This window comes from Ranitomeya variabilis, chromosome 6 (genome assembly GCF_051348905.1).
Source record: "Ranitomeya variabilis isolate aRanVar5 chromosome 6, aRanVar5.hap1, whole genome shotgun sequence".
NCBI lineage: Eukaryota > Metazoa > Chordata > Amphibia > Anura > Dendrobatidae > Ranitomeya > Ranitomeya variabilis.
In genome coordinates, this window is record NC_135237.1 from 581,164,292 (window position 1) to 581,308,470 (window position 144,179).

Below are 144,179 nucleotides of genomic sequence, written 5' to 3' on the forward strand. Positions count from 1 at the left end.
ATCATAGTGGAGTGGCCACTGCCAGTTACTACGGCTCCAATCATAGTGTAGCTGCCACTGCCAGTTACTGCAGCTCCAATCATAGTGTAGCTGCCAATGCCAATTACTACGGCTCCAATCATAATGTAGCTGCCACTGCCAGTTACTACAGCTCCAATCATAGTGTAGCTGCCACTGCCAGTTACTGCGGCTCCGGTCATAGTGTAGCTGCCACTGCCAGTTACTGCGGCTCTGATCATAATGTAGCTGCCACTGCCAGTTACTGCGGCTCCGATCATAATGTAGCTGCCACTGCCAGTTACTGCAGCTCCAATCATAGTGGAGTGGCCACTGCCAGTTACTACGGCTCCAATCATAGTGTAGCTGCCACTGCCAGTTACTGCAGCTCCAATCATAGTGTAGCTGCCAATGCCAGTTACTATGGCTCCGATCATAATGTAGCTGCCACTGCCAGTTACTGCGGCTCCGATCATAATGTAGCTGCCACTGCCAGTTACTGCAGCTCCAATCATAGTGGAGTGGCCACTGACAGTTACTACGGCTCCAATCATAGTGTAGCTGCCACTGCCAGTTACTGCAGCTCCAATCATAGTGTAGCTGCCAATGCCAGTTACTACGGCTCCGATCATAATGTAGCTGCCACTGCCAGTTACTACAGCTCCAATCATAGTGTAGCTGCCACTGCCAGTTACTGCGGCTCCGGTCATAGTGTAGCTGCCACTGCCAGTTACTGCGGCTCTGATCATAGTGTAGCTGCTAAAATAGGAAATACGGACCCTTTAAACCGCAGAGGGGGACCTGGGCCTACCTGAACTAGGGAAGGGCAGAGACCAGGGCTCTGTGGCAGCTGAGCATGTAGACAAGGAAAGAGACATGTAGGACTTGATTACACCGCACAACTTCAGGTATAGAGAAAGTAAAGTTTTCTAAAGTAAAGTCACACAGTACATAAACAAAACATGACAATGTCAGGCACCTGATTCCACACCACCAGCAGGGTACCACCCAGTGGACCCCAAGGCACCAACGGATCACCGAGGCACACATAGGCGGGACATCAGGACCCAGGCAGGACATCAGGGTACACGAGGACATCAGGACGCAGGCAAGACATCTGGGACACTGACTTGGCAGCCCAGGTCATCAGCTGGGACACTGGCGTGGCAGCCCAGGTCATTAGTTACATCAGGACATCGAACACAGGAAGGACATCAGGGTACAGACAGGACATCTGGACCCAGGGTCACCGGCAGACATCAGACAGGAGTCGTTCGGTTCCGGACATCCGACACGACCTACAGGCACCACCAGTCATCAGGCTCCAAGCTCCAGACAACGGTCATCAGGTTCTAGACTGCGATCGTCAGGCTCCGGGCATCAGACCTAGGAAGGAACTCAAGCGTTAAGGTGCAAGCACGGCTGTACTGGACATGAGCCAGACGGGGTTAACACCGCATGGTTGCCAGAGCACAGAGTAGTAGATGCTCAGCAGAAACACCGGTTTCAAGAGACTCAAAGCCACTGGGAGTGAGGCTCCAGATGCAGAGGGTTTCCAGGAACATAATTCCAGCAGACAGGTTCAGGTACAGGACAGGTACAGGATCAAGGATTCGGGCCAGGATATACCACCTCCAGGACAGGCGCCAGATCAGGACAAAACAGGAATCAAGGCAAGGACTTTGGTACCAAAACATAGACAGGAGAGGTGCAGGAACACAAACACACATAGCAAAGTTCAGGAGCTTTGTGAGTAGCTCAGGCCCTGTCCATAGGGCAGGGGAACTTTATATAGGAGCTGCCCTTCAGCAATTGGCTGGGGACAGCATTTCAAGTACACACCCTAACCCTGATAAAAGCAGGGGAGGTGTGGCCGCGCACACCCTAAGCACAAACAGAAACCATTACAGAACAATCAAAGCAGGAACTGAGGCTCAGGGCACCTGGTTGAGACTGCAAGCACTGACACACGTGGAAAGTCATGCACCAACCGCAAATGTCCTCGCAACCCGCGGAAAGCTTCCACAGCGGCAACCAGGGACCGCACATGAGGAAGGTCATGCAATAAAAAGACCTAACCACCCATGTACGGCTGTGCAGCAGAGCAGGGAACTGAGAAGGCTCCATCCAGGTAACAGCCAAAAGTATCCCAGCTCAAATTAGGGGGAAAAGAGTAAAGGGTTAAAGCAAACATATGCATTGTCACGCCAAAAACCAGATACAGACAGAACGGCGTGACACCAGTTACTGCAGCTCCGATCATAGTGTAGCTGCTACTGCCAGTTACTGCAGCTCCAATCATAGTGGAGTGGCCAATGCCAGTTACTGCGGCTCCGATTATAATGTAGCTGCCACTGCCAGTTACTACGGCTCCAATCATAGTGTAGCTGCCACTGCCAGTTACTGCAGCTCCAATCATAGTGGAGTGGCCACTGCCAGTTACTGCAGCTCCAATCATAGTGGAGTGGCCAATGCCAGTTACTACAGCTCCGATTATAATGTAGCTGCCACTGCCAGTTACTGCAGCTCCAATCATAGTGGAGTGGCCACTGCCAGTTACTGCAGCTCCAATCATAGTGGAGTGGCCAGTGCCAGTTACTACAGCTCCGATTATAATGTAGCTGCCACTGCCAGTTACTACGGCTCCAATCATAGTGTAGCTGCCACTGCCAGTTACTGCAGCTCCAATCATAGTGGAGTGGCCAATGCCAGTTACTACAGCTCCGATTATAATGTAGCTGCCACTGCCAGTTACTACGGCTCCAATCATAGTGTAGCTGCCACTGCCAGTAACTGCAGCTCCAATCATAGTGGAGTGGCCAATGCCAGTTACTGCGGCTCTGATTATAATGTAGCTGCCACTGCCAGTTACTACCGCTCCAATCATAGTGTAGCTGCCACTGCCAGTTACTGCAGCTCCAATCATAGTGTAGCTGCCACTGCCAGTTACTGCAGCTCCAATCATAGTGGAGTGGCCAATGCCAGTTACTACAGCTCCGATTATAATGTAGCTGCCACTGCCAGTTTCTGCAGCTCCAATCATAGTGGAGTGGCCACTGCCAATTACTGCAGCTCCAATCATAGTGGAGTGGCCAATGCCAGTTACTACGGCTCCAATCATAGTGTAGCTGCCACTGCCAGTTACTGCAGCTCCAATCATAGTGTAGCTGCCACTGCCAGTTACTGCAGCTCCAATCATAGTGGAGTGGCCAATGCCAGTTACTACAGCTCCGATTATAATGTAGCTGCCACTGCCAGTTTCTGCAGCTCCAATCATAGTGGAGTGGCCACTGCCAATTACTGCAGCTCCAATCATAGTGGAGTGGCCAATGCCAGTTACTGTGGCTCCGTCATAGTGTAGTTGCCACTGCCTGTTACTGTGGCTCCGTCATAGTGTAGTTGCCATTGCCAGTTACTGTGACTACGATCATAGTGTAGTTGCCATTACCAAATACTGCGGCTCATATCATAGTGTAACAGCCACTGCCAGTTAATGTGATAGCATAGTTGTCACGATAATGCCAAAAATGTCATATTGTGGGTTTAGTTTCAGAAGGACATGGCTTTCTACACACACACAATGCAGCTTTGACCCCCCTCCCCCCCTGCATTCGCTCATACCACAGATGAAGCCTAGGGCAGAGACACAGTTCAACTTGATACTAATGTGTGAGCAGGGTGTGGCTTGTAAACTGCTGGCGACCAATACTATAAAGCCACTCCCCCTCCCTCTCCCCACTTAGACAGTGTAATGGGAGACCAAGGTGCAGCAGCCCCTCCCTCCGCTCAGGAATGCCTTTGTCTGATGGCTTGAAAAACATAAATAATGAAAGAGCAGTGCATATCATTAATCAGCCCACTCAGTGATGTCACGACCATAGGGCATATCTTTACCCCCGCTGAGTTGGGACTTAGTTTTTGGTTCAGGACACGAGCTAACAACAGCCTTTCAAGCTTTTCAAGCAGGGTGAAGGAAGTGGGGATGTCCGATAACTTGCCCACTGATGTTTTATTGGGGACAGATTTGGGGAGGATGGTTGCATATTGTGTCCCTGACTCCCCTCCGCGATCGAATGCTGATGATAGCGATGGGGAATTGCTACCTGACAATGCGTTACCGGTTAATAATGTACTTGATAATGATTTTTCTGAAAATGCCGAGGGTAATACCGATGATGCTAATGATGAAAATGTGCATGTGTTACCTGATAACCATTTGTTTCCTAAGAATGATGTGTTCACAGGTGCAGGAGTGCTCAGCCACGTCACTCTGCGGGGTGGGATGGCTAAGGAACCCCTAACAGGAGCAAGCGATGGTACTAAGGTAAATGGGGAGATGCATGGGAACCGTGAGAAAGGTGATGCCGTGCTACTGACCAGTGCTACAGAGGAAGGTAACTGCCCCATAAGTAGCACTGCTCCTGGGATGGTGGGGGTGGATGGGGAGGTAGTACCCATAGCAGAGCCGGCTGATGGGTCTGTGGAAATCCACGGGGAGACAGCCTACGTAGCTGCTGTCACCCGCAGTCAGAGTGCCCAGAACGCAGATAACGGTCTGACTTCTGGACCCTCCTCAGTCACAGGTGTGACTGAGCCAGAGATGGACCCAGAGCAGGTCCCAGAGGGTTCCCGTGGGGAAGGGACCCTGTCGCTTCTGGCTGCCCCTAGCCAGGAGTTCCAGGCTGCTCTGCACTCAGATGTGAGCCTGGAGAATTTGAGACACCTCGCCGAGACGCCCACCTCCGGAAAGGGTGTTCTGGGAATGAGGTTGTACCGGGAGACAATACCCGGAAAATCCCAAAAGGAGTGGTTGAGGGAAAGACAGCTGCTCGTCCCGCACCAATTCAGGAGTGAGTTGTTGCGGATTGCCCATGATATTCCCCACACTGGACACTTAGGGAGCAGAAAAACTAAGGCCCGGCTGTCTCAACACCTCTATTGGCCTAAGATGGGGACAGATGTGACAAACTACTGCCGCTCCTGTGTCACCTGCCAAAGAGTGGGGAAGGCGGGGCCTGCTCTTAAGGCTCCCCTGATCCCTTTGCCAGTGATAGAGGCGCCTTTCCATAGTATCGCGGTCGATATTGTGGGCCCGCTGGCCGTCCCCAGAAGTTCTGGAAATCAATACTGCTGGTTGAGACCCAAGAACACACCTGCTATTCACTTACCAAGGGGTTCTGCAGGCCTTGACGGGGTTCTCCCCCTTCGAGCTCCTGTATGGCAGGCGAGTCCGTGGACCCTTGGGTTGGTAAGGGAATCCTGAGAAGAAGAGCCGAATCCTTCTGAAGTGTCCATAGTGGAGTATGTCATGCGCTTCCGTGACAATACGCAGACCTTGACGCAGTTGGTGCATGACAACATGACACAGGCTCAGACTGATAAGAAACACTGGTACGACCAGAAAGCCCAGGAGCGAACCTACCACGTGGGTGAAAAGGTGTGGGTGCTGGTCTCCGAACCAAAAAATAAGCTTCAGGCAGCCTGGGAAGACCCGTACGTCATCCACCAACAGCTCAACCCAGTCATCTACGAGGTCACGCTTGACCACGCTTGGAGTAGGCGAAAGGCCTTTCACGTCAACATGATGAAGGATCATCATGAACGTGAATCTTACATTCTACCGGTCTGCAGGCTGCCTGAATGGGAGACCAAGGTGCAGCAGCCCCTCTCCCCACTCAGGAGTGACTTTGTCTGAGGGCTTGAAAAACGTAAATAATGAAAGAGCAGTGCATATCATTACTCAGCCCACTCAGTGATGTCACGACCTTAGGGCATATCTTTACATCGGCTGAGTTGGGATTTAATTTTTCGTCCAGGACGCGAGCTAACGACAGCTTGAAAAGCTGACTCCAATGCACCTGGATGTATCTCCTGAGCACACGGCCACCATGCTGATATGAAATGATCTAACGACCTGTAAGTGTTCTCTATTCCACGATCTAATAGACCTGACAGAATAACAAATCTGCAGGTGGTCGGGCATCTAGGAAATAGCGACCACAATATTGTACAGTTTCACCTGTCTTTCACTAGGGGGACTTGTCAGGGAGTCACAAAAACACTGAACTTTAGGAAGGCAAAGTTTGACCAGCTTAGAGATGCCCTTAATCTGGGTGACTGGGACAATATCCTCAGAAATAAGAATACAGATAATAAATGGAAAATGTTTAAGAACATCCTAAATAGGCACTGTAAGCGGTTTATACCTTGTGGGAATAAAAGGACTAGAAATAGGAAAAACCCAATGTGGCTAAACAAAGAAGTAAGACAGGCAATTAACAGTAAAAAGAAAGCATTGTCACTACTAAAGCAGGATGGCGCCATTGAAGCTCTAAAAAACTATAGGGAGAAAAATACTTTATCTAAAAAACTAATTAAAGCTGCCAAAAAGGAAACAGAGAAGCACATTGCTAAGGAGAGTAAAACTAATCCCAAACTGTTCTTCAACTATATCAATAGTAAAAGAATAAAAACTGAAAATGTAGGCCCCTTAAAAAATAGTGAGGAAAGAATGGTTGTAGATGACGAGGAAAAGGCTAACATATTAAACACCTTCTTCTCCACGGTATTCACGGTGGAAAATGAAATGCTAGGTGAAATCCCAAGAAACAATGAAAACCCTATATTAAGGGTCACCAATCTAACCCAAGAAGAGGTGCGAAACCGGCTAAATAAGATTAAAATAGATAAATCTCCGGGTCCGGATGGCATACACCCACGAGTACTAAGAGAACTAAGTAATGTAATAGATAAACCATTATTTCTTATTTTTAGGGACTCTATAGAGACGGGGTCTGTTCCGCAGGACTGGCGCATAGCAAATGTGGTGCCAATATTCAAAAAGGGCTCTAAAAGTGAACCTGGAAATTATAGGCCAGTAAGTCTAACCTCTACTGTTGGTAAAATATGTGAAGGGTTTCTGAAGGATGTTATTCTGGATTATCTCAATGAGAATAACTGTGTAACTCCATATCAGCATGGGTTTATGAGAAATCGCTCATGTCAAACCAATCTAATCAGTTTTTATGAAGAGGTAAGCTATAGGCTGGACCACGGTGAGTCATTGGACGTGGTATATCTCGATTTTTCCAAAGCGTTTGATACCGTGCCGCACAAGAGGTTGGTACACAAAATGAGAATGCTTGGTCTGGGGGAAAATGTGTGTAAATGGGTTAGTAACTGGCTTAGTGATAGAAAGCAGAGGGTGGTTATAAATGGTATAGTCTCTAACTGGGTCGCTGTGACCAGTGGGGACCGCAGGGGTCGGTATTGGGACCTGTTCTCTTCAACATATTCATTAATGATCTGGTAGAAGGTTTACACAGTAAAATATTGATATTTGCAGATGATACAAAACTATGTAAAGCAGTTAATACAAGAGAAGATAGTGTTCTGCTACAGATGGATCTGGATAAGTTGGAAACTTGGGCTGAAAGGTGGCAGATGAGGTTTAACAATGATAAATGTAAGGTTATACACATGGGAAGAAGGAATCAATATCACCATTACACACTGAACGGGAAACCACTGGGTAAATCTGACAGGGAGAAGGACTTGGAGATCCTAGTTAATGATAAACTTACCTGGAGCAGCCAGTGCCAGGCAGCAGCTGCCAAGGCAAACAGGATCATGGGGTGCATTAAAAGAGGTCTGGATACACATGATGAGAGCATTATACTGCCTCTGTACAAATCCCTAGTTAGACCGCACATGGAGTACTGTGTCCAGTTTTGGGCACCGGTGCTCAGGAAGGATATAATGGAACTAGAGAGAGTACAAAGGAGGGCAACAAAGTTAATAAAGGGGATGGGAGAACTACAATACCCAGATAGATTAGCGAAATTAGGATTATTTAGTCTAGAAAAAAGACGACTGAGGGGCGATCTAATAACCATGTATAAGTATATAAGGGGACAGTACAAATATCTCGCTGAGGATCTGTTTATACCAAGGAAGGTGACGGGCACAAGGGGGCATTCTTTGCGTCTGGAGGAGAGAAGGTTTTTCCACCAGCGCCGGTGTTGGCGTGAAACGGCCGTCGTCCTCTCCCCGCTCACCTCACTTGCTTGTTGTCTCCCCCGTGCCGTGAAGATGTGTTTACAGTTTCTTCAATAAAAGGAAAAGTCTGAATCACAGGTCCGGTGAGTGTTGCCGCATTCTTCTTCATTTTTTGCTGAACAATATTGTATCATACAATTATTAGGTTCTGTAGAAGGACGTAGATCTGGGGATTTATTATGATGGAATATAGGCTGAACTTGATGGACAAATGTCTTTTTCCGGCCTTACTAACTATGTTACTATGTTAATCCTATTTTTTTTGTAATTGCAATGTGCCCATGATTTTGTCTTTTTTATAATTTTTTTTTAATACTTTTCTAAATACTGCCTTTTATGGAGTAAAATATATAATTTTACTAGCTTGTCACTACCTGCTCTATATACGAACTGTGTGTCCTCTGAAGTGAATTGCGCTACTGATTTAGGTTGGCTCCGGACCCGTTAATTGGAGCTGGTGGCAGCAGAATTTGTTGTGTGCGATTGGGAATCTTTGTAGCAATGGCGGCATTGATAATTATTGTTCCCGCCTGAGTGGGAGTAGTTACATCGCCCTCGCTGCAGAGGCCAATAGCAGGCAGCCTTTCTGGTGACTAATTACCCTAGGTACAGTACCCTGACTGACCTGAGGGGAAGGGGGCGCCAGAGAGCTGCAAGTTCCAAGCTGGAACTGGAAAGTGGGATATACATAAATCCCCTTCAGAAGGACCAAGGGCAACCAAATAACCCCGGTTCGTGACAAATTGGTGTGAGTGGTGGAGACAATCAAGGTATCCGCCCCGCATCCCTGAAATATTGTTGGGATCCGTGACATATTGTTGGCAGCATGGTGTGAACCATGACAATAGTGTAGCAAGAACAGCTGGGTGTTGGACTTATCTGCTGTTGACTTGTTAACTTGTCATTTAGACGCCCTTCATTCAGTATTTACAAGTAATGCTGATAAAATCAACTTGTATTGTTTCGTTATGTAATCTATTTGCATAGATATTCCTCCTCTATTTTTATATTCCTCCTCTGTTTTGAATGCCAACAAACTGGCTGGCCTGGACAATGTATAATTAATAGAGTTGAGCGCATTTATTCGGATTTGGCTGACGAATCTGAATTTGCCATATTCGTGCCATATTGGTACCCTATTCGTGCCGAATGTGTGCTTGATGATCGATTCCGAACATATTCGCCAATTTCTACTCCCATTGCCTCTAATGACATTTGGCTATATTCAACGAATATTGCAAAAACAATATTCACTGCTGATAGTATTCGGAACTGAATCCAAACAAATTCGCTCAACTCTTATAAACATATCAGCAAACATCACTAGTCATGCAGGAAAAGAGCACAATATGTTGCATCAAATGTCAACTTACAAATCAATATTACAGGTTTATACAAGCAAAATTCTGTTTTCTAGAACAACCAGAAAGAAACACATAAATTAATAAGTCAACATACAGATAAGTCAATTCTTTCTGGCTTGCTAAAATTATGTCTGGATAATTAAGATCCAATGCTGTGTCTCCACATCCATAGTAGGAGGATACAGGGAGGACCAGTGTATCCTCCTATCACCTGTGTGCCCATATAATAGGGTATATACATCCATAGCTATGAGGATACAGACAGGACCAGTGTATCCTCCTATCACCTGTGTGCCCATATAATAGGGTATATACATCCATAGCTATGAGGATACAGACAGGACCAGTGTATCCTCCTATCACCTGTGTGCACATATAATAGGGTATATACATCCATAGCTATGAGGATACAGACAGGACCAGTGTATCCTCCTATCACCTGTGTGCCCATATAATAGGGTATATACATCCATAGCTATGAGGATACAGACAGGACCAGTGTAACCTCCTATCACCTGTGTGCCCATATAATAGGGTATATACATCCATAGCTATGAGGATACAGACAGGACCAGTGTATCCTCCTATTACCTGTTTGCCCATATAATACGGTATATACATCCATAGCTATGAGGATACAGACAGGACCAGTGTATCCTCCTATCACCTGTGTGCACATATAATAGGGTATATACGTCCATAGCTATGAGGATACAGACAGGACCAGTGTATCCTCCTATCACCTGTGTGCATATATAACAGGGTATATACATCCATAGCTATGAGGATACAGACAGGACCAGTGTAACCTCCTATCACCTGTGTGCACATATAATAGGGTATATGCATCCATAGCTATGAGGATACAGACAGGACCAGTGTATCCTCCTATCACCTGTGTGCACATATAATAGGGTATATACATCCATAGCTATGAGGATACAGACAGGACCAGTGTAACCTCCTATCACCTGTGTGCACATATAACAGGGTATATACATCCATAGCTATGAGGATACAGACAGGACCAGTGTAACCTCCTATCACCTGTGTGCACATATAATAGGGTATATGCATCCATAGCTATGAGGATACAGACAGGACCAGTGTATCCTCCTATCACCTGTGTGCACATATAATAGGGTATATACATCCATAGCTATGAGGATACAGACAGGACCAGTGTATCTTCCTATCACCTGTGTGCACATATAATAAGGTATATACATCCATAGCTATGAGGATACAGACAGGACCAGTGTATCTTCCTATCACCTGTGGGCACATATAATAAGGTATATACATCCATAGCTATGAGAATACAGACAGGACCAGTGTATCCTCCTATCACCTGTGTGCACATATAATAGGGTATATGCATCCATAGCTATGAGGATACAGACAGGACCAGTGTATCCTCCTATCACCTGTGCGCATATATAATAGGGTATATACATCCATAGCTATGAGGATACAGACAGGACCAGTGTATCCTCCTATCACCTGTGTGCCCATATAATAGGGTATATACATCCATAGCTATGAGGATACAGACAGGACCAGTGTATCCTCCTATCACCTGTGTGTACATATAATAGGGTATATACATCCATAGCTATGAGGATACAGACAGGACCAGTGTATCTTCCTATCACCTGTGGGCACATATAATAGGGTATATGCATCCATAGCTATGAGGATACAGACAGGACCAGTGTATCCTCCTATCACCTGTGTGCACATGTAATAGGGTATATATATTCATAGCTATGAGGATACAGACAGGACCAGTGTATCCTCCTATCACCTGTGTGCCCATATAATAGGGTATATACATCCATAGCTATGAGGATACAGACAGGACCAGTGTATCCTCCTATCACCTGTGTGTACATATAATAGGGTATATACATCCATAGCTATGAGGATACAGACAGGACCAGTGTATCTTCCTATCACCTGTGGGCACATATAATAGGGTATATGCATCCATAGCTATGAGGATACAGACAGGACCAGTGTATCCTCCTATCACCTGTGTGCACATATAATAGGGTATATATATTCATAGCTATGAGGATACAGACAGGACCAGTGTATCCTCCTATCACCTGTGTGCACATATAATAGGGTATATACGTCCATAGCTATGAGGATACAGACAGGACCAGTGTATCCTCCTATCAACTGTGTGCACAGATAATAGGGTATATATATTCATAGCTATGAGGATACAGACAGGACCAGTGTATCCTCCTATCACCTGTGTGCACATATAATAGGGTATATACGTCCATAGCTATGAGGATACAGACAGGACCAGTGTATCCTCCTATCACCTGTGTGCACATATAATAGGGTATATATATTCATAGCTATGAGGATACAGACAGGACCAGTGTATCCTCCTATCACCTGTGTGCACATATAATAGGGTATATACGTCCATAGCTATGAGGATACAGACAGGACCAGTGTATCCTCCTATCACCTGTGTGCACATATAATAGGGTATATACATCCATAGCTATGAGGATACAGACAGGACCAGTGTAACCTCCTATCACCTGTGTGCACATATAATAGGGTATATGCATCCATAGCTATGAGGATACAGACAGGACCAGTGTATCTTCCTATCACCTGTGGGCACATATAATAAGGTATATACATCCATAGCTATGAGAATACAGACAGGACCAGTGTATCCTCCTATCACCTGTGTGCACATATAATAGGGTATATGCATCCATAGCTATGAGGATACAGACAGGACCAGTGTATCCTCCTATCACCTGTGCGCACATATAATAGGGTATATACATCCATAGCTATGAGGATACAGACAGGACCAGTGTATCCTCCTATCACCTGTGTGCCCATATAATAGGGTATATACATCCATAGCTATGAGGATACAGACAGGACCAGTGTATCCTCCTATCACCTGTGTGTACATATAATAGGGTATATACATCCATAGCTATGAGGATACAGACAGGACCAGTGTATCTTCCTATCACATGTGGGCACATATAATAGGGTATATGCATCCATAGCTATGAGGATACAGACAGGACCAGTGTATCCTCCTATCACCTGTGTGCACATGTAATAGGGTATATATATTCATAGCTATGAGGATACAGACAGGACCAGTGTATCCTCCTATCACCTGTGTGCCCATATAATAGGGTATATACATCCATAGCTATGAGGATACAGACAGGACCAGTGTATCCTCCTATCACCTGTGTGTACATATAATAGGGTATATACATCCATAGCTATGAGGATACAGACAGGACCAGTGTATCTTCCTATCACCTGTGGGCACATATAATAGGGTATATGCATCCATAGCTATGAGGATACAGACAGGACCAGTGTATCCTCCTATCACCTGTGTGCACATATAATAGGGTATATATATTCATAGCTATGAGGATACAGACAGGACCAGTGTATCCTCCTATCACCTGTGTGCACATATAATAGGGTATATACGTCCATAGCTATGAGGATACAGACAGGACCAGTGTATCCTCATATCACCTGTGTGCACATATAATAGGGTATATATATTCATAGCTATGAGGATACAGACAGGACCAGTGTATCCTCCTATCACCTGTGTGCACATATAATAGGGTATATACGTCCATAGCTATGAGGATACAGACAGGACCAGTGTATCCTCCTATCACCTGTGTGCACATATAATAGGGTATATATATTCATAGCTATGAGGATACAGACAGGACCAGTGTATCCTCCTATCACCTGTGTGCACATATAATAGGGTATATACGTCCATAGCTATGAGGATACAGACAGGACCAGTGTATCCTCCTATCACCTGTGTGCACATATAAAAGGGTATATACGTCCATAGCTATGAGGATACAGACAGGACCAGTGTATCCTCCTATCACCTGTGTGCACATATAATAGGGTATATACGTCCATAGCTATGAGGATACAGACAGGACCAGTGTCACGCTCACGCCCTGACTGGTAGGCGTGAGCTCGGGGTGTTTGTGACCCCACTGTGCCACAAACCAGACTACCCTGGAAGCGGCGTGACTATGACAGCTGCCTGGGTTTTCACTGGAGCCCCTGATGGTGAGGTCAGGCTTGTGCAGCAGGCAGCTGCCAGGTGCTACTCCAGGGTGGTGTCTGGCTGTGGCTGCTGATCCCACTTGGGAGACAGGAACACCGGGATTAGTGCGGGCATCAGGCAGGACTGGCAGAAGAGCACGGCTGAAACTCAGATGAGTAGGCTGGCACAGCTGAGACACAGGGCTGGCAGAGACACGGCAGAGGACACAGGGCTGGCAGAGACACAGGGCTGGCAGGAACACAGGGCTTTGCAGGAACACAGGGCTGGCAGGAACACAGGGCTGGCAGGAACACAGGGCTGGCAGGAACACAGGGCTGGCTAGGAACACAGGGCTGGCTAGGAACACAGGACTGGCTAGGAACACAGGACTGGCTAGGAACACAGGACTGGCTAGGAACACAGGACTGGCTAGGACGGCAGGAACACAGGACTGGAAGGCACGGCAGGAAACACAGGACAGGCTAGGACGGCAGGAAACACAGGACTGGAAGGCATGGCAGGAACGGCTGGACTGGCAGGAACACTGGATTGGAAGGCACGGCAGAGAACACAGGACTGGTTGATGAGGTTTATGAAGGAACAGGTAGGGACCTGTTCACACTGGAAGTGCGGGTTTGGATATGTAGTGTGGAGGAACAGGTAGGGACCTGTTCACACAGGAGGTGCAGGAACAGATATGAAATATGAAGGAACAGGTAGGGACCTGTTCACACAGGAGAAGTAGGTATGGAAACAAGCCAGAAGGAAAGGAGAATGAAGGAACAGGTTGGGACCTGTTCACACAGGAAGAGAACTGCAAGGCTGCGGATAGGAATGGTAGAGCAGCAAGAGATTGTGTAGCAACAAAAACAAAGCAGAGCAGAGCAGAACCGCAAGGAATACGGAGAGGAGCTGCAGCGAAAGGTTTCTGCAGCCAAGCAGAGCGGAGCCACAAGGAATGTGGAGAGGAGCTGCAGCAAGAGATAACTGCAGCAGAAGCTAAGCAGAGTAGAGAGGAGCAGAACCGCAGGAGTGCAGAGCAGAGGTAAAGCCACAAAGGTACAGAGCAGGCAGAGCCGCAAGAGTGCGGAGTGTAAGCAGACTGAGAACACATGGAAAGACACAGCAGGGAAGGAAGCCACAGACAAGGAGACCGAGATAAGACTAAGTACAGACAAGGTAATGGAACAAGACAAGGAACAAGAACAAAGACACAGGGACCAGGATATTCTGCCTCCTGGAGGGCGGGCAACAAGATCAAGGCAAAAATACAGAGTAAAGCCTCCAGAGAGGGAGTAACTCACAGCAAGACCTGGCAAACTCAGAAGCAAAACGCAAACTGAGCTAACACATTGCACAGGCCCAGTCCACTGGGTGGAAACTGCACTAAATACTGGAGGCCTCCTGGCAATTGGTCAGGAACAGATTAGACAGATGCACCTGATTCCTATAAGAACCAGAGAGTTCAGGCGCCGCCCCCTATACACACAGCCATGAAGCATGCAGAGAGCAGAGACACAGAACATGGAGCTGGCATAAAACAGAAACCACATCATGGCCTGGAGCAGTGGGTAAGATAGTGTGATAGATGTGAGGCCATGCCGTGATGCCAGCAGAGTTGTTACAACCAGTGTATCCTCCTATCACCTGTGTGCCCATATAATAGGGTATATACATCCATAGCTATGAGGATACAGACAGGACCAGTGTATCTTCCTATCACCTGTGTGCACATATAATAGGGTATATACATCCATAGCTATGAGGATACAGACAGGACCGGTGTATCCTTCTATCACCTGTGTACACGTATAATAGGGTATATACATCCATAGCGATGAGGATACAGACAGGACCAGTGTATCCTCCTATCACCTGTGTGCATATATAATAGGGTATATACATCCATAGCTATGAGGATACAGACAGGACCAGTGTATCCTCCTATCACCTGTGTGCATATATAATAGGGTATATACATCCATAGCTATGAGGATACAGACAGGACCAGTGTATCCTCCTATCACCTGTGTGCACATATAATAGGGTATATACATCCATAGCTATGAGGATACAGACAGGACCAGTGTATCTTCCTATCACCTGTGGGCACATATAATAGGGTATATATGTCCATAGCTATGAGGATACAGACAGGACCAGTGTATCCTCCTTTCACCTGTGTGCCCATATAATAGGGTATATACGTCCATAGCTATGAGGATACAGATAGGACCAGTGTATCCTCCTATCACCTGTGTGTACATATAATAGGATATATACATCCATAGCTATGAGGATACAGACAGGACCAGTGTAACCTACTATCACCTGTGTGCTCATATAATAGGGTATATACATCCATAGCTATGAGGATACAGACAGGACCAGGGTAACCTCCTGTCACCTGTGTGCCCATATAATAGGGTATATACATCCATAGCTATGAGGATACAGGCAGGAGCAGTGTATCCTCCTATCACCTGTGTGCCCATATAATAGGGTATATACATCCATAGCTATGAGGATACAGACAGGACCAGTGTATCCTATCACCTGTGTGCACATATAATAATGTATATACATCCATAGCTATGAGGATACAGACAGGACCAGTGTAACCTACTATCACCTGTGTGCCCATATAATAGGGTATATACATCCATAGCTATGAGGATACAGACAGGACCAGTGTATCCTCCTATCACCTGTGTGCCCATATAATAGGGTATATACATCCATAGCTATGAGGATACAGACAGGACCAGGGTAACCTCCTGTCACCTGTGTGCCCATATAATAGGGTATATACATCCATAGCTATGAGGATACAGACAGGACCAGTGTAACCTCCTATCACCTGTGTGCACATATAATAGGGTATATACATCCATAGCAATGAGGATACAGACAGGACCAGTGAAACCTCCTGTCACGATATGGTATGAAATATCATAAGTTAGTTTTCTTGCTAGCATGCGGGGGCTAAACCCCCCTCTCTCTGGTTCTCTTTCCTTCCCTGTGTTTCTATCTGTCTGTGTAGAAGAGCTTGCCTTGTGGGGGAGTTTTATTGACGAAAGGTATTTACGACTGGCATAGCTGCAAGGGAAAATTGTGTTAGCAGGAACTGGTAGAGAAACTTCTAGAACGCATGGGAGTTCTTTGTTCTGTTTTTGGAAGATATTATGCAAACCGTTTAAGTTATGGACACGAAAATATATATTCTTATTTTTCCTCGATGGATCTACCCCTCACTCGAAACACAGGTTTCTAGCTCCATCTGGTACAGAGGTAGGGATTTCTCTGTCAGTGTGCGTGACAAATAGGACATATTTGATCTCATCGGAATGCCCACGATACTACGAGATGAATGATGGGTATGGTGCGATTATTTTATGTTCTGTAGCGAAGTTACGGGCATCAGATATATTTAATGCCCAGTGAGTAATACTGAAGAAGTAGGAGGGGTTGGAAAAGCCAGCCCTTTCTGTGAGGTCACAGCCTGCAGGTTTTAAGTTGCTGGGAGACTTTCAGGAGGCAGATTTGGAGTTTTCCTGGACAGACCTGAGCACGCCCAATGAGCTGGGACGTGTGGTTGCCTGCAATGCAATGATCTAAGAACATGTGAGTGTTATCTTTTCTTCCTTTAATCCTTTTATTTTCATAATTACCTTGTACATATTTGCAATTGTCTCATTTGTAACATCTTTGTAAAATATTTTATAAACACTGCCTAAAAATCATTTATGGGGTATAATATTTATTACTAGTTCGTTCTCCATGCTCTAAAAACGCATCGAGGAGCTGCTTGAGAAGTTAGCTGGCGCAAAATACCTGACAATAATGGATCTGAGTCGCGGATACTGGCAGATTCCCCTGAGCCCCGAGGCGCAGGAGAAGTCTGCCTTTATCACACCCTTTGGACTGTACGAGTCCACGGTCATGCCCTTCGGCATGAAGAATGCCCCTGCCACTTTCCAGCGGATGGTCAATCTCCTGCTTCAGGGACTGGAGAAGTACGCTGTGGCGTACTTAGATGACATTGCCATCTTCAGTCCCTCCTGGGATGAACACCTGCAGCATCTCGAGGAGGTGCTCGGGCGAATTCACCGAGCAGGACTGACTATCAAGCTGGGAAAGTGCCAGATGGGCATGAGGGAGGTTCACTACCTGGGGCACCGGGTAGGTGGAAACACCCTAAAGCCAGAGCCTGACAAAGTGGGCGTGATCGTGGACTGGCCCACTCCCAGGAACAAGAAACAGGTGATGTCCTTCCTGGGCACTGCAGGGTACTATAGGCGCTTCGTGCAGCACTATAGTAGCCTGGCAAAACCTTTGACGGACCTCACCAGGAAGAAGCTACCCCACATCGTCAACTGGACAGATGGCTGTGAGGGGGCCTTCCAGGCGTTGAAAACCGCACTGTGCAATGCCCCTGTGTTGAAAGCAGTCGACAGCAGTCGACCATTCTTGGTACAGACCGACGCCAGCGAGTTTGGCCTTGGTGCTGTGCTCAGCCAGGTGGACTCGGAGGACCAAGAGCACCCCGTGTTGTACCTGAGCCGGAAACTTTTGCCGAGGGAAGTGGCCTACTCCACCATTGAGAAGGAGTGCCTGGCCATAGTCTGGGCCCTGCAGCGCTTGCAGCCCTACTTGTACGGGCGCACCTTCACTGTGGTGACCGACCACGACCCTCTGCGCTGGCTAAGCACCATGTGTGGAACCAATGGCAGGTTGCTACGCTGGAGCCTTGCCCTTCAGCAATTTGACTTCACCATTAAACACAAAGCGGGCAAAGAGCATGGGAATGCAGATGGACTCTCCCGCCAGGGTGTTCCCACGGAGGTGCGCATGGAGGCATACCGAGAGGTTCTGCCGCCGTAGCGCACGCTAAAAGGGGGAGGTGTCACGATATGGTATGAAATATCATAAGTTAGTTTTCTTGCTAGCATGCGGGGGCTAAACCCCCCTCTCTCTGGTTCTCTTTCCTTCCCTGTGTTTCTAACTGTGTAGAAGAGCTTGCCTTGTGGGGGAGTTTTATTGACGAAAGGTATTTACGACTGGCATAGCTGCAAGGGAAATTTGTGTTAGCAGGAACTGGTAGAGAAACTTCTAGAACGCATGGGAGTTCTTTGTTCTGTTTTTGGAAGATATTATGCAAACCGTTTAAGTTATGGACACGAAAATATATATTCTTATTTTTCCTCGATGGATCTACCCCTCACTCGAAACACAGGTTTCTAGCTCCATCTGGTACAGAGGTAGGGATTTCTCTGTCAGTGTGCGTGACAAATAGGACATATTTGATCTCATCGGAATGCCCACGATACTACGAGATGAATGATGGGTATGGTGCGATTATTTTATGTTCTGTAGCGAAGTTACGGGCATCAGATATATTTAATGCCCAGTGAGTAATACTGAAGAAGTAGGAGGGGTTGGAAAAGCCAGCCCTTTCTGTGAGGTCACAGCCTGCAGGTTTTAAGTTGCTGGGAGACTTTCAGGAGGCAGATTTGGAGTTTTCCTGGACAGACCTGAGCACGCCCAATGAGCTGGGACGTGTGGTTGCCTGCAATGCAATGATCTAAGAACATGTGAGTGTTATCTTTTCTTCCTTTAATCCTTTTATTTTCATAATTACCTTGTACATATTTGCAATTGTCTCATTTGTAACATCTTTGTAAAATATTTTATAAACACTGCCTAAAAATCATTTATGGGGTATAATATTTATTACTAGTTCGTTCTCCATGCTCTAAAAACGTACCCTGTCTTTGAAGGGAATTTACGCTACTGTTTTGGGTTAGCAGCCGGACCCGTTTAATCGGCGCTGGTGGCAGCTTACCGTGTGCCAGCTGTTGGGGGGTCACTGTAGCGACTGCGGCTTGATAATTATTGTTCCTGCCTGCGTGGGAGTAGTTATCGCGTCGCTGCAGCGCGCCCAATAGCCAGTACATAGCAGGCAGCCTTTCTGGTGACTAATTACCCCAGGTGCAGTACCTAATCTGACCTGAGAGTAAGGGGGGCGCCAGAGAGCTGCAAGTGTTAAGTGGAACTGTAAGCGGGATAGACACAAATCCCTGCAGTTCCTGGTATACTGAAGAGCAGTGGGATACCTAAAATAAGCCCCTGCTGTAAACAAGAGGGCAATAGCCTCGTGTGTGTTTTTTCATCACATTGTGGCAGTGGAGGGATAACTAGGATAAGCCCCCTGCACATGTGACAGCTGTCTGCTGGTCTAAAGTCACCCCGATCCGTGACATATTGTGGGCAGCGGCTAAGGGATCTTGACAGTCACGGTGTGAATCGTGACATATTGGTGGCAAGGCTGTGGGATATTAGAGCATTAGTGATTTGGTTTGAGCAATCATTCCTCTCACTAAAAACTTGCAGAAAGTTCTTGTGAGGACTCTGCGCAAATAAGTTTGGAGATCGAACTCAGTGTTTATTAGTTGTGAGACAATTGTGTACTGGTAATTATCCCCTCCCTTTTTCTTCGTTTTTCTATCCTATCTTTTATTTGGCAACCATGGCTACGAAAGGAGAAGCCTGGTACGCCCAGCAGAAGAGGGACGCTCTTGCTGGGATATGCACGTATCATGGCCTGAACCCCCACAGCATGACCAAGACTCAAATGGTCGCTGAACTGGTGCAACTCGAAGCAGACCAAGCCAGGCTACAGAGCCCAGAGGCCGCAGAAGCTGGCACAAGCGAACATGGTGCTGCAACAGAGGTCCAACCACTGAATACGGGCCCTACTGGCAACCAAGGGGGCGCAGACCTCCTCCTGCAGCTGGCTCTGCAACAATGCTCCGCAGATGACCTGGACCGACGTCTGCAGCTGATCCAGCAATACCAAGAGAGAGCCGAGCGAGAGGCCCAGCGAGCCGAGCGAGAGGCCCAAGCGCAGCGGGAGTACCAGCTGCAGATGGCCCAACTGCAAATGCAGGGGTCGTCCCAGTCCAGCCGTGAGCCCAGCAGCGCTCAGACACCAAAGCCACGGCCCGACCACTTTCCTGTTATGGAAAAGGATGGGGACTTGGACACTTTTCTGCGGGCCTTTGAGAAAGCCTGCAGACAGTACCAGCTGCCTACACAAGAATGGGCACGATACCTGACACCAGGGCTGAGCGGAAAAGCTCTGGAGGCGTTTGCTGCCCTCCCTCAAGAACAAGATGGTGACTATGAGGCCATCAAGCAGGCTCTCATAGCCAAGTACCAACTTACACCCGAGGTGTACCGTAAAAAGTTTCGGACCCTCCAACGTGGCCCACACGACAGCTACAGTGATGTGGTGCATGGACTGGGGACCCACTTTGACCAGTGGACCCAAGGACTGTCAGTGACCACCTTTGCACAGCTGCGAGACCTGATGATCAAAGACCAGTTCCTCCATCTTTGCCCAACTGAGGTGCGACAGTTCGTGATGGACAGAGAACCCAAAGACGTGACGAAAGCAGCGCAGATTGCAGATGCCTATGAGGCCAACCGTAGATCGGAAGTGCGGAAGCCAGTCACCACCAGCTGGAGAGGGGGTAAGCCTGCATCCAACGCCAGTACCCCTGCCAGCCAACCCACCAGAGGTCCTGTCCCCGTGGCCAACAGCACCAGACCAACCACCGAACTTCGCCAGTGTTACCACTGCAGGCAGACTGGACACCTCAGTCACCAATGTCCAGCCAAGCAGAAGAACCCCTCATCCCAGGCCCCAGGGCCTAATGCAGCTGTTCTTTTGGTGGGTGGTGTGGTTGGGAGGGTGTGTGACAACGTACAGCCCGTCACTGTGGGAGGTCGTGTTGCTACAGGCCTCAAGGACACGGGGCTGAACGAACCCTCATCCGACCCGAACTGGCGGCCCCTGAAGAAATCATTCCGGGGAAAACCCTAACTGTCACTGGGATTGGGGGCATCAGCTGTCCCTTACCGATGGCCCGGGTTTTTATTGATTGGGGTGCCGGGAGCGGGGTGAAGGAAGTGGGGCTGTCTGATAATTTGCCCACTGATGTTTTGTTGGGGACTAATTTGGGGAGGTTGTTTGCATACTACGTCCCTGACACCCCTCCCCAATCTGCTAATAAGGGTAACGTTAACCCTGATGATGATGATGATGATGGAAAATCGCATGTGTTACCTGACCATGCTTTATCTTGTAGTGATGCATCTGTTAACCATTTTTTCCCTAGGATTGATGGTGAAAATGTTGTACCTGTGCCAACTGTACCTGATAATGATGTTTCTATGAAAGTTGATGTGTCCGTAGGTACAGGAGTGCTCAGCCACGTCGCTCTGCGGAGTGAGACGGCTGAGGAACCCCTAGCAGGGGCAAGTGTCGGTGCTACCGGAAATGGGGAGATACATGGGAACCGTGAGGAAGGTGATGCCATGCAATTGACCAGTGCCACCGAGGAAGGTAACTGGCCCATAAGTAGCAATGCTCCTGAGGTAATGGGGGTGGATGGGGAGGTAGAGCCCATAGCAGCGTCGGCTGATGGGTCTGTAGAAACCCCCGGGGAGACAGCCTACGTAGCTGCTGTCACCCGCAGTCAGAGTGCCCAGAACGCAGATACCTGTCTGCCTTCCGGACCCTCCTCAGTCATCAGTGTGACTGAACCAGAGGTGGACCCAGAGCCGGTCCAAGAGGGTTCCCGTGGGGAAGGGACCATGACATCGCTTTTGGCTTCCCCTAGCCAGGAGTTTCAGGCCGCTCTGCACACAGATGCGAGCCTAGAGAGTTTGAGACAACTCGCCGGGACATCATTCTCTGAGACTGATAAGGAGAAGGTGTTCTGGGAAGGAGGAAGGTTGTACCGGGAGACAGTACCCGGAGAATCACAAAAGGAGTGGTTGAGGGAAAGACAGCTGGTCGTCCCGCAGCAATTCCGGGGTGAGTTGTTGCGGATTGCCCATGAGATCCCGCTAGCTGGACACTTGGGGATCAGCAAAACTAAGGCCCAGCTGTCTCAACACTTCTATTGGCCTAAGATGGGGACAGATGTGTCAAACTACTGCCGCTCCTGTGTCACCTGTCAAAGAGTGGGGAAGGCTCCCCTGATCCCTTTGCCAGTGATAGAGGAGCCTTTCCAGAGGATTGCGGTGGACATTGTGGGCCCGCTGGCCGTCTCCAGCAGCTCTGGAAAGCGATTCATTCTTACTGTGGTAGACTACGCTACCCGGTACCCAGAGGCAGTAGCTCTGTCTTCAACTAGGGCAGATAAGGTGGCGGATGCCCTGTTGGCTATCTTTGCACGGGTAGGATTTCCCAGGGAAATGCTTACTGATCGAGGGACCCAATTTATGTCTCACCTAATGGAGGCTCTCTGTAAGAAAATGCAGGTGAAGCACCTGGTATCGAGTGCGTATCACCCACAGACCAATGGCTTGTGTGAACGCTTCAATGGTACCCTCAAACAGATGCTACGCATGCTGGTTGAGACACAAGGGCGCGACTGGGAGCGGTACCTCCCACACCTGCTATTTGCTTACCGAGAGGTTCCGCAGGCCTCGACGGGGTTCTCCCCCTTCGAGCTCCTGTACGGCAGGCGAGTCCGGGGACCCCTTGGGTTGGTAAGAGAATCCTGGGAAGAGGAGCCGAACCCTTCTGAAGTGTCCATAGTGGAGTATGTCCTGCGCCTCCGTGACAAGATGCAGACCTTGACGCAGTTGGTGCATGACAACATGACGCAGGCTCAGGCTGATCAGAAGCACTGGTACGACCAGAACGCCCGGGAGCGGACCTACCACGTGGGTCAAAAGGTGTGGGTGCTGGTTCCTGTACCAACGGATAAGCTTCAGGCAGCCTGGGAGGGCCCGTACGTCGTCCACCAACAGCTCAACCCGGTCACCTACGTGGTCACGCTTGACCACGCTCGGGGTAGGCGAAAGGCCTTTCACGTCAACATGATGAAGGCTCATCACGAACGTGAACCTTTCGTCCTACCGGTCTGCAGCTTACCCGAAGACGGGGAGGAAGACACCCTCCTGGACATGCTGGCCCAAGCCAAGGCCCGTGGGTCCATTGAGGACATGGAGGTGAGCGCCTCGCTAGATGAACCACAGCGGTTGAAGTTGCAAACCACACTGGAACCCTTCCGGGTCGTGTTCTCCAACCGGCCTGGAAGGACTGAGTTAGCGGTCCATGAGGTGGACACCGGGAATCACGCCCCACTACGGCGAACACTCTATCGAATCTCTGACCAGGTGCAGCAGATTATGCGCCAGGAGATTGATGAGATGTTACAGCTGGGGGTGATTCGACGGTCAAAGAGCGCGTGGGCCTCACCTGTAGTTCTCGTGCCAAAGAAGGACCGGACCACTCGGTTCTGCGTGGACTACAGGGGGCTCAACGCCATTACAGCCTCTGACGCGCACCCAATGCCGCGCATCGAGGAGCTGCTTGAGAAGTTAGCTGGCGCAAAATACCTGACAATAATGGATCTGAGTCGCGGATACTGGCAGATTCCCCTGAGCCCCGAGGCGCAGGAGAAGTCTGCCTTTATCACACCCTTTGGACTGTACGAGTCCACGGTCATGCCCTTCGGCATGAAGAATGCCCCTGCCACTTTCCAGCGGATGGTCAATCTCCTGCTTCAGGGACTGGAGAAGTACGCTGTGGCGTACTTAGATGACATTGCCATCTTCAGTCCCTCCTGGGATGAACACCTGCAGCATCTCGAGGAGGTGCTCGGGCGAATTCACCGAGCAGGACTGACTATCAAGCTGGGAAAGTGCCAGATGGGCATGAGGGAGGTTCACTACCTGGGGCACCGGGTAGGTGGAAACACCCTAAAGCCAGAGCCTGACAAAGTGGGCGTGATCGTGGACTGGCCCACTCCCAGGAACAAGAAACAGGTGATGTCCTTCCTGGGCACTGCAGGGTACTATAGGCGCTTCGTGCAGCACTATAGTAGCCTGGCAAAACCTTTGACGGACCTCACCAGGAAGAAGCTACCCCACATCGTCAACTGGACAGATGGCTGTGAGGGGGCCTTCCAGGCGTTGAAAACCGCACTGTGCAATGCCCCTGTGTTGAAAGCAGTCGACAGCAGTCGACCATTCTTGGTACAGACCGACGCCAGCGAGTTTGGCCTTGGTGCTGTGCTCAGCCAGGTGGACTCGGAGGACCAAGAGCACCCCGTGTTGTACCTGAGCCGGAAACTTTTGCCGAGGGAAGTGGCCTACTCCACCATTGAGAAGGAGTGCCTGGCCATAGTCTGGGCCCTGCAGCGCTTGCAGCCCTACTTGTACGGGCGCACCTTCACTGTGGTGACCGACCACGACCCTCTGCGCTGGCTAAGCACCATGTGTGGAACCAATGGCAGGTTGCTACGCTGGAGCCTTGCCCTTCAGCAATTTGACTTCACCATTAAACACAAAGCGGGCAAAGAGCATGGGAATGCAGATGGACTCTCCCGCCAGGGTGTTCCCACGGAGGTGCGCATGGAGGCATACCGAGAGGTTCTGCCGCCGTAGCGCACGCTAAAAGGGGGAGGTGTCACGATATGGTATGAAATATCATAAGTTAGTTTTCTTGCTAGCATGCGGGGGCTAAACCCCCCTCTCTCTGGTTCTCTTTCCTTCCCTGTGTTTCTAACTGTGTAGAAGAGCTTGCCTTGTGGGGGAGTTTTATTGACGAAAGGTATTTACGACTGGCATAGCTGCAAGGGAAATTTGTGTTAGCAGGAACTGGTAGAGAAACTTCTAGAACGCATGGGAGTTCTTTGTTCTGTTTTTGGAAGATATTATGCAAACCGTTTAAGTTATGGACACGAAAATATATATTCTTATTTTTCCTCGATGGATCTACCCCTCACTCGAAACACAGGTTTCTAGCTCCATCTGGTACAGAGGTAGGGATTTCTCTGTCAGTGTGCGTGACAAATAGGACATATTTGATCTCATCGGAATGCCCACGATACTACGAGATGAATGATGGGTATGGTGCGATTATTTTATGTTCTGTAGCGAAGTTACGGGCATCAGATATATTTAATGCCCAGTGAGTAATACTGAAGAAGTAGGAGGGGTTGGAAAAGCCAGCCCTTTCTGTGAGGTCACAGCCTGCAGGTTTTAAGTTGCTGGGAGACTTTCAGGAGGCAGATTTGGAGTTTTCCTGGACAGACCTGAGCACGCCCAATGAGCTGGGACGTGTGGTTGCCTGCAATGCAATGATCTAAGAACATGTGAGTGTTATCTTTTCTTCCTTTAATCCTTTTATTTTCATAATTACCTTGTACATATTTGCAATTGTCTCATTTGTAACATCTTTGTAAAATATTTTATAAACACTGCCTAAAAATCATTTATGGGGTATAATATTTATTACTAGTTCGTTCTCCATGCTCTAAAAACGTACCCTGTCTTTGAAGGGAATTTACGCTACTGTTTTGGGTTAGCAGCCGGACCCGTTTAATCGGCGCTGGTGGCAGCTTACCGTGTGCCAGCTGTTGGGGGGTCACTGTAGCGACTGCGGCTTGATAATTATTGTTCCTGCCTGCGTGGGAGTAGTTATCGCGTCGCTGCAGCGCGCCCAATAGCCAGTACATAGCAGGCAGCCTTTCTGGTGACTAATTACCCCAGGTGCAGTACCTAATCTGACCTGAGAGTAAGGGGGGCTCCAGAGAGCTGCAAGTGTTAAGTGGAACTGTAAGCGGGATAGACACAAATCCCTGCAGTTCCTGGTATACTGAAGAGCAGTGGGATACCTAAAATAAGCCCCTGCTGTAAACAAGAGGGCAATAGCCTCGTGTGTGTTTTTTCATCACATTGTGGCAGTGGAGGGATAACTAGGATAAGCCCCCTGCACATGTGACAGCCGTCTGCTGGTCTAAAGTCACCCCGATCCGTGACATATTGTGGGCAGCGGCTAAGGGATCTTGACAGTCACGGTGTGAATCGTGACACCTCCTATCACCTGTGTGCACATGTAATAGGGTATATACGTCCATAGCCTTGAAGATACAGACAGGACCAGTGTATCCTCCTATCACCTGTGTGCACATATAATAGGGTATATAAATCCATAGCTATGAGGATACAGATAGAATCAATGTAACCTCCTATCACCTGTGTGCATATATAATAGGGTATATACATCCATAGCTATGAGGATACAGACAGGACCAGTGTATCCTCCTATCACCTGTGTGCACATATAATAGGGTATATACATCCATAGCTATGAGGATACAGACAGGACCAGTGTATCTTCCTATCACCTGTGGGCACATATAATAGGGTATATACATCCATAGCTATGAGGATACAGACAGGACCAGTGTATCCTCCTTTCACCTGTGTGCCCATATAATAGGGTATATACGTCCATAGCTATGAGGATACAGATAGGACCAGTGTATCCTCCTATCACCTGTGTGTACATATAATAGGATATATACATCCATAGCTATGAGGATACAGACAGGACCAGTGTAACCTACTATCACCTGTGTGCCCATATAATAGGGTATATACATCCATAGCTATGAGGATACAGACAGGACCAGTGTATCCTCCTATCACCTGTGTGCCCATATAATAGGGTATATACATCCATAGCTATGAGGATACAGACAGGACCAGGGTAACCTCCTGTCACCTGTGTGCCCATATAATAGGGTATATACATCCATAGCTATGAGGATACAGACAGGACCAGTGTAACCTCCTATCACCTGTGTGCACATATAATAGGGTATATACATCCATAGCAATGAGGATACAGACAGGACCAGTGAAACCTCCTATCACCTGTGTGCACATGTAATAGGGTATATACGTCCATAGCCTTGAAGATACAGACAGGACCAGTGTATCCTCCTATCACCTGTGTGCACATATAATAGGGTATATACATCCATAGCTATGAGGATACAGATAGAATCAATGTAACCTCCTATCACCTGTGTGCATATATAATAGGGTATATACATCCATAGCTATGAGGATACAGACAGGACCAGTGTATCCTCCTATCACCTGTGTGCACATATAATAGGGTATATACATCCATAGCTATGAGGATACAGACAGGACCAGTGTATCCTCCTATCACCTGTGTGCACATATAATAGGGTATATATATTCATAGCTATGAGGATACAGACAGGACCAGAGTATCCTCCTATCACCTGTGTGCACATATAATAGGGTATATACGTCCATAGCTCTGAGGATACAGACAGGACCAGTGTATCCTCCTATCACCTGTGGGCACACATAATAGGGTATATACATCCATAGCTATGAGGATACAGACAGGACCAGGGTAACCTCCTGTCACCTGTGTGTACATATAATAGGGTATATACATCCATAGCTATGAGGATACAGACAGGACCAGTGTATCCTCCTATCACCTGTGTGTACATATAATAGGGTATATACATCCATAGCTATGAGGATACAGACAGGACCAGTGTATCTTCCTATCACCTGTGGGCACATATAATAGGGTATATGCATCCATAGCTATGAGGATACAGACAGGACCAGTGTATCCTCCTATCACCTGTGTGCACATATAATAGGGTATATACGTCCATAGCTATGAGGATACAGACAGGACCAGTGTATCCTCTTATCACCTGTGTGCACATATAATAGGGTATATACATCCATAGCTATGAGGATACAGACAGTACCAGTGTAACCTCCTATCACCTGTGTGCACATATAATAGGGTATATGCATCCATAGCTATGAGGATACAGACAGGACCAGTGTATCTTCCTATCACCTGTGGGCACATATAATAAGGTATATACATCCATAGCTATGAGAATACAGACAGGACCAGTGTATCCTCCTATCACCTGTGTGCACATATAATAGGGTATATACATCCATAGCTATGATACAGACAGGACCAGTGTATCCTCCTATCACCTGTGTGCACATATAATAGGGTATATACATCCATAGCTATGAGGATACAGACAGGACCAGTGTATCCTCCTATCACCTGTGTGCACATATAATAGGGTATATACATCCATAGCTATGAGGATACAGACAGGACCAGTGTATCTTCCTATCACCTGTGGGCACATATAATAGGGTATATGCATCCATAGCTATGAGGATACAGAGAGGACCAGTGTATCCTCCTATCACCTGTGTGCACATATAATAGGGTATATACGTCCATAGCTATGAGGATACAGACAGGACCAGTGTATCCTCCTATCACCTGTGTGCACATATAATAGGGTATATACATCCATAGCTATGAGGATACAGACAGGACCAGTGTATCCTCCTATCACCTGTGTGCACATATAATAGGGTATATATGTCCATAGCTATGAGGATACAGACAGGACCAGTGTATCCTCCTATCACCTGTGTGCACATATAATAGGGTATATACGTCCATAGCTATGAGGATACAGACAGGACCAGTGTATCTTCCTATCACCTGTGGGCACATATAATAGGGTATATGCATCCATAGCTATGAGGATACAGACAGGACCAGTGTATCCTCCTATCACCTGTGTGCACATATAATAGGGTATATACATCCATAGCTATGAGGATACAGACAGGACCAGTGTATCTTCCTATCACCTGTGGGCACATATAATAGGGTATATGCATCCATAGCTATGAGGATACAGACAGGACCAGTGTATCCTCCTATCACCTGTGTGCACATATAATAGGGTATATACATCCATAGCTATGAGGATACAGACAGGACCAGTGTATCGTCCTATCACCTGTGTGCACACGTAATAGGGTATATACATCCATAGCTATGAAGATACAGACAGGACCAGTGTAACCTCCTATCACCTGTGTGCACACATAATAGGGTATATACATCCATAGCTATGAGGATACAGACAGGACCAGTGTATCTTCCTATCACCTGTGGGCACATATAATAGGGTATATACATCCATAGCTATGAGGATACAGACAGGACCAGTGTATCCTCCTATCACCTGTGTGCACATATAATAGGGTATATACATCCATAGCTATGAGGATACAGACAGGACCAGTGTATCTTCCTATCACCTGTGGGCACATATAATAGGGTATATGCATCCATAGCTATGAGGATACAGACAGGACCAGTGTATCCTCCTATCACCTGTATGCACATATAATAGGGTATATACATCCATAGCTATGAGGATACAGACAGGACCAGTGTATCCTCCTATCACCTGTGTACACATATAATAGGGTATATACATCCATAGCTATGAGGATACAGACAGGAGCAGTGTATCCTCCTATCACCTGTGTGCCCATATAATAGGGTATATACATCCATAGTAGGAGGATACAGGAAGGACCAGTGTATCCTCCTATCACCTGTGTGTACATATAATAGGGTGTATACATCCATAGCTATGAGGATACAGACAGGTCCAGTGTATCCTCCTATCACCTGTGTACACATATAATAGGGTATATACATCCATAGCTATGAGAACACAGACAGGACCAGTGTATCCTCCTATCACCTGTGTGCACATATAATAGGGAATATACATCCATAGCTATGAGGATACAGACAGGACCAGTGTAACCTCCTATCACCTGTGTGCACACATAATAGGGTATATGCATCCATAGCTATGAGGATACAGACAGGACCAGTGTATCCTCCTATCACCTGTGTACACACATAATAGGGTATATACATCCATAGCTATGAGGATACAGACAGGACCAGTGTATCCTATCACCTGTGTTCACATATAATAGGGTATATACGTCCATAGCCTTGAAGATACAGACAGGACCAGTGTATCCTCCTATCACCTGTGTGCACATATAATAGGGTATATACGTCCATAGTTATGAGGATACAGACAGGACCAGTGTATCCTCCTATCACCTGTGTGCACATATAATAGGGTATATACATCCATAGCTATGAGGATACAGACAGGACCAGTGTAACCTCCTATCACCTGTGTGCACATATAATAGGGTATATACATCCATAGCTATGAGGATACAGACAGGACCAGTGTATTCTCCTATCACCTGTGTGCACATATAATAGGGTATATACATCCATAGCTATGAGGATACAGACAGGACCAGTGTATCCTATCACCTGTGTGCACATATAATAGGGTATATACATCCATAGCTATGAGGATACAGACAGGACCAGTGTATCCTCCTATCACCTGTGTGCACATATAATAGGATATATATATATTCATAGCTATGAGGATACAGACAGGACCAGTGTAACCTCCTATCACCTGTGTGCACATATAATAGGGTATATACGTCCATAGCTATGAGGATACAGACAGGACCAGTGTAACCTCCTATCACCTGTGTGCACATATAATAGGGTATATACATCCATAGCTATGAGGATACAGACAGGACCAGTGTATCCTCCTATCACCTGTGTGCCCATATAATAGGGTATATACATCCATAGCTATGAGGATACAGACAGGACCAGTGTATCCTCCTATCACCTGTGTGCACATATAATAGGGTATATACGTCCATAGCTATGAGGATACAGACAGGACCAGTGTAACCTCCTATCTCCTGTGTGCACATATAATAGGGTATATACGTCCATAGCTATGAGGATACAGACAGGACCAGTGTATCCTCCTATCACCTGTGTGCACATATAATAGGGTATATACATCCATAGCTATGAGGATACAGACAGGACCAGTGTATCCTCCTATCACCTGTGTGCACATATAATAGGGTATATACATCCATAGCTATGAGAACACAGACAGGACCAGTGTATCCTCCTATCACCTGTGTGCACATATAATAGGGAATATACATCCATAGCTATGAGGATACAGACAGGACCAGTGTAACCTCCTATCACCTGTGTGCACACATAATAGGGTATATGCATCCATAGCTATGAGGATACAGACAGGACCAGTGTATCCTCCTATCACCTGTGTACACACATAATAGGGTATATACATCCATAGCTATGAGGATACAGACAGGACCAGTGTATCCTATCACCTGTGTTCACATATAATAGGGTATATACGTCCATAGCCTTGAAGATACAGACAGGACCAGTGTATCCTCCTATCACCTGTGTGCACATATAATAGGGTATATACGTCCATAGTTATGAGGATACAGACAGGACCAGTGTATCCTCCTATCACCTGTGTGCACATATAATAGGGTATATACATCCATAGCTATGAGGATACAGACAGGACCAGTGTAACCTCCTATCACCTGTGTGCACATATAATAGGGTATATACATCCATAGCTATGAGGATACAGACAGGACCAGTGTATTCTCCTATCACCTGTGTGCACATATAATAGGGTATATACATCCATAGCTATGAGGATACAGACAGGACCAGTGTATCCTATCACCTGTGTGCACATATAATAGGGTATATACATCCATAGCTATGAGGATACAGACAGGACCAGTGTATCCTCCTATCACCTGTGTGCACATATAATAGGATATATATATATTCATAGCTATGAGGATACAGACAGGACCAGTGTAACCTCCTATCACCTGTGTGCACATATAATAGGGTATATACGTCCATAGCTATGAGGATACAGACAGGACCAGTGTAACCTCCTATCACCTGTGTGCACATATAATAGGGTATATACATCCATAGCTATGAGGATACAGACAGGACCAGTGTATCCTCCTATCACCTGTGTGCCCATATAATAGGGTATATACATCCATAGCTATGAGGATACAGACAGGACCAGTGTATCCTCCTATCACCTGTGTGCACATATAATAGGGTATATACGTCCATAGCTATGAGGATACAGACAGGACCAGTGTAACCTCCTATCTCCTGTGTGCACATATAATAGGGTATATACGTCCATAGCTATGAGGATACAGACAGGACCAGTGTATCCTCCTATCACCTGTGTGCACATATAATAGGGTATATACATCCATAGCTATGAGGATACAGACAGGACCAGTGTATCCTCCTATCACCTGTGTGCACATATAATAGGGTATATACATCCATAGCTATGAGGATACAGACAGGACCAGTGTATCCTCCTATCACCTGTGTGTACATATAATAGGGTATATATATTCATAGCTATGAGGATACAGACAGGACCAGTGTATCCTCCTATCACCTGTGTGCATATATAATAGGGTATATACATCCATAGCTATGAGGATACAGACAGGACCAGTGTATCTTCCTATCACCTGTGTGCACATATAATAGGGTATATACATCCATAGCTATGAGGATACAGACAGGACCAGTGTATCCTATCACCTGTGTGCACATATAATAGGGTATATACATCCATAGCTATGAGGATACAGACAGGACCAGTGTATCCTCCTATCACCTGTGTGCACATATAATAGGGTGTATACATCCATAGCTATGAGGATACAGACAGGACCAGTGTATCCTCCTATCACCTGTGTGCACATATAATAGGATATATGCATCCATAGCTATGAGGATACAGACAGGACCAGTGTATCCTATCACCTGTGTGCACATATAATAGGGTATATACATCCATAGCTATGAGGATACAGACAGGACCAGTGTAACCTCCTATCTCCTGTGTGCACATATAATAGGGTATATACATCCATAGTTATGAGGATACAGACAGGACCAGTGTATCCTCCTATCACCTGTGTGCACATATAATAGGGTATATACATCCATAGCTATGAGGATACAGACAGGACCAAAGTGTGCCCGTATATTAGGGTATATACGTCCGGGGGGAGGGGGCTCCGTGACTCCATTAATATTGGAATGATCGGTCACTAGAAGATTTCTGACCACGTGTTCTGAGAGTCACGTGGTTTTCATTCACTTGTGGGCGGGCTTTTCGTCACATGATTAACATTATCTCGGCGTCCTAGTAACCGTTGCCACCTTCACTGACGTCACAGCGGGGAGGAGCTATTTTTGATAAACGAATCACCTTGTGAGCGTGGCGCATGCGTTTTGAGAGCAAAGCGTCTTAAAAGGAGCCTTCACTCTTTACTGGCAGCGTATATGGCCAATAAGATTCCAGATCGCAGAACTGTCTTCCAATCAGAGAGGACGGTGTTTTCTTGTGGGCGGAGCTGAGTACAAGTCAGAGCGGGAGAATCAGCGGAGAATCGGAGGATGAGTGACCGGGAGATCAGACGTGAGTGCGCGACCCCTGCGCCCGATCACTGCCGATCACTACAGTGCCAGGCTGCTCAGCTGGATCTGTCACCGAGGACCCCCGGAATAATGGCAGGAGTCCCCTCCCCCACCTGTAATAACGGCAGGAGTCCCCTCCCCCACCTGTAATAACGGCAGGAGTCCCCTCCCCCACCTGTAATAATAGCAGGAGTCCCCTCCCCCACCTGTAATAATAGCAGGAGTCCCCTCCCCCACCTGTAATAATAGCAGGAGTCCCCTCCCCCACCTGTAATAATAGCAGGAGTCCCCTCCCCCACCTGTAATAATAGCAGGAGTCCCCTCCCCCACCTGTAATAATAGCAGGAGTCCCCTCCCCCACCTGTAATAACGGCAGGAGTCCCCTCCCCCACCTGTAATAACAGCAGGAGTCCCCTCCCCCACCTGTAATAATAGGAGGAGTCCCCTCCCCCACCTGTAATAATAGCAGGAGTCCCCTCCCCCACCTGTAATAACGGCAGGAGTCCCCTCCCCCACCTGTAATAATAGCAGGAGTCCCCTCCCCCACCTGTAATAACGGCAGGAGTCCCCTCCCCCACCTGTAATAACGGCAGGAGTCCCCTCCCCCACCTGTAATAACGGCAGGAGTCCCCTCCCCCACCTGTAATAACGGCAGGAGTCCCCTCCCCCACCTGTAATAACGGCAGGAGTCCCCTCCCCCACCTGTAATAACGGCAGGAGTCCCCTCCCCCACCTGTAATAACGGCAGGAGTCCCCTCCCCCACCTGTAATAATAGCAGGAGTCCCCTCCCCCACCTGTAATAACGGCAGGAGTCCCCTCCCCCACCTGTAATAATGGCAGGAGTCCCCTCCCCCACCTGTAATAATAGCAGGAGTCCCCTCCCCCACCTGTAATAATAGCAGGAGTCCCCTCCCCCACCTGTAATAATAGCAGGAGTCCCCTCCCCCACCTGTAATAATAGCAGGAGTCCCCTCCCCCACCTGTAATAACGGCAGGAGTCCCCTCCCCCACCTGTAATAACGGCAGGAGTCCCCTCCCCCACCTGTAATAACGGCAGGAGTCCCCTCCCCCACCTGTAATAACGGCAGGAGTCCCCTCCCCCACCTGTAATAACGGCAGGAGTCCCCTCCCCCACCTGTAATAACGGCAGGAGTCCCCTCCCCCACCTGTAATAACGGCAGGAGTCCCCTCCCCCACCTGTAATAATAGCAGGAGTCCCCTCCCCCACCTGTAATAACGGCAGGAGTCCCCTCCCCCACCTGTAATAATGGCAGGAGTCCCCTCCCCCACCTGTAATAATAGCAGGAGTCCCCTCCCCCACCTGTAATAACGGCAGGAGTCCCCTCCCCCACCTGTAATAACGGCAGGAGTCCCCTCCCCCACCTGTAATAACGGCAGGAGTCCCCTCCCCACCTGTAATAACGGCAGGAGTCCCCTCCCCCACCTGTAATAATGGCAGGAGTCCCCTCCCCCACCTGTAATAATAGCAGGAGTCCCCTCCCCCACCTGTAATAACGGCAGGAGTCCCCTCCCCCACCTGTAATAATGGCAGGAGTCCCCTCCCCCACCCGTAATAACGGCAGGAGTCCCCCCCCCACCCGTAATAACGGCAGGAGTCCCCTCCCCCACCCGTAACAACGGCAGGAGTCCCCTCCCCCACCCGTAACAACGGCAGGAGTCCCCTCCCCCACCCGTAACAACGGCAGGAGTCCCCTCCCCCACCCGTAACAACGGCAGGAGTCCCCTCCCCCACCCGTAACAACGGCAGGAGTCCCCTCCCCCACCCGTAACAACGGCAGGAGTCCCCTCCCCCACCCGTAACAACGGCAGGAGTCCCCTCCCCCACCCGTAACAACGGCAGGAGTCCCCTCCCCCACCCGTAACAACGGCAGGAGTCCCCTCCCCCACCCGTAACAACGGCAGGAGTCCCCTCCCCCACCCGTAACAACGGCAGGAGTCCCCTCCCCCACCCGTAACAACGGCAGGAGTCCCCTTGTCATGTATTGGGGGTGTTTGGTTGCTCTATTTTTTTCTTCAGGGATTTCTTTCTATCCCACTTCCCCCTCCTGTATACACACTGGATATGTATATGGCGCTCTGCTGTGTGCTGCTACTTGTAGTTCTTTTTTGTTTTTTTTTAGAGTTGGAGAAAGAAAAATGTCGCACTCAGAAATCTCACAATCTGCGGGAGGAGGCTGCTGTCTGCAACCAGCTGGGGGAGCTGCTGGGCCGGGCCGGTGAGTGGAGGCTGGGTCCTCGTCAGTCCTACGTAGCACGGTGTTGCCTCTCCGCGGGCGGGGGTCGCCTCCTCCTCTCTCCTCTCCGCGGGCGGGGGTCGCCTCCTCCTCTCTCCTCTCCGCGGGCGGGGGTCGCCTCCTCCTCTCTCCTCTCCGCGGGCGGGGGTCGCCTCCTCCTCTCTCCTCTCCGCGGGCGGGGGTCGCCTCCTCCTCTCTCCGCGGGCGGGGGTCGCCTCCTCCTCTCTCCGCGGGCGGGGGTCGCCTCCTCCTCTCTCCTCTCCGCGGGCGGGGGTCGCCTCCTCCTCTCTCCTCTCCGCGGGCGGGGGTCGCCTCCTCCTCTCTCCTCTCCGCGGGCGGGGGTCGCCTCCTCCTCTCTCCTCTCCGTGGTCGGGGGTCGCCTCCTCCTCTCTTCTCTCTGTGGGCGGGGGTCGCCTCCTCCTCCTCTCTCCTCTCCGCGGGCGGGGGTCGCCTCCTCCTCTCTCCTCTCCGCGGTCGGGGGTCGCCTCCTCCTCTCTTCTCTCTGTGGGCGGGGGTCGCCTCCTCCTCCTCTCTCCTCTCCGTGGTCGGGGGTCGCCTCCTTCTCCTCTCTGTGGTCGGGGGTCGCCTCCTCCTCCTCTCTTCTCTCCGTTTGCTGAGGTCTCCTCCTCCTCTCTCCTCTCCATGGGCTGATGTCGCCTTCTCCTGTCTCCTCTTGGTGGGCGAGGGTCGCCTCCTCCTCCACTCTCCTGTTATGATCTGGTGGCCTAAGAGCAGCATGAGACGTACTCTGGAGAAGGTGGTACCTGTACTGACCGCAGACCCTGAACTTAACACCGCAACTAGAAGTAGCCGTGGAATGTACCTAACACTTCCTAGACATCTCGACACAGCCGGAGGACTAATTACCCCTAGAGATAGAAAAGGGAAAACTATCCTGCCTCAGAGAAAATCCCCAAAGGATAGGCAGCCCCCCACAAATATTGACTGTGAGAGAAGAGGGAAAAACATACACAGACTGAAATGAGAATTTAGCAAAGGAGGCCACTTCTAGCTAAATAGAAAGGATAGGACAGAGTACTATGCGGTCAGTATTAAAACACTAGAAAATATCCACCACAGAAAATACAAAATCTCCACATCTAACTAAAGATATGGAGGGTATATCTGCATCTCCAGAGATACCAGCTTGGCTAAACAAATCCTTATACAGACCAAGCTGGACAAGACAAAACATGGAAAAGAACTGAACAATAAGGCCACAGCATGTGGACAGCAAAAACTCAAGGCCAGAGCTTATCTTTGTTGAAAAGAACTGCAAAGCAGAAGAGACCAAGCAGGGATGTGAATCCTCCAGGAACAATGGACAACTGGCACTGACTAAAGGGTGAAGCAAGACTAAATAGCCCAGTCAGAATTGCAAAAAGTGAACACACCTGATAAATGCTGCGATTCAGAGACAGCAGCGCTACCACTTACAACCACCGGAGGGAGCCCAAGAGCAGAATTCACAACAGTATCCCCCCCTTGAGGAGGGGTCACCGAACCCTCACCAGAGCCCCCAGGCCGATCCGGACGAGCCAAATGAAAGGCGCGCACCAAATCATCAGCATGAACATCGGAGGCAACAACCCAAGAATTATCCTCCTGGCCATAACCCTTCCACTTGACAAGATACTGAAGCCTCCGCCTCGAAAAACAAGAATCCGAAATCTTCTCAACCACATACTCCAACTCCCCATCAATCAACACCGGGGCAGGAGGATCAACAGAGGGAACCACGGGCACCACATATTTCCACAACAAAGATCTATGGAAAACATTATGGATGGAAAAAGAGGCTGGAAGGGCCAAACGAAAAGACACTGGATTAATAATCTCAGAAATCCTATAAGGACCAATAAACCGAGGCTTGAACTTAGGGGAAGAAACCTTCATAGGGACATGACGAGAAGACAACCAGACCAAATCCCCAACCCGAAGCCGGGAACCAACACACCGACGACGGTTAGCAAAACGCTGAGCCCCCTCCTGAGACAACACCAAATTGTCAACAACATGAGCCCAAATTTGCTGCAACCTGTCAACCACAGAGTCCACCCCAGGACAATCAGAAGGCTCAACCTGCCCCGAAGAAAAACGAGGATGAAACCCAGAGTTACAAAAGAAAGGTGAAACCAAGGTAGCAGAACTAGCCCGATTATTAAGGGCAAACTCGGCCAATGGCAAGAAAGCCACCCAATCATCCTGATCAGCAGACACAAAGCATCTCAAATAAGTCTCCAAGGTCTGATTAGTTCGCTCGGTTTGGCCATTTGTCTGAGGATGAAATGCGGAAGACAAAGACAAATCAATGCCCAGCCTAGCACAAAAGGCCCGCCAAAACCTAGAAACAAACTGGGAACCTCTATCGGACACAATATTCTCCGGAATACCGTGCAAACGAACCACATGCTGAAAAAACAACGGAACCAAATCAGAAGAGGAAGGCAACTTAGGCAAAGGCACCAAATGAACCATCTTAGAAAACCGGTCACAAACCACCCAGATAACTGACATCCTCTGGGAAACAGGAAGATCCGAAATAAAATCCATAGAAATATGCGTCCAAGGCCTCTCAGGGACCGGCAAAGACAAAAGCAACCCACTAGCGTGGGAACAGCAAGGCTTGGCCCGCGCACAAGTCCCACAGGACTGCACAAAAGAACGCACATCCCGTGACAAAGAAGGCCACCAAAAGGACCTACCAACCAAATCTCTGGTACCAAAAATACCAGGATGACCAGCCAACACAGAACAATGAACCTCAGAAATCACTCTACTAGTCCATCTATCAGGAACAAAGAGTTTCCCCACAGGACAGCGGTCAGGTTTGTCAGCCTGAAATTCCTGAAGAAGCCGTCGTAAATCAGGGGAGATGGCAGAAAGAATCACCCCTTCCTTCAGAATGCCGACCGGTTCAAGGGCCTCAGGGGAATCAGGCAAGAAACTCCTAGAAAGGGCATCAGCCTTAATATTCTTAGAACCCGGAAGATACGAGACCACAAAATCAAAACGGGAGAAAAACAAGGACCATCGGGCTTGTCTAGGATTCAGCCGTTTGGCAGACTCGAGGTAAATCAGATTCTTATGATCGGTCAAGACCACAATACGGTGCTTGGCCCCCTCAAGCCAATGTCGCTCAAAGGAATAGGACTCTGCAAAGGCTGCAAGGGGAAACCACAACGTCTGGCAAATTCTAAGTCCATTAAGTTTAGAGCGGCGCCTGAATCCACAAATGCCATGACAGAAAATGACGATAATGAGTAGATCAGGGTCACAGATAACAGAAATTTAGGTTGTACAGTACTGATGGTAACAGAACCAGCGATTCTCTTGGTACGCTTAGGGCAATCAGAAATAACATGAGCAGAATCGCTGCAGTAAAAACACAACCTATTCTGACGTCTGAATCCTTGTCATTCAGCTCTAGACACAATCCTATCACACTGCATAGGCTCAGGACTCCGCTCGGAAGACAACGCCATAGTGTGCACAACTCTGCGCTCGCGCAAGCGCCGATCAATCTGAATGGCCAGAGACATAGAATCACTCAGACCAGCAGGCGTGGGGAACCCCACCATAACATCTTTAACAGATTCAGAAAGACCCTTTCTGAAAATTGCCGCCAAAGCATCCTCATTCCACTTAGTCAACACAGACCATTTTCTAAACTTCTGGCAATATGATTCTGCCGCTTCTTGACCCTGACACAGGGCCAACAAGGTCTTCTCAGCATGATCCACTGAATTAGGTTCATCATACAATAACCCAAGCGCCTGAAAAAAGGCGTCTACATTAAGCAACGCCGGATTCCCAGGTTCCAGGGCAAATGCCCAATCCTGGGGGTCACCACGCAGCAGAGATATAACAATTTTAACCTGCTGGATGGGATCACCAGAGGAACGGGGTTTCAGAGCAAAAAACAGTTTACAGTTATTTTTAAAGCTCAGAAATTTGGACCTGTCCCCAAAAAACAAATCAGGAGTTGGAATTCTAGGCTCTAAAACCGGAGTCTGAATGATATAATCGGAAATACCCTGTACTCTAGCAGCAAGTTGATCCACACGAGAAGCCAATCCCTGAACATCCATGTCAACGCCTAACTCCTGAGCCACCCAGAGGTAAAGAGGGAAAAAAAAACACAACAGAGTACAGAAAAAAAAATGGCTCAGCACTTTCCTTCCCTTCTTCTGAGATGCAGTTAACTCATTGTTGGCCAGTTGTACTGTTATGATCTGGTGGCCTAAGAGCAGCATGAGACGTACTCTGGAGAAGGTGGTACCTGTACTGACCGCAGACCCTGAACTTAACACCGCAACTAGAAGTAGCCGTGGAATGTACCTATCACTCCCTAGACATCTCGACACAGCCGGAGGACTAATTACCCCTAGAGATAGAAATGGGAAAACTATCCTGCCTCAGAGAAAATCCCCAAAGGATAGGCAGCCCCCCACAAATATTGACTGTGAGAGAAGAGGGAAAAACATACACAGACTGAAATGAGAATTTAGCAAAGGAGGCCACTTCTAGCTAAATAGAAAGGATAGGACAGAGTACTATGCGGTCAGTATTAAAACACTAGAAAATATCCACCACAGAAAATACAAAATCTCCACAGCTAACTAAAGATATGGAGGGTATATCTGCATCTCCAGAGATACCAGCTTGGCTAAACAAATCCTTATACAGACCAAGCTGGACAAGACAAAAACATGGAAAAGAACTGAACAATAAGGCCACAGCATGTGGACAGCAAAAACTCAAGGCCAGAACTTATCTTTGTTGAAAAGAACTGCAAAGCAGAAGAGACCAGGCAGAGATGTGAATCCTCCAGGAACAATGGACAACTGGCACTGACTAAAGGGTGAAGCAAGACTAAATAGCCCAGTCAGATTTGCAAAAAGTGAACACACCTGATAAATGCTGCGATTCAGAGACAGCAGCGCTACCACTTACAACCACCGGAGGGAGCCCAAGAGCAGAATTCACAACACTCTCCTCTCTGTGGGCGGGGGTCGCCTCCTCCTCCTCTCTGTGGGCGGGGGTCGCCTCCTCCTCCTCTCTGTGGGCGGGGGTCGCCTCCTCCTCCTCTCTGTGGGCGGGGGTCGCCTCCTCCTCTCTGTGGGCGGGGGTCGCCTCCTCCTCTCCGCGGGCAGAGGTCGCCTCATTCTCCTCTCCGTGGGCAGAGATCGCCTCCTCTCTCCTCTCCGTGGTCGGGGGTCGCCGCCTCCTCCTCTCTTCTCTCTGTGGGCGGGGATCGTCTCCTCTATCCTCTCCGTGGTCGGGGGTCGCCTCCTTCTCCTCTCTGTGGGCGGGGGTCGCCTCCTTCTCCTCTCCGTGGGCGGGGGTCGCCTCCTCCTCCTCTCTCCTCTCCGTGGGCCGAGGTCGCCTCCTCCTGTCTCCTCTTTTGTGGGCGAGGGTCGCCTCCTCTCTGTGGCCGGGGGTCGCCTCTTCCTGCTCTGTGGGCTGGGGTCACCTCCTCTCTCCTCTCCGTGGTCGGGGGTCGCCGCCTCCTCTCTCTCCTCTCCGTGGCCGGAGGTCGCCTCCTCCTCCTCCTCTCTCCTTTCCGTGGGCGGAGGTCGCCGCCTCCTCTCCTCTCCGTGGTCGGGGGTCGCCTCCTTCTCCTCTCTCCTCCGTGGGCAGGGGCCACCTCCTCTCTCCTCTCCGTGGGCAGGGGTCGCCTCCTCCTCCTCTCTCCTCTCTGTGGCCGGAGGTCGCCTCCTCTGTTATGGACCTGGTGGTTAGGAGCACCCGGAATGACCTGATGAGTAAACTAGTAATCAGAACAAGCTCTGGGAAAGTGGGAACTCTGCTGACCGCAAACTCTACTCCTATCACACACACTAGAAATAGCTGTGGAGCGTACCTAACTCTCCCTAGATGCCTCTTCACAGCCTAAGAGCTAACTACCCCTAAAGATAGAAAAGAAGCCTAACCTTGCCTCAGAGAAATTCCCCAATGGTAAAAGCAGCCCCCCACATATATTGACTGTGAGTTAAGAGGAAAGTCACAAACACAGGAATGAAACAGGTATTAGCATAGGAGGCCAGATTTCACTAAATAGTCAGAGGATAGCAAAGGGAACTATGCGGTCAGCACAAAAAGACTACAAAAAACCACGCAGAGTAAGCAAAAAGACTCCCCACACCGACTCACGGTGTGGAGGTGCCACTCTGCACCCCAGAGCTTCCAGCTAGCAAGGAAATATCATGATAGCAAGCTGGACTAGAAATTAGCAGTACTAAGAAATATATTCAGGAAGCAGTAACAACAAATGAACTAGCAAAGACTTAGCTTCTGCTGGAGTAGACAGGTCCTCAGAGAAGTCCAAGAGAGATCTGAACCAATACTGAGACATTGACAGCTGGCATCAAGTAACGATCTGAGTGGCGTTAAATAGGGAAGCCAGCAGCAATAAACGAGAGCAGCTGACAAAGCCAACCTCGGTGACCAGCAGTTCCGCTCGAAGCCACCAGAGGGAGTCCAAGAGCAGAACTAACCAAAGTACCATTCATGACCACAGGAGGGAGTCCGAGAACGGAATTCACAACACTCCTCCTCCTCTCTCCTTTCCGTGGCCGGAGGTCGCCTCCTCCTGTCTCTTCTTTGTGGGCGGAGGTCGCCTCCTCCTGTCTCCTCTTTGTGGTCGGGGGTCTCTGCCTCCTCTCTCCGGTGGGGGTCTCTGCCGCCTCCTCTCCTCTCTCCGGTGGGGGTCTTTGCCGCCTCCTCTCTCCTCTCCGGTGGGGGTCTTTGCCGCCTCCTCTCTCCTCTCCGGTGGTGGTCTTTGCCGCCTCCTCTCTCCTCTCCGGTGGGGGTCTTTGCCGCCTCCTCTCTCCTCTTTGGTGGGGGTCTCTGCCGCCTCCTCTCTCTTCTCCGGCGGGGGTCTCTGCCACCTCCTCTCTTCTCTCCGCGGGCGGGGGTCTCCTCCTCTCTGTCTCCTCTCCACGGCGGGGGTCGCAACCGCCTCTCTCTCCTCTCCCCGGTGGGGGTCTTCGCCTGCTCTCTCTGGCGGGGGTCACCACCTCCTCTCTTCTCTCTGCGGCGGGGGCCACCGCCTCATCTCTTCTCTCCGTGGGCGGGGGGTCGCCTCCTCCTCTCTCTCCTCTCTGTGGGTGGGGGTCTCCTCTCTCCTCTCCGGCGGGGGTCTCTGCCGCCTCCTCTCCGGCTGGGGTCTCTGCCGCCTCTCCGGTGGGGGTCGTCGCCTCCTTTCTTCGGGGGGCTGCCCTCGGCTGAGTTTCTTCTCAGTCTGGCTGTGGTGGGCTCGCTGACCCTCACTCTTTTCCTCCTCAGGGAGGTTCGGGGACGCCATCGAGGAGCATCGGCAGGAGCTGGCCATCTGCGAGGGTCTGGGAGACGTCATCGGCTGCGCTGTCGCCAATCGCAGGATCGGAGAGTGCTGTGCCGAGATGGGAAACTACGAGGCCGCTCTGAAGGTGAGTGGTCTCCTGGAGGAGGTGTGGGACCCCTGGTCCTGAGAGGCTGACGAGGGACAGGTTTCACTAGACGGGGGTCTTTGGTTGCCGTCAATAAGTCATTCAGATCCGGTGCTGCTGCTTCAGAAAGAAGGGGATCGCCGACAAATCTGTCCAGTGTTATATAGGAATGCTCTTATTGAAAACCACCACATACAAAACCAGGAAAAACATTTAACAAGTCACAAATTGGACACAATCTAAGGAGTATGGGCCATACAATAATGTAGAGTACAGTACAGTAGAGAATCCGCAGTGTGACCGCTGTTACAGTAGAGAATCCGCAGTGTGACCACTGTTACAGGAGAGAATCTATAGTTTTATCGCTCTTACAGGAGAGAATCCGCAGTGTGACCGCTTTTACAGGAGAGAATCCGCAGTGTGACCACTGTTACAGGAGAGAATCTATAGTTTTATCGCTCTTACAGGAGAGAATCCGCAGTGTGACCGCTCTTACAGGAGAGAATCTGCAGTGTAACCGCTCTTACAGGAGAGAATCTATAGTATTATTGCTCTTACAGGAGAGAATCCATAGTATTATTGCTCTTACAGGAGAGAATCCGCAGTGTGACCGCTTTTACAGGAGAGAATCTATAGTTTTATCACGCTTACAGGAGAGAATCCGCAGTGTGACCACTGTTACTGGAGAAAATCTGCAGTGTGACCGCTCTTACAGGAGAGAATCTGCAGTGTGACCGCTCTTACAGGAGAGAATCTATAGTTTTATCGCTCTTACAGGAGAGAATCCGCAGTGTGACCACTCTTACAGTAGAGAATCCGCAGTGTGACCGCTCTTACAGTAGAGAATCCACAGTGTGACCGCTCTTACAGTAGGGAAACCGCAGTGTGACCGCTCTTACAGTAGAGAATCCGCAGTGTGACCGCTCTTGCAGTAGAGAATCCACAGTGTGACCGCTCTTACAGTAGGGAATCCGCAGTGTGACCGCTCTTACAGTAGGGAATCTGCAGTGTGACCACTTACAGGAGAGAAGCTATAGTTTTATCGCTCTTACAGGAGAGAATCTATAGTTTTATCACTTACAGAATATAATCTGCAGTGTGACCGCTCTTACAGGAGAGAATCCGCAGTGTGAACGCTCTTACAGTAGAGAATCCACAGTGTGACTGCTCTTACAGTAGAGAATCCGCAGTGTGACCGCTCTTACGGTAGAGAATCTGCAGTGTGACCACTGTTACAGGAGAGAATCTATAGTTTTATCGCTCTTACAGTAGAGAATCCAGTGTGACCGCTCTTACAGTAGGGAATCTATAGTAATCGCTATTACAGGAGAGAATCTATAGTTTTATCACTCTTACAGAATATAATCTGCAGTGTGACCGCTCTTACAGGAGATAATCCGCAGTGTGACCGCTCTTACAGTAGAGAATCCACAGTGCGACCTCTCTTACAGTAGGGAATCTTCAGTGTGACCACTGTTACAGGAGGGAATCTATTTTTATCGCTATTACAGGAAAGAATCTATAGTTTTATCACTCTTACAGAATTGTTATGGACCTGGTGGTTAGGTGCACCATGAATGACCTGATAGTTAAACACGGAATCGGGACGAGCTCTGGGGAAATGGGAACTCTGCTGACCGCAAACCCTACTCCTATCAACACAACTAGAAATAGCCGTGGAGCGTGCCTGACTCTGCCTAGACGCCTCTTCACAGCCTAAGAGCTAACTACCCCTAAAGAAAGGAAACAAAGCCTCACTTGCCTCAGAGAAATTTCCCCAAAGGTAAAAGCAGCCCCCCCACAAGTATTGACTGTGAGTTAAGAGGAAATCACAAACACAGGATGAAATAGGCTTTAGCAAAGGGAGGCCAGTCTAACTAAACAGATTGAGGATAGAAAAGGGATCTTTGCCGTCAACACAAAAAACTACAAAACCACGCAGAGTGTGCAAAAAATACCCCCGCACCGACTCACGGTGCGTGGTGCCACTCTGCACCCCCAGAGCTTCCAGCTAGCCAGGCAGTTTCATGATAGCAAGCTGGACTAGAACTTAGCAAGAAAAAACATATGTAACAAATGAACAAGCAGGAACTTAGCTTCTCTGGAGTAGACAGGTCCTCAGAAAGATCCAGGACAGATCTGAACCAGTACTAGAACATTGACAGCTGGCATGGAGTAACGATCTGAGTGGAGTTAAATAGAGAATCCAGCCTAGCCCTAAACGAGGGCAGGTGGGGAAGGAATCTCAGAACCAGCAGCTCCCCTCACAGCCACCAGAGGGAGTCCAAGGACAGAACTCACCGAAGTACCATTCATGACCACAGGAGGGAGTTCGAGAACGGAATTCACAACAGTACCCCCCCCCCCCCCCCCTTGGGGAGGGGTCACCGAACCCTCACCAGAGCCCCCAGGCCGATCAGGACGAGCCAAATAAAAGGCACGAACTAAATCGGCAGCATGGACATCAGAGGCAACAACCCAGGAATTATCCTCCTGACCATAGCCCTTCCATTTGACCAAGTACTGAAGTTTTCGTCTCGAAATACGAGAATCCAAAATCTTCTCCACCACATACTCCAACTTCCCCTCGACCAACACCGGAGCAGGAGGATCAACGGAGGGAACCATAGGCGCCACATATCTCTGCAGCAACGACCTATGGAACACATTATGGATGGCAAAAGAAGCAGGAAGGGCCAAACGAAATGATACAGGATTAAGAATTTCAGAAATCTTATAAGGACCGATGTAACGAGGCTTAAACTTAGGAGAAGAAACCTTCATAGGAACATAACGAGATGATAACCAAACCAAATCCCCAACACGAAGTTGGGGAGCAACACGGCGACGGCGGTTAGCGAAACGTTGAGCCTTCTCTTGGGACAAGGTCAAATTGTCCACCACATGAGTCCAAATTTGTTGCAACCTGTCCACCACAGAATCCACACCAGGACAGTCCGAAGGCTCAACCTGCCTTGAAGAAAAACGAGGATGAAAACCAGAATTACAAAAAAAAGGCGAAACCAAAGTAGCAGAACTGGCCCGATTATTAAGGGCGAACTCCGCTAATGGCAAGAAGGTCACCCAATCATCCTGATCCGCAGAAACAAAGCATGTCAGATAAGTTTCCAAAGTCTGATTGGTTCGTTCGGTTTGGCCATTTGTCTGAGGATGGAAAGCCGAAGAAAAAGACAAATCAATGCCCATCTTAGCACAAAAGGCCCGCCAAAACCTTGAAACAAACTGGGAACCTCTGTCAGACACGATGTTCTCCGGAATGCCATGCAAACGAACCACATGTTGGAAAAATAATGGAACCAAATCAGAGGAAGAAGGCAATTTAGGCAAGGGTACCAAATGGACCATTTTAGAGAAGCGATCACAAACCACCCAGATGACCGACATCCTTTGAGAAACAGGAAGATCTGAAATAAAATCCATGGAAACATGCGTCCAGGGCCTTTTCGGGACCGGCAAGGGCAAAAGTAACCCACTGGCACGAGAACAGCAGGGCTTAGCCCGAGCACAAGTCCCACAGGACTGCACAAAAGAACGCACATCCCGTGACAAGGAAGGCCACCAAAAGGACCTAGCCACCAAATCTCTGGTACCAAAAATCCCAGGATGACCAGCCAACACCGAACAATGAACCTCAAAGATAACTCTATTAGTCCATCTATCAGGGACAAACAGTTTCTCCGCTGGACAACGGTCAGGTCTATCAGCCTGGAACTCCTGCAGCACCCGCCGCAAATCAGGGGAGATGGCAGACAGAACTACCCCCTCTCTGAGAATACCAGCTGGCTCAGGAACCCCAGGAGAATCAGGCACAAAACTCCTTGAAAGGGCATCAGCCTTCACATTCTTAGAACCCGGAAGGTACGAAACCACAAAATTGAAACGGGAGAAAAACAGCGACCAACGAGCCTGTCTAGGATTCAACCGCTTGGCAGACTCGAGATAAGTCAGATTCTTGTGATCCGTCAAGACCACCACGCGATGCTTGGCTCCTTCAAGCCAATGTCGCCACTCCTCGAATGCCCACTTCATAGCCAACAACTCCCGATTGCCAACATCATAATTACGCTCAGCAGGCGAAAACTTTCTTGAAAAGAAAGCGCATGGCTTCATTACAGAGCAATCAGAACTTCTCTGAGACAAAACAGCCCCTGCTCCAATTTCAGAAGCATCAACCTCCCCCTGAAAAGGGAGCGAAACATCTGGCTGACACAACACAGGAGCCGAAGAGAAACAACGTTTCAACTCCTGAAAAGCCTCAACGGCCGTAGAGGACCAATTCACCACATCAGCACCCTTCTTGGTCAAATCAGTCAACGGTTTAACAACACTAGAAAAATTAGCGATGAAGCGACGGTAAAAATTGGCAAAGCCCAGAAATTTCTGAAGGCTCTTTACAGATGTAGGCCGAGTCCAATCATAAATAGCTTGGACTTTAACAGGATCCATCCCGATAGTAGAAGGGGAAAAAATGAAACCCAAAAAGGAAACCTTCTGAACTCCAAAGAGACACTTAGATCCCTTCACAAACAAGGAATTAGCACGAAGGACCTGGAACACCATTCTGACCTGCTTCACATGGGACTCCCAATCATCCGAAAAGACCAAAATATCATCCAAATATACGATCATGAATCTATCCAGATACTTTCGGAAGATGTCATGCATAAAGGACTGAAACACAGATGGAGCATTAGAAAGCCCGAATGGCATCACCAGGTACTCAAAATGGCCCTCGGGCGTATTAAATGCTGTTTTCCATTCATCGCCCTGTTTAATACGCACAAGATTATATGCCCCTCGAAGGTCTATCTTGGTGAACCAACTAGCACCCTTAATCCGAGCAAACAAATCAGACAGTAGCGGCAAAGGGTACTGAAATTTGACCGTGATTTTATTAAGAAGGCGGTAATCTATACAAGGTCTCAGAGAACCATCCTTCTTGGCCACAAAAAAGAACCCTGCTCCCAATGGTGACGACGACGGGCGAATATGCCCTTTCTCCAAGGACTCCTTTATATAACTCCGCATAGCGGCGTGCTCTGGCACAGATAAATTGAAAAGTCGTCCCTTAGGGAACTTGCTACCAGGAATCAAATTAATAGCACAATCACAATCCCTATGAGGAGGTAGGGTACTAGACTTGGGCTCATCAAATACATCCTGGTAATCCGACAAAAACTCAGGTACTTCAGAAGGAGTGGAGGAAGAAATTGACAATAATGAAACATCCCCATGTACCCCTTGACACCCCCAACTGGACACCGACATTGATTTCCAATCCAATACTGGATTATGGACCTGCAGCCATGGCAAACCCAACACGACCACATCATGCAGATTATGCAACACCAAAAAGCGAATATCCTCCTGATGTGCAGGAGCCATGCACATGGTCAACTGAGTCCAGTACTGAGGTTTATTCTTGGCCAAAGGCGTAGCATCAATTCCCCTCAAAGGAATGGGATGCTGCAAGGGCTCCAAGAAAAAACCACAGCGCCTGGCAAACTCTAAGTCCATCAAATTCAGGGCAGCGCCAGAATCCACAAATGCCATAACAGAATAGGATGACAAAGAGCAAATCAGAGTAACGGACTGAAGAAATTTAGGCTGTACAGTACCAATGGTGACAGACCTAGCGGACCGCTTAGTGCGCTTAGGACAATCAGAGATAGCATGAGTGGAGTCACCACATTAAAAACACAGCCCATTCTGACGTCTGTATTCTTGCCGTTCAGCTCTGGTCAAAGTCCTATCACATTGCATAGGCTCAGGCCTCTGCTCAGAGGATACCGCCAAATGGTGCACAGTTTTGCGCTTACGCAAGCGCCGATCGATCTGTATGGCCAAGGACATTGAATCATTCAGACCAGCAGGCGTGGGGAACCCCACCATAACATCCTTAAGGGCTTCAGAAAGACCCTTTCTGAAAATTGCTGCCAGGGCACACTCATTCCACTGAGTAAGCACAGACCACTTTCTGAACTTCTGGCAATATACCTCCGCTTCATCCTGACCCTGACACAAAGCCAGCAAGATTTTCTCTGCCTGATCCACAGAATTCGGTTCATCATAAAGCAATCCAAGCGCCAGAAAAAACGCATCTACATTATGCAATGCAGGATCTCCTGGCGCAAGGGAGAATGCCCAGTCTTGAGGGTCGCCACGTAATAAAGAAATAATGATTCTTACTTGCTGAATAGGGTCACCTGAAGAGCGGGGTTTCAAAGCAAGAAACAGTTTACAATTGTTTTTGAAATTCAGAAATCCAGATCTATCCCCAGAAAGCAAATCAGAAATTGGAATTCTAGGCTCTAACATCGGATTCTGAACTACATAATCGTGAATGTTTTGTACCTTTGCAGCGAGTTGATCTACACTAGAGGACAGACCTTGAATGTCCATATCTACACCTGAGTCCTGAACCACCCAGAGGTTAAGGGGAAAAGAAAGGCAAAACACACTGCAAAGAAAAAAAAAATGGTCTCAGAACTTCTCTTTTCCCTCTATTGAGATGCATTAACACTTTGTGGGCCAGCTGTACTGTTATGGACCTGGTGGTTAGGTGCACCAGGAATGACCTGATAGTTAAACACGGAATCGGGACGAGCTCTGGGGAAATGGGAACTCTGCTGACCGCAAACCCTACTGCTATCAACACAACTAGAAATAGCCGTGGAGCGTGCCTGACTCTGCCTAGACGCCTCTTCACAGCCTAAGAGCTAACTACCCCTAAAGAAAGGAAACAAAGCCTCACTTGCCTCAGAGAAATTTCCCCAAAGGTAAAAGCAGCCCCCCCACAAGTATTGACTGTGAGTTAAGAGGAAATCACAAACACAGGATGAAATAGGCTTTAGCAAAGGGAGGCCAGTCTAACTAAACAGATTGAGGATAGAAAAGGGATCTTTGCGGTCAACACAAAAAACTACAAAACCACGCAGTGTGCGCAAAAAATACCCCCGCACCGACTCGCGATGCGGTGGTGCCACTCTGCACCCCCAGAGCTTCCAGCTAGCCAGGCAGTTTCATGATAGCAAGCTGGACTAGAACTTAGCAAGAAAAACCATAAGTAACAAATGAACAAGCCGGAACTTAGCTTCGCTGGAGTAGTCAGGTCCTCAGAAAGATCCAGGAGAGATCTGAACCAGTACTAGAACATTGACAGCTGGCATGGAGTAACGATCTGAGTGGAGTTAAATAGAGAATCCAGCCTAGCCCTAAACGAGGGCAGGTGGGATAGGAATCTCAGAAACAGCAGCTCCCCTTACAGCCACCAGAGGGAGTCCAAGGACAGAACTCACCAAAGTACCATTCATGACCACAGGAGGGAGTTCGAGAACGGAATTCACAACACAGAATATAATCTGCAGTGTGACCACTCTTACGGTAGAGAATCTGCAGTGTGACCACTGTTACAGGAGAGAATCTATAGTTTTATCGCTCTTACAGGAGAGAATCCGCAGTGTGACCACTCTTACAGGAGAGAATCCGCAGTGTGACCACTCTTACAGGAGAGAATCCGCAGTGTGACCGCTGTTACAGTAGAGAATCCGCAGTGTGACCGCTGTTACAGTAGAGAATCCGCAGTGTGACTGCTGTTACAGTACAGAATCCATAGTGTGACCCCTCTTACTGTAGAATCCGCAGTGTGACTGCTCTTACAGTAGAGAATCCACAGTGTGACCGCTGTTACAGTAGAGAATCCGCAGTGTGACTGCTCTTACAGTAGAGAATCCGCAGTGTGACTGCTCTTACAGTAGAGAATCCGCAGTGTGACCGCTGTTACAGTAGAGAATCCAGTGTGACCGCTCTTACTGTAGAATCCGCAGTGTGACTGCTGTTACAGTAGAGAATCCGCAGTGTGACTGCTGTTAAAGTAGAGAATCCGCAGTGTGACTGCTGTTACAGGAGAGAATACGCAGTGTGACCCCTCTTACAGGAGAGAATCCGCAGTGTGACTGCTCTTACAGTAGAGAATCCGCAGTGTGACCGCTCTTACAGTAGAGAATCCGCAGTGTGACCGCTGTTACAGTAGAGAATCCAGTGTGACCGCTCTTACTGTAGAATCCGCAGTGTGACTGCTGTTACAGTAGAGAATCCGCAGTGTGACTGCTGTTACAGTAGAGAATCCGCAGTGTGACTGCTGTTACAGGAGAGAATCCGCAGTGTGACCCCTCTTACAGGAGAGAATCCGCAGTGTGACCGCTCTTACTGTAGCATCCGCAGTGTGACCGCTCTTACAGTAGAGAATCCACTGTGTGACCCCTCTTACAGTAGAGAATCCACAGTGTGACTGCTCTTACAGTAGAGAATCCACAGTGTGACCTCTCTTACAGTAGAGAATCCGCAGTGTGACCGCTCTTACAGTAGAGAATCCGCAGTGTGACCGCTCTTACAGTAGAGAATCCGCAGTGTGACCGCTCTTACAGTAGAGAATCCGCAGTGTGACCGCTCTTACAGTAGAGAATCCGCAGTGTGACCGCTCTTACTGTAGAATCCGCAGTGTGACCGTTGTTACAGTAGAGAATCCACAGTGTGACCGCTGTTACAGTAGAGAATCCACAGTGTGACCGCTGTTACAGTAGAGAATCCACAGTGTGACCTCTCTTACAGTAGAGAATCCGCAGTGTGACCGCTCTTACTGTAGAATCCGCAGTGTGACCGCTCTTACAGTAGAGAATCCGCAGTGTGACCGCTCTTACTGTAGCATCCGCAGTGTGACCGCTCTTACAGTAGAGAATCTGCAGTGTGACCGCTCTTACAGGAGAGAATCCGCAGTGTGACCGCTCTTACTGTAGAATCCGCAGTGTGACCGCTCTTACAGGAGAGAATCTGCAGTGTGACCCCTCTTACTGTAGAATCCGCAGTGTGACCGCTCTTACAGGAGAGAATCCGCAGTGTGACCGCTCTTACAGTAGAGAATCCGCAGTGTGACCCCTCTTACAGTAGATAGCTCCATTGGCTGGGGGGCGCTCTCACAGAGTCCCCCGTTGTCTGATGTTGTGCGGTTGTCTCTTCAGCACCAGCGCCTCCACCTGGATCTCGCGCAGTCGGTCTCCTCAGAGGTGGAGGAGCAGCGGGCTCTGGCCACCATCGGCCGCACCTACCTGTACATGTGTGAGGCGGGCGATGTGAGCGCTCGGCGGCCGGCGGAGGAATCTTTCCTGAAGAGCCTGGAGATCGTGGATGAGAAGCTGGAGGGTGAGGACGCCGCACAGTCCGGGGCCTCGCAGAGGTGGTCTGTAGTTATATCCACAGCTGAGGGGCCACTGCAGAGAACCAGGGGCCACACTATGGTGGGGGAAGGGCTCTGACAAGCCCCTCGTATTCACCCAGTTGTCAGCCGCTGACTCTGTATTTTCCAGGTAAAGTGTCGTCGCGGGACCTGAGTGAGATGCGAGCGCGGCTCTTCCTGAACCTCGGCTTCCTGTACGACATCACGGCGCAGGCGGAAAAGTGCAGCGTCTACATCCGGAAGAGCATCTTCATAGCGGAGTAATTCCCCTCCTCCTCCGCACTCAGCCTCGACGGGCCTTACCCCTCTGCTCTGGACCTCCCTCTACCTCCAGCGCTCCGCGCTCAGCCGCCTTCTCTCTCCAGCGCTCCGCGCTCAGCCGCCTTCTCTCCAGTGCTCAGCCGCCTTCTCTCTCCAGCGCTCCGCGCTCAGCCGCCTTCTCTCTCCAGCGCTCCGCGCTCAGCCGCCTTCTCTCTCCAGCGCTCCGCGCTCAGCCGCCTTCTCTCTCCGGCGCTCAGCCGCCTTGTCTCTCTCCGGCGCTCAGCCGCCTTGTCTCTCTTCGGCGCTCAGCCGCCTTGTCTCTCCGGCGCTCAGCCGCCTTGTCTCTCTCCGGCGCTCAGCCGCCTTGTCTCTCTCCGGCGCTCAGCCGCCTTGTCTCTCTCCGGCGCTCAGCCGCCTTGTCTCTCTCCGGCGCTCAGCCGCCTTGTCTCTCTCCGGCGCTCAGCCGCCTTGTCTCTCTCCGGCGCTCAGCCGCCTTGTCTCTCTCCGGCGCTCAGCCGCCTTGTCTCTCCCCGGCGCTCAGCCGCCTTGTCTCCCCGGCGCTCAGCCGCCTTGTCTCTCTCCGGCGCTCAGCCGCCTTGTCTCTCTCCGGCGCTCAGCCGCCTTGTCTCTCTCCGGCGCTCAGCCGCCTTGTCTCTCTCCGGCGCTCAGCCGCCTTGTCTCTCTCCGGCGCTCAGCCGCCTTGTCTCTCTCCGGCGCTCAGCCGCCTTGTCTCTCTCCGGCGCTCAGCCGCCTTGTCTCTCTCCGGCGCTCAGCCGCCTTGTCTCTCTCCGGCGCTCAGCCGCCTTGTCTCTCTCCGGCGCTCAGCCGCCTTGTCTCTCTCCGGCGCTCAGCCGCCTTGTCTCTCCCCGGCGCTCAGCCGCCTTGTCTCTCCCGCGCTCAGCTGCCTTGTCTCTCCCCCCAGACAGACGCAACTCCATGAAGATCTGTACAGAGCCAACGCCAACCTTGCCAGCATCCACCTCCGCGGTGGCGAGCACTCCAAAGCCATTCGCTGCTGGGAGGCCGCCCGTGAGTGCGCCCGGCGCATGCGCGACAAGTACATGGAGAGTGAATGTTACTGCAGCATTGGCCAGGTGAGGGCGCTGGAGAGTGGCGGTCACATCCAACCTCAGTGGCGCCATCCTCCATTCACAAGCTCTTCTTCTCCAGACTCTGCTGTCTCTCGGAGACCTCTCTGCGGGGAAGCGCTATCTTAAGAAAGCATACATCCTGGGCAGTCTGCAGGAGTCCGACCGCGACACAGTGCGCCGCAGCCTGAAGTACGGTGAGTGTGATCGACTGCATCCTGGGGCCCCAACCATCCATCAAGGGCCAAACAGACCGCTTCCCGTTTGTTTCTAGTTACCTGTGAACTCGTGTCCCCCTGGGGGCCTAACATGATTGTCAAAGATGCACAGCGAGGGGAATCGCGCAAATCCCACCGCTGCCACTAGTTTGTCAGGGAGCAGCACTCCGCTGCCTCCAATCATCAGGACAATTACACGACTGACTGAGGAGTGATGGACGAGGCCGCGGCTGCTCCCACTGCTAGGCCGGATATTGGGGGGCTCACAGTGAGGGTATGGGGTATACACCTCCGAATCCAGCGCATGGAATACATAAGAAGATTTGGGGTTCTTACCGTAAAATCTTTCTCTATTGCTTCACTGGGGGACACAGGAACCATGGGGGTGTATGCTGCTGCCACCACTGTGGGTGTATGCTGCTGCCACTGTGGGTGTATGCTGCTGCCACTATGGGTGTATGCTGCTGCCACTGTGGGTGTATGCTGCTGCTGCCACTGTGGGTGTATGCTGCTGCCGCCACTGTGGGTGTATGCTGCTGCCGCCACTGTGGGTGTATGCTGCTGCCACTATGGGTGTATGCTGCTGCCACTGTGGGTGTATGCTGCTGCTGCCACTGTGGGTGTATGCTGCTGCCGCCACTGTGGGTGTATGCTGCTGCCGCCACTGTGGGTGTATGCTGCTGCCGCCACTGTGAGTATGCTGCTGCCGCCACTCTGGGTGTATGCTGCTGCCGCTGTGGGTGTATGCTGCTGCCACTGTGGGTGTATGCTGCTGCCACTGTGGGTGTATGCTGCTGCCACTGTGGGTATATGCTGCTGCCACTGTGGGTGTATGCTGCTGCCACTCTGGGTGTATGCTGCTGCCACTCTGGGTGTATGCTGCTGCCACTATGGGTGTATGCTGCTGCCACTATGGGTGTATGCTGCTGCCACTAGAACGCTGACACTTTGCAAATATAAGGCTTCTTTCACACTTCAGTCGTTTGGCGTCAGTCACTTCCGACAAAGTGACGGATCGACGGATCCGTCACAATTGTTGAAAAAACGGATGTAACGGATCCGTTTTTTTGACGGATCCGTTACTCGGGGGTTGTATATACTTTTTGGAGCATGCGCAATTGAAAAAAATTGAAAAAACGGATTGGGGCGAAGGATCCGTCGAAATAACGGTTGCGACGGATCCGTCGCCCATAGGTGGCCATTCTATGGAATGACGGACGCGACGGATCCGTCGCGATCCGTCATTTCAACGGAGACAAAAAAACGCTGCAATGACCGTCAATGTCTAGATGACGTCCGCTAAATTTTGACGGATCCGTCGCATGACGGATGGAACGGACGACCATCCGTCACAATCCGTCGCTAATGCAAGTCTATGGGGAAAAAAACTGATCCGTCGAAAAAAAAAACGAATCCGTTTTTTGAGGAAAATGACGGTTTTAGACTGACGCCAAACAACTGAAGTGTGAAAGAGGCCTAAGAAGTTTGCTTCTCCTCTGCAGTGTCCACCCCACCCACCAGGGCCAAGCTGGTCAGTTAGTGTCAAAGCAGTAGGAGAACCAACCTAAACGGAATCATTACAAACCACGGACGGGTGCAGTGTCCCCCAATGAAGGCTCCGAGAAAGAGATTTTACGGTAAGAACTCAAAATCTTCTTTTCTCTATCGCTTCATTGGGGGACACAGGAAACCATGAGACGTCCCAAAGCAGTACCCAAGGGTGGGAAGACTGCAAGAACTAGTCAAAAACACAAGCAGAGGCGAGAATCGCAGGACGGAGGCTGGCCTCTGTAATATGGGGAAGACCTTACTACCCAGGCGAAAAGCACCAGGGAGGCAGAGGGTACAGCAAAAATATACCGGAGAACAACCGCTTAGAGAGGACCCCGATAAAGAATGTTCCTGGAGGCCATTCGTCCAGATGCCGAGAGAAGGAAGGAAGACAAAAGATGATGACTGTCCAGACACAAACAGGGAATCTGAGCATTCAAAGAATCTGTTCTCGACCGAAGGAGCGCTGAGACGCCATTTATCCAGTTATCAAGGACTCCAACACAATTTCTAGAAAGGCAAAGAAAGACTTGAGAGTAGGGTGCTGTGAACCTGCTAGAGAGCAGAACGCCAAGGCCGTACTGAAGGGGACCTTGTGTAGTACCCTGGATCTCACCAGGCCCTGTTTCATCAACAAACGGCCCTGAAAAAGAGAATCGTCTGAAGAGACAACCCCTTGCCCATCATGGGCGACCTTATCCGTTCTGGAACATCTGGGACGGGGCGAGGATCCTCGCGTGTGGACCCGCTTACCTAGGTATGAGTCACCACAGAACCCAAGATAACAGTGAAAATGTAATTATCAAATTACTGAAAAGGGTACGATTCTTGCTGAAGGAAGAAACCTGTTATCGCAATGTTCCTCATCGGATCCAGGCCTGGAGCAGCCCTCTATACTGGTCGATGCTTGCGCAGAGTAAGATCCAATTCCTGTCCGAGGGGGGAAACCTGTTCCTGCAAATCTCGGAAATCAAATCCCGGAGCTGCTCAAGGCTTTATCCGGTGTCTGCAAGAAAGAAGAGGTAAGTACTAACAAATAGATAGGGAGATCTGCTATTGAGGTAACTCAAAGGCCTTTAGGGTCGTACAGTGACCAGACATGATAATCATGGTATATGTCGGATCTGACTCAGTGAGAGAGAGCCATAACATGTAAACTGTATTGGTAAATCATGTATGGGTAGGTGTATCGCACTGGATAGTGAAGAGAGCCTGAGTACAGCACTGTAACCTGACCTACTGGAAAGATGGCAGATATCGACTGAATGTATCTGATTGGTGACGTATCTAAATCCTGGAGAGCGGATAGAGCGCTGCTGCAATAGAATGTGAAGGAGAGTGCTTCTGACTCACCTGAATATGGTAAATCGTGTATGGTAGATTTATCGCACTGGATAGTGAAGAGAGCCTGAGGACAGCACTGTAACCTGACCTACTGGAAAGATGGCAGATATCGACTGAATGTATCTGGTAGGTGACGCATCTATATCCTGGAGAGCGGATAGAGCGCTGCTGCGTTCGAACGTGAAGGAGAGGGCTTCTGACTCACCTGAATATGGTAAATCATGTATGGGTAGGTGTATCGCACTGGATAGCGAAGACATCCTGAGGACAGCACTGTAACTTGACCTACTGGAAAGATGGCAGCTATCGACTGACTATATCTGGTAGGTGTCGTATCTATTTCCAGGAGAGCGGGTAGAACGCTGCTGCAATAGAACGTGAGGAACGTGAAGGAGAGGGCTTCTGACTCACCTGAATATGGTAAATAATGTATGGGTAGGTGTATCGCACTGGATAGCGAAGACATCCTGAGGACAGCACTGTAACTTGACCTACTGGAAAGATGGCAGCTATCGACTGACTATATCTGGTAGGTGTCGTATCTATTTCCAGGAGAGTGGGTAGAACGCTGCTGCAATAGAACGTGAGGAACGTGAAGGAGAGTGCTTCTGACTCACCTGAATATGGTAAATCATGTATGGGTAGGTGTATCGCACTGGATAGCGAAGACATCCTGAGGACAGCCCTGTAACTTGACCTACTGGAAAGATGGCAGCTATCGACTGACTATATCTGGTAGGTGTCGTATCTATTTCCAGGAGAGTGGGTAGAACGCTGCTGCAATAGAACGTGAGGAACGTGAAGGAGAGTGCTTCTGACTCACCTGAATATGGTAAATCATGTATGGGTAGGTGTATCGCACTGGATAGCGAAGACATCCTGAGGACAGCCCTGTAACTTGACCTACTGGAAAGATGGCAGCTATCGACTGACTATATCTGGTAGGTGTCGTATCTATTTCCAGGAGAGCGGGTAGAGCGCTGCTGCAATAGAACATGAGGAACGTGAAGGAGAGTGCTTCTGACTCGCCTGAATATGGTAATGAACATGAGTACCACTGCAGCAGTGAACCCAGGACACGTCTGATTCACTGAAAAGACGACAGCTTCAGTCTGCCGTACTGTAGATAAACACAACAGTGGTTCCCAATGGTATTCAGAGAAATACCCAATTTTATTTTTGAAAAAATTCTAAACAAATAGTTAATGAGATACCATGAGATCACCGTACGTGCAGAGGAGTTAGTGGAAACCACTAAGAGGGGAAACAATAATCCGTGCTCCAAACATGAAAAGGCCAAGATCCACCCAAGCAGAGAATGTATAGTATAACAGTATATAATCTGGCAATAGACGAGCATACAAAAATATAAGAGATGTGCGCGTATCAAGCAATGCGCTACAGATGACAATTAATAAAAAAAAAATTCTATTAAATTTGTAAATAAAAGAGCAATGTTGCATATTGCGGGTAAGGTATAATTCTCAAGATTAAAGTATATTTATATTACAGTATTTCCCCTAAAAAGTGCAAACACCGAACATGACTCAATAAAAAAAATATAATATAAAAAATAATAAGTGAAAACTGACAGCATTTTGTGGCCTTACACACTCATGCACTTCACCCATAGCTTTTGGAGCTATGCACTGCTTTATATGTGATCAATTCCTTTCATCTCTAGATTACTCATATAATGTATCACATAGATTCACCTTCTTTTTCACTTATTATTTTTATATTATATTTTTTTATTGAGTCATGTTCGGTGTTTGCACTTTTTAGGGGAAATACTGTAATATAAATATACTTTAATCTTGTGAATTATACCTTACCCGCAATATGCAACATTGGTCTTTTATATACAAATTCAATTAATATATAATTTTTTTAAATTAATTTTCATCTGTAGCACATTTCTTGATACGCGCACATCTCTTATATTTTTGTATGCTGGTCTATTGTCAGATGATATACTGTTATATTATACATTCTCTGCTTGGGTGGATCTTGGCCTTTTCGTGTTTGGAGCACGGATTATCGTACTGTACCTGGCAGGCGGGCGTCTGAGTCCTGGAGGGCGGACAGAACACTGCTGCAATCAGCGTGGAGAGCCCTGGAGAAGGGTATAGGAGAGGGCCGATTCTGTGCTGCGGTCCAGGTCCGGATACCTGGCAGAATTACAGCCTCGGTGTAGTAAGCCGCACCATGAAGGATATCCTCCCTCCTGAAGACCGAACATCAGCTTGGAATCAGAGGGAGACTCTACTCTGTCCTGCTCCCGGGTTCAGACCCTTGGGTCTGCGATTTGTGCTCCACTTCTTTGTCCACTGAGCCACAGCAGACACTGCTGGAGAATACAGACTTACCTAGCTGGAAGTTGGTCCCATACACTGCAGTAGTGAAGGGGCAGGAGCCCTCGCCCCTCTGCCTGGAGCAGTGTAATGCTAGGATCAGGAGAGGGCTGCGGGGAGATGCAGGAGGAGGATGGCCCGTGTGCATGAGGAGGGCCCGTGTGCATGAGGAGGATGGCCCGTGTGCATGAGGAGGATGGCCCGTGTGCATGAGGAGGATGGCCCGTGTGCATGAGGAGGATGGCCCGGGTGCATGAGGAGGAGGAGGAGGGCCCGGGTGCATGAGGAGGAGGAGGGCCCGGGTGCATGAGGAGGAGGAGGGCCCGGGTGCATGAGGAGGAGGGCCCGTGTGCATGAGGAGGAGGGCCCGTGTGCATGAGGAGGAGGGCCCGGGTGCATGAGGAGGAGGGCCCGTGTGCATGAGGAGGAGGGCCCGTGTGCATGAGGAGGAGGGCCCGGGTGCATGAGGAGGAGGGCCCGTGTGCATGAGGAGGAGGGCTTGGGTGCAGAAGGAGGGCCTGGCAGCAGCATACACTCCTAGCGGCAGCAGCATACACTCCTAGCAGCAGCAGCATGTACCCATAGTGGCAGCAGCATGCACTCATAGTGGCAGCATACACCCATAGTGGCAGCAGCATACACCCATGGTTCCTGTGTCCCCCAATGAAGCTATAGAGAAATATATATCCCGGTACTGTCACTGCCAGCTCCACAATAATAAAAGGAACAACTCACTGCCACTAGTTTGTCAAGAGATGATACTACGCCGCCTCCAATCATCAGGACAATTACACGACTGACTGAGGAGTGATGGATGAGGCCGCGGCTGCTCCCACTACTAGGCCGGGTATTGGGGAACTCACCATGGCGTATGGTGTATAGAATATATATATATCTATATATATCTCTATCCCGGTACAGTCACTGCCAGCTCCACAATATCAAAAGTACCAACTTGCTGCCACCACCTATTCTGTTTTAATCACCTGTCCAAGGCTGGACATCTCTGCTTCAAAGAGATTAGTGTGTCCACTTCTGTATTAATTGGTTTCTCTGTTTCTAGTCTAATTATTCCCACTTCAAAAACAAAAGAAAAGCTCGATGCGATTTCCCATAAGATCACGGCGGAGTCGCGGCATGTCCCCTCCCTGGAGATAACTTATGGATTGTAATTTTTCTATGACAATGACGTTTTCCTGGACTTGACACCACCTTCCGGGTCCCGGAACAGTCACCTCATTCCTTGTAGGGGCTGCTGAGCTGACATCACCTCCGGGGACCCAGGACAGTCACCTCGCTACTTGTAGGGGCCCCTGAGCTGACATCACCTCCGGGGACCCAGGACAGTCACCTCGCTACTTGTAGGGGCCCCTGAGCTGACATCACCTCCGGGGACCCAGCACAGTCACCTCGCTACTTGTAGGGGCCCCTGAGCTGACATCACCTCCGGGGACCCAGGACAGTCACCTCGCTACTTGTAGGGGCCCCTGAGCTGACATCACCTCCGGGGACCCAGGACAGTCACCTCGCTACTTGTAGGGGCCCCTGAGCTGACATCACCTCCGGGGACCCAGGACAGTCACCTCGCTACTTGTATCTGCCCCTGAGCTAACCACCTCCGGGGACCCAGGACAGTCACCTCGCTACTTGTAGGGGCCCCTGAGCTGACATCACCTCCGGGGACCCAGGACAGTCACCTCGCTACTTGTAGGGGCCCCTGAGCTGACATCACCTCCGGGGACCCAGCACAGTCACCTCGCTACTTGTAGGGGCCCCTGAGCTGACATCACCTCCGGGGACCCAGGACAGTCACCTCGCTACTTGTAGGGGCCCCTGAGCTGACATCACCTCCGGGGACCCAGGACAGTCACCTCGCTACTTGTAGGGGCCCCTGAGCTGACATCACCTCCGGGGACCCAGGACAGTCACCTCGCTACTTGTAACTGCCCCTGAGCTAACCACCTCCGGGGACCCAGGACAGTCACCTCGCTACTTGTAGGGGCCCCTGAGCTGACATCACCTCCGGGGACCCAGGACAGTCACCTCGCTACTTGTAGGGGCCCCTGAGCGGACATCACCTCCGGGGACCCAGGACAGTCACCTCGCTACTTGTAGGGGCCCCTGAGCTGACATCACGTCCGGGGACCCAGCACAGTCACCTCGCTACTTGTAGGGGCCCCTGAGCTGACATCACCTCCGGGGACCCAGCACAGTCACCTCGCTACTTGTAGGGGCCCCTGAGCTGACACCACCTCCGGGGACCCAGGACAGTCACCTCGCTACTTGTAGGGGCCCCTGAGCTGACATCACCTCCGGGGACCCAGGACAGTCACCTCGCTACTTGTAGGGGCCCCTGAGCGGACACCTCATCGCTCCCCCGGTTTGTTATTCCCCCTCCCTTTTGTGTCTTTCAGCCATTAAAGGTTGTCGGCTGGAGGAGGCGTTGTCGGAGCAGGCGGATGGAGACCAGCAGGGGGCGCTGCCCTTGTATGAGCAACTGGGAGATCTGTACTGTAAGGTCGGATGTTACAGTAAAGCTGTGGAGTATTATCAGCTGCAGGTGAGGGGTCCCTTCTATTGCTGGGGGGATACGGAGCACCGTGTATGGCAGCCAGTATTGTGACGGTAGCGAGGGGGAGGGCGACGTTGCTGACAGTCGTGTGTGGGCGAAGACGGCGGACGTGTTCGGGGGAGGGGAACTTGGCAAAGGGATGTGTGTGGGCGAAGCTGATGGATGTGTGTGGGGGTGGAGCCGACGTGTGTGTGGAGGGGCGGAACCACTGGATGTGTTTGGGGTGGGGCCAACGGATGTGTGTGGAGGTGGAGCCGACGTGTGTGTGGAGGGGCGGAACCACTGGATGTGTTTGGGGTGGGGCCTACGGATATGTGTGGGGGTGGAGCCGACGCGTGTGTGGAGGGGCGGAACCGCTGGATGTGTGTGTGGAGGGGCGGAACCCCTGGATGTGTTTGGGGTGGGGCCAACGGCTATGGGTGGAGGTGGAGCCGACGTGTGTGTGGAGGGGTGGAGCTGCTGGATGTGTTTGGGGTGGGGCCAACGGATATGTGTGGAGGTGGAGCTGACGTGTGTGTGGAGGGGCGGAGCCGCTGGATGTGTTTGGGGTGGGGCCAACGGATATATGTGGGGGTGGAGCCGACGCGTGTGTGGAGGGGCGGAGCCGCTGGATGTGTTTGGGGTGGGGCCAACGGATATGTGTGGAGGTGGAGCTGACGTGTGTGTGGAGGGGCGGAGCCGCTGTATGTGTTTGGGGTGGGGCCAACGGATATATGTGGGGGTGGAGCCGACGCGTGTGTGGAGGGGCGGAGCCGCTGGATGTGTTTGGGGTGGGGCCAACGGATATGTGTGGAGGTGGAGCCGACGCGTGTGTGGAGGGGGCGGAGCCGATGTGTGGGTGGAACTGACAGATGTTAGGGAGGACGACAGATCTGATGGATGCGTTTGGGGCGGAGCCGAAAGATGTGTTGGGGGAGGGCGATGTGGCTGACGGACAAGGCGGGGGGTTTAGCCAACTACTGGTTGGAGGCGGTGGAGCCAACGGACAATCCCAGAATCTTCAGGCTGTGCAGTCAGGGTTTGCCCGGGTCTGAGGGGTCCTGGGTCAGCACCACCTAAGTCTGGTTCTTTTTTCTGCTGACGATTTACTTGCTCTCTTGTAGCTGCGCTGCGCTGAGTCCATGGGCCGTCCAGACCGGGAGCTCGCTGTCATCCACGTGTCTTTGGCTGCCACGTTTGCCGATCTGAAGGACTACCGGCAGGCCCTGGAGCACTATCGAGCTGAGCTGGGCCTGAGGAGGGGGAACCCCCGCGAGGTGAGAAGGATGCCGGGAGGGAAGAGATGGGTATAGAGGAGGAGCTTGTGGGATGGGGAGGAGCTTGTTGTTGGGACTGATGGATGCTCCGGCCTTCCAGGAGTGTAAGACGTGGATGAACATGGCGGTGGCGGTGGAGGAAGACACTCAGGGGTATCGGGAGGTGCAGAGTTGCCTATCCAGTGCCATGACGTGCGCCCGAGAGACCAGAGACCCCCACCTGCAGGTGAGGACGTGCTCCGCGTGATATGGTTGTGTAACCTGAGGCTCCGCTGCGGTGCCCGGCTGCCCCATATAGCGTTGCGCAGTACCACTTCACTATTCCGGGGCAGAATGTTCATGGCTGCAGACCAGCATGGTGTCTTGTGAATGTGGGTGTGCGGTCTGCTGAGGTGACATCACGGAGCGCACCTGGTGCTGCCCTCATCCATCAGAGCTTCTTCAGACGTGTGGGCCGGGCACGAGCCGCCCAGGAGCGGAGTGCTGTGTGGCCGCCCCATTTCTCATGTGTATGTCCTAGTATATGGTAGATGTGTACATGCACCGTCATTCTGTGTAAACGTGCTGCCGAGAACAATGGCAGCCGATGTGCACTGATCGGTTACTGATGGTTCTGTGTAAACGTGCTGCCGAGAACAATGGCTGCTGATGTGCACTGATCGGTTACTGATGGTTCTGTGTAAACGTGCTGCCGAGAACAATGGCTGCCGATGTGCACTGATCGGTTACTGATGGTTCTGTGTAAACGTGCTGCCGAGAACAATGGGAGCCGATGTGCACTGATCGGTTACTGATGGTTCTGTGTAAACGTGCTGCCGAGAACAATGGCAGCCGATGTGCACTGATCGGTTACTGATGGTTCTGTGTAAACGTACTGCCGAGAACAATGGCAGCTGATGTGCACTGATCGTTACTGATGGTTCTGTGTAAACGTACTGCCGAGAACAATGGCAGCCGATGTGCACTGATCGGTTACTGATGGTTCTGTGTAAACGTGCTGCCGAGAACAATGGCAGCCGATGTGCACTGATCGGTTACTGATGGTTCTGTGTAAATGTGCTGCCGAGAACAATGGCTGCCGATGTGCACTGATCGGTTACTGATGGTTCTGTGTAAACGTGCTGCCGAGAACAATGGGAGCCGATGTGCACTGATCGGTTACTGATGGTTCTGTGTAAACGTGCTGCCGAGAACAATGGCTGCCGATGTGCACTGATCGGTTACTGATGGTTCTGTGTAAACGTGCTGCCGAGAACAATGGGAGCCGATGTGCACTGATCGGTTACTGATGGTTCTGTGTAAACGTGCTGCCGAGAACAATGGCAGCCGATGTGCACTGATCGGTTACTGATGGTTCTGTGTAAACGTACTGCCGAGAACAATGGCAGCTGATGTGCACTGATCGTTACTGATGGTTCTGTGTAAACGTACTGCCGAGAACAATGGCAGCCGATGTGCACTGATCGGTTACTGATGGTTCTGTGTAAACGTGCTGCCGAGAACAATGGCAGCCGATGTGCACTGATCGGTTACTGATGGTTCTGTGTAAATGTGCTGCATGTATTGTGGTAGTTCAACTTATTTGGCGATACATGGAGGTAGGAAAAACAGGAACACTGTGTCTTTAAGTGTTCAGCTGATTTATTATACGGCAGCATAAACCAGCAAGAAGGGGAAAGTAAGCACAGCCCTTCAGGAAAACAACAAAGAAAACAAAATGCTGTAACCGACTACATACAAGCGTTTGCTGGTGACATCCTGCTCTGGAGCACCACAGGTTCAGGACACAAAACCCCTGGAGATTCTCTTTCCAGTTTTGCTGAACAAAGCCTGCCTCTGGAGCCCAGCTATTTAAGCCCCAAATCATGTGACTCCTCCATGTGACTGATCACATGACTGTGACATCACACAGGTTCTGTCAGCACACGGGCACACAGCAGTGCAGCCTCTGCAGGTGGAGATAAGGTGGACATCCTCCCACCCACTCTATGGATGTCCACATAAAATCAGCCCATTTATGCAACTTAGCTAAATCCTCACAACACTTAGTGTGCTGGAGGAAAATACTCTAGGTTTGACACCACTGACACCATTAAGCGCAGTGACACATCTCCCCTCCAGTACTTTACCACTGACTTTATCACAGTATATAATAATCTTGCTTCTGTTCCCATGTCTTTGTAATAAACTTGGTTCTGTTTGTGAATCTATGTAATAAGCTTGGTTCTGTTCCCATATATCTATGTAATAAGCTTGGTTCTGATCCTGTACCTTTGTAATCAACTTGGTTTTGTTCTTGTATCTATGTAATAAGCTTGGTTCTGTTCCAATATCTATGTATTAAGCTTGGTTCTTTTCCAATATCTATGTAACAAGCTTGTGTTACGAGTGTGTCAGAGCCTGCAGACCGTTGCAGTGCATCTATCTGCAGAAGGTCTCAACGGCTGGCTTTGCAGACTCCTTCCTAGTTCTTCTGACTTTAGGACCCAGTGTCAACCTCCCCCGACTCTAGTTGACACACCTGGACTGGGATGTTTATAACCCCCAGCTTTCTGCTAGGAGCTATTGCAGTCTGCTTTCTTCCTCTTTGGTTTTTGGAGGACGTCTGTGTTTGTCTGAGTCTACTCATCTACTCAAGATAAGTGTTTCCCCTTGTTTGTGTATCCCATCTGTCTTTAGCGGTAGTGGGGATTGACTAGAGCTCATCCTGTCCTTCCCAGTGCAGGGCTGATTGCCAGGGTCAGCAGGGATTTAGGTATCCTGCTTGGCGATAGATGCGGAACCTATATAGGGACGATAGGGCAGACAGGGTGATGTTGGATCTGTCTAGGGGTCTTCACTTCCCGCTTACATAGTGTTTGGTTCCCATTCCCTTATCCCTTTGTGTTGCAGCTAGCCTTTCCTACACGTTGCGTGACGGCTTGGTTCTGTTCCTGTAGCTATGTAATAATCTTGGTTCTGTTCCCGTATCTATGTAATAAGCTTTGTTCTAGTCCCATATCTATATAGGAAGATTTATTCTGGATCTTTATAGTATGGTGGGTTCTGGATCTATGTTTTAATCTTGGTTCTAGATCTACAGTTAGGTCCAGAAATATTTGGACAGTGACACAAGTTTTAGCATTTTAGAAATGTTAGGAGCGGCATTTGTACATTCTGCAAAAAAAAAAAGAGCTCCCTGGTGAGCTGGGAACTAAGAAAGTCCTGGGGGTTCACGGAAGACACCAGTGGTGAATGATTGCAGAATTTTCCCATGGTAAAGGTGTCACGGTTCACGGGGAAGACACCTTTATCACCCCCACCACTCACACCAATTTGTCATGAATCAGGGTTGTTTGGTTGCCCCTGGTTCCTCCTGAAGGGGATTTATCTATATCCCACTTCCCAGTTCCGGTTTGGAACTTGCAGCTCTCTGGCGCTCACCTTACCCTCAGGTCAGACAGGGTACTGCACCTAGGATAATTAGTCACCAGAAAGGCTGCCTGCTATGTACTGGCTATTGGGCACGCTGCAGCGAGGGCGATATAACTACTCCCACTCAGGCAGGAACAACAATTATCAACGCCGCCGTCGCTATAAAGCCTCCCAAACGCACAGAACAAAGTATGCTGCCACCAGCTCCGATTCTCTTAATTGTTAACTGGTCCGGAGCCAACACAAACCAGTAGCGTAATTTACTACAGAGGACGCGACAGTTCGTTATAGAACAAGGAGAGACAAGCTAATAAATTGTATATTTTACTCCAAAAAAAGGTAGGCAGTGTTTACAAAGTATAAAAAGAAATTATAAAGGAGGCAATATCATATGTACAATACAAATTACAAATAAAATGGGTCGTTCAGATCATTTCATCTCCAGTTTACCCATGTGCTCAGTAGATACATCAAGATGCATGTCACATCTGTAGAGCAGCTAACCTCCGGACAAAAGACGCTGCAAAAATGCTGTCTCACTAAATTATTCCTAGCCCCAAACCCAGGCACTCCCACTGTGGTGGCATCACTTAGAGGCTGACACCTCCCCTTTACTTAGAATATGAAAACTATTTTTACGCATATCTCGCTGTATGAACCTCGTATATGAAATACACCAGGTTCCCGAGGTGCACCACGTCGGGGCGATTCTTTTAAGTGAAAGCACGGGGTACTTACATGAACCGCTTAAGGAGCAATCCATTCTTTGCAGTCGTTGCATTTAGCTGCTAGCAGTTTCAGTGACTTATAGATCTATCGATGGACATCCGGAATATATAATTCTTATATCCCTAGCCCTGATCGGTTCCAGAATGTCACTTTAATGGAACAAAGAATCTCATGGTGGCTACACAGTTTCAACTAGTACCATGTGGGAGGGGGAATGAGTAGTTTTAGGGAGACTGCTCTGCCTGCAGCATAGAACCATAAAAAATTCTTCAGGGAGGGATTTAGGATTCACACACACAAGCAGCAGGCAGAGAGAGCAGAGAGGGGTGGTCGGAATGGCCCACAGCGTGTCTCTGGAAAGCCATGTAACCTTCTGAAACCAAACTCACAATATGACATTTTTACATTATCGTGACAAAAGGAAATCCCCATCTCACCATCCTCCCAACTCTCCAGGAAGTCTGTGACTAGGTCCATCATAAAGAGAAGACTTCATGGGAAGGGTCACCCCAAGGTGCAAACCACTAATCAGCCGGAAACAGGAAGGCCGGGCTAGACTTTACCAAAAAACATTTAAAGAAGCCACCTAGTTCTGGAAAAGCAAATCTGAGATCAACCTGTCCCAGAATGATGTTAGAAGAAAGTCTGAAGAAGGCTTGGAGCGGCTCCTGATCCTCGGCACATCCTGTGTAACACATGGCGGAGTCAATGTGATGGCGCGGGCAGCATGGCTGCCAATGGCACTGGGTCACTAGTGGTTATAGATGATGTGACTGAAGCCCGAAGCGGCTGGATGAATCCTGTATGTACTTGGCGATACTTTCTGCCCAGATCCAACCAAATGCAGCAAGGTTGATTGGTCGGCGTTCCACAGGACAAGACCGACAATGACGATGGAATATTCTGCAATGGCCGTGTCCTCACCAGATCTCAGCTCATCGAGCAGCATTTCACCGGCTGAAGACAAAAGGCAGAAGGAGCCACAAACAAGCAGGAACTAAAGTCACTGCGGGAAAAGCAGCAAAGCCTCAGACTGCAGGAGACCAGCAATGGTGACGTCCATGGCTTCCAGACCTCAGGCCATCATTGCTGCAAAGCCTCATACAGGGGGAGACCATCGATGGTGACGTTCATGGCCTCCAGACCTCAGACCATCATTGCTGGCAAGTCTCACATCGGAGGAGACCAGCGATGGTGACCTCCATGGCCTTCAGAGCTCAGGCCATCATTGCTGCAAAAGCCTCACACCAGAGGAGACCAGTGATGGTGACGTCCATGGCCTTCAGAGCTCAGGCCATCATTGCTGCAAAAGCCTCACACCAGAGGAGACCAGCGATGGTGTGACGTCCATGGCCTTCAGAGCTCAGGCCATCATTGCTGCAAAAGCCTCACACCAGAGGAGACCAGCGATGGTGATGGCCATGGCCTCCAGACTTCAGGATGTCTCCACTTCAATTGTAAAATAGCAGCAGTCAGAGCTGAAATCACAAGGATTTGTCAGTGGACAAAGATTTCTGGAGCTTGCTGTACATAGTCAGGTCAGTTTTGGATTTATGTGACTAAATGGAGGAATGTTATCCAGCACAAGAACTGATAAAATGTCAAAGTTTATTATATAATAAATATATGTTTATAAAAATATAAGGGTTAAAAATCCCAAAGGAAAGCCGGGAGAGGTAACGCTTTGAACCATACTTCTCATTAAGGCTACGTTCACATTTGCGTTGTGCGCCGCAGCGTCGGCGCCGCAGCGCACAACGCAAACAAAAACGCAGCAAAACGCATGCACAACGCTGCGTTTTGCGCCGCATGCGTCGTTTTTTTCATTGAATTTGGACGCAGCAAAAATGCAACTTGCTGCGTCCTCTGCGCCCCGACGCGGGCGCCGCAGCGACGCATGCGGCGCAAAACGCAAGTGCGCCACATGTCCATGCGCCCCCATGTTAAATATAGGGGCGCATGACGCATGCGGCGCCGCTGCGGCGCCCGACGCTGCGGCGCTGGCCGCAAATGTGAACGTAGCCTAATAAATGAACAGTCCTGGGAGATAGATGCTGATTTCATGTCCTGGAAGTGACGTTACGGGAATGAAAGACTAGCGCTTTGTCACGATATGGTATGAAATATCATAAGTTAGTTTCCTTGCTAGCATGCGGGGGCTAAACCCCCCCTCTCTCTGGTTCTCTTTGCTTCCCTGTGAGTTTCTGAATCTAAGGCAGTAGGGGGTTTTATGGCCATGCCATAAATTCCAGGCTCTGAAGGAAGTTACTCGCCCCCTCCCAACTGCTGTAGCTGGAACTGTTAGAGAAGATTCCGGAATCATGTAAGTCTTTGTTCCATTTTTGTAAGATATTAGGCAGACGATGTAAGATAGGAAAATGGTAGATATATCTTCTTATTCTCCATCGGTGGATCTACGCATCACTTTAGACACGGGCGTCTAACTCCATCGGGTGAAGAAGTAGGGATTGCTCTGTACATAATAGGACATATTTGATCTCATTAGAAAGCCCACGGTAATCTGAGATGAATGCTGGGTATGATATGATTCTGACATGTTCTGTAGCGAAGATACCAGCATTAGATATCTTTAGGGGACATTTAGTTACACTGAAGAAAGAGGCGGGCGATCTCAACACAGCCCTTTCTGTGAGGTCACAGGCTGTAGGTTATAAAGTTGCTGGCAGGCTTCCAGGGGGGAGTTGTGAGTTTTTACCTGAAGCGACCTGACTGCGAGTGCAAATGCACTGGGATAGATGGAAACTTCACTAGCCTGGTTGCCTGCAATGCTTTGAATAACTGTAAGTGTTATTTCTCATGTTATTTCCTGTTTTTTTTTTATAATTACCTTGTACATATTTGCAATTGTCTCACTTGTAACATCTTTGTAAAATATTTTTATAAAGCATTGCCTACATTTGGTGGGGTATATTATTTCATTCCAGTTCTTTCTCCCTGCTCTAAGAACGTACCCTTAAGGTACCGTCACACTAGGCGATATCGCCAGCGATCCGTGACGTTGCAGCGACCTGGATAGCGATATCGCTGTATTTGACACGCAGCAGCGATCTGGATCCCGCTGTGAAATTGCTGGTCGCTGCTAGAAGGTCTGCACTTTATTTGGTCGCTAGGTCGCCGTGTATCGCCGTGTTTGACAGCAAAAGCAAGGATACCAGCGATATTTTACACTGGTAACCAGGGTAAACATCGGGTTACTAAGCGCAGGGCCGCGCTTAGTAACCCGATGTTTACCCTGGTTACCAGCGTAAATGTTAAAAAAACAAACAGCACATACTCACCAGCGCGTCCCCCAGCCTCTGCTTCCTGACACTGACTGAGCGCCGGCCCTAAACTGAAAGTGAAAGCACAGCGGTGACGTCACCGCTGTGCTGTTAGGGCCGGAGCTCAGTCAGTGTCAGGAAGCAGAGGCTGGGGGACGCGCTGGTGAGTATGTGCTGTTTGTTTTTTTAACTTTTACGCTGGTAACCAGGGTAAACATCGGGTTACTAAGCGCGGCCCTGCGCTTAGCAACCCGATGCTTACCCTGGTTACCCGGGGACCTCGGCATCGTTGGTCGCTGGAGAGCGGTCTGTGTGACAGCTCTCCAGCGACCAAACAGCGACGCTGCAGCGATCGGCATCGCTGTCGCTATCGCTGCAGCGTCGCTTAATGTGACGGTACCTTAAGTCTCTTGAAGGGAAATTACGCTACTGTTTTGGGTTGGCTTCGGACCCGTTTAATCGAGGCTGGTGGCAGTGATACCGTACTGTGCAGGCCATTGGGGTGTTGTAGCGACTGCGGCTTGATAATTATTGTTCCTGCCTGAGTGGGAGTAGTTATCGCGTCGCTGCAGCGTGCCCAATAGCCAGTACATAGCAGGCAGCCTTTCTGGCGACTAATTACCCTAGGTGCAGTACCTGATCTGACCTGGCAGTAAGGGGGGCGCCAGAGAGCTGCAAGGTTTAAGTGGAACTGTAAGCGGGATATACACAAATCCCTGCAGTTCATGGTGTATTGAAGAGCAGTGGGATACCTAAAATAAGCCCCTGCTGTAAACTGAGAGGTCAATAACCTGGTGTGTGTTTTTTTTTTATCACATTGTGGCAGTGGAGGGATATCTAAGATAAGCCCCCTGCACATGTGATAGCCGTCTGTTGGTCTAAAGTCACCCCAATCCGTGACCTATTGGTGGCAGTGGTCAGGAATCCCTGTGGATTTCGTGACAAACTGCTGGCCGCGGCTAAGGGAACTTGACAGTCACGGTGTGAATCGTGACAATTGGTGGCAAGGCGGTGGGATATTAGAGCATTAGTGATTTGGTTTGAGCAATAATTCCTCTCACTAAAAACTTGCAGAAAGTTCTTGCAAGAATCCTGCGCAAATAAGTTTGGGAGAACGAACTCAGTGCTTATTAGTTGTGAGACAATTGTGTACTGGTAATTATCCCCTCCCTTTCTCTTCGTTTTTCTATCCTATCTTTTATTTGGCAACCATGGTTGTGCTGGGAGAAACCTTTTATGAACAGCAGACCAAAGACACCCTTGTGGCCTTGTGCAAGTCACAGCACATTGACTATGCAAACAAAAACAAAAGCCAACTGGTCGCAGTCCTGATGCAATGGGAAGCCGCTCTAGACCACTCACAGAGCCCAGAAGCCGCAGAAGCCGGCACCAGCGAACATGGTGCTGCAGCCGAGGTCCAACCACTGAATGCTGGCCCCGTTAGCAATCCGGGCGAATTGGACCCCCACCTGCAGGCAGCCTTGAAAGAATTCCCCGCTGACGACCATGAGGGACGGCGACAGCTGATCCAGCAATACCAGGAGCGAGCCGAGGCCCGAGCCGAGCGGGAGGCCCAAGCGGAGCGGGAGTACCGGCTGCAGATGGCCCCACTGCAAGTGCAGAGGTCGTCCCAGTCCAGCCGTGAGCCCAGCAGTGCTCAGACACCAAAGCCCCGGCCCGACCACTTTCCTGTTATGGAAAAGGATGGGGACTTGGACACTTTTCTGCGGGCCTTTGAGAAAGCCTGCAGACAGTACCGACTGCCTACAGATGAATGGGCACGATACCTGACACCAGGGCCGGACTGGCCATAGGGCACTTCTGGCAAATGCCAGAAGGGCCGGTGCCAGTGGTGGGCCGCTCAATCCGCCGCCCCCGCCGTCGCATTCAACTATACCGGCGTATAGACGCCGGTACAGTTGAATGCAATGATGGAGGAGAGAGCGTCTACAGACGCTCCTCTCCCATCATTCCCCGCTCTGCCTCTGACACTGCGGGTGCGCGATGACGTCATATCATCGCGCACCTGCTGTGTCCTGGGCAGACTGCAGCTGCTGAGACAGGAGCAGGAACCAGGAAGCAACGCTGGGCACGAGGAGAGGTGAGGAGAGTTTTTTTTTTTCTGGACTGTGGGGCCATTCTCGGAGGAGGTGAGGGGAGGAAGAGAAGAGATGTGGGCTGTATATAGTTCTCTGTGGGCTGTGCTCTGTGCTGTATACTACTGTGGGCTGTATATAGTTCTCTGTGGGCTGTGCTCTGTGCTGTATACTACTGTGGGCTGTATATAGTTCTCTGTGGGCTGTGCTCTGTGCTGTATACTACTGTGGGCTGTATATAGTTCTCTGTGGGCTGTGCTCTGTGCTCTATACTGCTGTGGGCTGTATATAGTTCTCTGTGGGCTGTGCTCTGTGCTGTATACTGCTGTGGGCTGTATATAGTTCTCTGTGGGCTGTGCTCTGTGCTGTATACTGCTGTGGGCTGTATATAGTTCTCTGTGGGCTGTGCTCTGTGCTGTATACTGCTGTGGGCTGTATATAGCTCTCTGTGGGCTGTGCTCTGTGCTGTATACTGCTGTGGGCTGTATATAGTTCTCTGTGGGCTGTGCTCTGTGCTGTATACTACTGTGGGCTGTATATAGTTCTCTGTGGGCTGTGCTCTGTGCTGTATACTGCTGTGGGCTGTATATAGCTCTCTGTGGGCTGTGCTCTGTGCTGTATACTGCTGTGGGCTGTATATAGTTCTCTGTGGGCTGTGCTCTGTGCTGTATACTGCTGTGGGCTGTATATAGTTCTCTGTGGGCTGTGCTCTGTGCTGTATACTGCTGTGGGCTGTATATAGTTCTCTGTGGGCTGTGCTCTGTGCTGTATACTACTGTGTGCTCTGTGCTATATATAGTTGTCTGTGGGCTGTGCTCTGTGCTGTATACTGCTGTGGGCTGTATATAGTTCTCTGTGGGCTGTGCTCTGTGCTGTATACTGCTGTGGGCTGTATATAGCTCTCTGTGGGCTGTGCTCTGTGCTGTATACTGCTGTGGGCTGTATATAGCTCTCTGTGGGCTGTGCTCTGTGCTGTATACTGCTGTGGGCTGTATATAGTTCTCTGTGGGCTGTGCTCTGTGCTGTATACTGCTGTGGGCTGTATATAGCTCTCTGTGGGCTGTGCTCTGTGCTGTATACTGCTGTGGGCTGTATATAGTTCTCTGTGGGCTGTGCTCTGTGCTGTATACTGCTGTGGGCTGTATATAGTTCTCTGTGGGCTGTGCTCTGTGCTGTATACTACTGTGGGCTGTATATAGTTCTCTGTGGGCTGTGCTCTGTGCTGTATACTGCTGTGGGCTGTATATAGTTCTCTGTGGGCTGTGCTCTGTGCTGTATACTGCTGTGGGCTGTATATAGTTCTCTGTGGGCTGTGCTCTGTGCTGTATACTGCTGTGGGCTGTATATAGCTCTCTGTGGGCTGTGCTCTGTGCTGTATACTGCTGTGGGCTGTATATAGCTCTCTGTGGGCTGTGCTCTGCTGTATACTACTGTGGGCTGTATATAGTTCTCTGTGGGCTGTGCTCTGTGCTGTATACTGCTGTGGGCTGTATATAGCTCTCTGTGGGCTGTGCTCTGTGCTGTATACTACTGTGTGCTCTGTGCTATATATAGTTCTCTTTGGGCTGTGCTCTGTGCTGTATACTGCTGTGGGCTGTATATAGTTCTCTGTGGGCTGTGCTCTGTGCTGTATACTACTGTGGGCTGTATATAGTTCTCTGTGGGCTGTGCTCTGTGCTGTATACTGCTGTGGGCTGTATATAGTTCTCTGTGGGCTGTGCTCTGTGCTGTATACTGCTGTGGGCTGTATATAGTTCTCTGTGGGCTGTGCTCTGTGCTGTATACTGCTGTGGGCTGTATATAGCTCTCTGTGGGCTGTGCTCTGTGCTGTATACTGCTGTGGGCTGTATATAGCTCTCTGTGGGCTGTGCTCTGTGCTGTATACTACTGTGGGCTGTATATAGTTCTCTGTGGGCTGTGCTCTGTGCTGTATACTGCTGTGGGCTGTATATAGCTCTCTGTGGGCTGTGCTCTGTGCTGTATACTACTGTGGGCTGTATATAGTTCTCTGTGGGCTGTGCTCTGTGCTGTATACTGCTGTGGGCTGTATATAGCTCTCTGTGGGCTGTGCTCTGTGCTGTATACTACTGTGTGCTCTGTGCTATATATAGTTCTCTGTGGGCTGTGCTCTGTGCTGTATACTGCTGTGGGCTGTATATAGTTCTCTGTGGGCTGTGCTCTGTGCTGTATACTGCTGTGGGCTGTATATAGTTCTCTGTGGGCTGTGCTCTGTGCTGTATACTACTGTGGGCTGTATATAGTTCTCTGTGGGCTGTGCTCTGTGCTGTATACTGCTGTGGGCTGTATATAGCTCTCTGTGGGCTGTGCTCTGTGCTGTATACTACTGTGTGCTCTGTGCTATATATAGTTCTCTGTGGGCTGTGCTCTGTGCTGTATACTACTGTGGGCTGTATATAGTTCTCTGTGGGCTGTGCTCTGTGCTGTATACTACTGTGTGCTGTATATAGTTCTCTGTGGGCTGTGCTGTATATAGTACTCTGTGGGCTGTGCTGTATATAGTACTCTGTGGGCTGTGCTGTATATAGTACTCTGTGGGCTGTGCTGTATATAGTACTCTGTGGGCTGTGCTGTGTATAGTACTCTGTGGGCTGTGCTGTATATAGTACTCTGTGGGCTGTGCTGTATATAGTACTCTGTGGGCTGTGCTGTATATAGTACTCTGTGGGCTGTGCTGTATATAGTACTCTCTGGGCTGTGCTGTATATAGTACTCTCTGGGCTGTGCTTTATATAGTACTCTGGGCTGTGCTGTATATAGTACTCTGGGCTGTGCTTTATATAGTTCTCTGTGGGCTGTGCTGTATATAGTTCTCTGTGGGCTGTGCTGTATATAGTTCTCTGTGGGCTGTGCTGTATATATTACTTTGTGGGCTGTGCTGTATATATTACTTTGTGGGCTGTGCTGTATATATTACTCTGTGGGCTGTGCTGTATACTACTGTGTGGACTGTGCTGTATACTTCTACGTGGGCTGTGCTGTATACTACTGTGTGGTCTGTGCTGTATACTACTGTGTGGTCTGTGCTGAATACTGCTGTGTGGGCTGTGTTATCTACTACGCGAGCTGTGCTATAGTATGCAGGCTGTGCTGTATACTATGCGGTTTGTGCTATATAATATGCGGGCTTTGCTATATACTATGGGGAGTATATTATATTCTATGGGGGAGGCCATGTTATGTACTATGTGGCTGTGTTATATACTATTGTGGGGGTATATTATATTCTATGGGGGAGGCTGCGTTATATACTATGGGGGGCTGCATTATATTCTATGGGGGGCTACATTATATATTATGGGGAGGTGGGCTGTATTATATTCTATGGGGGTTACATACTCTGGGGTGGCTGCATTATACTCTGTGGGGTGGCTGCATTATACTCTGGGGTGGCTGCATTATACTCTGGGGTGGCTGCATTATACTCTGGGGTGGCTGCATTATACTCTGGGGTGGCTGCATTATACTATATGTGGGCTGCATTATACTGTATCGAGGACTATGGGGAATACGTTATACTATATGAAGAACTATGGGGTGCATTATACTATGGGAAGTGAATTGTACTACATGGATGACTGTGGCGGTGCATTATACTATATGGAGCACTATGAGGATTGTATTATGCTATATGGAGGACTATGAGGATTGTATTATGCTATATGGAGGACTATGAGGAGTGTATTATACTATGTGGAGGACTGAGCAGTGTATTTTAATATATGGAGGACTATAGGGAGTGTATTATACTATATGGAGGACTATGGAGCACATTATAATATATGGAGGACTATGGGGTGTATTTTACTAAACAAGTAAAATGCTGCATATTCGGATTGTTTTTGCTGGAACAAAAAGCCTTGTTGTCAGCAGCACATTGCCAGTGTAAACTGTAGATGTGCTGCTGAAAACATGATACTGTATGGTGATCTATTAGTGATCGTTCTGTCTCATCATTATTCCTCAGCTGGTGGAAAGAGGCCGGGAAACAAGCGTTGAACAACTTCAGTATTGTCGATCAAACTCGTTTAGCGGCCTGAACTCAGCGCACGTAAATACAACAGAAAGGCTTCTGTGTGATGTGCAATATGTTAGCATTTGGGCCCCATTTTAAACTTTGCCTAGGGCCCCACTTTGCCTAAAACCGGCCCTGCCTACAAGTGTACAAAGATATTATACAGTCACCATGTGACAAGTGGGCCTGTGTAACTTCAAATGCCAGGGCTGAATTTTAGTCCCAGTCCGGCCCTGCCTGACACCAGGGCTGAGAGGCAAAGCTCTGGAGGCGTTTGCTGCACTCCCTCAAGAACAAGATGGTGACTATGAGGCCATCAAGCAGGCTCTGATAGCCAAGTACCAGTGTCGGGGTCGTAAACGACAATTAATCCTCATTCACCAGTCATTCCAAATTATAATGTGAGTGCAGAACATCTGGTACCGAAAAAAAGAAATGATTCAGACACGTAGCTGATTCAATCTTTGCTGATGCTCTTGCGTTCACTTGTGTCCAGAGCAGTTACAGCAACTACTTTATTTTTGAATACACAGTACTATTGTTTAGGAAAAAGGAATGCATTAGGCGGAGTTTAAGCAGCATACATCTAGTGCTCAGTCTCTCTCTCTGATTCGTCAGGACATCTCCGGTGGTTACTTCTTTCTTCACATTCCAGAGTTATCTTTTTCAAGAGAAATGAAACTTAACTCTTCACATTCTAAACTGAAATGAAGAATGAACACTGGCGGCCATCTTTAGATACAATTACATTTGCATTAGCAGGGGAAAACTTATTGTTTCACAGTATTAAATATATAAAAGTACAAAGATATATAAGAAAATATATTTTCACCTTGACAATCCCCCCTAAACACTAAGTTTTTCCCTTAAAGAAAGATCCTTCGAGACTGTCCATGTGATGGGAAAGGGGAAGTGGATTTCTTCATCCAGACACCTCAGAAACTCTCCCCTAGCGAGAGGCCTCCAGGCAGCTGAACCCTTCACTAACCTCACATGGAGTTCTCCCACTGTCCCTAAACTAAATCTCTTATCATCATCTGAGAATGGGGGGTTTTGTCTACTCTCTTGAGGGGGACATACTTAGGGATCTCCCCTGGATCAGTACCATCGTACTCTGGTGGGTCTACTTCTTAATTGAGGAAGGTGCCAGTCGGAGTTGCTTTCACTAACTACCTAGGCCTGCCTAGGTGTACTTATACGTCCATCATATGGTCATTATTTGTCTGTAGAATGGGAAAGGTTGGTTCTCAGGGTCAGCCAATTGTTTTTGCATAGCTAGCTAGTCAGAGGGCCTCCAGGGATAATATTCCTGTATCTGTCTTGCCCTACCTGATGTGGTTGGTTCTCTTGTGGTGGGGGCGTGACATGACATGCTGGTCTACAGCTCCTTCCCAAAAGGATTACTGTCAGCCTACTCCTAAAAGTTAATGTCCCCACTATCCGCCAACCACAATCCTGTGTCAGCTTCTTATATCACTACATGTGATCTTGTCTGGACAGGATTCAGTGTAATTCTCTTAGGTCGGGTTGCAGCACGGGTCATACAAGTGTTAGGGCCCAAGTCCTCAACTATATCCTGAAAGGCATCACAGCTATAATTGACAAATCTTTGTTCACTGTAATATATATAATTGATCCATTCAACATTTTTATTAATCTGCACCTGTGGGATTATAGAAGCAATGCCGACATAATTCTGGTTCTGGGCTTTAAACTGGTCAGGCACCCCCCTTGGCACTCCAATGGCATCAATATATACTAGTGGATCTTCTTCATAACTTATATAGAGCTGATCAAAAGTTCTCCTCTTTCTGGTAGGTTCATCAGGTATCTTTGGATCCCAAGGTAAAATCTTGAACTGCATGGCTAGTTTAACGGGTGCATTGGCCTATCCAGGCATTAGGCAACCTAGGACGGAGCTTACCATCTCCACATAACCAATAAATGTCGTACATATATTGTGTATGTTTGATTAGCAAGTCAGTATCTAGAGAACTGTTCTCTTTGCAGAAACTTGTCTCGAAGATTTCTACTGGTGTACCTGTGGTGTCATGGGAATTATAGCAGGTGTAATTGTCAGCTAATACGGTTACTTCTCCTGGGACCTTTAGTTTGGGTTTCTCATGAATTAGTGGGACATAATCTGGGCAATCAGTGGGCTTCAAACCTTTCAACAGATTCATGACACAGGCAGTGGTGTTGTCATCAGGGAAAAGCAATGCATGTGTGTATAGGTGTGTATTCGCAGCAGCACAAGCAATACATCCTACAGAGATATTCTGGACTCTTACATTGTATCTCACCCATTCTAACCATAGGTTTTTCCTTGGGGCTGTTTGTGTTTCTATGGAGAAAACCTCTTGCTAACTGAGACCTGGAATGGGGATTACTTCATTAACTACATTTTGCAAACGCTCACCTGGGCCTAAATTCCCATGGTATCCACTACTAAATACATAATTATAATGCCTTCCCAGTACAAATGTCTGCAGGTCAGCAGATTGGGGGCTTTCGAGATTTAGGAGGAGGGGGTGACAGTTTCTACCCCATTTACAGCCCCTAAGTGGTTGCAGAAGGGCTGTTAGATGCATTCTCTCACGAAGACTCCTACCCGTTCCATCCTTAGGGAACATGGCTTCCCTAGGTTTATATCCCCAATCATTCCCCGTACTCCAGGCAGCATCTGACCAATAATGACAATTATTGTTGTCATTTCTGGTAACACACATATAAAACTGGATGATTCCCTCTACCACCCGTTCAGTCTCGAGGCACTTGACTACATCACAGAAATCAAATCGCTAGATATTCACCGGGGCTGTCAGGTTTACCCAGAGAGTAGTGGGACCTTAGTATTTTCATTTACATTAGGGGCCGAAAAGGTAGGGGCGAGGATGGCCCTCAACCCCAGGACCAAAAACAACAGCAACATTTCCCTTCAGTCACTTCTGTGACTAAACACTGGTTCGGTCTCTTTTACAATGTGAAGCGTGGATCCAGGTGCTCTTTCCTTCAAATTTTACTGCAGTGGGGGGTGACCAGGATCACCGTGTGGGGTCCTTCAAATCTTGGCTGGAGACAATCTCTGCGCACAAACTTTTTCACATACACCAGGTCTCCTGGCACAAAGGGATGGTGTCCAGGAACCTTGTCTGGGTCTGGAAGAGAACTGAAGACAGTTAAATGCACTTTGGCAAGGTGTCCATGTAAGGCCTGCACACAGCTAGTCAAGTCCTGGTACTTGAGCTGCAACTGTTGTGGAAAGAAACATTCAAGATTGGGGCCCCTGCCAAACAGAATCAATTACGGTGACTGTCCTGTCTTCCTGTTTGGGGTATATCTTACTGAAAACAAAGCTAGAGGGAGGCATTCTGTCCATGGTTTACCAGTCTCTGCCATTGCCTTCTAGATTTTAAGCTTAAGAGTTCCATTTAGTCTCTCCACTCCTCCACTGCTCTGTGGATGGTATGGAGTATGCAATGCTTGACTTACCCCCAGTGCTGCCATTACCTCTGACATGATCTCTCCAGTAAAATGGGAGTCCCGATCGCTTTCAATGACTTCAGGAACTCCATACCTGCATATGATCTCAGCCATCAGTTTCTTCGCCGCTGTCTTAGCCGTAGCTTTGGCAACTGGGTAGGCTTCTGGCCAACCTGAAAATAAATCAATGCAGACCAACACATACTCATACGTCCCTACCCTGGGTAACTGAATATAATCAATCTGCAGTCTCTGGAATTGGTAAAGGGGCCGGGGAGCGTGTTTGGATGGGGTTTTCACTGTCCTACCCTGATTATGTGTGGCACATATCATGCAGCTCTGTACCTGCCTTTCTGCGCAGGTGGAAAACCCGGGGGCAATCCATTGTTTCTGTAGGGTGTCACACATGGCCGTCTTCGAGTGGTGCACATTCTCGTGCAGAACCTGTGCCATCATTGGGTACAGTACCTGTGGTAGGCAGACCTTTTCACCCCTCCCCCATAGTCCAGTGACGGTATCAGAGCAAGCCCCTATCTCTTGCCACCTATTTTTCTCCTCCTTACTTGCCTGTTCTTGTAACCGGGCTAAGATGTCTTTCAACACAAGTGGAGATGGTGAGGTGTCTAGGTGATGTACTTGAGAGGCTACAGGAGTGCTTGCTGCTTTCTTCGCAGCCTGGTCTGCCAGTGCGTTACCCTTTGTCCGTCCATCAGTGCCTTTGGTATGTGCCTTTACCTTTATGATGCCTGCTTGGGTGGGAAGCTGTAGTGCATTCATAAGTTGCTGGACTGCCTCAGCACGTTTAAAGGGGTGGCCATTTGCTGTCAGGAAAGCCCTGGCTCTCCAGATAGGCCCATAACCGTGTGTAATGCCAAAAGCATACCTGGAATCAGTGTAGATATTTACAGTCTTACCTTCTGCTAGTTTGCACGCTTCTGTGAGCGCCTTGAGCTCTGCTTCTTGTGCAGACATATGAGCTGGCATTGACTCTGCCTTGATTACCTCATGTTCTGAGACCACAGCATATCTGGTACAGTAGCGTCCTTGGTCATCTTGGTGACGGGATCCATCTACAAAAAGCTCAAAATCAGCATTAGAATAGGCACACTAGAGACCAGCCGTTTCAAGAAACATCAATTCTAGACATTCATGTGATTTGGAAACCTAATCTTGTTCCTCTGGATCCATTCTAGAAAGAAAAAGTGTCCTTGCTCATGTCACCTACTCCTCCCCCCTTTGGATCCATAGGAACTAGGAGAAGAGTAGCGGGGTTCAGGACAGTGCACCTTTTCAAAGTCACATCAGTGGGCATGAGAATAGCACACCAAAGTCGCAGCTGTCCAGCCATGGACATGTGGCTAGGTTGTACCTGATTAAGGATACTATATACATCGTGTGGGGTGTGGACCATCAGTGGGTAATCCAAAACAATCTCTGAAGACTTGTGTAGCAACAGCTGGACAGACAACACGGGCCGAACACAGAAGGGGCTTTCTCTTGCCACCGTATCCAGGCGGCCGCTGTAATAAGCAACAGGTCTCTGTTTGTCTCCATAAAACTGAATCAGCACACCTGTAGCATGTCCTGCATAGGTGTGCTCTGTCTGCAAGGCAGTCTGCAATACTGTACGGCAGTGCTCGGGTGTCTTGTAATCATATATGGGGCCTTCAGTGTGTAACACTATATCACAGGGTAAATTCCCTTCCTGGGTGGACATAGCATCTCCTGGATGCAAGGGGCCATAAGTGGCAAGGTAGGCCTGACACTCTTGGGCTATGGCTGGGCTTCCCTTTTTAGCTATCTGTTGGGCCAAACCACCTCTATGTGACAGGGTAGAGTTAGCTGGGTTCACTTATAGCTCCTACCTGGTGGGTAAGTATGTCCCCATACCCCACTGAGAAGAGAACCTGGGATTCCTGAAGTGTGATGTAGTAGCGTGAATGACAGAGAACCAAACTTCAGATTCCTGGAAAATCTGGCCTTGTAAGTATGAAGGTTTCATGGGAAGAGGAGATGTAGGGGCCTTTCCGGGCTGGGGGGTCTGCCATCTACACCGATTAAAGCAAGCTCTTGATCTGAGAATTGACATGGGGCTGGGGAGGGAGATTCCCAGACAGGGTTAAAAGGGATATTTTAGTATGAGACTAGATTTGTGTAAGGTGGGGGGGGGGCAGGGGCTGAACTCTGATAAGGAATGAAGCTTCGTCCTTGTACTGCGGACTGCGGTGGGGTGGGGGCTGTATTTGGAGCGGGGAATTGCTGTCAGCGTTTAGCAAGCGAAAGGTGAGGGCTACGACCCTGAATTTACTCGCTCCACAATTGTAACAGACCTCTCTGCACTGAGAATTAGTAACTCCGCATACATCACAAATCCACCCGACAGGATCATAGAATAGAGGCGCACTAAGTTTTGGCAACCCAGTTATATATTGGTGCTTTGGGATTGAGGGGCACAGAGCTTACAGTCGGGAGAAGAGGCTTAATTTACCAATCTTTCAATTATTTACAAGTTTTCCTCCAAGACCAGGCACAGGTCTATTTCACTTTCAATTTCAAGCAGGTCGCGCAGGGATTCACTCACCCCCTCCCATCTAGTAACACGGGGATAAGAAAAATCACTGCATTCCACAGCGCACAAGGGAGAATACAAAAGCCCAGATCTTTGCCCCCCTTCTTTTTCCGGCACGTAGCGCAGATAAGGAGAAAAGAGAAGAACTGACAAAGAAATCTCGCAGCGGTCCACTCCGCCCCTCCCATCTAGAACACAGCATTGATAGAAGCTCAGTATCTTCTACAAAGTAACAAATTACAGCAGTTTTCAGACTTAATTTCTACAAAACTTTCCTATGATCCTCCGTGATCTGGGCGGAGCCCCAAGGACGGTCCGTACGCACACACACGGCAGGTTTCCACCCAGGTTGGATTCTGCACAACACAAACAGGACACACCTACGCTTCTGGAAAGCTCTTTCCGCCGCCATTACAGGGCGATGGCTGGGACCGCATTCTCATCACCAGTGGCACGGCGGCCATTTTACAATCTGTAAAATCACAGTTCAAAGGCATTTTATAACCAAACACGGGTTCTATATTGTCTGATCCTTCCTCTCCATCAACCTATTTTCATCCTTTGTTCTTTAAGCTTCGCGCAACTCGCAGATGAGCTTGCGCTTGTTCTAACAATCCTTTAAATTTCAACATGCCCCTTTTATTTTCTATGAAATTGGGCCACATAGCCGGCTACAATCTCCCTGACTAGGGCAATCCTACATGCTTATACAATCTCTCAACATTCTTGACTGCCTTCTTGCCCTCCCGTGACTCAACTATTGCCCTGACTTCCACGGCATCCTCATCTAACTTGTGGGGCACGGACTTCTTCTGCTTTAAGATACGCAACTTGACTCACAGAATACTGTGTCCTCCTGCAGTAGGCCACTGGCAGCGATACCAACACTGTGTTCTATACCACGGAACTTCGCGTTCAACGTACTAGGAAAAAGAGCCTCGCGCTCAATATTTCCTGTCCCTAAACTAGAACAACAGTGATTAACAGGCTATCCTGCCACAATATTCCAAACCGTCGGGAGGCGGTCTCCTAGTGAGAGCCCTCCACAGAAATACAGGTGGTCCCCCTCCGGGACGTCTTAATTACCTAGCTGGTACAATATCACAGAGGCTGCGTCTCCTATCGCTTCCTCTAAGCTGCCCCACAATCTACAACTTGCTCAATCTTTCACTCCACTTCACTACTAGATAACAGTCACGGGTAGGGTGGTTGAACGGAGTACAATGACCGGTGGAGGAGGTGTGGTGTACAGAGGACGCACCGGATGCGACGTCTCTCAGTTGCTGGTTCAGAGCGTGGCACAGGATCGCGTTCGATCTCACCACTCGACCGGTCACTCTCCAGACCCAAAGAGACCACAGACAAACCAATAACGGCTGAGACACTAGCAAGTGTGACACATACAATGTATATGATCGCCACTTACCGTGTGCGGAGGGTGATCAGTCCTCGAGGTCAGCCACTACGGGTATCATCCACAGACATCCAGGCATGGGTCCAGGGGGTCTCGGATCGCTGGCCACGCCCCCCGTTGGGCTGCCAAATTGTCGGGGTCGTAAACGACAATTAATCCTCATTCACCAGTCATTCCAAATTATAATGTGAGCGCAGAACATCTGGTACCGAAAAAAAGAAATGATTCAGACACGTAGCTGATTCAATCTTTGCTGATGCTCTTGCGTTCACCTGTGTCCAGAGCAGTTACAGCAACTACTTTATTTTTGAATACACAGTACTATTGTTTAGGAAAAAGGAATGCATTAGGCGGAGTTTAAGCAGCATACATCTAGTGCTCAGTCTCTCTCTCTGATTCGTCAGGACATCTTCGATGGTTACTTCTTTCTTCACATTCCAGAGTTATCTTTTTCAAGAGAAATGAAACTTAACTCTTCACATTCTAAACTGAAATGAAGAATGAACACTGGCGGCCATCTTTAGATACAATTACATTTGCATTAGCAGGGGAAAACTTATTGTTTCACAGTATAAAATATATAAAAGTACAAAGATATATAAGAAAATATATTTTCACCTTGACACCAGCTTACACCCGAGGTGTACCGTAAAAAGTTCCGGACCCTCCAACGTGGCCCACACGACCGTTACAGTGATGTGGTGCATGGACTGGGGACCCACTTTGACCAGTGGACCCAAGGACTGTCAGTGACCACCTTTGCACAGCTGCGGGACCTGATGATCAAAGACCAGTTCTTCCATCTTTGCCCAGCTGAGGTGCGACAGTTCGTGATGGACAGAGAACCCAAAGACGTGACGAAAGCAGCGCAGATTGCCGATGCCTATGAGGCCAACCGTAGATCGGAAGTGCGGAAGCCAGTCACCTCCAGCTGGAGAGGGGGTAAGCCTGCATCCAATGCCAGTACCCCTGCCAGCCAACACACCAGAGGTCCTGTCCCCGTGGCCAACAGCACCAGACCTACCACCGAACTTCGCCAGTGTTACCACTGCAGGCAGCCTGGTCATATCAGTCCCAACTGTCCAGACAAGCAGAAGAACCCCTCATCCAAGGCCCCAGGGCCTAATGCAGCAGTTCTTTTGGTGGGTGGTGTGGTTGGGAGGGTGTGTGACAACGTACAGCCCGTCACTGTGGGAGGTCGTGTTGCTACAGGCCTCAAGGACACCGGGGCTGAACGAACCCTCACCCGACCCGAACTGGCGGCCCCTGAAGAAATCATTCCGGGGAAAACCCTAACTGTCACTGGGATTGGGATTTTATTGATTGGGGTGCCGGGAGCGGGGTGAAGGAAGTGGGGCTGTCTGATAATTTGCCCACTGATGTTTTGTTGGGGACTGATTTGGGGAGGTTAGTGGCACACTTCGTCATTGACACCCCTCCCCAATCTACTAATGAGGGTAACGTTAACCCTGATGATGATGATGGGAAATCGCATGTTACCTGACCATGCTTTATCTTGTAATGATGCATCTGTTAACCATCTTTTCCCTAGGATTGATGGTGAAAATGTTGTACCTGTGCCAACTGAATCTGATAATGATGTTTCTGTGAAAGTTGATGTGTCCATAGGTACAGGAGTGCTCAGCCACGTTGCTCTGCGGAGTGAGACGGCTGAGGAACCCCTAGCAGGGGCAAGTGTCGGTGCTACAAGAAATGGGGAGATACATGGGAACCGTGAGGAAGGTGATGCCATGCAATTGACCAGTGCCACCGAGGAAGGTAACTGGCCCATAAGTAGCAACGCTCCTGAGGTAATGGGGGTGGATGGGGAGGTAGAGCCCATAGCAGCATCGGCTGATGGGTCTGTAGAAACCCCCGGGGAGACAGCCTACGTAGCTGCTGTCACCCGCAGTCAGAGTGCCCGGAACGCAGATACCTGTTTGCCTTCTGGACCCTCCTCAGTCATCAGTATGACTGAACCAGAGGTGGACCCAGTGCAGGTCCCAGAGGGCTCCCGTGGGGAAGGGACCCTGACATCGCTTCTGGCTTCCCCTAGCCAGGAGTTTCAGGCCGCTCTGCACACAGATGCGAGCCTAGAGAGTTTGAGACAACTCACCGGGACGCCATTCTCCGAGACTGATAAGGAGAAGGTGTTCTGGGAAGGAGGAAGGTTGTACCGGGAGACAGTACCCGGAAAATTGCAAAAGGAGTGGTTGAGGGAAAGACAGCTGGTCGTCCCGCAGCAATTCCGGGGTGAGTTGTTGCGGATTGCCCATGAGATCCCGCTAGCTGGACACTTGGGGATCAGCAAAACTAAGGCCCGGCTGTCTCAACACTTCTATTGGCCTAAGATGGGGACAGATGTGTCAAACTACTGCCGCTCCTGTATCACCTGTCAAAGAGTGGGGAAGGCGGGGCCTGCTCTTAAGGCTCCCCTGATCCCTTTGCCAGTGATAGAGGAGCCTTTCCAGAGGATTGCGGTGGACATTGTGGGCCCGCTGGCCGTCTCCAGCAGCTCTGGAAAGCGATATATTCTAACTGTGGTAGACTACGCTTCCCGGTACCCAGAGGCAGTAGCTCTGTCTTCAACTAGGGCAGATAAGGTGGCGGATGCCCTGTTGGCTATCTTTGCACGGGTAGGATTTCCCAGAGAAATGCTTACTGATCAAAGGACCCAATTTATGTCTCACCTAATGGAGGCTCTCTGTAAGAAAATGCAGGTGAAGCACCTGGTATCGAGTGCGTATCACCCACAGACCAATGGCTTGTGTGAACGCTTCAATGGTACCCTCAAACAGATGCTACGCATGCTGGTTGAGACCCAAGGGCGCGACTGGGAGCGGTACCTCCCACACCTGCTGTTCGCTTACCGAGAGGTTCCGCAGGCCTCGACGGGGTTCTCTCCCTTCGAGCTCCTGTACGGCAGGCGAGTCCGGGGACCCCTTGGGTTGGTAAGAGAATCCTGGGAAGAGGAGCCGAACCCTTCTGAAGTGTCCGTAGTGGAGTATGTCATGCGCTTCCGTTACAATACGCAGACCTTGACGCAGTTGGTGCATGACAACATGACGCAGGCTGAGGCTGATCAGAAGCACTGGTACGACCAGAACGCCCGGGAGCGGACCTACCACGTGGGTCAAAAGGTGTGGGTGCTGGTCCCCGTACCAACGGATAAGCTTCAGGCAGCCTGGGAGGGCCCGTACGTCGTCCACCAACAGCTCAACCCGGTCACCTACGTGGTCACGCTTGACCACGCTCGGGGTAGGCGAAAGGCCTTTCACGTCAACATGATGAAGGCTCATCACGAACGTGAACCTTTCGTCTTACCGGTCTGCAGCGCACCCGAAGACGGGGAGGAAGACACCCTCCTGGACATGCTGGCCCAAGCCAAGGCCAATGGGTCCATTGAGGACGTGGAGGTAAGCGCCTCGCTAGATGAACCACAGCGGTTGCAGTTGCAAACCACACTGGAACCCTTCCAGGTCGTGTTCTCCAACCGGCCTGGAAGGACTGAGTTAGTCGTCCACGAGGTGGACACCGGGAATCACGCCCCACTACGGCGAACACCCTATCGAATCTCTGACCAGGTGCAGCAGATTGCGCCAGGAGATCGATGAGATGTTACAGCTGGGGGTGATTAGACGGTCAAAGAGCGCGTGGGCCTCACCGGTAGTTCTCGTGCCAAAAAAGGACCGGACCACCTGGTTCTGCGTGGACTACAGGGGGCTCAACGCCATTACAGCCTCTGACGCGCACCCAATGCCGCGCATCGAGGAGCTGCTTGAGAAGTTAGCTGGCGCAAAATACCTGACAATAATGGATCTGAGTTGCGGATACTGGCAGATTTCCCTGAGCCCCGAGGCACAGGAGAAGTCCGCCTTTATCACACCCTTTGGACTGTACGAGTCCACGGTCATGCCCTTCGGCATGAAGAATGCCCCTGCCACTTTCAGCGGATGGTCAATCTCCTGCTTCAGGAACTGGAGAAGTACACAGTGGCGTACTTGGATGACATTGCCATCTTCAGTCCCTCCTGGGGGGAACACCTGCAGCATCTCGAGGAGGTGCTCAGGCGAATTCACCGAGCAGGACTGACTATCAAGCCGGGAAAGTGCCAGATGGGCATGAGGGAGGTCCACTACCTGGGGCACCGGGTAGGCGGAGGCACCCTGAAACCGGAGCCTGAGAAAGTGGGCGCGATCGTGAACTGGCCCACTCCTGGGACCAAGAAACAGGTGATGTCCTTCCTGGGCACTGCAGGGTACTATAGGCGCTTTGTGCAGCACTATAGTAGCCTGGCAAAACCTTTGACGGACCTCACCAGGAAGAAGCTACCACACATCGTCAACTGGACAGATGGCTGTGAGGGGGCCTTCCAGGCGTTGAAAACTGCACTGTGCAACACCCCTGTGTTGAAAGCAGTCGACCGTTCTTGGTACAGACCGACGCCAGCGAGTTTGGCCTTGGTGCTGTGCTCAGCCAGGTTGACTCGGAGGACCAAGAGCACCCCGTGTTGTACCTGAGCCGGAAACTTTTGCCGAGGGAAGTGGCCTACTCCACCATCGAGAAGGAGTGCCTGGCCGTAGTTGCAGCCCTACTTGTACGGTCGCACCTTCACTGTGGTGACCGACCACGACCCTCTGCGCTGGCTAAGCACCATGTGTGGAACCAATGGCAGGTTGCTACGCTGGAGCCTTGCCCTTCAGCAATTAGACTTCACCATTAAACACAAAGCGGGCAAAGAGCATGGGAATGCAGATGGACTCTCCCGCCAGGGTGAACCCACGGAGGTGCGCATGGAGGCATACCGAGAGGTTCTGCCGCCGTAGCGCACGCTAAAAGGGGGAGGTGTCACGATATGGTATGAAATATCATAAGTTAGTTTCCTTGCTAGCATGCGGGGGCTAAACCCCCCCTCTCTCTGGCTCTCTTTGCTTCCCTGTGAGTTTCTGAATCTAAGGCAGTAGGGGGTTTTATGGCCATGCCATAAATTCCAGGCTCTGAAGGAAGTTACTCGCCCCCTCCCAACTGCTGTAGCTGGAACTGTTAGAGAAGATTCCGGAATCATGCAAGTCTTTGTTCCATTTTTGTAAGATATTAGGCAGACGATGTAAGATAGGAAAATGGTAGATATATCTTCTTATTCTCCATCGGTGGATCTACGCATCACTCTAGACACGGGCGTCTAACTCCATCGGGTGAAGAAGTAGGGATTGCTCTGTACATAATAGGACATATTTGATCTCATTAGAAAGCCCACGGTAATCTGAGATGAATGCTGGGTATGATATGATTCTGACATGTTCTGTAGCGAAGATACCAGCATTAGATATCTTTAGGGGACATTTAGTTACACTGAAGAAAGAGGCGGGCGATCTCAACACAGCCCTTTCTGTGAGGTCACAGGCTGTAGGTTATAAAGTTGCTGGCAGGCTTCCAGGGGGGAGTTGTGAGTTTTTACCTGAAGCGACCTGACTGCGAGTGCAAATGCACTGGGATAGATGGAAACTTCACTAGCCTGGTTGCCTGCAATGCTTTGAACAACTGTAAATGTTATTTCTCATGTTATTTCCTGTTTTTTTTATAATTACCTTGTACATATTTGCAATTGTCTCACTTGTAACATCTTTGTAAAATATTTTTATAAAGCATTGCCTACATTTGGTGGGGTATATTATTTCATTCCAGTTCTTTCTCCCTGCTCTAAGAACGTACCCTAAGTCTCTTGAAGGGAAATTACGCTACTGTTTTGGGTTAGCTTCGGACCCGTTTAATCGAGGCTGGTGGCAGTGATACCGTACTGTGCAGGCCATTGGGGTGTTGTAGCGACTGCGGCTTAATAATTATTGTTCCTGCCTGAGCGGGAGTAGTTTATCGCGTCGCTGCAGCGCGCCCAATAGCCAGTACATAGCAGGCAGCCTTTCTGGCGACTAATTACCCTAGGTGCAGTACCTGATCTGACCTGGCAGTAAGGGGGGCGCCATAGAGCTGCAAGGTTTAAGTGGAACTGTAAGCGGGATATACACAAATCCCTGCAGTTCATGGTGTATTGAAGAGCAGTGGGATACCTAAAATAAGCCCCTGCTGTAAACTGAGAGGTCAATAGCATTGTGTGTATTTTTTTCATCACATTGTGGCAGTGGAGGGATAACCAAGATAAGCCCCTCTGCACATGTGAAAGCCGTCTGTTGGTCTAAAGTCACCCCAATCCGTGACCTATTGGTGGCAGTGGTCAGGAATCCCTGTGGATTTCGTGACAAACTGCTGGCCGCGGCTAAGGGATCTTGACAGTCACGGTGTGAATCGTGACGCTTCATTACAGATACAAAACTGACATGGAAAACACAAGGATCAAAATATCGAAATAATAATAAAACATGTAAAAAGTGTAAGTACATGAAAAATGCCAACTAAAACATCCATGAAACCGGTCCACTCCCTGACTCCAAGATTTCCTACCCCGTGTGGTGCTAGTTAGTGGACACACCGCGATCTAACATGTCCATTTTCTCACATTATTTTCAAGGGTACCATCAATTCTGTCCAGGCCTATCTCATGAGCTTTATTTTTTACTAGCTGTTTCCAGCCAGCTAATGCTCGGCATGCTCATTGCTATCTAATTAACGCTGCTGATGATTAAACTAAATAATGACAACATTCAATAGCGCTTACGCACGTGGTAAATTAACTTAAAATGAAGTTAATAACAATAATCATTAAAAATCTGAATAATACTAATACGTTTTATTTAAAGTGTAAAATCAAAAACAAACTGGATTCAGTAAGATGTGCGTTTTTTATTCATTCCAGCATCTAAACAAATTTCATAACGAAACATAAATTAAGTTAAAATTTCTCTGTGAACACAATCACATGTGTGGGGATGGAGCCTCGTGTGGTAATGTGGGGGGACGGAGCCTCGTGTGGTAATGTGTGGGGATGGAGCCTCGTGTGGTAATGTGGGGGGACGGAGCCTCGTGTGGTAATGTGTGGGGATGGAGCCTCGTGTGGTAATGTGGGGGGACGGAGCCTCGTGTGGGGATGGAGCCTCGTGTGGTAATGTGGGGGGACGGAGCCTCGTGTGGTAATGTGTGGGGACGGAGCTTCGTGTGGTAATGTGTGGGGACGGAGCCTCGTGTGGTAATGTGTGGGGACGGAGCCTCGTGTGGTAATGTGTGGGGACACAGCCTCATATGGTAATGTGTGGGGACGGAGCCTCGTGTGGTAATGTGTGGGGACGGAGCCTCGTGTGGTAATGTGTGAGGACGGAGCCTCGTGTGGTAATGTGTGGGGACGGAGCCTCGTGTAGTAATGTGTGGGGACGGAGCCTCGTGTGGTAATGTGTGGGGACGGAGCCTCGTGTGGTAATGTGTGGGGACGGAGCCTCGTGTGGTAATGTGTGGGGACGGAGCCTCGTGTGGTAATGTGTGGGGACGGAGCCTCATGTGGTAATGTGTGGGGACACAGCCTCATATGGTAATGTGTGGGGACGGAGCCTCGTGTGGTAATGTGTGAGGATGGAGCCTCGTGTGGTAATGTGTGGGGATGGAGCCTCGTGTGGTAATGTGTGGGGACGGAGCCTCGTGTGGTAATGTGTGGGGACGGAGCCTCGTGTGGTAATGTGTGAGGACGGAGCCTCGTGTGGTAATGGGGTAAGGGGGCGGGATTATGTGTGGTAATGTGGTGGGGGGCGGGATTATGTGTGGTAATGTGGTGGGGGCGGGATTTTGTGGTAATGTGGTTGGGGGGCGGGATTATGTGTGGTAATGGGGTGGGGGGGCGGCATTATATGTGGTGGGGGGCGCGATTGTGTGTGGTAATGTGGTGGGGGGAGGGATTATGTGTGGTAATGTGGTGGGGGGCGGGATTGTGTGTGGTAATGTGGTGGGGGGCGGGATTATGTGGTAATGTGGTGGGGGGCGGGATTGTGTGTGGTAATGTGGTGGGGGGAGGGATTATGTGTGGTAATGTGGTGGGGGGCGGGATTGTGTGTGGTAATGTGGTGGGGGGCGGGATTATGTGGTGGGGGGCGGGATTGTGTGTGGTAATGTGGTGGGGGCGGGATTATGTGTGGTAATGTGGTGGGGGGCGGGATTATGTGTGGTAATGTGGTGGGGGGCGGGATTATGTGGGGGGCGGGATTATGTGTGGTAATGTGGGGGGCGGGATTGTGTGTGGTAATGTGGTGGGGGGCAGGATTATGTGTGGTAATGTGGTGGGGGTGGGATTATGTGTGGTAATGGGGTGGGGGCGGGATTGTGTGTGGTAATGGGGTGGGGAGCGGGATTATGTGTGGTAATGGGGTGGGGGGCGGGATTATGTGTGGTAATATGGTGGGGGGGCGAGATTGTGTGTGGTAATGGGGTGGGGGGCGGGATTGTGTGTGGTAATGTGGTGGGGGGTGGGATTGTGTGTGGTAATGAGGTGGGGGGCGGGATTATGTGTGGTAATGTGGTGGGGAGCGGGATTATGTGGTAATGGGTTGGGGGGGCGGGATTATGTGGTAATGGGGTGGGGGGGCGGGATTATGTGTGGTAATGTGGTGGGGGGCGGGATTATGTGGTAATGTGGTGGGGGGCGGGATTGTGTGTGGTAATGTGGTGGGGGCGGGATTATGTGTGGTAATGTGGTGGGGGGCGGGATTATGTGTGGTAATGTGGTGGGGGGCGGGATTATGTGTGGTAATGTGGGGGGCGGGATTATGTGTGGTAATGTGGGGGGCGGGATTGTGTGTGGTAATGTGGTGGGGGGCAGGATTATGTGTGGTAATGTGGTGGGGGTGGGATTATGTGGTAATGGGGTGGGGGCGGGATTGTGTGTGGTAATGGGGTGGGGAGCGGGATTATGTGTGGTAATGGGGTGGGGGGCGGGATTATGTGTGGTAATATGGTGGGGGGGCGAGATTGTGTGTGGTAATGGGGTGGGGGGCGGGATTGTTTGTGGTAATGTGGTGGGGGGTGGGATTGTGTGTGGTAATGAGGTGGGGGGCGGGATTATGTGTGGTAATGTGGTGGGGAGCGGGATTATGTGGTAATGGGGTGGGGGGGCGGGATTATGTGGTAATGGGGTGGGGGGGCGGGATTATGTGTGGTAATGTGGTGGGGGGCGAGATTGTGTGTGGTAATGGGGTGGGGGGTGGGATTATATGTGGTGGGGGTGGGATTATGTGGCAATGTGGGGGGCGGGATTATGTGTGGTAATGTGGTGGGGGGCGGGATTATGTGTGGTAATGTGGTGGGGGCGGGATTATGTGTGGTAATGTGATGGGGGGCGGGATTATGTGGTAATGTGGTGGGGAGCGGGATTATGTGGTAATGGGGTGGGGGTGGGATTATGTGGCAATGTGGTGGGGGGCGGGATTATGTGTGGTAATGTGGTGGGGGGCGGGATTATGTGTGGTAATGTGGTGGGGGCGGGATTATCTGTGGTAATGTTGGGGGGGCAGGATTATGTGTGGTAATGTGGGTGGCGGGATTATGTGTGATGTGGTGGGGGTAGGGATTATGTGTGATGGGGGAGGGATTATCTGTGGTAATGTGGTGGGGGGCGGGATTATGCAGTAGATCCATGCAGTAAGGTTGGTTCTGGATCTGTGTAGTAAGATTTGTTGTGGATCTGTGCAGTAAGGTTGGTTCTGGATCTTTGTTTTTGGCTTGGTTCTGTATCTATGTTTTTGGCTTGGTTCTGGATCCGTGTAGTAAGGTTTGTTCTAGATCTCTGTAGTTAGGTTTGTTCTGGATCCATGCAGTAAGGTTGGTTCTGTATCTATGTTTTTGGCTTGGTTCTGGATCCGTGTAGTTAGGTTTATTCTGGATCCGTGCAGTAAGGTTGGTTCTGTATCTATGTTTTTGGCTTGGTTCTGGATCCATGTAGTTAGGTTTGTTCTGGATCCGTGCAGTGAGGTTGGTTCTGTATCCGTGCAGTAAGGTTGGTTCTGTATCTATGTTTTTGGCTTGGTTCTGTATCTATGTAATAAGACTGGTTCTGTATCTATGTTTTTGGCTGGGTTCTGGATCCGTGCAGTAAGGTTTAGTCTGGATCGCTGTAGTTAGGTTTGTTCTGGATCTCTGTAGTTAGGTTTGTTCTGGAACCATGCAGTAAGGTTCGTTCTGGATCCGTGCAGTAAGGTTGGTTCTGTATCTATGTTTTTGGCTTGGTTCTGTATCTATGTGATAAGACTGGTTCTGTATCTATGTTTTTGGCTGGGTTCTGGATCCATGCAGTAAGGTTTGTTCTGGATCTCTGTAGTTAGGTTTGTTCTGGATCCGTGCAGTAAGGTTTGTTCTGGATCCGTGTAGTAAGGTTTGTTCTGGATCTCTGTAGTTAGGTTTGTTCTGGATCTGTGCAGTAAGGTTGGTTCTGTATCTATGTTTTTGGCTTGGTTCTGGATCCATGCAGTAAGGTTTGTTCTGGATCTCTGTAGTTAGGTTTGTTCTGGATCTGTGCAGTAAGATTGGTTCTGGATCCGTGCAGTAAGGTTGGTTCTGGATCTCTGTAGTTAGGTTTGTTCTGGATCTGTGCAGTAAGATTGGTTCTGGATCCGTGCAGTAAGGTTGGTTCTGTATCTATGTTTTTGGCTTGGTTCTGTATCTATGTGATAAGACTGGTTCTGGATCTATGTTTTTGGCTTGGTTCTGTATCTATGTAATAAGACTGGCTCTGTATCTGTAGTAAGTGTCAGATCATTGATGAAGATGTCTGTATGTAGAGTCCCATGCATTGAATTTGGTGCAGTACATTACTCGATCTCTTCCTCAGATGTGGGGCTAAGTGTTCCTCACAGACGGCTGCTCCTGGTTTTGGAAAGGTTCTCTGTCATTCAGAGTCAAGAACGAGAGTGAAGGAAGCTGGCGTCTCTCACCTTCTTTATTAATCTATATCCATAGACGTAATGTGCGGAGAGTTTCGCACTAGTCTGGGCACATTCTGGCAGCATTACGGTCTGATGCCACCACGTGACCCGCCCTGCCGCTGCCACATTTGTATTGTGCTGATTGGCCATCTAGTTCCCAAATCCCCGATGGCCCTCTGCGGCAGGTGTCCAACCCCAGGAACCCACCACTCGCCATTACTAGAGGAGATCAGGCTACAGATGGGTGGCCACCACTTGGGCCGGGGCACAGTACTGCGTCTCGTGGGGTCAGGATACGGGGTCTCTCATCTATAACACCGATCCTTTCTCCTTTGTCCCAGAGGAAGGTTCTGCGTCAGCTCCTCGCTGTGCAGCAGAAGTGGGGGGCTCCTGACATTGGGGACACAGAGGCGGAGTTACATGAACTGTGCAGCGGTGACTCCGGGGAGAGCAGCGAGGACGAGGACATGGAGAACAGCGAGCCCCTGCAGGAAAGCGAGCTGGAGCTGTCCCAGAGCGGTAGGTATCGGCGCTGTCCCAGAGCGGTAGGTATCGGCGCTGTCCCAGAGCGGTAGGTATCGGCGCTGTCCCAGAGCGGTAGGTATCGGCGCTGTCCCAGAGCGGTAGGTATCGGCGCTGTCCCAGAGCGGTAGGTATCGGCGCTGTCCCAGAGCGGTAGGTATCGGCGCTGTCCCAGAGCGGTAGGTATCGGCGCTGTCCCAGAGCGGTAGGTATCGGCGCTGTCCCAGAGCGGTAGGTATCGGCGCTGTCCCAGAACGGTAGGTATCGGCGCTGTCCCAGAGCGGTAGGTATCGGCGCTGTCCCAGAGCGGTAGGTATCGGCGCTGTCCCAGAGCGGTAGGTATCGGCGCTGTCCCAGAGCGGTAGGTATCGGCGCTGTTCCAGAGCGGTAGGTATCGGCGCTGTCCCAGAGCGGTAGGTATCGGCGCTGTCCCAGAGCGGTAGGTATCGGCGCTGTCCCAGAGGGGTAGGTATCGGCGCTGTCCCAGCGCGGTAGGTATCGGCGCTGTCCCAGAGCGGTAGGTATCGGCGCTGTCCCAGAGCGGTAGGTATCGGCGCTGTCCCAGAGCGGTAGGTATCGGCTCTGTCCCAGAGCGGTAGATATCGGCGCTGTCCCAGAGCGGTAGGTATCGGCGCTGTCCCAGAGCGGTAGGGATCGGCGCTGTCCCAGAGCGGTAGGGATCGGCGCTGTCCCAGAGCGGTAGGGATCGGCGCTGTCCCAGAGCGGTAGGGATCGGCGCTGTCCCAGAGCGGTAGGTATCGGCGCTGCGTTGCGTCCCCCCATCTCTTCAGCTTCTGACTGCGCCTCTTGTGACTTCCAGAAGATGACGACCTGGAGGGCTACGAGAAGTCTGTGCCGGGCCGGAGGAGGGCCACCCGGGTGAGTGCAAGCTCCTGGGACCAGCAAGGTGTGGATGCTCCTCGTTCAGGCCATTAACCCTTGCTGTCCTTCATTAGTGGAATCGCCGTAACGAGAAGGGGGAGACCGTTCTGCATCGCGCCTGTATTGAGGGGAACGCCAAGATGGTGCAGAGCCTGCTGGAGAAGGTGAGTGCGGACCACCCCTCACACCATGTGGACCGGGGGGCATTATTGTATTACCCATGCATCCTGTATTCCAGGGCCACCCCCTGAACCCCCGAGATTACTGCGGCTGGACCCCACTTCATGAAGCCTGCAACCACGGACATCTGGGTGAGACCCCCGGCTGGAGTGCGCCTCCTCTGCGCGCTCATCTTCCTATCACATCCCCCTGGCGCCTCACCTTGCTGTTTGCCCCGCCCTCTTGGCAAATCATCTTCCCAGGTCTGATTATTGTGTTGTCCCCAGATATTGTCCAGCTCCTGTTAGAGCGAGGAGCCAACATTAATGATCCGGGGGGTCCGTTATGTGAGGGGATCACCCCCCTCCATGATGCTCTGTCCAGCGGGAACTTCCATGTCGCACAGCTGTTGATTAATAGAGGGGCATCCGTCACCCAGAAGACCACCAAGGTGCGTGCCCAGACCTACGTTCATGGGGGAGTTTCCCAAAATGTCAGGCTGATCTTCATTATGTCCCCCCACAGGGAGCGGCCCCTCTCAGCAGCCTGCAGGAATGGATCCACATGTACGGGAAGCACCTGGATCACGAGACGCGGCGGGACTGTAAGGAGACCGAGAAGATGCTGCGTGACGCTCTGGATAAGCCGGGTGAGAGGCGGGGGCAGGGAAAGAAGCCAGGTGGGGTGAGGTGAGAGGTAGGGGTGGGATGAGTGGTGCGGGCTGAGAGAGAGGTGGGCGTGAGGTACCGGCTGCGTGTGGAGGCGGTGTGATAGGTGCGGACTCCGTGAGGGGGACTGGGGGCAGGATGAGAGGTGGGGGCCGGGTGAGGGGATGAGAGGGGGAGTGGAGGCGGGACGAGAGGTGGGGGCCGGGTGAGGGGATGGGGAGGGGATGAGAGGGGGAGTGGGGGCGGGACGAGAGGTGGGGGCCGGGTGAGGGGATGAGAGGGGGAGTGGGGGCGGGACGAGAGGTGGGGGCCGGGTGAGGGGATGGGGAGGGGATGAGAGAGTGGGGGCGGGATGAGAGGTGTGGGCAGGGAGAGAAGCAAGTGGGGGCGGTGTGAGAGCTGGTGGGATGAGAGGTGGGGGCAGGATGGGTGTATACAGTGGGGAAAATAAGTATTTGATACGCTGCCAATTTTCCAAGTTTTCGCTCTCGTAGACTTCACCTGTGAGAGACAGAATGTAAAGATAAAAAACAGAAAATCACATTGTATGATTGTTACATAATTAATTTGCATTTTATTGCATGAAATAAGTATTTGATACAATAGAAAACAGAACTTAATATTTGGTACAGAAACCTCTTTCCAATTACAGAGGTCGGACATTTCCTTTAGTCCTTGACCAAGTCTGCACACACTGCAGCAGGGATATTGGCCCCCTCCATACAGATCTTCTCCATACAGATCTTCTCCAGATCTTTCAGGTTTCGGCGCCGTCTCTGGGCAACATTGAGTTTCAACTTCCTCCAAAGATTTTCTATTGGGTTCAGGTCTGGAGACTGGCTAGGCCACTCCAGGATATTTGAAATGCTTCTTACGGATCCACTCCTTTGTTGCCCAGGCTGTGCGTTTCAGGTGATTATCATCCTGGAAGACCCAGCCACGACCCATCTTCAATGCTCTTAATGAGGGAAGGAGGTTGTTGGCCAAAATCTCACGATACATGACCCCATCCATCTCCCATCAATACAGTGCAGTCGTCCCCAAAGTATGATGTTTCCCCCACCATGCTTAACTGTTGGGACGGTGTTCTTTGTTTTGTCCTATTCTTCCTTCAAACACGGCGTGTGGCGTTAATAACTAAAAAGTTCTCCTTTGGTTCCTGACCACATGACCACCTCCCATGCTTCCTCTGGATCATCCAGATGGTCATTGGGGAACTTCAGATGGACCTGGACATGTGCTGGTGTGAGCAGAGGGATCTTATGTGCCCTGCAGGATATTAATCCATGATGGTGTATTGTGTTACTAATGGTAATGTTTGAGACTGTGGTCCCAGCTCTCTTCAGGTCATTGACCAGGTCCTCCAGTGTAGTTCTGGGCTGATTCCTGAGCTTTCTGAGAATCATCCTTATCCCACAAGGCGAGATTTTGCATGGAGCCACAGACCGAGGAAGATTGACAGTCATCTTGTGTTTCTTCCATTTTCTAATAATTGTTCCAACAGTTGTTGCCTTCTCATCAAGCTGCTTGCTATTGTCCTGTAGTCCATCACAGCCTAGTGCAGGTCTACAATTTTGTCCCTGGTGTCGTTAGACAGCTCTTTGGTCTTGGCCATGGTGGAGAGGTTAGAGTGTGATTTAGTGTGTGGACAGGTGCAATTAATACAGGTAATGAGTGCAGAGTAAGATCACAAGAATGGTGAGCAAAAATCCCAGAACCACACAGGGGGGACTTAGAGAATGACCTGCATAGAACTGGGACCACCGTAACAAAGGCTACCATCAGTAACATATTCGTACCAAAATCATAAAAGGAATCAAATCAAAAAAATGAACATATATTCCCTTAAAATTTATCTTTTTAATAATCCAATAATTAAAAACACCTGGGAACACGGTTGGACAGGAAGCCCCTGGTTTTTTAGGTGTGGCAATTTTTCCAGGTGTGGAATTATGTTTCAATGCGAGACCTTTTGCAGTGCTGTAAGTGGAAAAACCGTCAGTGTCACGGATCCCTACTCCGCGGTTTCACTTATTCGTCATGTGCCTGCTCTCACACGTGACTTGGGGTTGTGCCTGCAAGGGTTAATCTATCTCCCCTCTCTCAGTCCAGCATTCAACCTCTGTCCTATGCTGTAATGGGAGCATAAATCACACCCCGACCCAGGCCACACACCCGCTCATACACGCTGCCACCACTCACCGACCCAGGCCACACACCCCGCTCATACACACTGCCACCACTCATCGAATACACGGGCGATGAGTCCCAGAAATAGTAATATTACTAATAAAAATATGTCTATCACTCATAAGGCTCACACACCTTAGTGTATGGATTCTTTTAGAACATTCAAGGTTCAACTTGTTAAAGTTTTATACTTTAATAACAAAAGGTTTAATGCTTACAATAAGAAAAAGGTATAAAAATATGATAATAAAAAGACATACAACTTACGCAAAACAGTATCAAAATAAACAGGAGAAAAACTTACAGAAATCATCTAACTGGTAGTCTGCTTTCTGCTCCCTGAGGGGGGTGAATGGAGTTGATGGATCACAACAGCTTCTCAGGCTGCGCTCACATGTGAACACAATTCTCTGTCTCCAGCCTAAATTTATAACTTTGGTCTGGAGGTCAGGTTTCTAGACCGGCCCCTCAGGTTAATATCATAATTGCGGGCTGTTTGATTGGCCACGGCCGCTCTACTAATGAATACATTATTTTCTCTTTTGAGACACTTGTGAAAAGGTTCTCAGGAATAGATCCCCTTAAGCCACAATTAGCATCTCCCCTCCAAGACCTAGAAGGTGCCAAATGTTCCCTTTCTTCTCGGCCCTAGCTAGGCCTCCTGGTGAGATAGGGAGACACAATGTCTACTAGTCCCAAGGAAGTACCTGTTAACACCCAGGTGCGATTTGCCTTCAGGACAGATGTTACATTATCACTAGTCACACATATAACCCTAGACATATGCCACTACACACATATAGATATATATACACATATTTCACCACAGTCAGCATTCGAGACTTTGGTAAGTGTAGACCCATGGGGCTGGTATATAAGGCAGCGAGTACCCGCCCTATGGACTACGTTGGTAAAACTACAAGAATTAAGGGTGAGGGTGGGCGAGCACCTTGGTGACATCAGGAACAAAAGAGATACGCCGGTAGCCCGTCACATGAATGATATACATGGCGGACGCCTAGGAGACCTCACCTTTAATATGATCCCACTGGTTAGACCGAAAATCATCCGGGGGGATCTGGACAAGATCCTACAGAGAAGGGAGGCAGAGTGGATCTTCAGGCTCCAATCCCTTCCCCCAAAGGATTACACGACTGTTTGTCCTCCACATGCTTTATCTCATCCATGATTTCTGTGCTGGAGGTTGGCGCTTTTTTTGCGTCGGTGCTCTAGAACCTTTTATTGCATATTACTACATGTTTTTTTCCATGTTCCCCATGTTGATGGAGTATATTGTTCCATTGAACTTGCGATATGTATTTTTATTCGATCTTGTTCATAATCACTACCTGTCTAATAAGACGTATCTGGCTATAATAACACTGACCAGGAGGCTTGTATTGGATGAGGCCGTTCCGTTATTTTTGTAATTGATACTCATTATGTCCCATGATTTGGTCTTGGGATCTGGAAATGAGACAAGCTGGGACACATGTTCCACTGAGTAGTCGGAAGAGAGGCGCTTAGACTGTTGGAACGCACGCCGGGCTAATCCGTCATATGGCGGCTATAGCATTGAACACCGTGGCACGCACTGGCTGCTGTGGGTTGCGCGGCTGGTAATTCCGGCTGTGCGCGGTATTGGGACACATGCTACAACCTATTGATGGACCAGATAAATTGGGGTATGTGAGGTGCATATTTGCTCATGTGACCCAGTTTCATTATTTCGCCGCCCACCTGGGGGTGCAGCAGATAGGTGTTTTCTAATTGATGGTGGTTATTCCTGACCGCCGGCTATGCTTTTCCATCATGACATCCGGCATCTCTGATATCGCTATTGTGGCCTCCTGATGAACCGTCACAGCAGGGAAACGCATCGGGGCACATCTTATGCACGGTGACTGGACCTTACTGGGGCATCATAGTTTTTTTTGCTAATGCATGAACTACATCTGGCCTACGGTTTAGGCAGTGACTATGAAGATGCCATTGTTGATGTTGTAGCACTAATCAGTGTATGGGATGACATCTAATATTGTGTGCATCTATATCTTATGGTCTACAACATACCTGCAAGCGTTTCTATAATTTTTCTTGCTTTTTTCATCTTTTCTCTATGTTAATATTGTTTTCCCACCTTCATTGTTAGGGTGAGTTAGGGGAGCGAGGGATAGTCCTCGGTGAGTGGGGGCGCCAAATTCGTCATTAGGGTGCCAACCTCCACAGCAAGGCAGGCATTCAGCTAGGCTTATTGCAGGGTCATTGTAACCTTTTGTGGTCGTTTTTATATTATTGGTATCTTACCAGTTTGCTCACTGGGTAGGTGTTTTTTAATATTGGATTCTTAAAAAGATAAATTTTAAGGGAATATATGTTCACTTTTTACCATCAGTAACACACTACGCCGCCAGGGACTCAGATCCTGCAGTGCCAGATGTGTCCCCCTGCTTAAGCCAGTACATGTTCGGGCCCATCTGACGTTTTCTAGAGAGCATTTGGATAATCCAGAAGAATATTGGGAGAATGTCCCTATGGTCTGATGAAACCAAATTAGAACAGTTCGGTAAAAACAAAACTCGCCATGTTTGGAGGAGACAGAATGCCGAGTTGCATCCAAAGAACACCATACCTACTGTGAAGCATGGGGGTGGCAACGTCATGCTTTGGGGCTGTTTCTCTGCAAAGGGACCAGGATGACTGATCTGTGTGTATGAAAGAATGAATGGGGCCATGTATCGTGAGATTTTGAGTGCAAACCTCCTTCCATCAACCAAATACTTATTTTCCACCATAATTTGCAAAATAAATCTTGCCAAATCAGAGAAGGTGATTACAGGCCTCTCTCATCTTTTTAAGTGGGAGAACTTGCACAATTGGTACCTGACTAAATACTTTTTTTTCCCCACTGTATATCCCCACTGTATATGGCCGCGCTCCGCCCTGCGTGACCCGTGGATATGGCCGCTCTCCACCCCATGTGACCTGTCTACTCCTGTTCTTGCAGCTTTCTCCGCCACTCCTCGGTCGGCACAGGAGCTTCAGGACAGCATGCTGTTTGATGCGGAGCAGTCAGAGCCGCTCTTCGTGAGCCCAGTGCTCTCTTCTGGGGGTCAGTGGGAAAACTCGGCTCATGTGAGAAGTCGTCCGGAGTGCAGAGCGTCCAAGAGCCCACGACAGTCCGGCCAGGAGGACGAGGACTTCACTGCACATCACTCCCCTCCGCTCCACTCCAGTGCCCACGTCCACCTGGAGGCTCTTCCCACAGAGGAGCCTGAGCAGCTGCTGACACCACTGAGGCCGGTGAAGAAGAGGCCGCGACATGGAGCTCCGAGGTCGTCCTCCGATTCAGATATCAGGAAGGAGAGAACTGCAGGGTCCGATCTTTCCAAAGGTGGGATAGACGCCTATCATAAAGCCATGCAAGGCCTGGGCAGTGCAAAGTCCCGCCTCCTGAGCCAGAGCTTAGCACAGTCTGAGACCGCCCCCGAGGACCCTGCTCTCACAGGGGCGCTGGTTCCCTCCCACCTTTACCTGGAAGATGATTGGCTAGAAGATGATTTAATGATGGACTCGCGCTCCAGGAAGAGAAGTCGCCAATCTCCAGATGTCCTGGAGGTGCCGGAGACTGAGGAGTACAGTGAAGAGGAGGAAGCCACTCCCCAGAGGGACAAACCGGGGCCACACACCCTCACCCGGAAACGCTCTCGCCAGACTAAGCTGACCCAGATTGTGGACAGGGCTGTGGTGGGGCGCACGAAAAGCAGTGGGCAGAATGTCTCCATCCCCCGCATTGTGGACGCCGCAAGATCGCACAGCACAACAGAGGACAGTGGAAGCAGAGCTGTGCCGGGCTCTGCTCAGGTGGGTCACATGTGCACGGAGGGTGGGGGTACAGTAGTGTGAGAGGTATACTCCTGGGGATGAGCAGTGGTCCTGTATCACAATGTGAACCAGACCGTCACCTGCCGATATCCCCAGACCGTCACCGGCCGATATCCCCAACCCCCAGACCGTCACCTGCCGATATCCCCGACCCCCAGACCGTCACCTGCCGATATCCCCGACCCCCACACATCACCTGCTGATATCCCCGACTACCACACTGTGACCTGCCGATATCTCTGACTGCCATACTGTGACCTGCCGATATCTGACCGCCACACTGAGACCTTACGATATCCCCGACCCCCACACTGTGACCTGCCGATATTCCCAACCTCCACACTATGACCTGCCGATATCCCCTACCGCCACACTGTGACCGGCCGATATCCCCGACCGCCACACTGTGACCTGCTGATATCCCCGACCTCCACACTGTGACCTGCTGATATCCCCGACCTCCACACTGTGACCTGCCGATATCCCCTACCGCCACACTGTGACCTGCTGATATCCCCTACCGCCACACTGTGACCTGCTGATATCCCCGACCTCCACACTGTGACCTGCTGATATCCCCGACCTCCACACTGTGACCTGGCGATATCCCCGACCTCAACACTGACCTGCCGATATCCCCTACCGCCACACTGTGACCTGCCGATATCCCCTACCGCCACACTGTGACCTGCCGATATCCCCGACCGCCACACTGTGACCTGCCGATATCCCCGACTTCAACACTGTGACCTGCCGATATCCCCGACCGCCACACTGTGACCTGCCGATATCCCCGACCGCCACACTGTGACCTGCCGATATCCCCGACCGCCACACTGTGACCTGCCGATATCCCCGACCTCAACACTGTGACCTGCCGATATCCCCGACCGCCACACAGTGACCTGCCGATATCCCCGACCGCCACACAGTGACCTGCCGATATCCCCGACCGCCACACTGTGACCTGCCGATATCCCCGACCTCCACACTGTGACCTGCTGATATCCCCGACCTCCACACTGTGACCTGCCGATATCCCCGACCGCCACACTGTGACCTGCCGATATCCCCGACCTCAACACTGTGACCTGCCGATATCCCCGACCGCCACACAGTGACCTGCTGATATCCCCGACCGCCACACAGTGACCTGCCGATATCCCCGACCGCCACACTGTGACCTGCTGATATCCCCGACCTCCACACTGTGACCTGCCGATATCCCCGACCTCCACACTGTGACCTGCCGATATCCCCGACCTCAACACTGACCTGCCGATATCCCCGACCGCCACACAGTGACCCTCCATACATATCCTATACCGTCACCCTCCGATATCTGGTTGTCACGTATGTGAGGCACACGTACTGTCCGTCCTCCTTCCGGCGGCTCCTGGAGATGATGGTGCAGCTGCCAGCGCTGATTTGGCTGCTTTCGCACCACCGCTGGTCAGTGCCGCTCATGTCCTGAGGAGCTGATCATTCCCGATTGTCACTCGCTGGATTCTCAGGATTTCCGGCCATAGTAGGGCACCGTGTACCGGCCACGGCTGCCCGTCTGACCCCGGCGTCCAGCCGCTGCCCCAGCATGTCTTGTGTGACAGCGAGCCCTGGATGTTTTTTGTTTCTTCCTAGCCCCCCTCCGCGACTGTGAACCCCTCTTTGCCTCCACCAATCAGGGTGCGGGTCCGAGTTCAGGGCGACGTCTTCCTCATCCCGGTCCCTCACAGGTAAGACACACAGGAGTCTGACAACTCCTCAGTCACTTGTTTCTTCAGTTGTCGCAATGTCTGCTTGCAATTAGTGAACGGAAAATTAATTGCTCATACAGCTGAAGGGTCGTTACAGTGTTTCATATAGGTAAACTATCAGGAGACGGCTCTGTGCTTCTGTGTTCACCTGCACTACAGTAATACATTGTAACAAGCCCTCAGCTGTATGAGCAGAAATAGTTGGAGGGGGTTTTAAGTGCATAGAGCCATGTTTCCATTCACTGACTGCAAGCAGAGGTGGAGGATGAGTGTAGAAGAGTGACCGATGTATTCTAACCCTCATCATCCTGCTGTTTGTCAGTGATGGAGCCACACGAGAGGTGTCATGGTTGGCGGAGCAGGCCTCGCAGCGCTACTACCAGAGCTGTGGCCTGCTGCCTCGCCTGACGCTGAAGAAGGAAGGGGCCCTGCTGGCTGCCCAGGACCCCATCCTCCATGTGCTGCAGAGCAATGAGGAGGTGAGTAGTGTGCTGCGATGCGGTGAGGAGGATAGCTGTGTGGTACAACAAGGAGGGTAGTGGTGCGGTATGACGAGGGGAGTGGTGTGAGGAGGGCAGCGGTGCAACAAGGAGGGGAGTGGAGAGGAGTGCGGTGAGGAGGATAGCTGTGCGGTACGACAAGAAGGGTAGTGGTGCGGTATGACGAGGGGAGTGGTGTGAGGAGGGCAGCGGTGCAACAAGGAGGGGAGAGGAGTGCGGTGAGGAGGATAGCTGTGCGGTACGACAAGAAGGGTAGTGGTGCGGTATGACGAGGGGAGTGGTGTGAGGAGGGCAGCGGTGCAACAAGGAGGGGAGAGGAGTGCGGTGAGGAGGATAGCTGTGCGGTACGACAAGGAGTGTAGTGGTGCGGTATGACGAGGGGAGTGGTGTGAGGAGGGCAGCTTTGCAACAAGGAGGGGAGTGGAGAGGAGTGCGGTGAGGAGGATAGCTGTGCGGTACGACAAGGAGTGTAGTGGTGCGGTATGACGAGGGGAGTGGTGTGAGGAGGGCAGCTTTGCAACAAGGAGGGGAGTGGAGAGGAGTGCGGTGAGGAGGATAGCTGTGCGGTACGACAAGAAGGGTAGTGGTGCGGTATGACGAGGGGAGTGGTGTGAGGAGGGCAGCTTTGCAACAAGGAGGGGAGTGGAGAGGAGTGCGGTGAGGAGGATAGCTGTGCGGTACGACAAGGAGTGTAGTGGTGCGGTATGACGAGGGGAGTGGTGTGAGGAGGGCAGCTTTGCAACAAGGAGGGGAGTGGAGAGGAGTGCGGTGAGGAGGATAGCTGTGCGGTACGACAAGAAGGGTAATGGTGTGGTATGACGAGGGGAGTGGTGTGAGGAGGGCAGCGGTGCGCTGAGGAGGATAGCTGTGCGGTACGACAAGAAGGGTAGTGGTGCGGTATGACGAGGGGAGTGGTGTGAGGAGGGCAGGGTGCAACAAGGAGGGGAGCGGAGAGGAGTGCGGTGAGGAGGATAGCTGTGTGGTACGACAAGAAAGGTAGTGGTGCGGTATGACGAGGGGAGTGGTGTGAGGAGGGCAGCGGTGCAACAAGGAGGAGAGCGGTGAGGATAGCTGTGTGGTACAACAAGGAGGGTAGTGGTGCGGTATGACGAGGGGAGTGGTGTGAGGAGGGCAGCGGTGCAACAAGGAGGAGAGCGGTGAGGATAGCTGTGTGGTACAACAAGGAGGGTAGTGGTGCGGTATGACGAGGGGAGTGGTGTGAGGAGGGCAGCTTTGCAACAAGGAGGGGAGTGGAGAGGAATGCGGTGAGAAGGATAGCTGTGCGGTACGACAAGAAGGGTAGTGGTGCGGTATGACGAGGGGAGTGGTGTGAGGAGGGCAGCGGTGCAACAAGGAGGGGAGAGGAGTGCGGTGAGGAGGATAGCTGTGCGGTACGACAAGGAGTGTAGTGGTGCGGTATGACAAGGGGAGTGGTTTGAGGAGGGCAGTGGTGCAACAAGGAGAGGAGAGTAGTATGGTGAGGAGGATAGCTGTGCGGTAAGACAAGAAGGGTAGTGGTGCGGTATGACAAGGTGAGTGGTGTGAGGAGGGAAGCGGTGCAACAAGGAGAGGAGAGTAGTGCGGTACGACATGAAGGGTAGTGGTGCGGTATGACAAGGGGAGTGGTGTGAGGGCAGCGGTGCAACAAGGAGGGGAGCGGAGAAGATTGCGGTGAGGAGGATAGCTGTGCGGTACGACGAGGGGAGTGGTGTGAGGAGGGCAGCGGTGCAAGAAGGAGGGGAGAGGAGTGCCGTGCGGTGAGGAGGATAGCTGTGCGGTACGACAAGAAGGGTAGTGGTGTGGTATGACGAGGGGAGTGGTGTGAGGAGGGCAGCGGTGCAACAAGGAGGGAAGCGGAGAGGAGTGCGGTGAGGAGGATAGCTGTGCGGTACGACAAGAAAGGTAGTGGTGCGGTATGACGAGGGGAGTGGTGTGAGGAGGGCAGCGGTGCAACAAGGAGGAGAGCGGTGAGGATAGCTGTGCGGTACGACAAGGAGGGTAGTGGTGCGGTATGACGAGGGGAGTGGTGTGAGGAGGGCAGCTTTGCAACAAGGAGGGGAGTGGAGAGGAGTGCGGTGAGGAGGATAGCTGTGCGGTACGACATGAAGGGTAGTGGTGCGGTATGACAAGGGGAGTGGTGTGAGGGCAGCGGTGCAACAAGGAGGGGAGCGGAGAAGATTGCGGTGAGGAGGATAGCTGTGCGGTACGACGAGGGGAGTGGTGTGAGGAGGGCAGCGGTGCAAGAAGGAGGGGAGAGGAGTGCCGTGCGGTGAGGAGGATAGCTGTGCGGTACGACAAGAAGGGTAGTGGTGTGGTATGACGAGGGGAGTGGTGTGAGGAGGGCAGCGGTGCAACAAGGAGGGAAGCGGAGAGGAGTGCGGTGAGGAGGATAGCTGTGCGGTACGACAAGAAAGGTAGTGGTGCGGTATGACGAGGGGAGTGGTGTGAGGAGGGCAGCGGTGCAACAAGGAGGAGAGCGGTGAGGATAGCTGTGCGGTACGACAAGGAGGGTAGTGGTGCGGTATGACGAGGGGAGTGGTGTGAGGAGGGCAGCTTTGCAACAAGGAGGGGAGTGGAGAGGAGTGCGGTGAGGAGGATAGCTGTGCGGTATGACAAGAAGGGTAGTGGTGCGGTTTGACGAGGGGAGTGGTGTGAGGAGGGCAGCGGTGCAACAAGGAGGGGAGAGGAGTGCGGTGAGGAGGATAGCTGTGCGGTACGACAAGGAGTGAAGTGGTGCGGTATGACAAGGGGAGTGGTTTGAGGAGGGCAGTGGTGCAACAAGGAGAGGAGAGTAGTATGGTGAGGAGGATAGCTGTGCGGTAAGACAAGAAGGGTAGTGGTGCGGTATGACAAGGTGAGTGGTGTGAGGAGGGAAGCAGTGCAACAAGGAGAGGAGAGTAGTGCGGTACGACATGAAGGGTAGTGGTGCGGTATGACAAGGGGAGTGGTGTGAGGGCAGCGGTGCAACAAGGAGGGGAGCGGAGAAGATTGCGGTGAGGAGGATAGCTGTGCGGTACGACGAGGGGAGTGGTGTGAGGAGGGCAGCGGTGCAAGAAGGAGGGGAGAGGAGTGCCGTGCGGTGAGGAGGATATCTGCGGTACGACAAGAAGGGTAGTGGTGTGGTATGACGAGGGGAGTGGTGTGAGGAGGGCAGCGGTGCAACAAGGAGGAGAGCGGTGAGGATAGCTGTGCGGTACGACAAGGAGGGTAGTGGTGCGGTATGACGAGGGGAGTGGTGTGAGGAGGGCAGCTTTGCAACAAGGAGGGGAGTGGAGAGGAGTGCGGTGAGGAGGATAGCTGTGCTGTACGACAAGAAGGGTAGTGGTGCGGTATGACGAGGGGAGTGGTGTGAGGAGGGCAGCGGTGCAACAAGGAGGGGAGAGGAGTGCGGTGAGGAGGATAGCTGTGCGGTACGACAAGAAGGGTAATGGTGTGGTATGACGAGGGGAGTGGTGTGAGGAGGGCAGCGGTGCGGTGAGGAGGATAGCTGTGCGGTACGACAAGGAGGGTAGTGGTGCGGTATGACGAGGGGAGTGGTGTGAGGAGGGCAGCTTTGCAACAAGGAGGGGAGTGGAAAGGAGTGCGGTGAGGAGGATAGCTGTGCGGTACGACAAGAAGGGTAGTGGTGCGGTATGACGGGCAGTGGTGTGAGGAGGGAAGCGGTGCAACAAGGAGAGGAGAGTAGTGCGGTATGACAAGGGGAGTGGTTTAAGGAGGGCAGTGGTGCAACAAGGAGAGGAGAGTAGTGTGGTGAGGAGGATAGCTGTGCGGTAAGACAAGAAGGGTAGTGGTGCGGTATGACAAGGTGAGTGGTGTGAGGAGGGAAGCGGTGCAACAAGGAGAGGAGAGTAGTGCGGTACGACATGAAGGGTAGTGGTGCGGTATGACAAGGGGAGTGGTGTGAGGGCAGTGGTGCAACAAGGAGGGGAGCGGAGAAGATTGCGGTGAGGAGGATAGCTGTGCGGTACGACGAGGGGAGTGGTGTGAGGAGGGCAGCGGTGCAAGAAGGAGGGGAGAGGAGTGCCGTGCGGTGAGGAGGATAGCTGTGCGGTACGACAAAGAGTGGTGAGTAGTGCGGTGTGACGAGGGGGATCGGTGAGGAGTTGTCACGGAATCCCACCGTATGTCAGGGATCCCACCAATAATATGTCACGGTTCACGGGGAGGATACCTTTATCATCCCCACCACTCACCAATTTGTCATGAACCAGGGTTGATTGGTTGCCCCTGGTTCTTTCTGAAGGGGATTTATCTATATCCCTGTTCTGGTTTTGGAACTTGCAGCTCTCTGGCGCCCCCCTTACCCTCAGGTCAGTCAGGGTACTGCACCTAGGGTAATTAGTCACCAGAAAGGCTGCCTGCTATGTACTGGTTATTGGGCACACTGCAGCGAGGGCAATTAACGGGTCCGGAGCCAACCCAAATTAGTATCGCAATTCACTTCAGAGGACGCGACAGTTCATTATAAAGCAAGGAGAGACAAGCTAGTAGTTTTATATTTTACTCCAAAAAAAGGTAGGCAGTGTTTACAAAGTATAAAAAGATATTATAAAGAAGACAATTATCGTATGTACAAGACAATTACAAATAAAATGGGATTAACATTGAAAAATCACTTACATTTCGTTATGTCATCTTATCTCATGACCGCCCGTGTGTTGTGGAGAAGGGGATGAGCATATATCCAGATGCATCACCCCTGTATAGCAGCTAGACCCCAGACAAAGACACTGAAGACTGCTTGCTTCCCTCACTTATTTCCTAGCCTAAACCTAAGGCACTCCCCCCTGTGGTGACCTCACTTAGAGGCTGAAACCTCCCCTTTTACTTAGCATTACGAAAACCATTTTTATTCATCGCGGTATGAATTTCGTATACGAAAGTCACAATGATCAGGAGGTGCACCACATCGGGGCGATTCTTTTAAGTGTAAATTCAGCGTAGTTACATGATCCGCTTATGGAAAAACCCACACTATGCACTCGTTGGGTTTAGCTTCTAGTGATTTCACGGAGTTATAGATCCCTCGATGGACGTCCGGAATATATAATTCTTATATCTCTAGCCCTGATCGGTGCCAATACATATAACCTTGAAAGAACAATAGTTTCAACCAGCACCAGGTGGGAGGGGGAGCGGGTAAGGAGACTTGTCTGCTGCTACTAAAAGCCATAAAACTGCTCAGTGGGGCTGCTACACATTGATATCATGTTGCACAGAGTGTGTCTGACATAGGGCTTTGTTTTTTGTATCAGCGAATGCAGTGGGGATAAGGGGGGGGGGGGCGAATCTGCAGGGTGTCTGTGCCACAGTACCTTCTAGAACGAAATTCACAATGTGGCATTTTTACATTATCGTGACAGGAGTGCGGTGCCATTAGGAGGGGAGCGGTGAGGAGTGTGGTGCAACAAGGGGAGCGGTGAGGAGTGCGGTGTGATTAGGAGGGGGAAGATCACTGCACTCATCCAATTCAAAATAGGATTGCTTAGATGAAAAAAATTTTATTGAAAAAAAGGTAGTGAAAAAGAAGCGACAATCTCAGTGAGGTATTCCAAATAGGCAGACTTTAACGTTTCGGCCACACAGTGGCCTTGATCACAAAAAGTGCCTGTGAGGATATCCCAGATGGTGAAAATGTATCATCCACCCAAAAAGAAGGGTTACCGTGTGGTGTTGAGCCCGCAGGCCTGGAGTATAATGCCAAGAATACAGTGATGCTGGCGCTGTATGTGCACACCCGCCCGGAAGACTTTAGGGTATTTAGGTTTTCATTGGTAGCGCAGCGGGGGCCGCTATCCTAGGCCCTAGAAACCAGCGTTGATGGCCCAGTGGGGAAAGCCGACACAAGATGTGTCTTGGCAGAGGAGGCTGAGGATTAGGAGGGGAGCGGCGAGGAGTGCGGTGCGACGAGCGGAGCGGCGAGGAGTGCGGTGCGATTAGGAGGGGAGTGGTGAGGAGTGCGGTGCGATTAGGGGAGTGGTGAGGAGTGCGGTGTGATGATGAGGGGAGTGGTGAGGAGTGCGGTGTGATGAGGGGAGTGGTGAGGAGTGCGGTGTGATGGGGAGGAGTGCGGTGTGATGGGGAGGCGAGTGGTGAAGAGTGCGGTGTGATGAGGGGAGTGGTGAGGAGTGCGGTGTGATGAGGGGAGTGGTGAGGAGTGCGGTGCGATTAGGGGAGTGGTGAGGAGTGCGGTGCGACTAGGAGGGGAGTGGTGAGGAGTGTGGTGCGATTAGGGGAGTGGTGAGGACTGCGGTGCGACGAGGGGAGCGGCGAGGAGTGCGGTGCGATTAGGAGGGGAGTGGTGAGGAGTGCGGTGCAATTGGAGTGGTGAGGACTGCGGTGCGACTAGGAGGGGAGTGGTGAGGACTGCGGTGTGATGAGGAGGCGAGTGGTGAGGAGTGCGGTGTGATGATGAGGGGAGTGGTGAGGAGTGCGGTGTGATGAGGGGAGTGGTGAGGAGTGCGGTGTGATGAGGAGGGGAGTGGTGAGGAGTGCGGTGTGATGAGGGGAGTGGTGAGTGCGGTGTGATGGGGAGGGAAGCGGTGAGGAGTGCGGTGTGATTAGAAGGGGAGCGGTGAGGAGTGCAGTGCGACGAAGGGAGCGGTGAGGAGTGCGGTGTGATTAGGAGGGGAGTGGTGAGGAGTGCTGTGTGATGAGGGGAGTGGTGAGTGCGGTGTGATGAGGGGAGTGGTGAGGAGGGGAGTGGTGAGTGCGGTGTGACGAGGGGAGTGGTGAGGAGTGCGGTGTGATGAGGAGGGGAGTGGTGAGGAGTGCGGTGTGATGAGGAGGGGAGTGGTGAGGAGTGTGGTGTGATGAGGAGGGGAGTGGTGAGGAGTGCGGTGTGACGAGGGGAGCAGTGAGGATTGCGATTAGGAGGGGAGTGGTGAGGATTGCGATGAGGGGAGTGGTGAGGAGTGCGGTGTGACGAGGGGAGCAGTGAGGAGAGCGATGAGGAGGGGAGTGGTGAGGAGTGCGGTGTGATGAGGAGAGCGGTGAGGAGTGCGGTGTGATGAGGAGAACGGTGAGGAGTGCGGTGTGATAAGGGGAGTGGTGAGGAGTGCGGTGTGACGAGGGGAGCGGTGAGGATTGCGATTAGGAGGGGAGCGGTGAGGATTGCGATGAGGAGGGGAGTGGTGAGGAGTGCGAAGTGATTAGGAGGGGAGTGGTGAGGAGTGCGGTGTGACGAGGGGAGCAGTGAGGAGTGCGATGAGGGGAGTGGTGAGGAATGCTGTGTGATGAGGAGTGCGGTGTGATGAGGAGGGGAGCTGTGAGGAGAGCAGCACTGCGGAGATGAGTGGTGGCTCCAGTATCGTGGTTGGTGACTCTTCTCGCCCTGATCTCCGCAGGTGGTGGCCGAGGTGCAGTCCTGGGATCTGCCGCTCCTCACTGACCGCTATAAGAAGGCCTGTCAGAGCCTGTCCTTGGGTAAGTCTCGCACCCTGCTCCCCGCTGATATCCACTGCCTGGAGCGGCGGCCTCTAACCCATGGCTCTTCTTGTAGAGGAGAATCTTCTGGTACATAAGGCTCTGGAGCAGCAGGACGGCGGTTCGTCCATGTCGCTCTGCCACCTCTCCCTTACAGGACACCACCTCTGCCCGCTGCTCCGCGCCTTGAAGCTGCAGAGCTCTCTGCGCCAGCTGCATCTCTGTGGAAACCTCTTGGGGGACGCTGAAGTTGAGGAGCTGCTGTCCACGCTGGTAACGATGCCCCACCTCACCCACCTCGACCTGTCCTGTAACCGGCTGACACATGAGGGCATCAGGAGGCTGGTGCCAGCCCCGGGCACGCCAGACTACAGCGCCCTGCAGGTGAGATTATGGCTGTAGGTGATGGTGGTGATGGTGTTGAGCCTTTGTTAACCATGTCCTGTCTGCTCTCCTAGAACCTTGAGGAGTTGGACTTGAGCATGAACCCGCTGGGCGATGGGTTATCACAGCCCCTGGCATCGCTTCTGCTCCACTGCCCGGTCCTCAGGTCCCTGCGGCTGCAGGCTTGCCAGCTGTCCGCCAAGTTCCTGCAGCAGTACCGCCTCCTCCTGGCCGACGCCTTCCGAGGTTCGATCCTGACCCCGGCAGACCCCCACTCTGGGCATGTCGTTGTGTATCGGGGGCGCAGTAGGAACGCTGTGTGTCTTAGGGTCGGGGTGAGGGCAGTGTCAGTGGCTCTTTCCTGAGTGATGTGGGCGCTGAGGTCCTGCACATGGCCGTCCTGCAGCTCCATCCCCCTCCTCTCCTCTGGGTCTCAATCTGCTGCTCAGAGACTTCTCTGGTGATTTCCGACAGCTCCGTCACATCTTGTGTTGTCCATCAGGTGCGGTTCATTTGAAGACCCTCTCTCTCTCCCACAATCCACTGGGATCAATAGGGGTGGAGCTTGTGCTGAAGACCCTTCCACATGAGACAGTCTCCCGCCTGGAGCTTGGTGCAGTGGTCACGGCTGACGTTCTGATCACAGAGCCGCTGATAAGATACCTTGCTCAGGTGAGCATAAATCCCCATTCCGTGATCCGTGCCTCCCACCCCTGTGATCTTCGCCCCTCCACCGTGATCTGCGTCTCTCTCCCACCGTGATCCTGCCCCACCGTGATCCGCGTCTCTCCCTCGTGATCTGTCCCCGCCTCACCGTGATCCGTGCCCTCCCCGTGATCCGCACCCCCCTCAGTGATCTGCGCCCCCCACCATAATCCGCGCTTCCCCTCGTGATCATGCCTCCCCACCGTGATCTGCACCCCCACTGTGATCCGCGCCCCCAATCCACCCCTACACTCTGATTTGCGCCCACCACTGACTCACTACACTCTGTTCCTGCAGGACCGTTGTGTCTTGTCCCATCTGACGCTCTCTTGTAACCACCTGAGTGATGAGTTTGTGCGAGATCTGGCCAGGTAAGTCAACGGTCTCCTGTCATTGGAGCTGTCGGGTGGACACCAGCACTCTCTTGCAGATGTCACCCCGTCTGCCCTTCTCTGACCGGCGCTCTCTACAGATGTCTCCCCGTCTGCTTCTCTCTGACCGATGCTCTCTCTACAGATGTCTCCCCGTCTTCTCTCTGACCGACGCTCTCTCTACAGATGTCTCCCCGTTTGCTTCTCTCTGACCTGCGCTCTCTACATATGTCTCCCCATCTGCTCCTCTCTGACCGGCGCTCTCTCTACAGATGTCTCCCCGTCTGCTTCTCTCTGACCTGCGCTCTCTCTACAGATGTCTCCCCGTCTGCTTCTCTCTGACCGGCGCTCTCTCTACAATGTCTCCCTGTCTGCTCCTCTCTGACCGGCGCTATCTCTACAGATGTGTCCCCGTCTGCTTCTCTCTGACCGGCGCTCTCTCTACAGATGTCTCCCCATGTGCTTCTCTCTGACCTGCGCTCTCTACAGATGTCTCCCCGTCTGCTTCTCTCTGACCTGCGCTCTCTACATATGTCTCCCCATCTGCTCCTCTCTGACCGGCGCTCTCTCTACAGATGTCTCCCCGTCTGCTTCTCTCTGACCTGCGCTCTCTCTACAGATGTCTCCCCGTCTGCTTCTCTCTGACGGCGCTATCTCTACAGATGTCTCCCCGTCTGCTCCTCTCTGACCGGCGCTCTCTACAGATGTCTCCCCGTGTGCTTCTCTCTGACCGGCGCTCTCTACAGATGTCTCCCCATCTGCTTCTCTCTGACCGGCGCTCTCTCTACAGATGTCTCCTCGTCTGCTTTTCTCTGACTGTGGCGGTCTCTCTACAGATGTCTCCCCGTCTTCTCTCTGACCTGCGCTCTCTCTACAGATGTCTCCCCGTCTGCTCCTCTCTGACCGGCGCTCTCCACAGATGTCTCCCAGTCTGCTTCTCTCTGACCTGCGCTCTCTCTACAGATGTCTCCCCATCTGCTCCTCTCTGACTGGCGGTCTCTTTACAGATGTCTCCCCGTCTGCTTCTCTCTGACCTGCACTCTGTCTACAGATGTCTCCCCGTATTCTCTCTGACCGGCGCTCTCTCTACAGATGTCTCCCCGTCTGCTCCTCTCTGACTGTGGCGGTCTCTCTACAGATGTCTCCCCGTCTGCTTCTCTCTGACCTGCACTCTCTCTACAGATGTCTTCCCGTCTTCTCTCTGACCGGCGCTCTCTCTACAGATGTCTCCCCGTCTGCTCCTCTCTGACTGTGGCGGTCTCTCTACAGATGTCTCCCCGTCTGCTCCTTTCTGACCGGCTCTCTCTACAGATATCTCCCCGTTTGCTCCTCTCTGACCTGCGCTCTCTCTACAGATGTCTCCCCGTGTGCTTCTCTCTGACCTGCGCTCTCTCTACAGATGTCTCCCTATCTGCTCCTCTCTGACCGGCGCTATCTCTACAGATGTCTCCCCGTCTGCTCCTTTCTGACCGGCGCTATCTCTACAGATATCTCCCCGTCTGCTTCTCTCTGACCTGCGCTCTCTGTACAGATGTCTCCCCGTCTGCTTTTCTCTGACCTGCGCGCTCTCTACAGATGTCTCCCAATCTGCTCCTCTCTGACCGGCGCTCTCTACAGATGTCTCCCCGTCTGCTCCTCTCTGACCGGCGCTATCTCTACAGATATCTCCCCGTCTGCTTCTCTCTGACCTGCGCTCTCAGTACAGATGTCTCCCCGTCTGCTTCTCTCTGACCTGCGCGCTCTCTACAGATGTCTCCCCATCTGCTCCTCTCTGACCGGCGCTCTCTACAGATGTCTCCCCGTCTGCTCCTTTCTGACCGGCGCTCTCTACAGATGTCTCCCCGTCTGCTTGTCTCTGACCTGCGCTCTCTCTACAGATATCTCCCCGTTTGCTCCTCTCTGACCGGCGCTCTCTCTACAGATGTCTCCCCGTCTGCTTCTCTCTGACTGTCGGTCTCTCTACAGATATCTCCCCGTCTGCTCCTCTCTGACCTGCGCTCTCTACAGATGTCTCCCCATCTGCTCCTCTCTGACCGGCGCTCTCTCAACAGATGTCTCTCCGTCTGCTCCTCTCTGACCGGCGCTCTCTCTACAGATGTCTCCCCATCTGCTCCTCTCTGACCGGCGCTCTCTCAACAGATATCTCTCCGTCTGCTCCTCTCTGACCGGCGCTCTCTCTACAGAAGTCTCCACATCTGCTCCTCTCTGACCGGCGCTCTCTGTACAGATGTCTCCCCGTCTGCTCCTTTCTGACCGGCTTTCTCTACAGATATCTCCCCGTGTGCTTCTCTCTGACCTACGCTCTCTCTACAGATGTCTCCCCATCTGCTCCTCTCTGACCGGCGCTCTCTCTACAGATGTCTCCCCGTCTGCTCTTTTCTGACCGGCGCTCTCTCTACAGATGTCTCCCCATCTGCTCCTCTCTGACCGCGCTCGATCTGTCGGGAAACCCGAAAATTGGGGCACAAGGATTTCACTTGCTACTGAACGGTATCCAGGAGCGAAACGGAGGAATGCAAGAACTGGACCTGACAGGTGAGCTCTGCGATCGGGGACGTGCCCCCCACAGGAGAATACTGTGCCATTCAGTGAGCGTCTCATCTGGGGTGGGTTCGGGGAACGTGGTTGTCATGAACCGGGGTTGTTTGGTTGCCCCCGGTTCCTCAGGGATTTATTATATCCCACTTCCCAGTTCCACTTTGGAACTTTCAGTTCTCTGGTGCCCCCCTTACCCTCAGGTCAGTCAGGGAACTGCAGCTAGGATAATTAGCCGCCAGAAAGGCTGCCTTGCTATGTACAGGCTATTGGGCATGCTGCAGTGAGGGCGATATAATTACTCCCAGTCTCAGGCGGGAAATACAATTCTCAAACTCCTTCCGTCGCTGCCAGTCTCTCCAAAAGCTCAGAACACTTTGCTGTCACCAGCTCCTATTACTTACGACTAATAGCGGGTCAGAAGCCAACCCAATCAGTAGCGCTGACTTAATTTGGAGGACTGAGGGGTACGTTTTAAAGCAAGGAAAACGAAACTAGTAAATATTATAGCTTTTACTCCAAGAAGAAATAGGCAGTGTTTACAAAAGCAAAAGTCTCTTATACCCTCTGGTCGTGACATCACTGAGGGGCTGGATACACCCCTTTAGAAAGTTATGAAAAAACTATTGAACATAACTCTTGGGGAAGCTCACAGAGGGATGACGAAAGTATTACATGTCTTCTCACGAGATTAGCTTACATTTAAGTCTAAACATGGGGTGGCTGTATGACCCGGTTAAGTAGAAATCCATTTCTCGGATTCTGCTGGTTCTGGAACCTAGAAAACTTACTGGTGTGTGGTTCTGCTGGGGCACATATCAAAGTGTAAGTTCCACCCCTATGTCACTATTTGGGGTCAAGTTATTTCATGTGGAATAACCCTTTCATACACAAAGAAAGCACATGGTTCAGACAAAGGACTGGCTTCTGATAACTCATACATTCCTGAGGGAGGGGTGAGAAGGAAAGCTTTACACAAACCTAATAGGAGGTGAGTGGAGGGAGACAGAATTACACGCAGGCATGTGCCTGCAAAGGGCTGTGTGTGTGTGCCAGTGAATACAGTGGAAAGTTCTGGAAGTGTAATTGGGACAGCAAGAAATTTTTCCTATTTCCTGACAGTGGTCAGTGTTGAATTGGCACACCAGTGATAACTGTGAGTTTTATATTAATTGAACCCCTGGCTTCACCCTGCTTTTTAAGGACCCCGTGTTCGAGACCCTCCTATATTAATGGAGCTTGTTCTGCATCCTGGATCACAGGTGATGCCATCAGGTGGACCCGGCGCTTGGTCACCACATTGCACTGAGGATTCTCATCACTTGTTTGGGTCGTCCTCGAGGTCTCGCTCCGGGTGGGCACAGTGCATCCTGAGCTCCGACCTCTGCTCATTCCCAGAACTGTAGAGAATCGCGGCTGCTCCCAGGTTTCCGTCCCTGGATGCCGGTGACCGCTTTCTAAGCACTTGTCTGTGCAGCTCTCACTTCTGGGATTGATAGAGGTCAGAGCAGAGAGGTGGCCATGTGGCCTTTCATGCAGGTACCAGTAGGGGGCGACATCAGCTCTTCCTGCAGCTGGGAGCAATGTTGGGTACTGACCAGTGCTTTTGTTTTTCAGGCTGCAGTATTCGGGGCCCCTTTAATGTCCGCTCCTTGGATGCACTGTCCTCACTTCTCCAGGAGCTCCGGCTCAGCTCCCGGAGCCTTTCCAAAACTGACAGAGAGGCATTGCTGCAGGCCTGGAGCGGGGACTGTCTGATCGTCAGCCAGCAGAGCAAATTCTTCATCAAGAGACTGACGTGAGGGACGAGGGTCCCCTCGAGGGAAAACGTGGGCTGTAGTATTGTGCATCTCCATGATGTCACCTCCATGGTCCCGGAGAAGACCGTGCACTTCCATGATGTCACCTCCATGGTCCCGGAGAAGACCTTGCACTTCCATCATGTCACCTCCATGGTCCCGGAGAAGATCGTGCACTTCCATGATGTCACCTCCATGGTCCCTGAGAAGACTGTGCATTTCCATGATGTCACCTCCATGGTCCCGGAGAAGATTGTGCATTTCCATGATGTCACCTCCATGGTCCCTGAGAAGACTGTGCATTTCCATGATGTCACCTCCATGGTCCCGGAGAAGACCGTGCACTTCTATTATGTCCCCTCCATGATTGACTGGGGAAGCATCGGTCAGGGCAGGATGTGGCGTCCTCCAGCAGACATGGAACCATCCAGGTCATCCTGCTACCACCTGTGGGTGAGATGTCCTCTCCAGTCCGTTCATCTCAATGTAACGTGCTGCTCCTGTTTTTTCTCATGGTTTGGGAAGAAGTACACAGTTCCTAAATTGCCAGACATTTCTATCTGGGGAGCTTCTGCTCCCCCAACCAGTCCTCTGCTGCTATTATTTGTGAGGGTTTGGGTCAGCAGGAGAGGGTCACGTCCGTGACAAGAGGACAGGACACAGGGGATCATGTGCTGCATGGGGAGGTGACATCCAGTCCTGTCCGGGCATTTGTGAAGCCTCTGAGCCCTCTGTCCTGGTGGGGTCCTGTTTTCTGCGTCACTCCTCTGCCCGGTGGGGTCCTGTTTTCTGCGTCGCTCCTCTGCCCGGTGGGGTCCTGTTTTCTGCGTCGCTCCTCTGCCCGGTGGGGTCCTGTTGTCTGCGTCGCTCCTCTGCCCGGTGGGGTCCTGTTTTCTGCGTCGCTCCTCTGCCCGGTGGGGTCCTGTTTTCTGCGTCGCTCCTCTGCCCGGTGGGGTCCTGTTTTCTGCGTCGCTCCTCTGCCCGGTGGGGTCCTGTTTTCTGCGTCGCTCCTCTGCCCGGTGGGGTCCTGTTTTCTGCGTCGCTCCTCTGCCCGGTGGGGTCCTGTTTTCTGCGTCGCTCCTCTGCCCGGTGGGGTCCTGTTTTCTGCGTCGCTCCTCTGCCCGGTGGGGTCCTGTTTTCTGCGTCGCTCCTCTGCCCGGTGGGGTCCTGTTTTCTGCGTCGCTCCTCTGCCCGGTGGGGTCCTGTTTTCTGCGTCGCTCCTCTGCCCGGTGGGGTCCTGTTCTCTGTGTCACTCTGTACATTGGCTTTTACATTTCCTGTGATTGTTTTATGCTTCTTAGCTCGCGTCAGCTGTGAATGGTCTATTTATGCCTTGTAAATAAACAGATATTGGAGGATTGAGTTTGATCTGTGCATCGTCCCCGATATGTCACGGTGCACATTGTCCCATGAGCACCCATAATCCCGCACACAGCAATAGACTCGGGAGGGGGGGGGGGGGGGGCGCTTGTCTGTGGTCCAGTTCTGGACAAGATACTCAGAAAAGCAGCAGCAGTACCAAGTCCATGGACACTGAAAGTGGAGGTGTGGGATCCCCATCCCGGCATCAGGAAGATGGATACTTGTCTATGATGGATGAACTATGCCACCCACTGTATGGGAAGAAAATGACTTGGGACGCCGCTTGTTTCTGTCTGCCATCGCCGGTATGCCTGGTAGCAAGGCCCGACCTGTAGTGCTTGAGAGACATAGACCCGCGCTCCATTCCCCAGGAAGGTGGGGTAGAGCAAGTAGTATGTGCTCCGAGACCCGGGACAGAAGAACTTTACAAGATGACATTTGTCATTGTTTACTTGTCCTGTGTACGGGCCCCTGTGGATTCTCTTCTGAAGTGATTGGACGGGTGACTGTGTATCGTTGGCCTTTGTCTCCCGTCTATGGAGTAGCCTCATTGTGTCAATAAAACAACTGATCATCAGGAGGTAGATCTGCTGGAAAAGCTCGTCTGAGGACCAAGGAGGCTGCCGGACCAAGGAGGCCGCTGGACCAAGGAGGCTGTCGGTCCATGAAGGCTGCCATTCCACAGAGGCTGCCAGTCACCCGAATACCTGTGTCCTTAGGCTGCTGTGCATTATTACCTTTTGAGCCCCGCCCCCTTGGTAAAGAGCATAAAAATTAGCACTAAATGATGAGTCTAGACCCGAATGGCAGATTTAGTAAAGGCAAAAATGGCATACTTAGAACACAGGGAGTAAGAACAAAAACTGGCCACTTATGAGCTGGTGGCAAGTCCTGCTTACACTTGAGTAAAACTCACTGTACTCTGCAGCACATTGGGGTAACTGGAAGCACCGAGAGATCAGAAGCTCAAAGGAGACTACACAGGTATAGGAGACACCACCTGAGACCATAAGAAATCACATTCTTGGGCTGCCCCATTAAGTCTCCGTAAAAAAGGAGGAAGTATTCCAATGAGCTGAGAAGTCGTAATAAAATCCAAAAATGTATTGAGAAAAACAAAAAGTGTGAGAAGACAACCAGCAGCACACTGAGCGACGTGTCTCACATGGCTCTGCCCCCAAAGGCTTGTTTAAATGCGATAGCAATAAATGTCTCTCCTGCGATCATGTACATAAAACAAAGCATTTTACATCTTTTTCTACTGGTCAGATGGTCACCAGTCACAATTTTATAAACTGCAGTAGTCCTTTATCTCATTGACTGCACATCCTGCCGCATTCAGTATGTTGGATGCACTATCGGACCTCCCAAACACCGCAAGGAGAAACGATACTTCTTGGATAACGGTCTGACGCCTCTCACTGTTATGATCCTTAGTGGTTGAGGATCACAAATTACTCCAGCTAAGTAACAAACATAGGACAAGCTCTAGGGAGGTGGCAAACTGGACTGACCGCAAATCTGAACCTATCCAAACACACTAGAAGTAGCCGGTGAACGTGCCTAAAAATCCTAGACGTCTCGAGCCAGCCTGAGGAACTAACTACCCCTAGAGAGAAAGAAAAACCTATCTTGCCTCCAGAGAAATAATCCCCAAAGATATAGAAGCCCCCAACAAATAATAACGGTGAGGTAAGAGGAAGGCACATACACAGGGGTGAAAGCAGATTCAGCAAATGAGGCCCACTAATACTAACTAGATAGCAGAAAATAGAAAAGGGAATCTATGCGGTCAGTAAAAAACCCTTACAAAATATCCACTCTGAGATTTCAAGAACCCCCACACCAACTAACGGTGTGGGGGGAGAAACTCAGTCCCCTAGAGCAACCAGCAAGCGAGGAAATCACATTTTAGCGAGCTGGACTAAAAACATAATGAACGCTGATAATCAAAAAATGATCAAACAAAAACTTAGCTTGTCTTGGAGAGACTGGGAGCAAGGTAGCCACAAGGAATCTGAAGAGCACTGAATACATTGACAGCAGGCAACAACTGATAGTCCAGGTGAGCTAAATAGGAAACCAGATAACGAGACAGCTGATGCTGCAACCTGCAGAAAGACAACACTACACAGTACCGCTTGTGACCACTAGAGGGAGCCCAAAAATAGAGTTCACAACAGTACCCCCCCCTTGAGGAGGGGTCACCGAACCCTCATCAAGACCCCCAGGGCGATCAGGATGAGCCGCGTGGAAGGCACGAACCAAATCGGCCGCATGAACATCAGAGGCGACATCCCAGGAATTATCCTCCTGACCATAGCCCTTCCACTTAACCAAATACTGAAGCCTCCGTCTAGAGATACGAGAATCCAAAATCTTCACCACGTACTCCAATTCGCCCTCGACCAGCACCGGAGCAGGAGGCTCAACAGAAGGAACCACAGGTACCCCATACCTCCGCAACAAAGACCTATGGAACACATTATGAATGGCAAACGATGCTGGGAGATCCAAACGAAAAGACACCGGGTTAAGGATTTCCAAGATCTTATAAGGACCGATGAAGCGAGGCTTGAATTTAGGAGAGGAGACCTTCATAGGAACATACCGAGAAGACAGCCACACCAAATCCCCAACACGAAGTCGGAGACCCACACCGCGGCGGCGGTTGGCAAAGCGCTGAGCCTTCTCCTGTGACAACGTCAAATTGTCCACCACATGGTTCCAAATCTGCTGCAACCTATCCACCACAGAATCCACCCCAGGACAGTCAGAAGGCTCAACCTGACCCGAGGAAAAACGAGGATGGAAACCAGAATTGCAGAAAAAAGGCGAAACCAAAGTAGCAGAACTAGCCCGATTATTAAGGGCAAACTCGGCCAAAGGCAAAAAAGTCACCCAATCATCCTGATCAGCAGAAACAAAACATCTCAAATAAGTTTCCAACGTCTGATTAGTTCGCTCGGTTTGGCCATTCGTCTGAGGATGGAAGGCCGACGAAAAAGACAAATCAATGCCCATCTTAGCACAAAAAGTCCGCCAAAACCTGGACACAAACTGGGATCCTCTATCAGACACAATATTTTCAGGAATGCCGTGCAAGCGAACCACATTCTGAAAAAATAGAGGAACCAAATCGGAGGAAGAAGGCAACTTAGGCAAGGGCACCAAATGGACCATCTTGGAAAAACGATTACACACCACCCAGATGACAGACATTTTCTGAGATACTGGAAGATCCGAAATAAAATCCATGGAAATGTGCGTCCAAGGCCTTTTCGGAACAGGCAAAGGCAAAAGCAAACCGCTGGCACGAGAACAGCAAGGCTTAGCCCGAGCACAAATCCCACAAGACTGCACAAAGGAACGCACATCCCGCGACAAGGAAGGCCACCAGAAGGACCTAGCCACCAAATCTCTGGTACCAAAAATCCCAGGATGACCCACCAACACCGAAGAATGAACCTCGGAAATAACTCTGCTGGTCCATCTATCCGGGACAAACAGTCTCTCTGGTGGACAACGGTCAGGTCTATCCGCCTGAAATTTCTGCAGCACTCGTCGCAAATCTGGGGAAATGGCAGACAAAATCACTCCCTCTCTGAGAATACCAGCCGGCTCAGAAAAAAAGCATCTACAAAATATCCACTCTGAGATTTCAAGAACCCCCACACCAACTAACGGTGTGGGGGGAGAAACTCAGTCCCCTAGAGCAACCAGCAAGCGAGGAAATCACATTTTAGCGAGCTGGACTAAAAACATAATGAAAGCTGATAATCAAAAAATGATCAAACAAAAACTTAGCTTGTCTTGGAGAGACTGGGAGCAAGGTAGTCACAAGGAATCTGAAGAGCACTGAATACATTGACAGCAGGCAACAACTGATAGTCCAGGTGAGCTAAATAGGAAACCAGCTAACAGATACGAGACAGCTGATGCTGCAACCTGCAGAAAGACAACACTACACAGTACCGCTTGTGACCACTAGAGGGAGCCCAAAAATAGAGTTCACAACATCTCACACAGCCAAACCAGATCTCCGCTTTGCACTGATGAGGGGCAGTACCCCGAAACACAGTGTCTGAAAATTGAGATTCTGGTTTGGTTATTATCCTAAGTCATGTGAAAAGGCTCGTTAAAGGGTCAACATTGACTTGTAGGATTGCTACCTTCCAATAGGTGGCACTACAGTTCTAGTCCTCTTCCTCGCTGGAGAGACAATTTGCATAATTAGCATATTACCCAGAGGAGCATTGCGGCTTTAAGTCTCCTCATCTCGGCATGTTTAGCATGTCGATCTCCGCAAGGAGAAATGATACTTCTTGGATAACACTACACAAGAAAAACTTCACCAGGAAAAGAGCATCCTCTGTCCATAACATCAACCATGAGAGGCCAAATGGCGAAGACAGAGTAGTTCCTGGGATATCCACACCCTAGACCCACAAGGGCGTCCCCTCCAGTCTATATGTTACAGGCTTCTGTCTTAGCTGAAGTCTTCACCAGCTTATAGCTTTACTTTGGAAAAAATGCTTCTGTAATCAAGTGTTCCACAAGCTCTAACAGATTCTATTTGTCCAGTATAGTATCTCTCTTCTGAGCGGCCAGCTCTTCAGATGTCACTCTATCCCGGACAAATACATCATCACACAGAACATGGACAACAGCTTTCCTGGCACCGAATAGTCTACCATAATACAAAGACACATTGAATACTAATAAGACTTGTTTCTCACTAACATTAATCACAGCGGCACACTGATAGCGAACTGCCGTAATTAGCTGGTACCATAAACATGTTCTCTCTGAACACTGATAACAGACTAACACAGACTAACATTAATCACCAGATGTCAAAAGCGTTACAGAGCTAATAAAAACTAGACTCTTAAGGTACCGTCACACTCAGCAACTTTGCAACGAGAACGACAACGATCCGTGACGTTGCAGTGTCCTGGATAGCGATCTCGTTGTGTTTGACACGCAGCAGCGATCTGGATCCCGCTGTGCCATCGCTGGTCGGAGCTAGAAGGCCAGAACTTTATTTCGTCGCCAGGTCGGCGTGTATCGTCATGTTTGACATCAAAAGCAACGACGCCAGCAACGAGCATAGGGGGCGTCGCAGCGTCTCCTAGCCAGTCGGTACACTCCGGCTGTTTGACATGGAGGTATGTTGTGAACTCTGTTTTCAGGCTCCCTCTTGTGGTCACAGGTGGTATTGTGTGACTTTTTTTTTTTGGGCTCCCCCTGGTGGCTTTGTTTGTTATCCTGCGGGTCTGTGGCTGATCAGCTGCCTCGTTATTCACTTGGGAGTTTCCTATTTAGCTCTGTTTCACTTCCACTTGTTGCCGGCTGTCAATGTATTCAGTGCTATTCTGATTTCTTCTGACTACCTTGCTACCAGTCTCTTCAAGAGAAGCTAAGTTTTCGTTTTGTTCATTTTTTGATCATCTGTGTTCGATATGTTTCTTGTCCAGCTTGCTAATATGTGATTTCTCAGCTTGCTGGTAGCTCTAGGGGGCTGGAGTTTCTCCCCTCCACACCGTTAGTTGGTGTGGGGGTCTTGAATTCTCAGCATATAACTGCCCACACAGGGACTCATAAAGACTTATGTCTACGGGACCACCCACATCTCCAACTGATGAATATGCACAACAGCAGCCAGTGTGGCATTTAGATACATCTCCAGTGACATCTATTGCACTTTGCCCATATAGTAGATCTGAGGTTATAAAGACCTACTGTTAATCTCAGCCTTAATGATAAGCCACTCAAAATGTTCTCTGTGGGCAGTCTCAGCAATACCCATAATAAATTGCATGTTACACCTTGCCAAAATTTTTTTATGTAGTATATGCACCTGTTAAACCATACTCGATGCAGATCAGCCCTTTACCCCCAAGGGTGGTGTCACGATCCCTTAGCCACTTCCACCAATGTGTCAGGGATCCACACCGTGACCGTCACCCCTACATCACGGATCGGGGTGACTTTAGGCCAACAGACGGCTATCACATGTGCAGGGGGCTTATCTTAGTTATCCCTCCACTGCCACAATGTGATAAAAAAAAAACACACACACAAGGCTATTGACCTCTTAGTTTACAGCAGGGGCTTATTCTAGGTATCCCACTGCTCTTCAATATACCATGAACTGCAGGGATTTATGTATCCCGCTTACAGTTCCACTTAACACTTGCAGCTCTCTGGCGCCCCCCTTACCGTCAGGTCAGATTAGGTACTGCACCTAGGGTAAATAGTCGCCAGAAAGGCTGCCTGCTATGTACGGGCTATTGGCCACGCTGCAGCGACGCGATAACTACTCCCACTCAGGCAGGAACAATAATTATCAAGCCGCAGTCGCTACAACATCACCCAAAAGCCTGCACGGTATCGCTGCCACCAGCTTCGATTAAACGGGTCCGAAGCTAACCCAAAACAGTAGCGTAATTCCCTTCAAGAGACAGGGTACGTTTTTAGAGCATGGATAAAGAACTGGCATGAAATAATATACCCCACAAAATTTAGGCAGTGCTTTATCAAAATATTTTACAAAGATGTTACAAATGAGACAATTGCAAATATGTACAAGGTAATTATGAAAATAAAAGGATTAAATGAGAAAAGGTACAACTCACATGTTCTCAGTTCATTGCATTGCAGGCAACCATACGTCCCCCCAGCTCATTGGACGTGCTCAGGGCTCTCCAGGAAAAGACAAGAAGACTGAGCTGGGGATCTGGGCAGACAGTTATAGCTGGAGCCTGTAACATCCCAGAAAGGGGTTGGATCACCTCGTTCCTCCTACCGCTTCAGTTAACTAACTTTTCCCTAACCTATATCTAATTTCTATAACTCCGCTACAAAACCTGTCATAGTCTTAACAAACCCAGCATTCATCTCGGATTAACGTGGGCATTCTAATGAGATCAAATATGTCCTATCTGGGATACATATTTACAGAGAAATCCCTACTTCTTTACTAGATGGAGTTAGTCGCTCATGTTTAGTGTGGCGGGTAGATCCATCGAGGGGGATTAAGAATATATATTCTCGTATTCTTAACTTAAATGGTTTGCCTAATATCTTACAAAAACCAAAGAACTTTCATGGATTCTAGAAGTTTCTAGTCCAGTTATGGCTGGACAAGAGCTTACACGGCAGGAAATGCCGGTCGTAAATACCTTGGCTCTCATAAAACCCCCACACTCTTTGAGAAGGAAAGCTAAAACACAGTGAAGGGGATCAGCGCCCACCCTATGTGTGCTGGCAGAGAAACTAAACTTATGTATTATACATTTTCCTCACAGGTGGTTTGCATGTGATCCCATTTTGGAAACTACACCCCCAAGGAACTTGTCTAGATGTGTGGTGAGAACTTTGAACCCCCAGGTGTTTCACTAAAGTTTACAACGCCCGGGCGTGAAAATAAATCCTATTTTCTTCCCAAACATGATCTTTTAGTCCCTAATTTTTTTATTTTCCCAAGGGTAAAAGGAGAAATTAGACCCCAATAGTTGTTGTGCAATTTGTCCTGAGTACGCTGATACCCCATATGTGGGGTAAACCACTGTTTGTGCACATGGCAGAGCTCGGAAGGGAAGGAGCGCTATTTGACTTTTTCAACGCAAAATTGGCTGGAATTGAGATCGGACGCCATGTCACTTTTATACTCACGAAACATACGTTGGGTTTGCGGTCACATCGTGTTATCCCACTTGATGAGAGTTCAGAAGACAGGACATTTCCTGCATTCTGGGCTCTCGGGCCGTGGATGACAGCACTTAGACAGGCTGTCTCCCCACGGGATAGCATTTTCCTATTTGTCCGACAAGCTGTGGGACACACCTGGCTACCACTTCGACAAACTGTGGACCCTGATTTTCAATTATCCTGACAGACTACGTTAGTTGGAACCACATGGACCAGGGATTGTCCCGCTGAACGCCCGCTCTCCCTTTAACATGGGCATAATGTTACCCAGACAACACAGGGTGAGTGTAAAACAGTGTGGCAATGCTTTATTAAACCACAAAACAGGCAGATAACACATAGAACAGTCCCAGCACAGCACCTAAGATGGTGCACATTACAGAGTCTCACTCTCCCTCTGATTCGCCAGGATAATGGCAGCTGTGACTTGAGATCTTCCAGGGTCGACTACCCCATCTGTGGCACGCACACAGAGAGGAGGTAACGACAAGCGTAGGAAGATGACAATCCATTGTCCATACAAGGTACAAGGCCAGTTGATCTGAGGATCAGAACTTGGCTTCTCTAAATGTATCCATGGTTCAGCGATGGTCAATGGAGCAGATCTGTATTCATCCAACCGGGGCCAAAAATATCTAGGTTGTTTCCTGTAGAATGATAGATCCGTGTCCCAACGTGATGGAGTCATGATGTAAAATGGCTGCTGTCCTGTCTCTGTTCCTTTAGATGTATGGATGTCTTGGCAGAATCTCTCTGGCTGTTTCAGTCTCTTTATACAGAGGCATGTAACCTATTTTTAGACTTAATAAGTGTCCCACATTCAGTACTTACATAAAAGGGTAAGGGTACCGTCACACATTGAAATTTTCATCGCTGCGACGGCACGATTCGTGACGTCGCAGCGATCGTATGATTATCGCTCCAGCGTCGTAGACTGCGGTCACACGGTGCAATCACGGTGCTGGAGCGATGCCGAAGTCCCCGGGTAACCAGGGTAAACATCGGGTAACTAAGCGCAGGGCCGCGCTTAGTAACCCGATGTTTACCCTGGTTACCAGCGTAAACGTAAAAAAACAAACCGTACATACTCACCCGTCGGTGTCCTTCAGGTCCCTTGCCGTCTGCTTCCTGCTCTGAGTGCAGCCGTACAGTGAGAGCAGAGCGCAGCACCGCTGTGATCTGCTCTCACTTTCCGGCCGGCACTCAGAGCAGGAAGCAGACGGCAAGGGACCTGAAGGACACCGGAATGTGAGTATGTACGGTTTGTTTTTTTACGTTTACGCTGGTAACCAGGGTAAACATCGGGTTACTAAGCACGGCCCTGCGCTTAGTTACCCGATGTTTACCCTGGTTACAAGCGAAGACATCGCTGGATCGCTGTCACACACAACGATCCAGCGATGTCAGCGGGTGATCAAGCGACGAAAGAAAGTTCCAAACGATCTGCTACGACGTACGATTCTCAGCAGGGTGTCTGATCGCAGTAGCGTGTCAGACACAGCGATATCGTAAGGATATCGCTAGAACGTCACGAATCGTAACGTCGTAGCGATGGAAATTTCAATGTGTGACGGTACCCTAAGAATGGTCATGAGATCAATTAGCATTACATGATTATTTACTCTATTTGCATAGTTTTTTCCTTTCTGCTTTCGAACTGAACAAACTGGATCCATAACACAATGCATAATTAGCATATCAGCAAACAACACTAGCAATCAAGGATAAGAGCACAATATTAGTCCATATTAAAGGTTGACACAAACAAAAGTCTGTTTTCTTGACCAACCAGAAATCAACACATTTGAAAGTCGACATACAAATAACATTCTATTATGCTTGGCTTGCTAAAAACAGTTGTCTGGTTAATTAAGATACAAAGCTGTGTCTCCACAGTCAAGTCCCCGTCCTTGCCCATCACTGGAAAATGATCAGGACAGAGTTTAAAGCAATTCGATGTGCTGGACCCACTGCAGTATGGGGAAGATCTCTGCCCTGGGTTCGGGCTAATTCCAGCTGGTACTGTCTCTCCTCCTGCTCCAGCTCTAATGCGGCCTGGGCCTGTCAGTGTTGCTAATTCAGCTGTAGACGTCCCTCAGGATCGTCTGCGTGGAGTTGCTCCAAGGCTATCTGCAGGAGGGGGTCCACACTACTCTGGTTGCGATTGTACTTATACAACTATTTTGATCCAATAAGGGTCGAACACCAAAGAGATCCTTTAAAAGAATAGTATTTTATTAAGCAATTTTTTAAAAAAGACATAAAAAGCAGAACAATTCACAGAAAGGGAAGCTGCTGAAATCCAGACTCCAAGTGAACAATTGTAATAGCGATAATATCTAAATAACACCTGAGCAATATCAATATCAAAAAAATGGACAATGATTCGATAGACATAATATCCAAGAAAAAAAAGATTCCAATAGGTGTTATCTCATCATGCTCTAGATTTTTTACATATAGTCAGTTGACAAATATATATAAAGATATGGAGAAAATACCCTAACTGGGTTATAACTAACCATAAAAAATTGTTATCTTAATATATTACTCCATTCATATTATGATATAGACACTGACACATATAATAATATATTGTTTTAAAGTCCCGATGATAGCAGTTAGCGTAAATTAATATCCTAATTGTTTATGGGCAAGTTTGTTGAAAAAATATATATATCTATGTCACTGGCAGATATAAATGGATACTAGTATTCAATGTGCTCGTATCACTAGTGAAACAAAATGTATATTTAACAGCGAGCAAAAGTAAGAACACCCAATTTATACCGCCCTATATGTGTGCTATAATAAACTTGTCATTAGGGAGTAAATATGATGCCACTGCAGAGCAGATATTAAATAAAAATAAGGTAAATACCTATATCTCGGGGCTTTGTAGATCTGGATCCAAACAGCAGCGTCCCCTCACCCCGACGCGCGTTTCGCCGCCAGCTTCTTCCGGGGGCGTGTCAGGTGAGGGACAGCCGGCTCTTTAAACCTGCCTTCAGCCAATGGGCTTAGTGTATCGGCCTAAGTGACATAGGCGGCGCATGTCGGCGTCATCCCCCTCGTGATATTGACCTTCCGGCCTCCGCTCCCGACCCGCAAGCTTGTCTTTGTGAGCGTTGCTGGAAGATCGCGAGATGGGGAGGACTGCGCATGCGCGCTGTCACTGTAGTCGAGGAAGCGGTACTGTTTCTAAATTTAATACAGAGGGTAAAAAAAGGGGAGAGAAAAGGAAAGAAAAAGGAGCAAAATATTGTGGCGATATCATTGCCAAATATTGATAACTTTTGATATTAACAACCTTTAATATTACCTAGGGGAAGATTATTGCAGTAATTGTGCACAAAAAACTCCTATTTGATAGTGCAGTGTATTACTATTAGCCAAATATAAGTATACACAAAAAAACTTAATAAAAATATTAATATTGGTGGTGAGCAAAAAACAACTATAAGTGGTTTTCATATAATTACTGTACAATAGTAATAAATATTAGTGCAACTATGTCAAATACAGATAAAACACTACTATAATATCACATAAAAAATTATTATATGTGCATATAGAATAAAATTACTGTTATGGTGATGATGCACAAAAAAACCCTTTAATATATAGTGCATTATGTTAATATTGTGACATAAAAATATATACAGAGCATATTAAAAGTTAATATTGAGCAGTGAACAAACTATAAGTGATTATCATATAAATGTATGATGATGGTGATAAATATTGATAAATTATGATAAATATAAATAGATAAAATACAATATGGTGTCAAGTGAGGAAAATATATTAAATATGAACATATAAAGTTAAAATTACATATACATATGTGATAGTGAGATTAAGAAAACCAGTGTAGTGACTAAAAATATGAAGGAAAGGGGAGGGGGGGGGAGGGTTTGGGTTAAGGGGAGGATGGGGGGGGAGGGGGGAGGAAGGGAGGGGAGGGAAAAGGGGGGGGGAAGGGAGGGAGAGGGGGGAGGGGAAGGGGGGGAAGGGGAGGGAGAGGGGGGGAGGGGGGGAAGGGGAGGGAGAGGGGGGGAGGGGGGGAAGGGAAGGAAAGGGGGGGGGAGGGGGGGAAGGGAAGGAAAGGGGGGAGGGAGAGGGGGGGAGGGGGGGAAGGGAAGGAAAGGGGGGAGGGAGGGGGGAAGGGGAGGGGGGAGAGGGGGGAAGGGGAAAGGAAAGGGAGGGAGGAGATGGAATATTGTCTGTGATTTCATGACTATATAAGGTTTCTGAGGCATCATCACCTAAGGCTAGTAGCATATCGTACACATATATACTAAAATTGTATACATATTATAATAACAACAAAATATAAATACAGCAGCTTCCCTTTCTGTGAATTGTTCTGCTTTTTATGTCTTTTTTAAAAAATTGCTTAATAAAATACTATTCTTTTAAAGGATCTCTTTGGTGTTCGACCCTTATTGGATCGGATTAGTTGTATAAGTACAATAGGTTGAAGTGCCTTTAGAATTAATATGGTGGACCTTTTGTTGTAAATCTCCATTATTCTGTTTTTATAACAGATTTTTTTGTCCGGTCACTATGGACCTCAAAGCCAAGGAAAGTACTTGGCGTACTAAAGCTACTAATATTTTCAAGCAGAATGTCACAGATTGTTCACAAGATATCATTCCTAGTAACAGGGAAATTATGCAAAAATACAAAAATGCGTTGCATCGCAAAATCAAACTCTGGTGGAATAAGACCTCCCTAGAAAGTTATTGTACTCAGAAAATCGTTCCAAGAGGACTACGTGTTCAGATATACCCACCATTTGCATTAGACAATGACCTTCTTACAAAGAGATGGACCGAAACTGCAAACAATTGCTCTGTTGAGTTTATAAAAATAATTATAGACAAAAACCCCTTATCTTTAACTGAGCTGGATACAGAACTTGACACTTTACAATGTACATTACAAAAGAATTTATCTACAACGGATTTTGATAACTGGTTGAAAGATATTAATAAAGAAAGTGACAAATGGGAGGAGGAGATCAGCCTGAGTAAATCTAAAAAATATATACGAGACGTAAAGGATTATGAGAGTCAAAAGGTGTACAGATGGCAATATAAAACAAAGACAAGGACGACGGATAAATCGCCATATGAGAGAACTGAGATGTCAAGTGCATCTGGAAGTGAGAGCAATGCATCCTTAAGTGATTCTGAACATAGGGACTCTTACCTTAGAAGTGGACATCATCGCAAATTTCCAGACATCTTTAACAAACCACAAAGACCTAGAAAAAATAGAGATCGGTATCAGGTAATTAACTTATCTCAACATAAACTGACGGCTGTTCATTGTAAGATCCTTGAAAAGGGTCTGACGTTTTCTCCATCCTCTCATCTAGACGCCTTCAACACGGTAAAAGATGTACATCTTTTAGCAAGAAAAATTGTTTTGAAAAAATTACACTTTAAATCTGGTGATCCAAATAATAGCAACACTGATGAAGATATGGAGACTTTAAAAATACTGGAATCATTGGAAGATGAAAATGAAACCAAAGAGGTAAGTACCATTCCTCCTCATTTATTCACTAAATCTACCAAATTTCCTGCATTATCACTTTGCTCTACAGTTGAAGTATTCACTAAAGTAGTAACCAGTGAAATCGAAACACTGGCAGCACAGCGGATTAACAATTATAATTTGTCAAAGCAAGAAAATGTAGCTTTGGAAGAATTGAAGTCTTGGACAGATGTCCTATATAAACCTGCTGATAAGGGTGGCAATATGGTAATCTGGCCTACATCTATGTATGAAAGACAAGCATATAAACAACTGAACGATAAATCATGCTATCGTAAATTATGCTATAACCCATTGACTTCTTTCCAGGAAGAACTTATTGCCATATTGGAACAGGCACATCAATCAGGCATTGTTTCAAAGACACTGGTGGACAAAATTCGAAACTGTCATCCAAGACTACCGACATTATACCTAATACCCAAAGTTCATAAAGATCCTTGTGACCCCCCGGGAAGACCAATAGTATCAGGTAACGGGGGTTTATGTGAACTGATTTCTGATATAGTGGACCATTTTTTGAAACCCATGGTTATGACGCTCCCTTCGTTCATCAGAGACACCAATCAAGCACTCCAAAGAATTGACCAAATAACTATTGACGACAACATGATGTTGGTAACGGCCGATGTCGAGGCCTTATATACGTCAATTAAACATACCGACGGTCTGGAGGCAGCTTCATGGTATCTACATTCCAGTAATTTGGACGGTGAGTTGGCAGATCTAATTCTGATGCTTCTTGAATTTGTGTTAGAACATAACACTTTCATATTTGATCAAAATATATATTTACAGCTAAGAGGTACGGCAATGGGGGCATCTTGTGCCCCCTCGTATGCCAACCTTTTTATGGGCTACTGGGAAAGAAGTATATTCCTGGGTGATGAGATACCAGAAATCAGTAAAGTCCATAATTGGGTTAGGTACATTGATGATGTGCTGTTTATCTGGGAAGGTACCACTAGTGAACTTGAAACCTTCATGAATAAATTAAATTCCAATTCCAGAAATATTAAATTTACTTTTAAATCTGGCAGGAAATTGGAATTCTTGGATATTCTCATTGAAGCAGCAGAAGATGGTACATTACAAACGGAAATATACAGGAAACCTACCTCAACCAACTCCCTCCTGATGGCAGACTCTGCTCACCCAAGATCCACGATTCGGGGAATCCCTATTGGCCAGTTTCTGAGACTCAAAAGAATCTGCTCAGATGAACAGACTTTTCATATCCATGCAGCGGATCTGGCAGCAAGATTCGAAGAACGTGGATATAGTAGGAGATTGATTCGCCAGGGATATCATAGGGCAGTCAAAACATCGAGAAATAGTCTTCTTTATAGGTCCGCCACTCCGAAACCATCAGGAAACCAACCACAAATTCGATTTATTTCCACCTTCAATAATAAATGGAAACCATTAACAGATATCATTCGAAAAAATTGGAATATCCTTTTGACAGATCCAGTGTTGAAACAAATACTTCCCCAGTCTCCACAAATGGTTGCCAAGAGATCACCAAATTTAAAAGACATTTTGGTCCATAGCCATTATGATTCGAAACGTGATAAAAGGAATATGAACAATAAGGGCACTAACGGCTTTTTCCCATGCGGTATGTGCAAGGCATGCACAAATCTTGTAAAATCAACGACATTTGACAACCATGATGGAACAAGAAGCTTCAAAATATTAAAACACCTTAATTGCAGCTCTAAAGGTGTGATATACCATGCGGAATGTCCATGTAAAAAAGTATATATACAGTGCCTAAAAGTAGTATTCAACCCCCTGCAGATTTAGCAGGTTTACACATTTGGAATTAACTTGGCATTGTGACATTTGGACTGTAGATCAGCCTGGAAGTGTGAAATGCACTGCAGCAAAAAAGAATGTTATTTCTTTGTTTATTTTTTTTTTAAATTGTGAAAAGTTGTTTCAGAGGGTCATTTATTATTCAACCCCTCAACCCACCAGAATTCTGTTTGGTTCCCCTAAAGTATTAAGAAGTAGTTCAGGCACAAAGAACAATGAGCTTCACATGTTTGGATTAATTATCTCTTTTTCCAGCCTTTTCTGACTATTTAAGACCCTCCCCAAACTTGTGAACAGCACTCATACATGGTCAACATGGGAAAGACAAAGGAGCATTCCAAGGCCATCAGAGACAAGATCGTGGAGGGTCACAAGGCTGGCAAGGGGTACAAAACCCTTTCCAAGGAGTTGGGCCTACCTGTCTCCACTGTTGGGAGCATCATCCGGAAGTGGAAGGCTTATGGAACTACTGTTAGCCTTCCACGGCCTGGACAGCCTTTGAAAGTTTCCTCCCGTGCCGAGGCCAGGCTTGTCCGAAGAGTCAAGGCTAACCCAAGGACAACAAGGAAGGAGCTCCGGGAAGACCTCATGGCAGTGGGGACATTGGTTTCAGTCAATACCATAAGTAACGTACTCCACCGCAATGGTCTCCGTTCCAGACGAGCCCGTAAGGTACCTTTACTTTCAAAGCGTCATGTCAAGGCTCGTCTACAGTTTGCTCATGATCACTTGGAGGACTCTGAGACTGACTGGTTCAAGGTTCTCTGGTCTGATGAGACCAAGATCGAGATCTTTGGTGCCAACCACACACGTGACGTTTGGAGACTGGATGGCACTGCATACGACCCCAAGAATACCATCCCTTCAGTCAAGCATGGTGGTGGCAGCATCATGCTGTGGGGCTGTTTCTCAGCCAAGGGGCCTGGCCATCTGGTCCGCATCCATGGGAAGATGGATAGCACGGCCTACCTGGAGATTTTGGCCAAGAACCTCCGCTCCTACATCAAGGATCTTAAGATGGGTCGTCATTTCATCTTCCAACAAGACAACGACCCAAAGCACACAGCCAAGAAAACCAAGGCCTGGTTCAAGAGGCAAAAAATCAAGGTGTTGCAGTGGCCTAGTCAGTCTCCTGACCTTAACCCAATTGAAAACTTGTGGAAGGAGCTCAAGATTAAAGTCCACATGAGACACCCAAAGAACCTAGATAACTTGGAGAAGATCTGCATGGAGGAGTGGGCCAAGATAACTCCAGAGACCTGTGCCGGCCTGATCAGGTCTTATAAAAGACGATTATTAGCTGTAATTGCAAACAAAGGTTATTCCACAAAATATTAAACCTAGGGGTTGAATAATAATTGACCCACACTTTTATGTTTAAAATTTATAAAAATTTAACTGAGCAACAAAACTTTTTGGTTTGTAAGATTTATGCATCTGTTAATAAATCCTGCTCTTGTTTGAAGTTTGAAGGCTCTAACTTATTTGCATCTTATTAAACCTGCTAAATCTGCAGGGGGTTGAATACTACTTGTAGGCACTGTAGGTTTAACAACGAGAGAATTGAAGATTCGAACGAGGGAGCATATCCGTGACATCGACAAATCTAAAACAGTTGAGGATGATACCCAACTGAAGACCCTGCCGCGTCATTTCAAAAGGTACCATCAATCCAACTCTAGGGGGTTGAAAATTAAAGCTATAGATCAAATCTGTTTGGGCCCCAGGGGAGGGAACTTGTCGCGGACACTTGCCCAATTAGAAAGTCGGTGGATATACCCCTTGGGAACCCTTTATCCTCGAGGACTCAATGAAAACATGGGCTTTGCATCCTTTTTGTAAAAATTTGTAAAAACATGCATAGTTTAGGAATATGATATCTTTTTTAGGGGTAGGGGGTCAGCCATTGCATATTAGCTTATTAGCAATGTTTTATATGTATGTTTTAGTTCTGTTTTTTAATTTTATTCTATTCTTTTTGTTATGTAGCTCTGTACTGCCATATCGGTAACTGGACTTTGTGAAGTGTGCAAATACCTTTGAAAATGATGGGTGAAGATTGGCTACCTCGGAATTAAAAGGACATTTGTACCATATGATTTTATTCTCCTATAGGTGCAATAACAGCCTTTCATATATGGAGCTCTGGAGGCTATGGGGAGCCATGAGATTACGGAAAATCCCCTCACCTCCCTCACACACCCTCTCCCTCCTTCCTCCCTTCCTGTTTTCCCCTTCCTTCCTCCAGTCTCCTCCCCCCCCCCCCTTTTTTCCCCCCTCGTTCCCTCTTTTCCCCCACCCCCCCTTCCCTTTCCTTCCCCCTCCCCCCCCCTTTCCCCCCCCCTTCCATTATGATTTATATTTTGTTGTTATTATAATATGTATACAATTTTAGTATATATGTGTACGATATGCTACTAGCCTTAGGTGATGATGCCTCAGAAACCTTATATAGTCATGAAATCACAGACAATATTCCATCTCCTCCCTCCCTTTCCTTTCCCCTTCCCCCCCCTCTCCCCCCTCCCCTTCCCCCCTCCCTCCCCCCTCTTTCCTTCCCTTTCCCCCCCTCCCCCCCCCTCCCTCCCCTTTCCCCCCCCTTCCCCCCTTCCCCTCCCCCCCTCTCCCTCCCTTTCCCCCCCCCTTTTCCCTCCCCTGCCTTCCTCCCCCCTCCCCCCCCCATCCTCCCCTTAACCCAAACCCTCCCCCCCCTCCCCTTTCCTTCATATTTTTAGTCACTACACTGGTTTTCTTAATCTCACTATCACATATGTATATGTAATTTTAACTTTATATGTTCATATTTAATATATTTTCCTCACTTGACACCATATTGTATTTTATCTATTTATATTTATCATAATTTATCAATATTTATCACCATCATCATACATTTATATGATAATCACTTATAGTTTGTTCACTGCTCAATATTAACTTTTAATATGCTCTGTATATATTTTTATGTCACAATATTAACATAATGCACTATATATTAAAGGGTTTTTTTGTGTATCATCACCATAACAGTAATTTTATTCTATATGCACATATAATAATTTTTTATGTGATATTATAGTAGTGTTTTATCTGTATTTGACATAGTTGCACTAATATTTATTACTATTGTACAGTAATTATATGAAAACCACTTATAGTTGTTTTTTGCTCACCAGCAATATTAATATTTTTATTAAGTTTTTTTGTGTATACTTATATTTGGCTAATAGTAATACACTGCACTATCAAATAGGAGTTTTTTGTGCACAATTACTGCAATAATCTTCCCCTAGGTAATATTAAAGGTTGTTAATATCAAAAGTTATCAATATTTGGCAATGATATCGCCACAATATTTTGCTCCTTTTTCTTTCCTTTTCTCTCCCCTTTTTTTACCCTCTGTATTAAATTTAGAAACAGTACCGCTTCCTCGACTACAGTGACAGCGCGCATGCGCAGTCCTCCCCATCTCGCGATCTTCCAGCAACGCTCACAAAGACAAGCTTGCGTTCCACGCTTGCGGGTTGGGAGCGGAGGCCGGAAGGTCAATATCACGAGGGGGATGACGCCGACATGCGCCGCCTATGTCACTTAGGCCGATACACTAAGCCCATTGGCTGAAGGCAGGTTTAAAGAGCCGGCTGTCCCCCACCTGACACGCCCCCGGAAGAAGCTGGCGGCGAAACGCGCGTCGGGGTGAGGGGACGCTGCTGTTTGGATCCAGATCTACAAAGCCCCGAGATATAGGTATTTACCTTATTTTTATTTAATATCTGCTCTGCAGTGGCATCATATTTACTCCCTAATGACAAGTTTATTATAGCACACATATAGGGCGGTATAAATTGGGTGTTCTTACTTTTGCTCGCTGTTAAATATACATTTTGTTTCACTAGTGATACGAGCACATTGAATACTAGTATCCATTTATATCTGCCAGTGACATAGATATATATATTTTTTCAACAAACTTGCCCATAAACAATTAGGATATTAATTTACGCTAACTGCTATCATCGGGACTTTAAAACAATATATTATTATATGTGTCAGTGTCTATATCATAATATGAATGGAGTAATATATTAAGATAACAATTTTTTATGGTTAGTTATAACCCAGTTAGGGTATTTTCTCCATATCTTTATATATATTTGTCAACTGACTATATGTAAAAAATCTAGAGCATGATGAGATAACACCTATTGGAATCTTTTTTTTCTTGGATATTATGTCTATCGAATCATTGTCCATTTTTTTGATATTGATATTGCTCAGGTGTTATTTAGATATTATCGCTATTACAATTGTTCACTTGGAGTCTGGATTTCAGCAGCTTCCCTTTCTGTGAATTGTTCTGCTTTTTATGTCTTTTTAAAAAAATTGCTTAATAAAATACTATTCTTTTAAAGGATCTCTTTGGTGTTCGACCCTTATTGGATCGAAATAGTTGTATAAGTATAATAGGTTGAAGTGCCTTTAGAATTAATATGGTGGACCTTTTGTTGTAAATCTGGTTGCGATTGTGGCTGGCATTCACCGGTTGGACCTCTGCAGCAGCTCCACCTGCGTCTGGGTTGGCCTGTCCATCATAAGGGCTTTGGTAACAGACTGGTTCTGCGATTGTGGCTGGCATTCACCGGTTGGACCTCTGCAGCAGCTCCACCTGCGTCTGGGTTGGCCTGTCCATCATAAGGGCTTTGGTGACAGACTGGTTCTGCGGCACCTTGCAACAGTTCCGCAATCATTTAGTGCCTGGTTTTGCCCGGAGTCTCAGCGCACAGAGGGAAAGAGCATCCTTGGTCTGCTGGTTATACCAGGTGTGGTGCAGTCTGCTTAAAAAATAAAAGCCCATGCTTTCCTGAACATTGCCTTGGTCAAATAGCTTGACCAGGTCCACACTTACTTTTACTTTGCCTTGTGACTCACAGGCGTCCTGCTGTGAATATGAGTCGCCCCCAGGGAAGTGGGGTACTCGGTATCGGGTCCGGTCGCAAGGGGGATGTCACGGTGACTGCGACCCAGTCCGTGGCCCTGGGCCTCAATGTTAAAGGGGAACGGTCTTTAAAGGGGAAAATGTTCAATGTCTGTTATGACGCCACCTATGGTGTTCGGTCAGTAGTGGGACCAATGCTGTGTTGAAGGGGTCCCCTGGAGGATGTTGTGGCAGCATGGGTGTTACACTACCCACAGGTGAAGCGGGGTCCGCAGGGGTCCTATGTTGTGTGGTCAAGATGATGGTATGTGCCGATGAATTAATTTTAGGAGACATGCTGTAAGTCTTTACCTGGTTTACTGCAGATGGTAGGCCACAGTCCAGGGTACCAGGCGCGGGTGATGGTGGTCCAGCCGGCTCAGAGGCAATGGAGGGTTCCCTTGTTCCAGTAGGTCTGTGAGCCTTTCCATCTAGCGCTTGCTGTATGTGAGGTCCCTGCTGCCTGAAGCTTCCTGCAGAGTCCTCTATTCCCCCTGCCTTAAGACAGGTACCTGCATGACGGGCAGCTTGAGCCTTTTTACAGGGACTCTATCATGCCCCGGGCTCCTCAGGTGCTGCTGCGTCTCAGGTGTGGTGTGGGCCAATCACATAAAGTTCTTAGTCCTCCGGTTCTGCCAAGTGTCATACAGTTCCACTAAGGCTTCGGGCTCCCGGTTCCCGCCTACTGCGCTCTGGCTCTGAGGGTGTCATTCTGCTGTTCCCCTCTAAGCCGTTCCTCTCCTTTGCTCCTTCCATTCCGGCTACTCCACATTCAACCCCTCAGGTCTTCATCCTTCCAGAGGCTGCAGCTCCCTCGTGGCTGCCAGGCCTCTCTGTCTGCACTCAGTTCCAGACTTCCTTCTACTTCAGTGTCTCGCTCAGACTGTTCTAACTCCTCCTCCAGGTCAGGATACATAAAGCCTAGGGAAGCTCCCCTGAATCCGGGTGCTGAGCTCCCCCTCCTGGCCTTGATTCAGAATGTTGCATGTGTGAGCCTTACCTGGTGAAGAGAACTCCATTGCCTCTGAGCATGACATTACCTTCCCCGAAGGAAAAGCAACATCACTGCAGCAACCGGTCACCTGGGGTGCTGCAAATACAAGGCACTCCAGCCTGTCTAATAGAACTCCGTCCGCATCCTGGGAAATATATATCCACCCTCGCATATGATCCCCCTCCCTGCCTCACAAATCCCCCTCTGTTCAAACTTGTGGGGTTGAACACTTGTCACCATACAGGGGGCTCGTGGCAGGGCATCCACATTTCCCCACCCGATGTTCAACGGTGAAATTAAAATTCTGCAGGGATAGAAACCATCTGGTGACCCGATCATTCCTCTCCTTGGTATTCCTCATCCATACCAAGGGTGAATGATCTGTTGACCAAGTAACTAATAGCGTAGGAACTCCAAGTTCCACTTAATGGCAAGGCACTTCTTCTCCACTACGCTATAATTTTTCTCGGCCGGGGTGAGTTTCCTACTTAGGTGTCATGGTTTGCCGAGATTGTGGCAAAAGGTAGGTCTAGGGTTAATCTGGATTGGGTTCACCCTGTATTTTCTATAACCAGCCAGGCAAAACTCACAGCTGGGGGCTGCAATCCTCAGCTGTCAGCTTCAGCAAGGTTGGTTATCAAGAATAGAGGGGAACCCACGCCATATTTTTTAAAATTATTTAAATAATTAAAAAAAAAGGTGTGGTGTCCCCGCTTTTTTGACAACCAGCCTTGCTAAAGCAGACAGTATTCTTAGTCTGGTAAGTGGCCATGGATAATGCACCCTCCCCCCCACAGCTTCAAAACAAATGCACTATCAGGGTGCAGTGGACCCAATTAAAGATGGCGGCTACACAGGTGCAGTAATACTGATGAGACAGCCAGCCTACAATCACAGAGTGGCCGCTTGGTACACCCGAGCACAAGAGATACAGTCTGTATGTGGCAATGTTCACACACAGGAGATGCAGAGCATCCGGCTCACAGCTTATTAATGACGCCCATACTCTAAGGGTACCGTCACACAGTGCAATTTTGATCGCTACAACGGCACGATTCGTGACGTTCCAGCGATGCATTTACGATATCGTTGTGTCTGACACGCTACTGCGATCCGGATCCCCGCTGAGAATCGTACGTCGTAGCAGATCGTTTGAAACTTTCTTTTGTCGTCTAGTGTCCCGCTGTGGCGGCATGATTGCATTGTGTGACACAGGTTGTATACGATGTGCGCACAGTAACCAACGGCTTCTACATCGCAAATACGTCATGAAATTATCGCTCCAGCGCCGTGTATTGCAACGTGTGACCGCAGTATATGACGCTGGAGCGATACTTATACGACGCTGCAACGTCACGAATCGTGCCGTCGTAGCGATGAAAATGGCACTGTGTGACGGTACCCTCAGGCTATGTGCACACGTTGTGGATTGGTGTGCGGATTTTTCCGCACCATTTTTGAAAAAAACGCAGGTAAAACGCACTGCGTTTTACCTACGGATTTCCTGCAGATTTCACCTGTGTTTTACCACTTGCAGATTCCTATTGTGGAGCAGGTGTAAACCGCTGCGGAATCCGCACAAAGAATTGACATGCTGCGGAAAATACAACACAGCGTTTCCGCATGGTATTTTCCACACCATGGGCACAGCAGGTTTGGTTTTCCATAGGTTTACATGGTACTGTAAACCGCATGGAAAACAGCTGTGAATCAGCAGCGGCCAATCCGCAATGTGTGCACAGACCCTTAGATCAGGCGGGCTGCCCAGTGCTGACTAAAATGCATCCTGTGTGCACAGTGTACAGAGCCATCTGGGCTCAACTGAACCCTGAAAAAATATAAAGTGCAAAAAACACAGCAATATATGTGAGGTATTAGGCCCCTTTCACAAATCAGTTTTTGCTATCAGTCGCAATCCGTCAAATTGTGAAAAAAAAAAAAAGAGATCCGGCGACTGATGCCGCCAGGTCCGTTTTTTTCTCACTTGTATTAGCGATGGATGGCCTCACGTTTCATCAGTCATTCACCGGATCTGTCGAAAATTGTTTGTCCGGCGGCCGGAGATAGCGGACATAGTAACATTTTTGTGTACTGTCACGGATCCCTTCTCCGTGGTGTAACGAATTCTTCACGTGCCCGCTCGCAGCAGGTGACTTGGGGTTGTGCCTGCAAGGGTAAATCTATCTCCCCTCTCTCAGTCCAGCATTCAACCTCTGTCCTATGCTGTAATGGGAGCATAAATCACACCCCGACCCAGGCCACACACCCACTCATACACGCTGCCACCACTCACCGACCCAGGCCACACACCCGCTCATACACGCTGCCACCACTCACCGAACACACGGGCGATGAGTCCCGGAATTATTAACAATAATAATGTCTACCACTCATAAGTGTAATAATTATAGGGGATAACTCAGGAGACTCTTTGCGTGGAACAAGACAACTACAGGACACAGTTTTATAAGTGGTAAAGTCTATATTATCACACGGTGATTCAAACAGGTGCAGAGAGAAACTCAAGTCCACAACACTTGGTGCACATAATAAACGCAGCTCAGCAGTCTATAGGAAACTTCAGAGGAAAATGCAATCAAGCAGAAAGTCTATGAAGCACAGTTATTCTTGAGGATACTTGACACGAATAAATCCTTGTCTTAGTCCAGGCACAGATAGCTATGCTTATAAGGCAGTTCAAATCATATCTTAGCTCAACCAGGGAGGTCTGGGTAATAGTCTCAGGTTCTTGCAGAGCAGCAACAGCTTACATGTCCAGCAAATGCAGATGGAAGTAAACACGAGCAGTAGATGAAGGAGGATT

General features: G+C 49.6%; 1 protein-coding gene across 3 annotated transcripts; it reads left to right on the forward strand.

Annotated features, from left to right (window-relative positions):
* The first annotated feature begins 33,548 nt into the window (after positions 1 to 33,548).
* TONSL (tonsoku like, DNA repair protein) lies at positions 33,549 to 120,277 on the forward strand. 3 transcript variants are annotated; one of them, XR_013217114.1, is made up of 26 exons: positions 33,549 to 33,686; positions 35,828 to 35,923; positions 43,232 to 43,374; positions 52,413 to 52,593; positions 52,758 to 52,887; positions 53,811 to 53,982; positions 54,059 to 54,173; positions 61,858 to 62,003; positions 63,119 to 63,271; positions 63,372 to 63,497; positions 95,482 to 95,659; positions 96,483 to 96,541; positions 96,619 to 96,708; positions 96,783 to 96,855; positions 96,991 to 97,154; positions 97,229 to 97,352; positions 102,569 to 103,425; positions 105,085 to 105,179; positions 105,523 to 105,679; positions 113,047 to 113,125; positions 113,202 to 113,509; positions 113,584 to 113,755; positions 114,012 to 114,181; positions 114,512 to 114,585; positions 116,943 to 117,120; positions 118,738 to 118,873. XR_013217114.1 is itself a non-coding variant. In XM_077271570.1 (26 exons), exons 1-26 carry the CDS (start codon positions 33,665 to 33,667, stop codon positions 118,920 to 118,922), a joined length of 4,203 nt encoding a protein of 1,400 aa, XP_077127685.1. In that variant the 5' UTR covers positions 33,549 to 33,664; the 3' UTR covers positions 118,923 to 120,277. The 3 variants fall into 3 exon arrangements, 2 of the variants coding, with proteins under 2 accessions (XP_077127685.1, XP_077127686.1); XM_077271570.1 differs by having other exon boundaries at positions 116,987 to 117,120; positions 118,738 to 120,277; XM_077271571.1 differs by having other exon boundaries at positions 96,486 to 96,541; positions 116,987 to 117,120; positions 118,738 to 119,071.
* The last annotated feature ends 23,902 nt before the right edge of the window (positions 120,278 to 144,179 follow it).

What these genes read in the sequence shown, in the direction of transcription:
- TONSL (XM_077271570.1), top strand. Translation starts at nt 33,665, where the DNA reads ATGAGTGACCGGGAGATCAGAC. An exon ending in ACTACGAGGCCGCTCTGAAG is followed by an intron (nt 43,375 to 52,412) that starts GTGAGTGGTCTC and finishes TTGTCTCTTCAG; the next exon opens with CACCAGCGCCTCCACCTGGA. An exon ending in AAGAGCATCTTCATAGCGGA is followed by an intron (nt 52,888 to 53,810) that starts GTAATTCCCCTC and finishes CTCTCCCCCCAG; the next exon opens with ACAGACGCAACTCCATGAAG.